General features: G+C 39.4%; 6 protein-coding genes across 12 annotated transcripts in view; 1 reads left to right on the top strand and 5 right to left on the bottom strand.

Annotated features, from left to right (window-relative positions):
* Positions 1–2,904: 2,904 nt before the first annotated feature.
* gpt (glutamic--pyruvic transaminase) lies at positions 2,905–23,361 on the bottom strand. 2 transcript variants are annotated; one of them, XM_026946271.3, is made up of 12 exons: positions 23,193–23,361; positions 22,557–22,723; positions 11,702–11,791; positions 11,346–11,454; positions 9,687–9,820; positions 8,165–8,408; positions 6,367–6,446; positions 6,142–6,278; positions 5,770–5,944; positions 4,640–4,795; positions 4,435–4,547; positions 2,905–3,871 (listed from the first exon to the last, which is right to left on the bottom strand). In XM_026946271.3, exons 2-12 carry the CDS (start codon positions 22,695–22,697, stop codon positions 3,781–3,783), a joined length of 1,470 nt encoding a protein of 489 aa, XP_026802072.3. In that variant the 5' UTR covers positions 22,698–22,723; positions 23,193–23,361; the 3' UTR covers positions 2,905–3,780. The 2 variants fall into 2 exon arrangements, with proteins under 2 accessions (XP_026802072.3, XP_053083464.1); XM_053227489.1 differs by lacking the exon at positions 23,193–23,361 and having other exon boundaries at positions 22,557–22,962.
* Positions 23,362–27,071: 3,710 nt separating this feature from the next.
* Positions 27,072–31,987, bottom strand: fuz (fuzzy planar cell polarity protein). Of its 3 annotated transcripts, none has more exons than XR_008300643.1 (2): positions 27,831–31,345; positions 27,072–27,735 (listed from the first exon to the last, which is right to left on the bottom strand). XR_008300643.1 is itself a non-coding variant. In XM_026946285.3 (2 exons), exon 2 carries the CDS (start codon positions 30,313–30,315, stop codon positions 29,011–29,013), a length of 1,305 nt encoding a protein of 434 aa, XP_026802086.3. In that variant the 5' UTR covers positions 30,316–30,344; positions 31,850–31,987; the 3' UTR covers positions 27,072–29,010. The 3 variants fall into 3 exon arrangements, 2 of the variants coding, with proteins under 2 accessions (XP_026802086.3, XP_053083465.1); XM_026946285.3 differs by adding an exon at positions 31,850–31,987 and having other exon boundaries at positions 27,072–30,344; XM_053227490.1 differs by having other exon boundaries at positions 27,072–27,954; positions 28,998–31,347.
* Positions 31,988–32,940: 953 nt separating this feature from the next.
* On the bottom strand, positions 32,941–76,551 carry hecw1b (HECT, C2 and WW domain containing E3 ubiquitin protein ligase 1b). The gene is made up of 28 exons (XM_026946214.3): positions 76,189–76,551; positions 62,332–62,662; positions 61,820–61,927; positions 58,555–58,649; positions 57,625–57,700; positions 57,037–57,206; positions 51,227–51,369; positions 50,231–50,331; positions 48,778–50,100; positions 48,009–48,110; positions 47,598–47,748; positions 45,478–45,590; positions 45,076–45,197; positions 44,094–44,279; positions 43,770–43,904; positions 42,592–42,697; positions 42,005–42,101; positions 41,817–41,900; positions 40,911–41,017; positions 40,615–40,729; positions 40,350–40,463; positions 39,491–39,643; positions 39,114–39,212; positions 38,777–38,906; positions 38,159–38,305; positions 37,860–37,974; positions 37,546–37,744; positions 32,941–36,332 (listed from the first exon to the last, which is right to left on the bottom strand). Exons 1-28 carry the CDS (start codon positions 76,216–76,218, stop codon positions 36,221–36,223), a joined length of 4,764 nt encoding a protein of 1,587 aa, XP_026802015.3. The 5' UTR covers positions 76,219–76,551; the 3' UTR covers positions 32,941–36,220.
* A 4,001-nt stretch (positions 76,552–80,552) lies between these two features.
* On the bottom strand, positions 80,553–82,597 carry ccr12a (chemokine (C-C motif) receptor 12a). Its single transcript, XM_026946294.3, has one exon. The coding sequence runs from the start codon at positions 82,360–82,362 to the stop codon at positions 81,292–81,294; it is 1,071 nt and encodes a 356-aa protein (XP_026802095.1). The 5' UTR covers positions 82,363–82,597; the 3' UTR covers positions 80,553–81,291.
* A 156-nt stretch (positions 82,598–82,753) lies between these two features.
* On the bottom strand, positions 82,754–109,974 carry si:ch211-106n13.3 (vWFA and Collagen domain-containing protein). Its single transcript, XM_053227759.1, has 31 exons — positions 109,820–109,974; positions 109,518–109,659; positions 109,246–109,379; positions 108,441–109,004; positions 107,467–107,632; positions 107,117–107,342; positions 106,854–107,027; positions 106,253–106,330; positions 105,981–106,064; positions 105,786–105,839; positions 105,414–105,467; positions 105,148–105,201; positions 104,890–104,943; positions 104,006–104,053; positions 103,871–103,924; positions 103,197–103,250; positions 96,826–96,879; positions 95,054–95,098; positions 93,935–93,988; positions 92,648–92,701; positions 92,479–92,532; positions 90,714–90,785; positions 90,549–90,584; positions 89,140–89,184; positions 88,824–88,958; positions 87,753–87,760; positions 87,118–87,313; positions 86,112–86,166; positions 84,699–84,890; positions 84,437–84,514; positions 82,754–83,884 (listed from the first exon to the last, which is right to left on the bottom strand). Exons 3-31 carry the CDS (start codon positions 109,328–109,330, stop codon positions 83,694–83,696), a joined length of 3,018 nt encoding a protein of 1,005 aa, XP_053083734.1. The 5' UTR covers positions 109,331–109,379; positions 109,518–109,659; positions 109,820–109,974; the 3' UTR covers positions 82,754–83,693.
* Positions 109,975–118,493: 8,519 nt separating this feature from the next.
* zcchc2 (zinc finger, CCHC domain containing 2) overlaps positions 118,494–119,360 on the top strand; it is a 30,833-nt gene continuing 29,966 nt past the window's right edge. For all 4 annotated transcript variants that reach the window (XM_026946124.3, XM_053227410.1, XM_026946123.3 and 1 more), the window contains exon 1: positions 118,494–119,360. This exon is cut by the window's right edge and continues 101 nt beyond it. In XM_026946124.3, coding sequence (XP_026801925.1) covers positions 118,766–119,360 — 595 coding nt within the window. In that variant the 5' untranslated portion in view covers positions 118,494–118,765.

Raw genomic sequence — 119,360 nt, 5'->3', positions numbered from 1 at the left:
AGGGAAATGTTAGAATAAGTTCAAAACATTAAAACCTTTACATTAATTAGAAACAGGAAGTTGCATTATCTGAATTCCCTGAAGATTATGTGAAGAAGAAAAGTAAGTTCTCTCATTCTTATTTCTTTATTTTCAGTGATATAATGACATTGACTGATGAGGTCACTTTGAAAGTACAAACCTGCTACACAAGTTATACACTGAAAGAAAGTGATTGATTAAATCATCCTAATGTCCTTTTTATGTTTAATGGTTCAATGTTAAAAAAAAGGTTAGTTTTTATGAGTTACAAGTGCTAAATGGCATGGCAATCGTGGACTCACCCAGCTGCTAGTCTTATTTTATTTAATAGTGATTAAATGGTACTACTTTACAGTTATACTCAAAGCTTCTTCTGGCAGTGCAGTGTATATCACTCTTGTCTTTCAAAAACCCTGTTCTATCATGTCTCAGTCTGGTAAAATGCTGTAAAAATAGCACCAAGTAGGCTTGTGATAGCGTCTATGCACCATCACGGGGTGCTTTTCAATCCCCTGCACCTTCAGCAGACAATCTGACTTATAATAAAGTATTAGTCCATGTACATAATAAATCAATGTGCGAAGTACTCTAGACAATTTGTCTTATAATAAGGTGTCAGTCAATTTAAAGCTTGAAAGTAAAACAGAGTAATATGATTTGGACTCTGATCTAGAGTCAGTGCTCTGAGGTTGATGCTAGATCTCACAAGCAAGCAGTTGTGAATCCAAACCGAGAACATTCTCTTTCCTAACCAAAAGCATCACGATGACATGGCCCAAACACTGATCCATGATACAAGGCTTGTTTGCACTTATGTAGTGTTCATGATCAGAGTTCCTACTGAGTGTGAACTCCTCAGGACTGGCACACACCCAGACCTGACCATGTCTCTTTCCTTCTGCCGATGCATCAGTCTGTGACAGAGGGGGAGCATTACTAATCCACCACAGACAGAGCACCGGCGGGTGCAGAGAGATGGGAAAACGTGCATGAGAGATGCGTGCAGTGCATAATAGCTGACAGCCTGACAGCAGACTTATAAAACAAAGTCCATTCTTAAAGGTATAGCTCAGCAAAAGCCTTAGCCCAAATGTATCTGTTTAGCCAAGACATGTTTGCTTCTTTGATTTTTTTGCACTGAAGTCAATGTTTTAAAGTAGTAATGAAACCCAAAATACGTCTGTAAATACTGGCATTTACAAATATGAACAAAACTTCATCAGGAAGCTGAACGCTGAAACATTATGGAATCACTTTTTATGCCTTTGCCGCTAGGTGGTGAGGCATTATGTTTGCTTGTTGTCTGTTCATCTGTCTCTCCATCTGTTTGTCTGTTTGTCTAAGATTCTTGGTAGCAACATTGAGTGATGTAGAGTTGTGCAACATTAAACCCCAGTGACCTTTGACCTTAAGTGTCTGTTTGTGTGCGCATGGGAAAGAGGGAATCAGAGAAAGTTTTCAACTTGTGCATCTAAATGACTCTTTGTCTGAAACTTTAATTAATTATTAGCACCTGTTAAATATGATACTTAACAGCAGTAAATAGAATTACTGAAAATATATCTGACTGACCTTAAGTGTGTGTGTGTGTCAATGTGTGTGTGTCGTAAGCACTTAAGGAGGCCCCCAAAGTTGAATGAATAGCATGTATGTTTTTTAAAAACAGGCATTTCTAATTGTAGCTGTGGCAGGACAACTGATGAACAGGATACAATGTCAAAACGTTGTAACGTGCAACATTACATCCCAATGACCTTTGACCTTATGCGAGTACGAGGAATAGAACACAAAAGGACACGCTGTTACAGGAAAATAATCAACTTCTTGCATGCCATGTTCTGTTTTATTCTTTCCATTCATGCTGGCGTGAATCAGCATCACCTCGAAAACTATAGTTTCTCTTTGTTGCCTTGCTCACCCTCGCTGTTTCCTCCATCTGATCTGTTGTTTGGCACTATTTTGAGCTCTCTCTGAGCCAATTAACAGAACCGAAATGACGCCAGCGATCACTAGAACGTTCTATATCCAAATTATAGTGTACATAACGCATGCTGGGGAGTGAAGATCAGAGTTCAAGGCGAGAGATGAAGAGAACAATAGTCACTGATTGGCAGTCAGGTTCTTCTGCTTGCTGTGTGATTTTTATGTCCTGGTGACGCCAACAGTCTTCCACATGCAGGGCTTAATTGCAGTGTAATTGTAGATTTCTTATAGAAAGCTTGGCAGATGAAGCAAAAGGGATGAGATTGAGTTTGAGAAGGAGAAGAAACAAGAATATGCATGGTGTGCTAAAGACGTTTCCAATGGGACTAGGGATCCCAGGACAAACAAGAACTCTAAAATTGAATTCAGTTGTATTTTGTACAGCACTTTTAATAATACACAATGAGTGCAACTTTGAGGCACACAAAGCTTCCCTTTGAGACTAAGGTTCATGTATCCAGCCATTTTCTTTTACATCTTGGATTATTTTTCTAAAAAGTTATTGATTAAATGTTACTTTTTTTATTCATTTGTAAATGCTTTATCCTGCTCAGAGTCACAGTGGATCTGGAGCATATCTGAGGAACACTAGGCGTGAGACAGGAATACACCCTGAACAGGACAATTTGGCGTAGACACTCTACTTAACGGCATGTGTTTGGAGGAAACCAGAGAACCCCGAGGAAACCGACAAGGATGCAGTGAGAACAGGCGAAAATCTAAACAGACAATAACCAGAGGATTGAACTGGTGACCCTGGAGGTGTGAGGTGGCAACTCTGCCAATGTCACCCCAATGTGCACATTATTTATTTATTTAAAACATTATAATTTTAAATTTTAACTAATTGTGCGTGTGTGTGTGTGTATAGACAGATGGATAGATACATACATACATAGATAATTTATTCATATTTTTATTTTATTGATTTAGTATTTTAAAAATATATAAAGCACATTTTTAAAATGGAAATGTTAGGGTTTTTTTTCCTACTCTTTGCATTTTTTCACCTCTTCCTCCCATTTTCTTTTTCTACTTTCTAATTTCCCTACTTATTTCTTTCCTCTTCTCTCTCTCTCTCTCTTTGTCTTCCTCTGATTACACTGACCTTTTTGTCCTCCTCCAACTAAGAAATCACCACTTGGATAGACAGAATACAGTAAAACAGACAGAATATTGTGAGGTCTATGTGACCATCTCACCTGCAAATGCTTTAAAATGCAAAGATTTAAAAAGTTGCCATTGTTATGAACAGTACAATGATTCGGTCAAGGTGAGTGTGCCCTCCCGTGGTCACGGGGTTGTGTTGCACTCGAAAGGAAACGAGAAACCACACCATTTACTGTGACATTATCTGATCTATTCCAAATTAAAATCATTAAGACATCTATATAAACAGGATAAAGATTTAATATTATATTCTACTTTAATTATACCAGTGCAAGACTAGGCTTTGTCCAGTGGTAATTACTTGGCTATAAGTCCCTTAACCAACACACACACACCCCATTTTCCATACACAGCCACATTTCAACTATTTCATATATCAGACTATTAGAAAGTAAACTTTCTTTTAGCGTGTAGTGCTAATAATCTAACCCTTATGGTTATCCATCGGTACATCAGCGTGCAAAAACCAGTTTATGAAAATGGGATTTACACTTCAGGAGTCAGAAATGCATATTAATGGCTGATGTCCATTGGGTTGTGTCTGGAGAAGATGGCAGGTTTAGGCACTTGGCTGGTCAACTGTGTTGAGAAAGTTGAGAGGAGGTGTTAAGAGTACTGCTTGGTGAATTGCTGATGGAACTCTTTCACTTTATTGAGCAGAATCTTGAGTTTATCAGCCGGTGGTAGGATGGTCATCCTGTTAGAAGAGGATATAAGTGGATAAAATACTACTATTATTACTACTACACAGTATAAAGTTACAGGACATTATAGCCAAATGAACAGGTGAACTCTGCCACCTAGTGGTACATCTACAAATAACAAATGTGATTATTTACTAACCAACTTATTAATAGTCATCTTTTTTTTTTTAGTCATCATTGGTATAATTTTGTGTTCATCTGACAAATTCTTTGCTAAATTAATCAGTTTGCATTGAATATACACTGCATTTTGATCTTTTAGGTAGAAGCACCCCAAATTGCATATTTATTAAGGCAAACACATTCTTTTTTGGTCATTTGAACGTTTTTATTTTATACCTTATTTTTACTGATCCACTACATTTTAATCATAACCACCACAGGTGAATTTTATTCACACTGGTCTTACTGTTTATGCTGAAAAAAGCAGAGAAGTTTTCAAGTGTCTCCCATATCACCTTAGCAAGGGGCCAAAAACCGTTAATGTTACGACTAAAACGTAAATGTTGGCACCTCTGCATATGCTGTGGTTTGACCTGAGTAATAAGAGACGTACCTGAAGTGATGGGTTCCATCTTTTTGCCCAAACCCGCTGCCGGGGACCAAACAGATCCCCGTCTCCTCCAGGAGCTTCATACAATAGAACATATCTGGGTCCTGGCCGTTCTCCTGCACACACATACAAACACACACTTACTCTACCAGACATATGATAGAGAATTAGATCAGATCAGAGATCAAACTGAGAAAGAGTGACACACCTTGGCCACCTTTACAGCTCGCTCAGGCAGTATGATGCGAGGGAACGAGTACATCGCCCCCTGCACGGGGTTGCACCTGATCCCAGGCACTGTGTTCAGAATGTCCTCAGTCAGCTTGGCCTTCTGTGCCAGGTCATTCAGCGTGGCCGTGCGCTCCTACACAGCAGGGAAAAGCATCACGCTAGACTTTAACATATTACTTATTACACTACGGTTAATGTGGATCCTGTGGGTGTAATATGAAGAACAAAAGTATAAATAAACTTTGACTTAATTATAGAGTGGGTGGAGCTAAAGTTGGTTAAACGTAAGTAAACTTCACGCTCGACACATCACAAGACTAATGTTATTTTTAATAACTTTGCCCACTGTGCTTCTTTTCCCCTATGCATTCCCACTTGTATACAATTTCAAAAAATGGTTTGTTGCAGCAAGTTTTATGTTTCAGCCCCGCCCCCTCTTGACCCCGCCTCTCAAAACATTATCAAAGAACTAAGTTCAGCAACCTTGAGTATGAATAATTAACCATATTATTTTTATTATTAAATCTAAACTGAACTTCGCTTTAGTGTTATCTTTTGAAAAAACAGAAGAAATAGGTAAGAGTTTTAGTTAAATTCCAATTATCTGAATGTTAATATAAGTTTCGATTTAGTCGATTAAAAACTATAACAATTTTAATCAACAGTTAGTCAATGAAAAATGAAGGTATTTCAAATCCTCACCCCCCATTAAAAATTTTTTTTAAAGCACAAATGTAATCATTTCCTAAGTTTTATTTCTCTCTCAAATGAAACACCTGCTGATTTTACAAATGCACACTGAAATTACATGCATCCTAAATCGCTCTCATGTGTGATGTATGGTGTTGTCTGAAACTATCACTCAGCTCGAACATGGTGCTCCTTCATAAAGAAGTCGATGTAATGAGCATCTAATAAAAAGTTAATTATTTTCAGTGACTGTGGTCATCATGTATACTATTTCCAGCTAGCTAGCTATTAATATAATAGATTAGATATTAATCTAACAAGACAGGACACCACATATAGAGCATATATTTTATCACTGTATTCAAAACGGTTGTTAATGTTACCAAACCAGGTAGGAGTATGACAGCAGGTCTTCACCTTGATGAACTGAGCGTGTGATGGCTCTCCAGGATGTGGAGGGTTGGTGACCAGGGCCATGAGTGCTTGACCTGGCACAGGAGGACACAGACGCACAGACACCAGCTTAGTGAGCTGAGCCTTCACCTCCTGGTCCATGTTTATCACCTCCATATATCCGCCTCGTAGACCGCACCTGAAATAGTGTATAAATAATAAAAATAATGAATACAGTGAGGATTCACCCTTAAAAGCCCGCCCCCCCCCATGAATGACCAGATTCTCTCAATCTGTTTATTAAGAAGCCATGTCCTGGATTCAGTTACATTCCAATTTGGCTGTTCATTGTGTGTCTGGGAAACAGGCCAAGAGTGGCTGAAAGAGTGCACTCACTCTCCCATGTAACACTTGGAGGTGGAATGGAACGAGGCCAGCTCCACTGTGTTGGAGAATTCAGGGCCCATCTCAAATAACACCTTCTTAAAAGAGTGGAAGGCACAACCCTCGGCATATACATTATCCTGATACACCTGAAAGAGGCATAATTATAGGGTTAACATGTTGAAACACAGAAAGACGCACTGAAGTAGAAGCAGTCCTGCAAACATATCGTGTTACCTCATCAGCCATCAGGAAGAGATGTTCCTTGGCAGCGAATCGGATCACGTCCTCAATGCACTCCCTGCTCTGTACCTGCCCTGTCACGAGGAACAACAGCTCAGAGTTAAGAATGTGTAATGCATGTGTAATATTAAGGTATGAACATGTATACAATTATAGAGCTTTACATTTTTTTTTTTTTTTAGAAAATTGATTGCAGTCAAAGACAGTCTCAGTCTCAATTTTTTTTTGTCTCATTTCCTGAAAATAATGTCAGTATGTTTTTTTTAATGGTGGTCTCAGTTAATGTCTTTTTGACTTTTTTGTCATCTTACTGTAGTTTATAGAGATTAACAAAAACCCACTGTGTAGCTGAACACTAACATCATTATGAAGGCAGCTGGAATCTCTCTTTTGGTCTCAATTTGGTTTCATAGCTACAAAAGCCTTGAACACAAGTTTAAGTGCTATGTCATAATTTTGAAGAAAAAGAAAAAAATTTTGTTATTTCAAGCTAGAATGTTATAAAATAATGGGATATTAGTTTGTAACTTGATAATGTACATCAACGTATGTACATCAATTTATTATTTTCACTTAACTTGATAACTCACAGTATTGATATATCTTGAAATAAAGTCAAAATAACAAGATATCCAATTAAAATCATGATGTACTATCTTTAAATAACTATAAATAATAATAAGTTATTATTATTCCACATAATGACAATCAACATTTTATGAATGTCATTTTTATATATTGTTAAGCTAAACTGCTTGTTTAAAAATAGGATTATGTAGATTAATGTGTTAAGATTTTGGATGTATGTAAAGAACAGCTTCAGCCTTGTAGCTCTAGTGCAAAAATAAAGAAGCAAATGTCAGATGAAAACATGTCATCATTTAAACATAAATTTAATGCAAGCGAAAAATGGTGTATATATCTGGAATTTACAGTACTGTGCAAGTCTTAGGTACATGCAAAGAAATGATGTAGAGCAAAGATGCCTTCAAAAATCATGAAATTAAATGTTTCTACATTAAAAAAATACTATAAAGAGCAGTAAACAGTAGTCTCAGGTACAGTGTTGGCCGTTTTATAAGGAAATGAGCTGTAAGTGTTACTGAGCATCTTGCAGAAGCAGCCACAGTTCTTCTGGAGACTTTGACTCTCGCACTTGCTTCTTGTTTTTGCAGCAAAACCCAGCAGCCTTCATTATGTTTTTTGTGTGAAACGTGTCTCTTATGTAATCTGCTGCTTTCTTTACTGACATACAAACATTTAATTTTGGGCTGGAAAACGAATGTTTGGAAATCGAAAATGTTTTCATACTGACTCAATAGTGTAGAAGTCATAAAATAAAAATCTATATAAAAAAAAAAAATTTGTACTAAAAAATAGGGTGCCTAAGACTTTTGCACAGTACTGTATATTTATGGAAAATATTGTTTGGTAAATGAAGGACTTCTGCCTCTCTTAACATAACTTTTAGACTTCATGTGTGTGGCAGTCTTTGGGAAACCCTGTCTAATATCGCTGTGGCTGAATTCTGCAAAACATCCAAAAAAAAAAGAAAAAAAAAAAAGAAATTAATTAAAAAAAAAATAATAACAAATCTGTTTTTTTCCCCCCTCATATTGATGTTTTCTGCCACATACTTTGATAAACCATACCAACTTTAAGAAACCATAAATATATTTCACCAAAACAACATGGAAATGTGTGTGTTATATTTCTGCCTTTTTCATTTTCCTGAAAAGAACATGGTGTATAAGGAGACGGTTTAACAAAACCACTGGACTCTCTTTAGTACCTGTTGGGTTGCCTGGGTTGATGATGCACAGAACTCGGGGGTTGCAGTGCTCTCGGGCGGCCTGTAGGGAGCGCTGCAGCTCAGTGATGTCCAGACTCCAGCACTTCTCCTCGTTCAGGTAGTAGTTAATCTGCACAGCGCCCAGCTCAGCTATCGCAGCCGAGTACAGAGGATACTGAGGGATCGGGATCATCACACCTGTACGGGTGCGACCCTCACCTGCTGTCAGCAACTTCAGCATGGTCTGAGAGAGAGGGAGGGATGGACAGAGGGACGGAGGGAGGGAGGGAGATGGTGAGAAAGAATGAGAAAGTGTGTGAGACAGAAAGATACAGGAAAAAGATAGAGAGAGAGAGACAGAGAAAAGGAGAGAGTGAGTGACAAGGAGTGGCAGAGACAGAGAGAGAGGGTCAGAGAAGTGAGAGTAGGGGAGAGAGAGATGGAAAAGAGAGAGTGAGAAAGAGTGCGGGCAGGTGAGAGAGAAAGATAGAGATAGACAGAGTATGTGTGAAAGAGAAAGAAAGAGAGAGACAAACAGATGAAGTGTGACAGTGAGTGGGGGGGGAGAGAGAGAGAGAGAGAGACAGACAGGTAGATTGAGTTTGATTGAGAGGGAAAGACAAAAAGAGAGAAAAAGACAGACAGTGAGAAAGAGAATGAGAATGAAAGAGAGACAGACAGAGAGAAGGAGAAAGAAAATAATATATAGGACAATATAATAGGACTCTACTGACATAAAATGACAACTCAGGCAAAAATAAAATGTTCCCAAATGTTCTCTTTTCTGTTTGGTGACTAAAGAATTTGCACCCAAAATACAAAGCTAATGTTGCTAAGAAGTAACAGAAGCCTATAGCCTCCAGTTTAGCCTCATTTGCACCACTTGAAATGTGCAATTCTGCCTTCACACTTTAAGCCACACCTCGTACCTGCATCATGTGACACAAACTATGTACAGAATTATGTGCAGAAATTATTCAGCTTCACGAAAGAGACACCACTGTAATGTCTCCGAATGCCCTTAAACAAGTGTGTGTGAGGTACTAGACAGTGCATCAATGTAAGTGTGTGTATGTGATGATTTAGCCATGCGGTTAGCACAAAGCTAAACTGGAGGTGATAAGCTTCCTCATAACTCTAGTGTAAAACTATTTACAGTAGATTATGTGCTCCAAAACCAGCCAGAGCTTACCCTACACTCATGTACTAAACAAATATACAGTGTTTGTTCCCAACATCTGGGAACAAACGTGTTTGCCAAGCATTTCTCTCAGTGTTCTCTGGACTGCAGTGGAAGGTTTTCTCCAGAAACTGAAGGCAGAAAATGCTCATTTGGCTTAAATTCAGGAAGGTTCAAATGACAAACCTTCTGCTCTTGATGGTCTGGATCTTTATGTTCTGGTTAGGTCAAAATAGCCACCTAATATCAGGAGGATCATGGGTATTTTATTATCTGAGTGGTCAAGGGCACGTTCATTGCATGCAGTGAACAGAAGGGTAGAGTTAAATCGTGAGGACGTACGACGATGCCGTCACTGGCGCCTGTGGTCAGATAGATGTTGTCCGGGTCACAAGAGATGCCGCCGTCACGACGCTCGATGTAGCGGGCGACGTCTTGTCTAATGCAGTCGATACCCTGACTCGCAGAGTATGAGCCTAAAAAAGAGAGGAAAAAAGTTGTTACAAATGCTTTGAAAAGTTGAAGCCTAGAAGTAAGTTCAGGGTCTAATTAAGCCTGATTGAGGTCACCTGATATACTTCAAATCAGCTGATAATGATGGATCAAATTAACACAATGCCCTTAAATGCTTTTTAGGTTGCCATGGATGCAACAGATTACAGTTAAGAGCTGTTATGATTAAAAATTGTTATTCAGGATCATAGAAATGGTTCAATTTTAATTTTCTGAACTGAGACTGACAAGCACAGAGGCCACGCCTCCCAAACTGTGATGGACTAGAACGAAGGCCACACCTCCTACACTGAGATGGACACATACAAAGACCACACCTCCTACACTGAGATGGACACATACAAAGACCACACCTCCTACACTGAGATGGACACATACAAAGGCCACACCTCCTACACCGAGATGGACACATACAAAGACCACACCTCCTACACCGAGATGGACACATACAAAGGCCACACCTCCTACACCGAGATGGACACATACAAAGACCACACCTCCTACACTGAGATGGACACATACAAAGACCACACCTCCTACACTGAGATGGACACATACAAAGGCCACACCTCCTACACCGAGATGGACACATACAAAGACCACACCTCCTACACTGAGATGGACACATACAAAGGCCACACCTCCTACACTGAGATGGACACATACAAAGACCACACCTCCTACACTGAGATGGACACATACAAAGGCCACACCACCTACACCGAGATGGACACATACAAAGACCACACCTCCTACACCGAGATGGACACATACAAAGGCCACACCTCCTACACAGAGATGGACACATACAAAGACCACACCTCCTACACCGAGATGGACACATACAAAGGCCACACCTCCTACACTGAGATGGACACATACAAAGGCCACACCTCCTACACTGAGATGGACACATACAAAGACCACACCTCCTACACTGAGATGGACACATACAAAGGCCACACCTCCTACACTGAGATGGACACATACAAAGGCCACACCTCCTACACCGAGATGGACACATACAAAGGCCACACCTCCTACACTGAGATCGACACATACAAAGGCCACACCTCCTACACTGAGATGGACACATACAAAGGCCACACCTCCTACACTGAGATGGACACATACAAAGGCCACACATCCTACAAGCATAAAATCCACACCCTTTAAACTGCAACTGGCAAGTACAAAGGCCACACCTCTTAAAACGAGAGTGACATGCACACAAGTCTATGTCTCTTAAATTGAGACCAACAATCACAGAGGCCACACCTTTTAAACTGAGAATGACAAGCAAAGGCCATACCTCCTACACTAATAATAAGCAAATAGGCCACATCTCTTAAACTGAGATTGACAGGCACGTAGGTCACACCTCCTAAACCGAGAATGACAGAGGCCACGCCTCTTAAACTGACAGTGACAAGCACAAAGGCCACACCCTCTAAGGGACTGACAGAGAGACCATGCCGACCATCATACCGATACTGCTCCCTCCACAGGCCTTCAGAATGCGCTGTGCACGATCTTTGGCATCGTCAGGAAACTTGTTATCATCTAGCAGGTCTGGATACAAGCACAATGCCAAGACCTTGAAAAGAAGGACAACAGTGAGACTACTGGAAAAAAAAAACTTAACACAAATATCATTCACTCTAAAAGTTTGTTTAAAGAAACAGGAAAAAGGTACAAGGTGATGAGGACATGCTAACTGCCTGGGGCGAGTCACGATTCTTAGATTACTAATCTAACCCAGGCAAACTGCATGCTTCCTGTGTGACAGAAACTTGAGCAAGAATGTAAGCAAGATTCGTTTTGTTCTCTGAAGTGATGCCCACCTGTCTGAAGAAGGTGATGGGTTGCTGTCCCATGGCATGGGCATCTCCGATGTTAGCTCTGATCACCTCGTCAAAGGGTTTCTTCACCCCCTATCAAAAAAAGAGAAGAAAAGTGTTTACGCCATCTTGAGTATTAGAACGCAATTCCTCCTTTGTGTTTGACCTGTTCAGGTGTGGACAAATCATAAATTCATTAAGTAGCCCACTTGGAGGCTAAAATGTGGCAACTAACTTAATTTAACTGAAATGGATTACGAGCTAGTTTTGTTCATTAATCAGGGTGAAAAGTAACAAACGAAATGTACTGTACGCTCGATACACTACTTCAGTACATTTCACTGTAACAGTAATTTTTTGAGTTTAATTAAATTTAATTAAAGTCATAGTATGCATGAGTCAAACGTAAACTTTTTTTTCTTTCAATTTTGCATTGTTTATTGCAAATAGATGCACAAAAATTTATCGTTTTGTAAAAATAGAAATAAATAAACAAATAAATTTGAAATTATCTCCAATTATGTTCAATACAAGTGCTCCAGCACTTACTAAATGTCCGGTTTCCTCTAGAAAAAAAATTGATTCAATACTAATGTGTGTCTTAATTTTAAGGTTTTAAAAGACCTGTTTCTCTCTCTCTGTCTAGCTCCCTCTTCACCTGTTTTTCTCTATCTCTATCTCTCTCTCTCTTTGTCTTTCTCCATTCCTCTCTCTTTATCCCTCTCATTCACAAATCCCTTTCACCGAGCAAACAGCTGATGCATCTTCTTGGATTTCTCAGTCCAACATTCCAGAGTGATAGTTCAACGAGGAATTCACACAATTTTCTCAGTGTACTCAATCAACCAAGAAATCTGCTGCGTCTGAAATTTGCCCTGGCGCAACGAGTTATACAGTATCTCAGACAGACATGCTTATGTGGCATATGACATTATGGCACACTGTTATGTATAAGATCAAACTCAAGTACAAAGTGTGACTTTCAGATTTATGAGGTTTGAAGTCTAACCTTTATATGAGAAATAATCTATTTCATAAAATGTCATGTACAAACGGTATCACTGAGTTGACCTGAAAGCCTTGTAGCTCAAATACAAAACTAAAGAAACAAACTTCGGACCCCAAACCTGCTTTTAAATGATCTGATGAAAAACACAGAAAAAATATAAACAAATAACAACAAACAAGAGGGCAAAAGCTTTTTCCAAAAGATTAAGGCCAATGACCGTGACTCCTCAGAGAACGAGTGTGTTGGGAGTACAGGGGTGAAAGGTCGGATGCAGAGATTACAGACCTCTGAGATAATGAAACAAACAAAGTTGGACATGATGACACAGATCCACCGTAACAGCACGTAACAGTCAAATCTATAAAATATCCCTAATGACCAAAAGATTATTGACAGGTGGACAGCATGGCATTATAATATAAAAACAAATTAAATTCATGATACATTTTTTCTGAGACCAGTTGGACCAATCAGAGCGCAGCATTAGTTTTGCATTCAGTTTTGCATTTAACTTTGCATGTGTTTTGTTTTGTGTCTAACAAAACACACTTTACACACTTTCTCTTAAATACAGAGCATCAAAATGCCAAAAAGTTCCTCCAACAGCTTTATATGGATCCAATATCCTTCTCTGTTTGCAACTCTGTCATTCTTTCCCATAGCTATCATGTGAAAAATGAGCAGGTGGCATGTTTGAGAACCGAAACACTGTTCATGTCCTTCTACAGGGAGTGTGTGCGTGTTTGTGTGTGTGTGTGTGTGTGTGTGTGTGTGTGTGTGTGTGTGTGTGTGTGTGTGTGTGTGTGTGTGCTCCTTTGGCCAATAGGAGCAGCTGGCAAGTCCGTCCTCTGAGTCCTCCTATGCTTTGAATAAACAACCCTCACCGGTGTGGAGCCTCTGCTCCTATTATTGGTCTAACAACAGAGATGCCTCTCAGCTGTGGCCAATCGGGCGAGGCGTGTGAGAAACTCCCCAAGGGCCAGACACACCAACCAAGCCTGGAGTGTTTACAACCAGTCATAAGACAGAAGTTGTAACACTTTACAACAAACAGAACTGATCCACTTTATTATAGTAAACTTTAATGCATCATATTGTACCGAGATGACATTGCAATATAGCTGAGACATTTCGAAGAGGAAACATTGAAAGGAACCAGACTCAAAAGTCAACGACTTCTGGATGACACCAGATACAGATCAGTAAGAGGACGAACGAGTTGTATTATTATTATTATTCTGTTCTCATGCAGAGTCATTCTGTTGGAAGTCTCCTGTATGGTACAGGTTTAAAAACAAAGCTGTGTTAATACACACGGCTGGATTTCCTCAGGAACATAAGAAGGAAAAATAAAAACCCAGGCAGTGTGCACAAAGGTCAAGTCAATAATCAAGTGAATATTGCGGACTTATATATATATATATATATATATATAAAATCTGCTTTAAGCTCACGGACAAGTAACATTCGTCAAGTCAATGTAATAATAACAGCAACAGGTGTCACAACAAGTAGCCATGTTAATCCCAAGACATCATAACAGAATGAAGGCCTGTTAGTAAGATGTATAGCTCTTCACTAAAACAGCTTCAAGTGAAAAAACATGGAGAAAGAGGTATCTCAATCCCACTGATGCTTAAGAATGCCAAAGATTACCTTTATAAAGGATAAATATTGAACTGATCCATTACTGAGTATTGGTTAGTACAGTAGTTCAGATTTTAAACACTGTAAAATCTGATTAATTTTATTGTCATGTGATGTTGTAATGTTGTGATAACATGACGTTGGCTGACAACCCGGATTTTGCATACAAACAATGATATCAAGGCATGTCGCAGTGACATCTGTGATATTTTGCATAAGGTGCATGACTACCGAGAATCATTGTCAGTGTCAAATTAGTATTAGAAAAGATATCATTTGATATTCAGAGATTCTGATATGTATGGAATATAGAAAAAAAATGGGATTAATGCATGTATTCCACTGAACAGATAATGTTGACAGTGTGGAAAAAAACCACTCATACATGCACTACACGTGCAAACAACGGAAGCTTAGAAACTGCTGGTTCGTGGTTTCAAAGCATGTGACTTGCTTCCCTGCTAAGAAAACCCGGCGAGACTAAAACCTGCACTGACACGGACGTCACTCATGATTACTGGAATTGTAAAACAGCGCTTATCTTCCTGGAGGGAAAGAAAGACAAACAGTTGATAGAGTGATGGATATTGAAGTAGAGAGGAAATTACAGTGAAAGTGAGATGAAGGTGACTATTGTAGAGTTTTTTTTCCCCCCAAACCACAAGTTACAACATACATACAGTACACTCCTGCTTTCTTCCACATCATTATATTATACAACATTAAATATGTTAAAGCAAAATAATTTAAACAAAAAAAAAAAACCTCACATTATACACACCTTACCACAATGTGGTCTAACTGCATTTTCAATAAGGTAATGTTGTTGGCTATATTAACCTTTTAGCACCAGTGCAGGAAAAAAACAACAACTCTGAACACCAAACGTGACATTTGGCATAAAGAGGAGAATCTAATCTTTGACCAATCTGTTCCTGTCCTAATTCACACAGTAACCTTAAGACATGCCATTGTTACTGTTTCTGTGTTGGGAGTTGTACAAGAACCTGAAACTGAATCTCAAACTAGCTGTACTTCTTAAAGGAAACTTACTTACGCAAGTGTACAGTAAAACTAAACAAAAGGTTTTCTCGGGCTGCCACAAATTTCCCAACCTGAAAAGAAGTCAGACTTGATTCAGCCTTGTACAGCACCCAATAAGGGTTTACGATTACGGATCTTAATCATTAGTGTCTCTGACAGTTCTGAAATTTAAACACAACCTTCTGATCACTGACTGTATAAATAACTATTTATCCATCTCTATTCACTATGAACGTTTACTGGAGGTCATTATGTGGTGTCTCATTAAACTCTTAAGATGGAAACATGGCTAATGCAAAACGTCCTCTTGTGTCTAATTTCATTTTCAACATTAGATGCCTTGCACATGGAAGGATACAGCTTTCAATTTATGAAGACCTTTGACAAACAGCAATGCCTCTGTAACCATGGCAGTCATTTCAACTTGGGGTCATGACACAGGGAAGTCCAGTAAAACAAATGTTACTTCAGTGCAATACTAACAATGCATGAGTAATGGGGTTTATCATAAAATATTTACAGGGTGACCAAATCAGGATTTACACATAAGCTTCAAAATGAAATTCCAGGACTTCATAACCACAAATATTTTTTTTGGGGGGGTTTGTTTTAAAGGACGGAAATGAGAGCATCAGATGAGAGCGTTTAGATTGTGTGAGTAACTGCTTCACTGCATTCACTCTAAGAGTTTTTAGTGTCAGTTTTTTTGGTCTTATTAAAAAAACAAATGAGGCTGGTGTGAAAATGACTGTTTATAGCGATTATAACATACTCACAAACTTGTTTCGCTGACAGGGATGTTCCACAACACTAAATGTAACTATAAATGGATAAAAAGTATGACGGGTCACCAATTAAAAATGGTAATCACGGGCAAATAATGTTTTGAGACAAGGGGAATAAAACACTTCCTGGTGTGCTGTTACAGGAGAAATAATCAAACAATGAGTCTGCTTTTTGTTGGGCTGCATCACACCACCCTGTCGTTGATTATTGCCGTTGATACAGCACACGCCCACCAAGTGTAATATTCCTTACATAACACATAGAGGAGTATAAATGTATGCTCTGGGGATGTAAAAAAAAAAAAAAAAATGGAGGAAACGAAAGTTAGGACCCACTTCATCATCATCTATGGAATGCCATTGAAACTGAATGGAATAATACTGAAATGTCGTTGTGTAAAAAGCTGTCTGCACGTTTACACCAAAGATTTCATTTCATGCACTTACACACCCAATATACACTATTGCTGCATACATTTTGGTTAAAAAAAATAATAATTAAAATAAATAAATAAATAAAAAAGTGGACAGGGAACACCTACATGCTATAACCCTCAAGTGACATCAATTACTTCATTTGCACTTGTTCCAGCGTTTTCCCCAAATCATTTCATTGACAGACTGATATTTCCAACTTATTTTATATCTTTAATTCAAACACATTCCAAGAATTTCCAATGACGATCTATTTTTTCTATTTTGCTTAAATTCCAAAAGTCCAGCACTTCAAGCACTTTGTGCAAACCCTGACTGAAATATAAAGGAATATTACGTGTGAACTTATGAATCTATGCTTCAGTTTATAGATTAAGCTCCATATCACTAATCTCTAACTGTTGCACTGACACTTTGGTGTTTGCTTGAATGATGACCACAGAATGAGTAAGGAAAAAATGAATGATACAAGTATTACCACATGTTAATGTGTGATCTCAGACAAACTAGGGTCAGCAGGAATCATCTGGAGTGAACCAGCTCTCAGGGTCTGAGTGGACTTCAGTCTCTCGGCCTTGAGTCTTTGCGTCACAATTTTTCGACTCGCCCCCATGGCCTTTGTGTCATTAACTGTTTGCTCAACTGAATGTCTCCTTTTTATATTGTCAGTTCTGTGGCAAATGGGCCTCTTTAAGATCAGACCACAGACAAACAAAGATGAGGCTGATCCATGCCACTAGAAAGCAAACAACATGCTCTGTTGAGCAAGTGCTTTCAGAAATGATCCACAGGTAGACTTTGAGATGTGGGTGTGTAAACATGTATAAAGAGCAGCCAGGGCTGGACTGGTTTCCTTCACAGGAAACAATTGAGTCTCAGCACACATCAGCCTGAGGCCTTACAGTTGTGTTCTCTAATCACGAGCTCCAGTACAGGTAAAAAGCAGCTCAGATTATGGAAAGGGTGGGGATGTAACTGGTGCATCCAGGTGAACAGTCAGCAGGGTAATGCGTTGACCAGCAAATGAACCAAAACATGATTTTTCATGCGTATAACTTTAGTCAATGCAGAGCTTTAGGTTCAATTTGATCACGCAATCGCAAACAATCATTTATAGCTCCTGGTTTTAACCGCACTGTATAATATTTAACCTATATCTAGATTATCTAATTTGTGAGTGAATTAGCAAACTAAACTCAAATGTTTTTAGCTAGCTTGTTAGTGAACCTCACTAGCATTAATTACAGAATAAAGTAGTTAGTCTACCAAGTGTTAGGCTAACATTAGCTAGCCCGTTACTGAACCTAGTTACCAGCATTAATTACAAAATAAAGTAGTTAACATTGGCTAGCCTGTTAGCAAACCTAGCTAGAAATGTTAATTACAAAGCAAAGTATTTAAACTACCATTAGCTACTTTATTAGCCTAATATTAGCTAGTTTGTTAGCCTAACATTAACTAGATTGATATGGGGGTTAATTACAAAATAAACATGATTACAATTCTTTTATTGTTGTACATAACATGAATATTAACAACTGAATCCTCTCAGATAACTATTGCAAGAAAGGTAACTTTAATGCTAGCTAAACTAACTAGCTGGATGACTATATTAGCTAATGTTGCTTAAGTACTATATTGTGTGTATAAAAAAATGCAGCATTTTGTGCTATGCGGTACGTCGAGCCAAAGAAATGAAAAGGTCAGCGGTGACATCACACTGTCAATGTGTGTCTGGTTGATCGAATTTTACTTAAGCTCCGCCCTTTATGGCCCAGAGACCCCTGCCCTTGATCACGCAATCTAACCCAAAACAAAATGTTTTTGCGTCATGTTCCTGAGGCTGTTCACCTCACAATTCCTGTTCACCTTTGGCTCACTTTGAAGTCAACAACCATAACTACATCTTCACAATTACACGAAATCTGGTCTTATTATCTTTAACAATATGTCTGTGTAGAAATGAAGAGGTGTGCCAGGTAAATGTCTGCTACTCAAGAAGAGGGAAGAAAAAAAAAGAGCCAGTGTCTGACTGGAAGTGATATAAAAGACGCTTTTGTTTGACTGCAGTTGGCCCAAAGGGAGCGGAGCAGCCGGTGTTAATGGAGCAACTCCCAAAGATACAGCACTGTCAAATTTGGGATTCAGAACAGCAGTCATTCTGAAGAGCCGTATGACAGAAGCAAACACGCGAAGAGATAGCTGATTGGTGGAGAGCTGCATGCATCCTTCACTCTCAACAGAACACTTATTGAACATGCCTCAATGAGGACACAATGGAAGTGCTGAGGTCTGAACCACTGACTTACACAACTTCCTAAACACTGATTTATGGTATTGTAATGTACTGTATGACCATGTGCAGGTTATACACTCTTACACTATTCATAACAAAAGGGCCTGGTCCAATTACAAGCAATCATCAATCTGGTCCCTTTAAACAAACCCCATTGTTGCTAACCCACTGCTTTTACAAATAAATCTTACTGCACATGGCCTGTTTGTTGCAATATTACTAACATTTTCTTTACATTTAAACATGGGGTAAGTCTGAATTATTAGAAATGCCTCACCAAATAATGATTCTTGATCAAAAGTCACCTTGATCTTCTTGCACCAGTATGTCTTAATTAAGGCACTCCTGATGGCTAAACAGGTACTAGAGAAGACAGTTCATGCACAGCGCATCAACCCCAACCCCAACTTACACCCAAGTGCAACTCAGGGTGCTTTCAGCTATGTACTGTTTAATCTTTTTGAATCAAACCCCTTGGTGCATAACACAAAAATTACACTTGGATGCAGACCAGAGTAACAGGTTAGTGAGCGTCTGAACGCTTCCGCTCTCTAGTGAACTCTAGAGTGGTTCGATTGCATTGAGAAAGTGATTTGACTCGACTATGAATCAAACATGCTGTGTGTTTTCGGCTGCAGCGCACATTTCTAGATGCGAACTACTAAACTGAGTCATGAGGCACAAACTGGGCCAAATGACAGAGCTGTGGAACTGCAGAAATGCCATGTGTACTAGCAATGCTAGTTATGTGCTAATTATGTGCAGTGTGAAACCAAACCAAAAGTTCTAACAGGTGTCACATGGCCCATAGAGCAGCCTTATATGAAATATAAAACAGCTACCAACTGGGGAGGGTAAAAGCTAACACATGCTTCCTCTGAGACACATGACGCCAGCCAACAGCATTTTTTTTTTTTTCCCAAACTGCTGCTCATGCTGCATCACAGGGCAGTGTAACAGCACAGCAAAGCGCTATCCACCCTCTTCCACATACTTGAGCTCACAGACAGCCACGACTTGCTTGTGTCACAGTGATCGACAGAGGAGAGAGAGTATGCCCCTCCCACCGAGAGGGCAAATTGTGCTCTCTTGGACTTCTTCACTGCAGTTGCTTAACTGTATGTTACGATTTGTAATCTTAATCTTACTACATTTTTATTTGCGGGTTGCAAAAGCTCTATAGAAATAAAATGTATAATAAAAATAATATGAACTCCTTTCTAATGAATGCTCAGTGTAAGAATAAAGAATCTAGTCATTGTGATGAACTAGCTAAATATTTTAGTGTTAAAATATTACTATAGGAAGGGTCTAGAATCTAACTTTATATCTTCTCATAAATTTTTACACCCAGTACACGCAATTACTCTAGAATCTCACCCAAATCCTGCAGGTATCAATGACTAATGAAAAGCACTTGAGAACACTTGACCAGAAAATGTATGTTCTCCAATTACGCCTAAGTGTTTGGTATGTAGTAACACAGGTCACAACATGCCTGAGCAAGATCTCCAAGAGCTTAGCAGCCATTATTACCTATTCTAAGCAACACGTGAAATAATTGCTGAAATATCACAGAAACTTGCAGTACACTGAAAAAAGAAACACTATACATTACACATTTCCTGAAAGGAGACTGTCTCGATTGTCCCGATTTACCTGACACATTCACTTTTTGTACAATGTCACACCTAGTCGCATACATAACTTCTAAACTTTTAACTGTAAGATTTCATTGTCAAACATCCAGGGCAACAGTAATTTCACACAATATGCGAAAACAGGGGGTTTAATACATTCAGCTAAATGCATGTACTTTATTAAAGTGTAAAGATCAGATCAGAAGTTTAAACCCACACTGATATAAGCATATGGAAAGAGCTTATGGAGGATAACGCCTACACGTTTGGGTTGTTTCTGCATTTTGGGTTGGATTGTTTTTATATTTTGCTCCTACTTGATTTGTAAAGCAAACTTGAGTGTGAGAACAGTATTACTCAGTATAATAGTACTCCTGGCATACTATTTAGAGTCAAAGTATGTAATTCAGAACATAGTCCTCGACTAGTAGGTAGTCACTTAAGACTGAACCGAGAATCTCTTAATGAAACAAGCGATATGGCTTCACTACATATGTTGGGGATCTACACAGATTTTCATATTTGTTAGTGCAATAAAGCATTAAAGGACTGAAATGTGCAGTGCTGGCCAGAGCTGATTAGATGATTAGATCAGTGTTTCCTAATCCTGCTCCTTGACTTTCCACACAAAGTACATTTTTTTCCTGATTGCCTGTGTTATCACACCTGACTCCACTCCACCAGCTTATTAGTAAACACCAGATCAGGTGTAAACGCAGGATCAGGTGTGTTAGAGCAGGAAAATGAACTAAAATGTGCAGAACAAGACTAGATCTAAGAATCGTAGAACTGAAAACTGCAGTTACAATAGTGCAAGAAGGTAGTTTTTTAGACACAAAGGTTTCAGAATGAAGATAGAGGTATGACATAGCAAGGTGTTTCCCTGAAAATGCAAAATGCAGTGGATGAACACATCCACAGTGGATGAGCCAGAGCAATAAATCCTGCCACCCGACTCTGACCTAATATGAAGCAGGCACCAGCTTTTTTTGTCCTCTGATAGACTAATAGCTTCCAAAACAGGGCAATTTTTGTTCCCTCTTTTGGCCCCCTTGTCCACTTAGAACACTTTTCAACACTTAACACTTAACACTAGAACACTCAAATTACATCTCCGAGAGCTCCAAGTCCTACGAATTCATGCAGACCTATGTGAAGATTGTTTCATTTTTGCACTGCAATATACATCCACTGCAGGTATCTGGATTAAATCTATCCAGTATTCAGAACTACAGAGCAATCAGGGTTAGTCATTAAGGCCAATTGTTTTACCCTTTGTTCCATTCCTTTATGTATTTCCGTCCTATACTTTTTTATGGCACCTCTAAGTGCAGCGTTTCTCTATACGGGGTCCACGAGGCATAGGCAAGGGGTCTGTAATATTTCTGGATTTTGCTACAGAGGTGAAAATCACAACCCACCATTATCAAAGCTTTATATTTAATATTAAAGTTCTTATAATTATTTGCTGGTGTGACTAGTTGATTGGATTGAACAGCTTTAACACAAACATCATTAATTCAACTACAAGTACTTGAACAAGTACAACTTGGAGCTGTGGGAAGTTTGAGAATGAAAAGCTCAATGGCTCCAATATATATATATATATATATATATATATATATATATATATATAATTATTACACACATGTAAATAATGAGCCTAATAGCTTATTTGTACAATCTCAGAAATAAAGGTAGCAAACTGCACTTTTGCTTGTGGGTGGTATGACCAAGCATACACCTCTTGTACCTTTAGTGTTGGGTCTTATGGTCTTATGGACCACTGATGTACCTGAAAAGCCTTTACCTTCCCAGGTAAACACACTAAAGATGGATTTTTGATGGTGCCACTAGAGCAACAAGGCAAAAAAGAACAGTTTGGTACCTTTATTTCTGAGAGTGTATAGTTGGTTATAGTTGATGGGGAATTTATTTTACACTTAAAGAGATCTGAGAGCCTTAGTGTGCTCTGGTCAAGCTTGGAGATGACACACCGCACCTCTCTCAGCTCCTTCTCCAGCTGCACTGCGCGCTGCACGATGGGTCCCCGCACCGCGTACTCCACCTTCTTCACGTTGGCGTTCATCGTGTCGATGGTGAGCACCTTCCTGCGCTGGCTGAGAGCCTCATTCTGGGCCATCTTCACCCACACGAGTCGGCTCTGACCTGCAGAGAAAGTTCTGATGAGAGACCCCAGAGGAGAGAGGGGAGAAAACCTCGTCACACGGCGCACTCCTGCTCCCCCGCATGTGCACGGCAACATTGCTGGCGCACGTTTGTTTTTGTTTGTTTGTATGTTTGTTTTTAAATATTCTTGCGTAATTAACTCAAATGAGCTGCAAGCTTGTAACAGAAGCACGACTCGATTAACATGCTGCTCACGCGGACGGGCTACAAAACTGCACGAGACCTTTGATCCCGACCAGGGACAGTATTGAGATAAGCAAACCACGCCGCTTGGACACTAGTGTACTACACTGCCCACTCTCACACACTTCCTTACCAAAGTCTCGTTTCAATTCATGCTTGAGCACTTCTCTGAATAGTTGATTTGTGAAGACCCCCCACCACCAACACCACCACTCACTCCCACTCTCAATCCCATTCCCATTCCCATTCACCAGTGTTTACGCACCACAAGTGTTTGAAGAAGCTTGCCCCGGTTTCCCAGACGACCGACGGCTGGACAGAGGAGCCGCGAGGAGCCGGCTGAAGATTCCCCGGTGTGCGCAGCAACTCTGGGAGGAGACTTTACTCAGACACGGAATGAATCAAGTAGAGAATCCGGCTCCTCCCATGCGCTACTGCCAGAGCCGAAGTGCGAAAGCGCATTCTGCCACACTTAATAGGAAGTCACAAGAGTAGGCTACCTATTTAGTGCCCTACGGGTTTAGGACGCAGCCATGGCCAGGCACGCGTGAGAAAGTGACCATATGGTAGTCTTGTGCTTTTTTTTTTTTTTATATGTATATAGCCATTGCAACAGTTTTTACAGCAACACTAAGTTTGTCTCTAATTGCAAAATGATTATAGCCCTAAATATTTTTTATTTTAATATATCCAGTGAGTAAATTAGTAAATTAAAATAACAATGGACTACCTAAAGTAGAATGAATGTGTCAGTGTAAACCATTAAAATGATATGTATATAATAAATAAATGTTTTTTTTTTTTTTAATATTCAAGAAACTGCTAAAAGAAAATCTAAAGTTTTATGATGGGAATTTCGGCTCTTTTCAGTGAGTCAAGAAGAAGAAGCCTGCCAATGAGCCGTTTATGAGCCGAAAGAATCGACTCTTGTTGGTCAGCTGAGTCGACTCGGCTCAGCTCACCAATAAGAGTCGATTCTTTCGGCTCCCAAGAGTCGATTCTTTTGGCTCCTTAACGGCTCATTGCCAGGGCGCTCGACTCAAGCTCACCAATAAGAGTCGATTCTTTCGGCTCCCACGAGTCGATTCTTTTGGCTCCTTAACGGCTCATTGCCAGGGCGCTCGGCTCAAGCTCACCAATAAGAGTCGATTCTTTCGGCTCATTAAAAACTTGTAGAGACGTTCCTGTTTTTGTTAGTGGGCTCTTGAATATATAAAAATCATTAATTTATTATTCTAGACAGATCATTTTAATGGTTTACACTGTCACATTCCTTCTACTTTAGGTAATCCATTCTTAATTTAATTTACTCACTGAACATATTACAACATTACACATTACGGCCTCTTCTTCTTCTTCTGTCTTTACCCATTAATTGCTCAAAGAGTATCAAAATGGGTAAATATTAAGCTAATCCCAAATAGCTCCTTACTCTTAAGTGCCATAGACATTAAATAGTGCCTTGTACATCCTATAGTGCTTTACATGTACAATACATTGCCGTTTAGGATTTAGCCATTAAAATACACTATATGGCAAAAAGTTAGTGGACACCTGACCATAACACTCATCCCATTCCAGATTTAGTCCCCTCTTACACTTATATTAACCTCCACTCTTCTGGGAAGGTTTCCCACTAGATGTTGGAGCGTGGCTGTGGGGATTTGTGATCATTCAGCTACAAGAGCATTAGTGAGGTTAGGCACTGATGTTGCATGAGGAGGTCTGGGGTGCAGTCGGTGTTCCAGTTCATCCCAAAGATGTTCAGTGGGGTTGAGGTCAGGGTTTCCACTCCAACCTTGCAAACCATGTGTTCATGGAGGTCGCTTTGTGCACAGGGGCATTGTCATGCTGGATACTGGGGATACTGTAATGCTACAGCATACAGAGACATTCTATACAACTGTGTGCTTTCATCTTAGTAGTTTAGGGAAGGCCCATAAATGGGTGCGATGGTCAGGCGTCCACAAACTTTTGGCCATATAGTGTATTTATGAGTAAGTAGGGAGTAGGGATGAATCAAATCCATTTCTCAATTTAATTATTGTGCAAAACCTCTTATGACGTCCAGAAACCATAATAACCACATATTTGTGTATAATTCAGTTGACCTCACTGTTTCCATTAAAATGTACAAACTAACCCCATTTTTAAGTGGCATTCAAGCTGGCAGTGTTGAAATTATCTCAACTCTTTCTTCATGACACACCCTGCATCATCCAAACTGCTACACAGATATTATCTCACACTTTGCCTCTGTGTACACTTGATATTTCACAATATAGACCCTCGGTGAACATAATTGCTTCTTTATGGCCTCGTTTGTGACAATTTTAGAGTCAGTTGAAGCCTTAATTGTCACATTTGATGCATTCATTTGGTGGATATGGAGCAAATTCACTCAAAATGGGACAATAGTCAAACTCAGGGCACCAAACACACACACACACACACACACCCTCAAGGGGCAATTTAGCACAGCTAATCCACCTATCTGCATGTTTTTGTTATATATTGGCAGGAAATCAGAGAACCTGGAGGAAACAAAAAACTAACATCAAATCAATTGCTTCCAATCGGAGTTTGTTATTCAAAAAAAAAAAAAAAAGATATCTAAGCTATCTCAGAAAATGTATTGTGACATAAATGATCACAATGTCGATATCATCAAATTGCCAGCCCTACCACAAATACTAGAAAATAGTTCTAAAACTCATTTTGTTATTTTCTGTTATGCTGAAACTAAACCAATTTTATTCTCTGATTATTGAATAACATTTAATATAAAGCAAAATAACGTAGGAATGTCAGTGAAGTCTGGATAAAAATTTCAGTCCAAGATACAACTTGGTAATTAATTTAAAAGTTAAAAATAATAATAAATATAACAAGAGAACCACTTAAATGGATTAAAATTTTATGAGCCATCTAACAGAAGAACAGAAATATATCAATGTGCAGGACTGCAAAATGTAATGATGTACCATCAGTAACTACAAATACTTCATCCAGTATGTCTCTCTGATGGGATTTCAGCTTCACGTTGTAAAAAAGACAAGCTATTAGCTAATGAAAAGGCTCTCGATCCTGAATGTGTAATGAGAATAGCTTACACCTATTTTCTTGCCATTAAATGCCAAAGATTCTTGGCTTAAAATGAACAGGATTTTGCTAATGGGTAACAAATCAATGTAATGGCATTACAGGGTAGAATGATTAGGTCAGAAAAATGGATACTGAGTCACAGCTTCTTTAAGAACAGTACCAAACTTAGGCATAGAAGAAATTGTCCTTTTCACTATAAATATAAAATCATCATGTTTTTATACCAAAACACTGTTGAATTCTTGACACTGAAGGTCAGAAGGTGTTGATTAATTTTCTATAACAGCAATTCTGACAATCTGATCAGACGCTGCACAGAAAAATCACTGATATGATGAAGTTTTCTGTCAGAAGTCGTTTATGTGGAATTTTTGGAAGGAGTCTCCAGTGTTAGCGCTTTGGAAAAGTCAGAGGTAAAGCTGTAACTTTAGGTTTTCCACCACAGGAACGTCTTCTGGAAGGAGGGCGTTGTGCTTTTCTTGGTAAAATGACCTTGTCTTCCAGATGTTCCACAACATTAAGCATAACTTTAAATGGATAAAAAGTATGACATATTGTTCTTTAATAACTAAAATATGGTAATCGTTGACACTTTGCTGTGGTATACGAGGAATAAAACACTTCAGGATGTGCTGTTATAGGAAAATATTCAACATCAGCGTTGTAACAGTAACGCTGCTTCATCACATCACACCACTGTTGATTCTTTTCCTAGAACAGCACACCCTTATAACAAAGTGTTTTATTCCGTAATTGTTACTCCACACTCACTAACTCTCTGAGCACTAGTAGGACTTTACCCATATTAAATCCTGATAATTACAATCACTTTATATTTTATCACAGCTTACAATATTATCATAATATTGTATTTTAAAAAAATACAATTTACTAAAAAGTTATTCATTAGTTGGAACAACAGTTTTGTCTTTTTTGATACTTTAATAAAAGACATTATTTTCAAATATTCTACTGAATATCATTTTTGATATTTATACTTTCGAAATGGAAAAGAAATGTTTGAGACTTATTTGTTTTTAATGATTTAATACAAAGAATAACTGCAATAAAATACAAAATAGGAACGACTCTTCTTTGGATAATGATATAATTAGTTGTGTATTGTTAAGAAAAGAATTTCAAACCTATTACAAAATCGTGAAAAGCAGATAAACATGTTTTTAAACACAGTTTTAACTTTTCTTACTCTTCCTGGTCGATGTTTTAAAGCTACACAAAACCTTTTCATATAATTAAAGAGTTAATTCAATCAATAAGACTGATGAGAACTTGTTAATGAAAATACAATGTAGTATTGAATTCTGTTGTACAGTATTCATACACAGCTGCACTTCTGATATTCAGTAGACTGGAGCAGAACATTCAGCATAGTTCAAGTGCTATGGACGTATGTATACACTCACTGGCCCCTTTATTAGGAACACCTGTACACCTGCATGTTCGTGCTATTATTCGATCAGCCAATCATGTGGCAGCAGCGCAATGCAGAAAATCACGCAGATACAGGTCCAGAACTTCAGTTAAGGTTCACATCAAACATCGGAATGGGAGAAAAATGTGATCTCAGTGACCTGGACCCTGACACGGCTGTTGGTGTCAGACTTAGTGCTGGTTTGAGAATTTCGGAAAAATCTCCTGGGATTTTCACACACAATTGTCTCTAGCGTTTACGCAGAATGGTGCTGAAAATAAAAAACATCCAGTAAGCGGCAGTTTTTTTTGGCAGAAACGCCTTGTTAATGTATCATATATGTATAATGTATGCATGAAGCCTCACATGACTGTGTATATTCATTCATTTATCTTCAGTAAGTCAGAACTTTATCCTGGTCAGGATCCGGTGGATCCAGAGCCTATCCCGGGAACGCTGGGAGAACCACGCTGGATGGGAGGCCACCGTGCTGCCCACATCACAACAAGAGACACGGGAACATTTCACTTATTTATCAAAGTCATTCGCATTTTATAGACTTCCTGCATGATTGCTTCCTACTAAAGCTGCCTCCTGCTAAAGTGTCTTTTCCACTTAATTCAATTACTGCACTGTAAACACTGCATCAACTCAATTAGAACACAACTTTTGACAGGAGCAAGATGGAGGAAAAATGTATAATAATTCATAATTTAACAAAAATAAGAATATTTCTAGACTGATCGCTGTTTATCACACTGTTGGTGTGTGCACTGAGTTTAAAGAGGCAGACTATTGGGCTAGCTGGATAACAACACTAAAGCTAAAAACGATAAAATGCTACAAATCATCTTAGATTAGTGATACTAATAAATACTGCTGATTACATTCTTGGCTACACAGCTCAGTTCTGCATTTGCTTGCATTGTTATTATTTCATAATTCCTTTACAGATGTCAGAATTTCACTGTTCAAGTGCTATAAACAATTTCATAATATTTAAAGGGAAAAAATATCCATATTGTTCATTAGATCCTACATCATCTAATGTAGCTCTGGGAAATGAGCCTAGTGGTATTGTAGAAAAAGGACTTGAAAAAGAAATGCATTAATGATGAACTTTATGTTCGATATTTTTAAATCATGGCTGCTAAAAGTGAAATTATATATAAGTAATTAAGCAACAGTCATTCTTCCATTTGTATGTTAGACCCTATGTAGTGAGCATTTGTAATGAATAGGAAGTAATTTGGGACTATTACAGGTGAAATGATTCTTTAAAAAAAAGTTACAGTGATATTCTGCCTTTTCATGATTTGACTAATTAGTGCAGCAATATTGTTAATTTTCACCCTGCCTGTGTTTTTAATCACATTCTGTTTTCAATTCTTGTATTAAATATACAGGAAAATCAGCCATGCACACTATTATTATTTTTTTTTAGACAAATGCCAACCCTTTTAGACTTTGTGTACATCTCACTTTGCCAAAACCTCCAAAATAGCACCATATAATCCAAGTGATTACTCCTACACTGTCTGGCGCCCTAAAAGCCAGTCGCCGTGGTGATGGCATCCAGAGTGTGTGTGGTGGCGGAGCGCAACGCGAATGTGGGCACGGAGAGGTCAGTGAGGAGGAAGAGCTGGTGCTGAGGCGTCTGCACGGCGTAGCATTTACATTCATCAGTCACGAGGTAGCAGTGCACGGGCAGGTGAGTGAACCCTGCGGAAAACTCCTCATGGAGCTCTGCAGGAGGACACTCTGAGCTCGGAGACTCCTCCGAGGTGAAATAGCGAGTCACTGCAAACGTGTAAAAGAGGCGCAGAAGCTCCCAGCGCCGAGCCGGTGAGAGAAGAGGCGTGGCTTTCGAGCAGGCGTGGCCGAGAGATGCCACTGATCTACGCGACTCGCGGTTTATTAAGAGAAGAGCTAGGACGTCCCTGCGGAGGCTAACGGAAGGAGACAGAGCCGAGCGTTCGGCTTGGTCCGAGCAGGATCGCAGGTTCTCCACCACGGGAGACCAAAACCTGCAGACCTGCTCATTCTCGACCTGATACAGAGACGGTCTTGGACCACACAGGACACAAGCTATGGCACCAGGGAGCAGCTGGAAGCACAGCAGCCTGAGCGCGACATTAGGGCTACCTTGGGGTAAAAAGACTGGATAGTCACATGATGTTTTCCCAGGGGGCAAATTTGCGAGGGCAGAAAGAAGGACGAGCTCTTGTGGAGCGAGACGCCACCATTTCTCCGTAGCTACTGCGAGTCGACCGCGGATAAGCAAACAGCCAAACTCGCTCTCTGCAGCCCGGGTGAAGGACTCCAGCGTCTCCTGGAGGAGGTCAGGTTGAGGGAGCAGTATACAGTCAGTGCAGTGCGTCAGATCTCCCATGAGGCCCTGATCACGATCACGATCGTCCACGCCGCGTTCAAGCAGCATGTCGATTAACCGATAACAAGAGCGCAGCTCTCTCTTGAGCCGCTCTATGTTCCGCGCGTTCGCCAGCTCGTCCAGGCCCAGCACGAGCACCATGCAGTTCCAGGCGTTCTCCAGCAAACGGCGCAAGTGCAGCTCGCTCACGTTAGCGTTGCTGCTGATGCCGATGAGCATCAGGCTGTCGTGGAAGACTCTCCAGAGCACACGTCCACCTTGTTCAGTCTCGCAGCAGGACAGAGCGGCATCGTGACCCATCCCGAACATGTGCACGCCGTTCAGGGAACCAATGATGGAGAAGGGCAGCTGCTTGGCGGAGCCGCGGGAGAAGAGCGGAACGCCGCTGGACGCCGTGAGACACAGGAGCTGGACGCACTGGGAATGAAGCATGCTGAGTGGGGAAGGGACGCCGAACATTGCTCAAGGATACAGACGTCGTCTCATGCCTTAAAAAACACAGGAACAGAGAATCATGAAGATGTTCACCTCCTAAACCACTGTCTATAAAATAAATTCATTTATCTGAGGAAAAGGTGCAGAGTACTTTCTGGATCAATTTATGATCAATTTGAATTTATATATAACCTCATGTTACTGGAATACTGATTTTATGACTGTCTGTAGGGTTTTATTTTTTGTTGTATTTTAACTTAAATATGCTTTATTTAACATTTAACATTATATTCTATTAATTATTATAGTTTTCCTGGCTGAACATTAAAACCTTTTCTGATTTCTTATTAGTTTTCCATTTATTGTTAACATTCAGGTCACCACAAAACATTTTTAATAATAAATAATACATAAATGAAATAAAGTTTAGCTAGCTTAACTTAACACAGGGCTTCAAAAACCTTCTCAAGGACTCATGATTTGTTAAATTTTTTTTTACACACCCCTTCACTTTTCTCATGAATAATGTTGAATATTTATTTATGTGCAGGTGCAGATATTAGTCTAATTATTAAGTTTACTGGAGCGTTTTATTCCTCAACCACTTTTAGCCACATAGTGTATTTTAGTCACAAGACAAATTAGCTTGATTTTCTGTAGCAGTTTCCACAATTCATTTTTATCTTTCTTTTTTATGAGATATTCACATTTTTGCCATTTATTAAAAATGTGGCAGACAAGTGGAGGTTTCTTCTGTCAAGAAAAACGTCTTAAATTAATGACTATAATGACTGTAGTGACTATAGTGACTTGCTGTATTTTGTCTAGAAGATCAAAGAAAGATCAAAGAAAAGATCAAAAGAAAAGATCAAAGAAAATGTCTGGCAAATAATTACTTTGTCTGTTTACTACAAAGACGTGTGATGTTTGAAATTTGACTCATTAATACCACCTGTACAATCTGCATGAAAAAAAAAAACACTTATACAATATACTATCATACCACATTAACATTAAAATAATTTAAAATTATTTTTTAAACATTATATTTATATCATTAATACCATGTGTACAATCTGCATGAAAAACAGCACTTACACAAACTGATAAAGCAAATTGAAACAATCATACCATATTAACATTAAAATAATTTTTAGATATTATATATATATATATATATATATATATATATATATATATATATATATATATATATATACATACATACACACACATATCTATCTATCTATCTATCTATCTATCTATATATATATATATATATATATATATATATATATATATATATATTTGTAAAACAGTTTTTTTCTCTATTTTTCTAGATAACAGTGTATCACAGATAGTCAGAAACCACATAAACAAACTCCTGAACAATAATGCTAAACTGGTAGCTATAAGCTTCCATTATTTGTTAGCTTATTTGTTAGCTTTCTTCACTACACTGAGAGTAAACTGTCTACATTTTAGGCAAACTATCCCTTTAAATTAGCACATTGCTAACAACAACAACAACAACAACAAAAAGATGGCAGACTCTTACCTGTTTTTAAACGACTCACCGCGTCGCCACAGCAACCGCAGCTGTTTCATACATTTTCCCTGCTTGTTAACACAAATCCCGCCTCCTAACCAGCGATTGGCTAATACGACCCGCGTCAAGCGACACGATTGGTGAACTTCTTTATCAATTTTAGGGAAACGGGTGCAACATGATAAAAGCTCCGTGTTGGAATATTTCTTCTGTTAAAGCTGGTGTGTTGGTTCCGCAAACAGAGAAAGAGAAAAAGCTCCATCCTGCTGCCTAGTGTCAAACAAAGGGATTTGCACGTTATCACTGACTCCATACAGTATTACATACATAAATACAGTGTGCTAGCCTAAGTAACATTCTATAATTAATTTCTGATAATAACAACAATAAAAAGTCTTCAATATTTTCCAAATTCATAACCAATTCTTTCTGTAATAATCTATTTCTATAATTTTTTCTGTAATAATAAAAGTATTAATCACAGTAGAAACCTAAACGGTTAGTAACATTTTATAATTTCTTTCTTGCAGTAGCAGCATAAAATTCAATTCTTAAAAAAAACCTCAACATCAATCTCTAAAATTTTTGAACACTGTACACTAAGTAAAAAAAATAAAAAATCTCTGCATACTAAGCAGTATGTCTAAGTAACATTCTTGATTTCCCAGTCTACCTTATTCACCTACTTTAATGCACATAAAATCCATTTAGTGTTTCATGCATTCATTAATGCACCCAAGATATATATATATCCCTTCACTTTTCCTCTCTCCTCTTATTGTATTTTTAGACTGAACCATGCTGTCAGAAAAATCACAGATCTACTTTTGGTAATTTGAGACATTTTGAAAAAGATTCAATAAGCATACAAGCATAAGCATATGTTGGTAATTTGAACTGACTTTACGCCCCATAGTTGCCCTCCTGGGAAGAGGAGCATGGGGTATATGGAAGCAGAAGGAGTGACATAAGGATTTGAACTAAAAAAAAAATTAAAGACCATTGAATTCTTAACACTGAAATATATTAGGTCCAAAAACCCCTCATGCAACATTTTAACACCCTGTGCTTTTTGACAAGAATGATCAGCAGCCAGTGGATTACAAACTGATTGTTTATTGACATTCTTGAACAGTGCTATGCTTTTTTACAGAGCTCGGCCTGACAAAGAAGCCTGGAGCCTTACAGAATACAAAACCGGCTGAGACGAAGACCTGATGGACACACAGTGCAACACAGTGAGCTGTTCGTGCAGGACAGTGTGTGTGTGTGTGTGTGTGTGTGTGTGTGTGTGTTTGTGTTTATGTTTATGAGGATAATGCAGGAGCCAAAACTTTCTCACACCTCCAACAGAATGTGAAATGGTTCGAGCGGAGGTGTTGTAAGGCAGTTTGATCAATCCGTTTGAGATGAAATCATCCCATACAGCTGTACATCCGAGACTTTGGGAAATTAAAGAGAAGCCCTGGACGATTGACAGGAAATTGCATTCTTGTTAGTTTAACTAAAATGTGCATAGCATGATGCATTTATACAACCAAAGGGTTAAGCAAAGAGATAGATTAATAGATTAAAAAAGAAGCCTCTTAATCCCTAATACATACATTGCATTTCAAAATTGATATCTATACGTTACACATACTGTATAGACTTATAATATACACATTTGATTTACAGTACATCCAATTATACAACGTTTCATTTGACACATTAAATACAAATGCACTGGTATATCCAGGAGTGAGCGTGATAGGAGATAATAATATTAAAAAAAAATCATAATTTTTGATCAGTGCTGCAGCATTTTTCATTTGTATACTACTTTGTAATAGAGTCTGAATACTTCAATTTACAAATACAAAGATCGCTCAAAATCCAATATCTGTACACTGGATAGCATGGATTTTCAAGCCGTCAGTATCATATCTTTCAATTTACATACAATATATGAAGCGTGACTCTACAGCACATGAGCTCCTCCCTCTGAAACGTGCTCAGACGTGTAAATATGACGAGAAAGAAGAGGTAAAAAGCTGAAATATAGACACCATAACCATCACATGACCAACCCAGACTCACCGGACAATCCCATGACCTTCACCACTTACATTTCTATAAATAAGAACTTCAATCTCCAGACAAAATGTGTTACAAGTGTTACAGCATCATACAAGTCATTTGGGTAATTACACAGTATTACATAGAATACACTGTACGTAATGAATTGTTTCACTGAAAACTAATCTTTACAGACGTCCTTCTGGGTAGTGTACAAAAGAATATTAAAAATGAAATATTATAAATAACAAAAATCTTAAGCTTAAGCTTATATACCACAACCTGCTTGACCCATGTTTCTTTTTTTAGTGTAAAAAATACTCCAGTGTTTTCTAACCTAACTTCCATCTACTGCGTCTGCAGTGTGTGTGTGTGTGTTTGATTTGCCACAGACAAATTTTGACACTTCTCTGTGCTGAGAAAAAAAAAAAAAAACAGAAACCAGTTCACTCCAATTTCACTCATAATAGAAGTCAGTAAAGGTTTATGTGAAATGTATTTGTCTGGGAAACCTGTTGAAAGTTGTTGTGGATGAATTCTTGAAAAAAAAAAAAGGCAAAAAGCCAAAAAGGTTTTAACCTAAATGGAGTTTTTTGAGAATGTGTTGACCCCTCAAAGTTAATAAACCATAAATGCAGTATATTTCTCCAAAACAACTTTTTTTTACCTTTTAATCACCTTGCACCTATATTTTCCTGCAAAGATCATGTTGGTTCTGAATTCTGAAAAAAGCAAATTGTTCGATAAAAAAAAATAAAACGAAAAAAATCTTAATGAATTATATTTATAAGGGAAGCTAAAAAATTGATAATAATATTTTTTTTTACCTGAAAGCGTTTTATTCCTCTTATACCACAGCAATTTCCCAATCATTAACAATTTTATTAATAAAAGCATGACACTTTGTTTAACCATCTTTAGTTACATTTAATGTTGTGGAACACTGACACAAGTTAGTTTCCGTTATCGCTTACGTTATGAAAGCTATAAACGGTTGTTCCCTCGCCAGCCTCTCTTTAAGTTAATAAGACAAAAAACACAAAGCTTGACAAAAACCATAAAGACCTCCATCCTGAAGAATTTCCCATTTCGGAAAACTCACCGTTACAAAGCACTGACACTGGAGACTCCTTCCATATATGGTAAATAAACGTCTTCTTATAGAACGACTGTACGTTTTTCTTTGATAAATAACAACACTCTTTGCTTATTATTAGTCTTATATTATTGTAGTGTGTCCGCCACACAGGTCCCTGTGAATGAGTCACTATTTAAACATTGTAGCCGGCACTATTGTCAGAGCTGTGACAATTAATCAACATCTTCTCTTCCGACCAATCAGAATAGAGAATTCAGCAGAGCTGTGGTGTAATAGGAAATAATACATCATAGATGGCATGTCCATGTGAATTCAAGAACAAAAGCTTTTTTTTTCAAGTATCAAGAATATATAACAAACTATATGAAAATTAAAAATGAAAATGATTGAAACATTAAAAGTTAGAAATCATCTCCACGTGACAGAACTCCATCTCGGGAGTGGAGAAATATGCAGGAACAGGCTTTTACATGCCAGAGTGAATTTCTTTCTTTTTTGTTTCCCAGCACACTTTGCTACACATTAGGCTTATTATATTTAAAATTGACAAAACAGTGATAACAGAAAAATGAACAAAATAAATAATCAACTTTGTTGCTGTATAAAATGATACATGGGTTCATGGTACAGTTACCATGACAACCCTACTCATGCAGTTGATAAAGATTAGATTAAAAAACACTGGAGTTTTCCAGTTTTCCTTTAAATCAGAATTTTCGAGCCTCCACAGCCCAAACGCTTCTCTCTCTCTGGTTCCTGATGTCATTTCCTGTGTTGCTTCTAATATTCTAATATTAGTGCTCATCTCTGTAATGACGCCATTTTGGAAGGAAGTGTTCACGTGCCTTGACTGAGTCCGTCGCCGAAGCTGATGTGAGTGAGATGCGGTGCGAGCAGTCAGTCGAGTGTGTATCCCAAGTGAACACTGCAGCCATGTTGGAGTCGTAGTGCTGCAGCGGAGGTCGAGGCCCTGAGAGTTAAGAGTTAGGCTAAAGCCTGTTGTGTCATATTGCATACACAGCTTGCATGGTGCACACGGTGCTGCCCAGAGACGGTACGTCATGTGCACAGGTGAGTGATGCATGCAAGGCTGTTTTCAGTTAGAAGCAAGATATACATATATTTATATACAGATCGCTATTTTTTTATAGACTAAAAACAGATCCACATTTATAGTAGTGTACTAGACGTGTAGCGTACACGAGCGATGCAGAGTCGTCATGTCACTCAAGGCCGAAAGTGCTGGTCTCCTCTACAGCAATGAGGAGCTTCTCGTAGAGCATTGTGTAGGACGGGTATGGAGGAAGATCAAGGCGGTTAAAGCATGTGTGAGCCCTGAAACAAACGACACATCATTTAAACTCTACGCACGATTATTTCAGAGATATGATTAGACAGTGTTAAGTAGATTAATCAGGGAATATAATAAAAATTTGCCTGCACAGAGCTCTGCGCACAGTCTTTGTGTTTACCAAGAAAAATAAATTTAGCCCAAACAATGTAACAGACTCTGATCAAGATCTTTTCAAAGAGAATTGTGGGGAATCTTTTGGGGAAATTTTTTTAGCTTTGAGTAAATTTATCATTTAATACATTTAAATTCTGAACAATCAGCAGCCTTGCTTTAAACTTGCATTATATTTTCACATTCATTCATTCATTCACCTTTAGTAAAAGCTTAAACATACCCAGCAGTAGCTTAGTGAACCAGCTAAATATGGAGAACAACTGTGGCGGATTTCTCACTGCTACTTTCACACAGGCCCCGACAATATCCTATTCTGTCATATCCGTGGGCACCTGACTGTCACACCCATATGTGGTTCTTCCCCAAACTGTTGCCACAAAGTTGGAAGCACACAATTGTATAGAGTCTTTGTATGCTGTTGCATTACAATTTCCCTTCACTGGAACTAAGCTGTCCAAACCTGTTCCAGCATGACAATGCCCCTGTACACAAAGCGAGCTCCATGAAGACATGGTGTGTGAAGGTTGGAGTGGAAGAACTCGAGTGTCCTGCACAGAGCCCTGACCTCAACCCCACTGAACACCTTTGGGATGAACTGGAACACCGACTGCACGCCAGACCTTCTCATCTAACATCAGTGCCTGATCTCACTAATGCTCCTGTAGCTGAATGATCACAAATACCCACAGCCACACTCCAAAATCTAGTGTAAAGCCTTCCCAGAAGAGTGGAGGTTATTATAACAGCAAAGGCTGAATAAATCTGGAATGGGACACTCAACAATCACATACGGGTGTGATGGTCAGGTGTGCACAAACTTTTGTCCATATAGTGTACATTCTAGAGAGCATTCAATTGGATGAATACGAGTAGTATAGAACGAGACATAAAAATCAAAAGTAGTCATTTTCCCATTTTTTTGCAATTTTTTTAGATATACTCTAATGTTATTCATAAAATTCAGAGACATAATTCTCTGAAACACCCTTTTTAATTTCACATGCGCTCTACACCTAGAGTATGTAGTACAAAAGAAAAGATGCCAGATCTACACAACTCACAAGTGTATTTAAAATGTACCTGGGCAGAGAGGTGATCTTTCCCCACTTCTCGATGCAGAAGCGGCGCAGGCCGTTGCTTCCACGCAGAGCCGTAAAGCCCTCGTATGGCACGCTGGACGTTCCTGTAACAAACTGCAGCAGCCGCAACCTCTGCTCATTGTTAAAGCGTTCTACTGCTCCCCAGAACCACCGGATCACGATGTGTCCGTCGTGGTAGCCTGAAAAAAAAAAAGCGAATAAATATCTACCCATTACTATTAACTGCTTTAATCATGATAGCAACCAGTTATTATTCATTAATGAATGATGATTAAAGAGAGTGTGTATCCTCACCGCCTCTGTATTCTGTGTTGGTCCTCCAGTCATTGAGGTCGATCTCGGCTGTTCCAGCGATTACCAGCTCCAGCTCTCTAGCGTCAAACACAGACACCAGTCGAGAATCCACCACCTACACACACAAGTACACAGATATCAGAGGTCATACAGAGGCTGGTGATGAGTATTTGCGTACTTCCCATGCATGACTTATCACCTATTTTCAATTTTTTAGTAAAGAGAATGATGCCTATAGATATGGTTGATACTAAAATCAGCTGGATGCACAAAAGAAAAAAATGTGGCAGTGTGTATACCTCATAAAAGCCTCGGACCAGAGCCTGGGTTTGCTGAACCACTCCTCTCTCCACTCTCCACTTCACCATGCGCTCTATGTACTCTTTCTTGTTCTTCTCCGTCACCTGTATGTTGGCTCCTCCTGATTTCAGCTCCCTCTCTGTTACCTGACGATACACACAAAGCCAAGTTCATGAGCCAAAAAAAAAAGTCTGTGGATCAATTAACTGACAATTTCTTATTTCTGATGTTTCCTTTCAAACTAATTTCCAGAGACAGATCGGAATCCAGTTCGGCGCAGATTATATGTGTGAGAGGGTAAAAAATTGCATGTCACATCTTTGATTTTTATGACTGAAAACTTACAGATGTTTTGCTATAGCTGCTATAACATATCTAATAACAGGAACTAACTTATTTTGTGGACGGTCCAATGTAACTAAATGGATAAACAATATGATATGTCATCCTTTGATACATAAAAGTGTAATCACTGGCAAAATTGCTCTGGTATAAGCGAAATAAAACACTTAGATGTGCTGTTACAGGAAAATAATCAACTGTAGGCATCACACCACCCTGTTGGATGCTATAATGAAGGCGAAGTGTGTTTGGTTTTGCATTCTTTCCCCACACACCTGGCCAAACACCTCCTCATTGACGGTGAAGTTGAGATCCAGGACGTCTGTGATGTCGTTGTCCTTCATCCACTGTAAGCTCTGGTGGAACTCCTCATCCAAATACTCCAGATCACTCAAGTCAGTCGCTCTGAACACAAGAAGTACGTTAAGACAGTGAGTACACAGAAGGGCTGAGAGTATTATACACTCTGGTTGTTTTTTTTTTTTTCAATTTTAAAACACATTGCTGCACTGAATATGTCCTCAACATCATTTCTTATGGACAATAACAACTTTGACTAAAATGTATCAGCCATCACACACAACCGTGAACAAATTGTGAGCTTATACTTACAGTCTGAGCAGAGCTTTATAAAAGGGCCGGGTGAAGAAGGCATCCAGCAGGTACTGATGAATCAATGCTAGGCCTAAGATCCGCCCACTGAAACGAAACCTAAACACAAACACACATTTGTCAGGGTTTAGTCAGGGTATTTGATTTCTCAAAAAGCAAAAGAAATGTCACACACAGCTTGAGAACAGTAAGGAAGTGACAAAAGCTACTGAAGAACTAATATCCAGATTGGTTACTCAAATTATGGGACCTGCAGCTCAGCAGAATGATTTAATTTAACCTCAACTCAAATCTAGATATGTTTTACGAGCAAGTCTCTATTTCTCAAGGTCACATCTATCATGGATTAATCAGAAGAAGTGTTCAGACGGTCTCACCATTCCAAATGATTCTCTACGAAGGCTGACATGGGGCTGATCTGGACTGTGTATGTGTCGTTGGCGGAGTACTCAAACAGACCGTAATAGGGGTTAAACAGTTCCTGAGAGAGCAGGAAGAAGAACTCCCGAGAAGGTCCACTGTAATCCAGACTGAACAAAAAAAGACAAGAAAAAACACTGAAAATGTTAAGATTAGGAAAATAATATTGCTTAAGATGAGCCACCTTACCAGAATTGCTTTAATGTATTCAGTATACTATGTACCTTTTCCATCAATTCAAATCACAGAGAATTAAAGCTGCAGTATGTAACTTTTTTTTTTTCATTTTCCAATCTGCATCCTCAAGCTAGCTCACTTCTATCACACAACATCTACCTAATGGAGAGGGTGAAAGCTAGTTCGTGCCAGTCAAGACATCTTTTCGAACTGCTGCTCATGCTGTCACAGGACAAATGAACAGACATGAAGAAAAATGCCAACTGCCCTCTTCCGCATACATGAGTTCACAGATGCATACGATTGGCTAGAGTCGCTCAGACTGACAGGGGAGAGAGTAACAGCACCCCTTCCACCCAGAGACCACAGCCGATTTTGCTTTCTTGGACTCCAAGCCATGGATAACTGTGGCATCGTTGGGGAACATCAACAGATTATGCCATAACTATTGGCACCACTTACTATTGGAATACTACTACACTAGAACGTGCATTGAGTCACCACTCCTAACTATTTAATTACAAAATATTCATCCGAAATTGCTTGAAGAATCCAAACCCTTACAATACTACAGCTTTAAACACAGATTTTCAGCTTTTAAACCTCAGCTTTGCGAACAGAAGGTGATGCGGGACATACCCTTCCTCGCCGACAAAGGTAATATAGAGTTTGTTCCTTTGGAGCTCTTTGCGTGAGTAGGCCATGACCTGGTTAAACGTGCCTTCCAGTAGATGATCTCTCCGTACTATTAGTCTGGAATACACAACAATGCCATGAGATAATCAGTTAATATATGGACTTTTACAAAACATATAAATATCAGTTGATAAAGAATATATCTACAATCCTGTATTGTTGTATTGTGTTATTTTTCAGTGTGATTTTTTGAGTTAAGCTGACTCACTTGATTTTCCCTGGCCCTTGTCCATAACCCTTGGCTTCCAGTTTCCTGTAGAAGTTACGAAGTTTGGCCTCAAAGTCTCTGCGATATGGAGCTGGAGCACGAGCTCTCTGGGTTCCTGTAAAACCAATCAGTGAGTCTCAAAACTACAGAAGCTATCACATGGAAAGCTTCCGGAGCTGAACATTTCCATGTCATTAGCTAATAATTTAACTAAAAATGACGGGAGAATCAGTACACAAGTCTCTGTTTTAAATACAAAAATGTGGATTTGACGCTGTGTAGCAATCTGACCCCACCTGGAGAATTTTGCGGAGAGGAGCCGGGGGAGCAGCGGGGAGAGAAGGCGAAGCCGGAGTGAAACGTGGCGAGAGGAACGTAGGACATGATCTCCTCCTCAAACAAACTGCGCACAAATACACAACCTTCTAACCAGTCTGAACAACTGATGTCGTGATTTACGAAAGGTGTGTGTGTGCAAATATGATATCACAACAAACATACAAGTCGATTTATTAACAAGGGCTTTTGAGGATAACGTCTTTCAACAAAGCAAAATAGCATAGCTTGTCTTTTTTGTTTTTGCTCTATTGAATATGTATTTTGAGGCAGTTCAAATTAAAGGTGGAAAATACTGGGCGGAGTTTAATCCCAGTCCGAGAAATCGGATTTACTGCAGGCTTTGGGACTGGCAATTATGTGTACAAATTATTTTGACCAAAAGATAAGTATTACAATTGCAGAAGCTGGTTTTCTTCCATTTATGACAAAATCATACCATTTAATAAATCTTAATAAGGAGATTATAGAAGTTTATTGAAATTATTGACAGCATTTAAACAGAACCTATGAAAATGTTTTCGCTCTCATCTACCATATTAACAGACACAATCATGTACACTTTTACTTTACATTTGTATCATATTTTGAGCCTCGTGTCTTTGATATCTGAACTCACCACATGTATCATGAACAAACAACACAAGCAAAAATCCTTATTTTAATATTGATTTGTTCCCCGACTTCACATGTGACATAATTTCTGCAATTAGTCTTTGTAAATCACCTGCAACACACCCACTTTATACGATTTTTTGCTCATGTAAATTAGTATGTTATTAAAGAATGTTAGTATTGTTAGTATATCAGTGCCTGAATGTTCATCGTGTCCTTTATTGGAGTGTGTAAGCTACAAGATGGCATACCTTAATAGCATGACAAAGTCGGCATCACAGGACAGCTTTTCTAGTCTGGGTGTGCCTTCTGTACGGATGTGGTGTACCTTTTCTCTGAAAACACACACACACACACACACACACACACACATACTTTAAGCATGGTTTTCCTACAGTTCTTCAGTACACTGATCAGAAGGTCAGAGGTCAGGTCGTACTTGAGCGAGTGGTTCCTGGCCAGGCTCGGCTGCCTCTCTTGGAGCACCTCAAAGATGTTGGGTTGCCGTAGAAACGCCACAATCTTATCGTTGTACGCTGTTGTGGACACAAAAAGTGTTTCATTAGATATGTTTACTCTATATTTTAATCTGTTTTGCTTGCTTCACTGCAAAAGTGAAGCACAGACAAATTTATCTAATATGTCATATGATGAGATTACTGTATAACAAAAAAAATTATTACACCTATTTTTAGACATGTTGACAATTTTTATTACTTTCAAGGTTGAAATTGTCTTGATGATGTTGAACTGGCAGGTGATTTTGCTTGTTTGTAAAAAAAAAAAAAAAACTATTCTTGAAATGAGTAAAATTATCCACGTAAAGAATTAAGATTTCATTCTTGAAATGAGTAATCATATTTAGAAATAGGTTTAATAATTATTTTGTGACAGTCTCATAATAAATAATATACAAAATCATTTATATTTGAGATATTTACACTTGCTAGGATGTCTTTTTTTGCAGTGTTTCTAAAGCACTTTGTAAATGCGTAATTAAAACCTGCTCCACATTGCTCCACTCACCCAGTGGCACCGGCTCCTGTTGGCTTTGGTTTCGGACGGCGGCTACTAAACTATTGCCAGGCCTCGCTAACAGAGACACTCCACGCGTGCGGGACACATCAGATGCCTGCCAATGAACAAATAAAACTACTCATTGAGTAAAAGTACAAAAAAAAAAAACGCACTTCAAAAAATTTTATATTTTCAGATATTTCACTTTCTCACACATCTGACTGAGTTGGTGATCAATATTACATTCAAGTTTTGTTTTTAACAACAAACTTATGAACAGAACAATAACAGACTTACTACTAGTCACGGATAGAATAAACATTAGTTAACTAACATTCAGATAAGTACGGAACAAAACACTTGGGGGTGTGCTGTTATAGGAAAATAATAAATGACGAGGAAGCATGATGAAGCCTAAGGCGAAGCTACTTTAAGTTAACTCCAAAGTTAATTATTTTCCTAGAGCATCACATCCCAAAGTGTTTTATTCAACTTATACCATATTTGAATCATTTGTCACTGCTTAAAATCTTTTATTAATTAAAAAACACCAGACTGGAAATTTTTTTATCTGTTTATAGTTACATTTAATGAAGCTAATAAGACAAATGCAGCTTGTCATATAAACTCTTTTGTCCTGAAGACTTTCCTGTGTCTGAAAACTTACTGTTACATAGCACTGACACTGGAGACTCCTTCCATAAATGTTAAATAAACGTCACTTTTCTTTGCTAAATAATGGAACATTTTCAATACATTTATTATTAAGCTTAGATTATATGGATCTTCAGTCCGAATAAGTCCCTGTGAATTAGCTGTTACTATAGAAACGATAACATATTAGAATGAGTGCATTAATATAAATCTGTGATTTGATTTGCAGCTGGAATTACAGTCTGAGCTGTGTCTTTATAGAAGAGTAACAGTGAGAATTCAACCGCACTGTGGTAAAAACATCAATTAATACATGTGTTAATTACATTATTTCCATTACATTTGGTGAATTAATGCTGAACTTTATAGTTTGTAATCTATTGCTGTATATAAACGTAAGTTAGGGGAACCTAAGCTAATGTAAAACACGTATGATTTCTTTTCAAGCGTTGACTTTAAAGATGCACTATTTATAGGAGCCTGTAAAATGTGCCATTCATTGGAGTTGCTCACACACACACACACACACACACCTCTCCTGCACTGTAGCTACGCAGTCTCTGCAGGTGTTGCCGGTGAGTGAGGTGGTTGGGCAGCCTGCCGTTCTGCAGAGGGATTCTGGGATCGATGAAGGTCGTTGCACGGCTGTTGTGATCCACAAAGAACGACTGCAGAGTCAAGCAAAGAGAGAGAGAGAGAGAGAGAGAGAGAGAGGCTGTAAAGGTCAGGACTGGTCACAGCTGCTGAAATTACACTGTATTTTGTGTCATTCACATCAGCCGGATTTGATCTGGGTCAAGTTGCAGATTTGTTACATATATATTAGGTAGAAGGATTTTATGTCACTTCGTTGGCACCTTTCCCTGAGGGTCGGTTTTAATCTCCCAGCCCCGGGGCAGATCCATATGGGAATCAGCAAAGCGGTTCAGGAAGGAGACGAGATCACGGTTGTGCTGGTAGCGCTCGAAGTTCCGCGCGTCCCTCCTGATCTTCAGGATCATGTGCTTCAGACACGAGCTGTTAGTGAACATGCGATATGCACCCTATCAGGGACAGAGAGCGAGAAAAAGAGATATACATTCAGCCACACAGAGAATATAGATTAGGTCAAGATAATATGTTGTTTATCAAAAACAAGCTATGATTAGTTAGACTTAATATAACTTAAATAACTAAATGTCTTTATAAATAAATTAATTTCATTATGCAGCATGGAATTTCGTTTCATTGTCCTTACAGGGTTCAGATGTATTTGATTACACTTAAACACCTGAAGTCAGCTTCTGTCTGTGAGCTTACATCTGCACAATAACTCTGTGTGTGTGCGTATGTGTGTGTGTGTGTGTATGTGTAGAGCTGGAGTCCTGCGTTTACATATGCCTTGCAGAATCTGCAAAATGTTATTATAATGCTATTTCACATAACAGATGTTTACATATAGTCCACAAGACAAAATTATAACTGAATTTACACAAATTAACCAGTTCAGAAGTTTACACACGCTTGATTCTTAATGCTTTGTGTTTGTTGAGATCCATTTTTTCACACTTAGGACAACTGAAGGACTCACAGGCAACTATTACAAAAGGTGCAAACATCCACTGATGCTCAAGAAGGCAACACAATACAGGGGCGTGTAAAATTATGAACAAGATGATCGGTGTAAATTGATATTATTTTGTCTTCTGGGAAACATGTAAATATCTTATGGAGGCTCTGAAGGGGAGTATGAAATGAAAAAAATAAGATCTTTAAACAAAATAATTACAATTTACACCAATCATCCTGTTCAAAAGTGTGTGTGTGTGCGTGTGTGTGTATGTGTGTGTACTAGCTCACGTAGTTGGCATGGAGCACGGTGAAGAACTCGGGGTGTGTGATGAACTTGACGGCCGGACACTGCAGCAGCAGGGTGACCTTCTGACAGTGACTCGGAGAGCAGTGCGAGTCTCTCCTCGTCTCTGAGAGACAGAAATACGAGCAGAGAGGAAAGAGAGACACCAAGACCGCTAATAATTAACAAGAGAAATTTCTGCCATAAAGCATAAATTTAATGTTATTTGTTACATTATGTAGCATACTACAGTGCAGAATTTACAATTTACAATGATTAAATGTTAAATATATTGTTCTAAATATCCTTCCTAGCTTTTTTTATTATTAATTAATTAGCCTTATAATTAATTACACTTAGTATTTCTGGGTAAGCTGCATAAAGATGTGTGTATTTGTAGCTCTCACCACTTGTCTGAGGCGGTGAGTCAGTCTCTGTACTGCTAGTCCTCTCCACTCGAGGGTTCCCTCCTTCCTCTTCCCTCCTCTCTGTGGCCATGGTCCTCTGGATGGTCTGATATCTGAAACAGAGAAGAGTTTAGCTCCACAACATGACTCTGTCCATCATATCAGCTAGATGGTCACAGAAGGAGAGGTCTACAGGTTTTTTTTTTTTTTTTTTTTTTAACATAAATTGTTTTCTTAAAGAAGCAGTATGTCTTTTTCAAAGTCCTCTGCTGTCTGAGTGGTGAATTGCAATTGCACTGGAAAGACAAAAAATCTTTTCTGGCTGAGGCAGAGTTAATTTCAGGGTCAGAACAGAAAAAAATAGTATGATTATTAAAGATCTAAAACACCTTTAAAAATGGCAAACAATTTAATGCGCCTTAATGCGTCTTCTGTCGAAGTTACTCTCACTGTAAAACTCCAAGGAGCAAAATGCAGATGAAAACCAAATCAGCATTAAAAAACATCTGCTGCTACATCTGGACTCTGTAAAGGCTAAAAAAAAGGCACTTTCCCAAAAAAGAAAGTCATTTAACAAAAAAAAATATTTCACTCTAGTGGGCAAAGAAGCTGTGTAAGCATTTATTCTTCTGATGATATGATCTGAGCATCTAAAACTGAGCATCTGAACATCTTGCTGTGTTTACTGACAGAGATAAGATTCTCTTCCCAGTCCAAACTAAAGAATGCACACTGATAAGGGACACACTGTGACGTATGACAAGAATCTGTAATGCTGCCTGGATCTGTAATCATCCTGATCTGGCATCCTGACCTTGTCATTAGGGCCATGATGCGTTGCGATGTGAATCGTGGAAGTGTGCAATTCACATAGTGGAACTCAGCATTCTATTAAAATATGCATCTAATGCAATTGCACTGTTTGAACATCACAGATCCCGATCTCTGCAACCCATATTAAAATACCGCACCATTACCGGAAATTATCTGCACTTGTGAAGTGATGGATAGCTCTGGATCACAACGAACGTCATGCATTATAGGTGATATGGTCATACAACCACGTTAAAAAGAGTTCTTCAGTAGCTTTCAAATGGTACCTCTGCGATCTACAGTGCCTGAGAGAGAGTTCGCTGAAGCCGGGCATTTTAGCCAACTTTGGAGCTCTATTTCTGGTTAAAATGACACCTCTGACACTGCTAAGGAGCTCATTATGTTTCAATCAATCATTTTCCCTGGCTCTGAGACTTTATTTATTCAATCAAATTTTTGGGAGAACTTATAAATTTATTTATTTATTTTTAAGATATAGTGAACCTGTAGTTTTGCATTGCTTATGATTCAGAAATTTAAAGAAAGTCATTACAGTCATAAATTAAAATTTTGCTGAGAATTGAATTGGATTGAATCGTGAAGCCAGTACCGTGAATCGAACCGAACCGAGCTGTGACTGGGTTGTATCGTTACACCTTTGCTTGTTATGATATTTCTGTCCACCAGGTGGTGCAAGAGTGCCTGTTTTCAAGTCCCAGGCAGGAAATGTTTGCAGCAGGACATAATACTGAGGTGGAGGAGTGAAAGGAAGCAGTGCTGTTGAGTATTACAGAGGACACAAATCCATGCTGCATGAGGCTGAATCAGAGACAAATTGAAGCTTTCACTTCCCCTCTGTAGGTCACTCCACACATCCTCAAACTGAAGTATGATGCACTTTACACTGATGATTCATCATCCACAGATGGACCACTCTGAATAAAGTCCACAAAAACAGCTGAATCTTTATAACATTTCAGCCAAAAATAAAATGTACACAGTGTTACTGTTGAATGGTAAAATCCGGCTGACGAAGTAGCAACTGTTTATATCTACTTTAACGAAAGTGAGAACAGGAACTAACTAACATATATAATACATATGTTACATTTAATGTAAGTATGAATGGATAAAAAGTGTGATGTGTCGTTCCTTAATTAAGAAAAATCGTAATCATTGGCAAATTGCTGTGGTATAAGAGGTAAAAAATCACATCTGGCCTTGTCGTTGATTATTTTCCTATAACAGCACTTGCCAAGTGTTTTATTCCTTACACAGGGTGTGAAGACATACACACATAAACACACCTCCTGTTGAGCTGCTCCATTTGCTGGATGGATCCGGACCTGCGCAAGCCATCAGGCGTCGCTGCTGCTGTTGGTCTTTGCCACGTTGTGGTGCGGTTAATGTGATCCACGTAGAACACACGTCCATGACTGTCGATACGCGCCTCCCAATCTGCACACACACACACACACACGCACCAGAGTGGTGAGAGGTGTGATAGAGTAACACCGATAAACAGGCAGAGTGAGTTGAAAAAGTCATTCTGAGGTAATCCTCACAGCTTGGCTCAACACACTTGCTATGTGTGAAACAGAGATAAGCAGAAATCTGTTAAATTGTGTGTGTCAGAGATGAGTAAAAAATATGCAAGTGTCATTGACTACTCCTTTAGTGTGTCTCAGTGTGTGGGTAGTCCAGAAGGAGCAGCTCACTAGGAGGAAGGGGCTCGTCGATGGTGGGGTAGTGGTGGGGGTCTGGCCTCAGAGCAGGGAGCTGGCTTACTGGAGGGTGACTACATGGCAGAGGACACTCTCCTATACACACACACACACACACACACACCAAAAACAATATAATAAAAAATAGCTTCAGTTTAGCTTTGAGCTAGCTGACACTAGATCACTGACACTGGAAACTCCTTCCATAAATGTTAAAAAAACATCTCCTTACCAAAAACTTACTATCACAGAGGACATCATATCAGCCATTATATCAGCAATTGATATCAAATGATATCAGCAATTACATCTAACACATTTTTCTAATCCATTTATTATCAGCCTTAGATCATGTAGCGCATCCACCATGCAAGTCCCTGTGAATAAGCTGTTACTATAGAAATGATAATGTACTAGAACGAGGGCATTAATATAAATGTGTCATTTAAATTGCAGCCAACATTACTGTCAGAGCCGTGCTGTTATTAAAGAAAATACCTTCTGACCAATCAGATTTGAGAATTCAGCCACGCTGTGGGATAATATTCAAACTGCAGACAAAACATTTGATGTCTGGAGAGACATGTTTTCACTACAGCATCTACACCAGTAACACGGTGAGCAAAATTCAACTCAGCTATTAAAATTTAGCACCATTCCTACTGGGAGATTTTGCCTCTTATGTACAACATGTCTTTATAAAGTATGAATGATAAAAGCATTAAATAAATATTTCGGGTATGTCAGAATCACTCATACTCACTCCTGTTGCTTGTCCCAGCTCCCGGGGACTCTCCATTACCCACAATGCCATGTGGACTTTGCACATGAGTGTCAGGCACTTCCTCCCACCCTGTTCCGTCCCTCATACGATTCCGCACCCCCTGACAAGGCTCCACCTCTAATTCCAAGATGCCGTTCAGCCCATCCATGTCGTCCTCGTCTTCCTGTGAGGAGAACATGCTGCTCTTGGTGCATCGTGCGCTGTCCAAAGACGCTGCACGCATTGCGCCCGCACCCCTCGCCACCATGTGACTACAGCACGGCACTGGGCTAAGGTCAGCCTCACCCTCACTCTCACCTGGTGACCTTTGGCCTCTGACCTGACCTTCTGACTCTAATGCTTGGCCCTCTCCGTCTAGTATCTGCACAAGTTCTGAGAGGCGCTGGTGCGAGCGGCTGCGAGGAAGGGAACGACGTGGGCCATTGGGAGTCAGCGGCTCAGGTGCTACACCATCTTCGTCTTGCTCCTCTTCTTCCTCTTCTTCTTCTGTTTTAGAGCTTTCTGATTGGTTAGAGGGAAGGCTGTGGAGAAGGTGGTGGAGACGGATGTAGTGTGACCGTGGAGTCTCAGGTTCCTCACATGTCGAGGCAATTACCGTCTCCAGCTCACACACGGGCAGTGAACAAGGCCGATTTTTTCGCTTCGCTGCACCACGCATCCGGAGTGAGCAATCTTCGTCTTCTTCCTGATCTTCATCCTCTGCTTGAGCACACTCCTCAAGGAAGACAGGTTGAGGTTCAGATCCTCCCATGGCACTCTCCATTTCTTCCACCATTACAGTAGGGGCTGCTGTTGTTCTTTCCATAGTTTCTATATCAACTGGTTCCACAGAAATTGTCTCTTGATTGTATCCTTCTCCTTCTATTCCTGTCTCTCCTTGCTCCATCTGCTCCAGAGCTGCCAATTCCTGTTCACTCTCTACATCTTGCTCAGGCGTCAGGACCTCCACCTGACTTCCTCCATCTTGCTCAGCTGCCAGGGCCTCCACTTCTTGCTCACTGCTCTCTACAAGTACAGATTCTGCCTCCTGGATCCGCTCAGTCTCCTCTGGTTTCTGGATCTCTGTCCCTCCCTCATCTGCCTCTAAGGGCTCTACATCCATGGAAACTTCTACTGAGGCTGTGTCTCCATCCAGTGGCAGATCAGGAGCAACCAGATCCAGGCTCATGGTGTCCTCGGCTTGGACTGGAGCAAGATGTTCTCCTGCCTCCATTTCCCCTGGCTCATGCTGCTCAGGTTCCTCTGGTTCCTCATGCACTGTGGTACACTCAAGCTCTGTGCTGAGGGACATGTCCTCATCATCTAGAGGATGAAGAGAGCAGCAAAAAAAAAAAAAAAACACATACTACATCAGCTCAGAGTAGCAGAAATCCAGATAAGCAGAATCTGCCTATTGCCTGTAATTGTGATGATGAAGTAAATTTGGACAAACCTGGATGAATGGAGGAAGTTATCTCAAAGCGAAACTGCAGCTGACCACTGACATGCTCTGTTGGCAACCTTCTACCCAAACTGTAGCTGACCACTCGGTCACTGTGGACAGAGAATAAATGAAAAATTCTGTTTATGAAGGTGTTAAGGCCAGAAAAGATAAAGTCCAGCATAAGAATGGTGGATATCTTTAGGATTCCACAAATCCAGTTACCCTGATGTACTTTCTATAAGAATTATACAGATAGCACATGATTCTGAGTCAAATATGGTGGAGGTTAACCATACTATCATGATGGAAAGTGTACTGGGGGCCAAAAATGACGCAGCGGTAAGCAGCCACATTTAAGGTTTTTGCTATATCTGGATGGCAGCAGATAGTGTTGCCACATCATAGCTCCAGGGTCCCCAGTTTGATCCTGAGCTCCGGTTACTGCCTGTGTGGAGATATGTATGTTCTCCCCATGTGGGTTTCCTCTGGGTCCTCTAGTTTCCTCCCACTTCCTAAAAACATGCTAGTAGTTGGATATAAATAGATGACATGTGAATGTGTCCCGCAGTGGCGTCCTATCCCCCCTCAAAACCCTGACCAGGATAAAGTGGTTACTGAAGATGAATGAATGAATAAATTAATGAGCTCCATTTGGAACCTGAGTCAAAAATAGCAACGAACCAAGCATATAATTTTGGTTTGGCCAATTTTAAGTTCTTGTCAATATCAAGCCTGATGCACTGGCAGCCAGATGCAGATGAATTCACTGCTGTCAATACATGGCATATGTGGACAAGATGAAAATGGTATATTGCTGAAACCAGGTCTTAGCTAAGCAGGTAAGCTAAGCAGTGACTGAGCTTAGCTTACCTTGAATGCATATTGCATAACGCATAAAGAAACATCAAGCCATATATAGGTAACTCCATGTCAGATTACCACATACTGTATGAGGGCCAAGACACAGATTACGAATTCTCCATGTACAGTATGTGCAGAACTTACCCGATAGCATGCTTCTCCAGTAATCTCTGCACCGGCATGGACAGTTTGCCAAGGAAGCGCTTTATGATGGGTCTGCTCTTGGCAAATTTATCCTTTACCTCAATCTCCAGCACGTCCGTGGGTAAAGACACAAAATTAAACCTCTGTTGTTTAAGAGAGAGAGAGAGCAAGAGAGAGAAAGAGAGGTGATAAAAATCAGGACCAATTTAATGCTAATCACAGTAACAGCTCTCACACAGTGTGAAGCAAACAGTGTAATGACTCTCCTAGTGCGAGACCAGCAAATTCAAAGAACACAGAAGAAGTCTATGTAAAAATGCAGTTTGAAATAATTAATTTGTTCTATACTATAAAATATACAGAAACATACACACATATATATACACACACACACACACACACACACACACACACACATATATATATATATATATATATATATATATATATATATATATATATATATATATATACATATACACACACACACACACATACACTTTAGATAAAACAGGTTGAAACACTGCTTTTTAGCTGTATCTAATGTCTTTTTTTTTTTTTTTTTTTTAATAATAATGCTGAACTTATTGGCACCCCAAAAGGAACATTTCAAATAAATGCAAACAAACTGTCATTCATGTCCTTTCATGTCCATGTCCTTTTTCCCTGGTAGAGAAATACGATGTTGCACAAATTGTAAAATCCCACTGTCATCCATTACCAATTACCAAACCGAAGATCTTTCAACACAGATGGCTGCACAAATTAGGCAATGGCTATTAAAAAATACATAAGCCCTTTAAAATACCATTAAGCACAAGTAGAACCATAGAAAAAGTGTCACATGTCTACAATTAACGTCAACAAGTGTCAGTAGAACTACATAACATACAGTATACCACATTTATTCAGCCAAATGAGATATATATACCTCAATAACACTTTAGCATGCTAGATAACTTAGCTAATATTAGTCAACTACAAGTTGTTTTGGCTAATGTTGGTTAGCTAGTAGTAGTAATAGTAGTAATAATCTTTATTTGTATAGCACGTTTCTAAAAATTCGTTACAAAAGTCTTCACAATACCATCTAGAAAATAGACTCATAATACAATAAAAAAAAGCGCACAACAAGAGTTTGGAAACTTCTACAGTGACAGTAATGCTAAGTGCACCAGTTACTACTAAGAAATAGTAAAATCAAGATACTGAAATGGGTTTTAAGACCGTATCTGATACATGAATGTTCTCAAGGGGTATATTGTTCCAAATGTATGCAGTCCTGCTTTCTCTACATAAAGATAGCCAGCTTACCTCACTAACTAACATTAACCACTAGCTAACTTTGTTATCATTAGTTTGCTAACATTAACAGAACATTAACTGAACAGTTAGCTAGTCAGCAGTTAATATAGCAAGTAAGTTGGATATATTTCAGTTGAGAAAGAGGGGTTGTGCATTTGCTGTCCATTAACCACTAGCTAACCTTACTATCCTTATCTTGTCACATTAACAGAACTTTAACTGAACAGTTATTTCACTGACTGTATATAATGTAAGATGTATGGAATTACAGAAAGCTATGCATTTTATCTCATTAGCAATTTTTTTTTTTTTTACAAATGGTTATCTTAATAAAACACATTCATTATCATTAAATTATTTCCATGACCATTCTTCTGTGTTTAAACTTTGACTTTTACCAGCCACCTTGCAGCTTCTTGCCCAACCTAAGGCTTTTACCTGCATGGAGCTTGGTTTGTAGGTCTGCAGCTACATGTTACTCACATTTTTCTGGCCCAGAAATTAGCTCCACCCTCTTTCAGAACAGAGCTGCTCGACTCTGGTCCTTTTTCCTTAAAGGCAACTGACAAGGAACTAACTGTTTCAGTAAAGAGGGTTGGGTTGGCTCTGGGCAGGGAAAAGCTAATCATCATATATTTATTATGGTTAAAATTTGCCTCACGGCCAGCAGAGGGCACCAAAAAAATTGCACATGGCTCCTTTAAGATTAATGAGGAGGAAAAGGGAATTAGTAATAACTATGATGCCACTTCTGGGTGCAGACGAGCTTCTCGGCCTGCTGTCTGCTCCCTCTCGGCATGATGTCTCGACGTGGAATATGCATAAAGTTTAAAACGGCTCTGATCGCCAAAAGCCTGCCATCAGCAGGAGCGCTTATCATTTTTTGATGGTTTGCTCCATTTGTGACAGACGATGCTCTGGCATCTGGCCAACTCTTCTCTCTCAGCAGGAGTGCGATTTCTTGGGGAAATCTGACAACGACACAGGGGGGAGGGAAGCGAGCAAGAAGGAGAATCAGCGAAACAGAACAAATGTGCGACGTGCTCCTAATAGGAGGAGCAGAAATAAGAACTCGGGGGGAAGAGAGCAAGAAAAAGAAAGAGGGGGATACATTATTGAAAACCCTGAGAATACAACAAGAAGACTGTATGAGTTCCTTTTGCTCTGGTGTCTTTGTGTGTAGTGATTTCTCCCAGATCATTAAAATGAAAAGCCTGTGTGTCTGCGCTGTTCATGCATGACGCCAACAAGTCTTCTGTATGTGTGTGTCTGTGTGTGTGTGTCTGTGAGCAAGGTCCTATCTAAACAGGAAGCGGTGGGTCTGTGGGAATGGCAGAACTGCACAGATCATGAAACAGGAGATGAGAGAAGAAAGGAGAGAGTGCTTTTAACCCTCGTACAGCATCTCCAGCACCACACACTACACACTTATGCTTGCTTTATCATCAGTCCGAATCAGTTATGGGCTTTCCAATTTGTTTATTAACATATTTATATCCCCTGGCTTATAACATCAATGTGCAATCACAATGTATAGGTGCAATAATGTTCAAACTGATGTTAATTCTTTGTGTTTTTCATCATTGTGCAATTTAGGCGTAAGTTTTAAGCCTAGTGATAGAGATCAGTAAGTGATGTTGCTTTAAACTGATGGTGTTGATTCTGGTGTCAGTTCCTTTATCCTTACATCCCCTTTCTTCTCACAAGAAAGAGATTAGATGCTAAGAAGGGAGAAGGAAATGACAAAGCACTACTGCAGCCCATACGCACAGGCAAAGGCTAAAAATGAAGACCTGAGCTCTGGCATAAAATCTCTCTAGCTATGTCTTATGGAATGGGGACTACACTACCCAGCATGCCTCTGTCATCTCTGTCTTCCCTGGCATCCCTCGGGAGTCTTTATGGAGGAGACGCCATGTTAGCGCCTCATTGTTCCTGCAGCTTTCTCTTCAGTTTTCTGACCCTTGTGAGAGGTCATGTGACCTCCTAACCAGCATTTAACAGCATCAAAAATATAACAGAGAACATCATCATCATTCTTGGTTAATATTCATGGGTATGGACATGAAGTAAATCTTTATACTTATATATAGAGTGTATAAGTATGCACGTGTTTGTGTGTTAACTGTGAGGGTGGAAAAAAAAGCCACAGCTGGAGACAGCATGAGCAGGAGGTTGAGCCGTGGGTGAGGTCGCTCTCCAAGGCAAACGGCAATAAGCTGCCTCAATCTTTTTCCCTTCACAGAAAGATGAAAAGGAGATGATTTCCCCCCTTTTGAACCCCCGCCTTACTCCTCTCTACCCATCTTCCCTATTTTCCACATCTCTCCATGTCGACCTACTTTCCCTCCTCCCCTACAGGGCCAGATCTCAGCGCCGGGTGCTTCAATCACTCACGTGATGAATCCCTCTCATCTAAAGCTCTGACTGAAAGCCGCCGATCATTTTTCCAGCTGGAGAAGACATGACCGGAGCCATCGTTCCAACCAATAAAGGCATATCTGTGTAGTCCGTGTGCTCTCTGAGGTACCGTGTGGGCATGGGGAACCAACAGAGGCAGTTTGGTGCCTGATTGGCAATTTTTAACCAGTTTTCTCTACAAATTTAGTCCAACTCTCTGAGACTCCCCTGTCTGAAAAGGAGGGTCGCTTCCTTTGAGATATGTAATGGCAGACACTCTATCCTTTCACACTGCATCTCACACAACACCATTGGACAGCTGAACACGCTCAGAGGCACGTTACTTCACACCATAAAACACCAGCCGTCTCTCATTCTTTACCCCTCCACAAAGAATAAAAGGAAGTGGTTTCCCCCTTCACACACTCCCCTCTGTATATCTTCCACACTGACCTATTTTCCCTTTAGACAAGAGCTAACAGATGCCTGGCTAGCGTCTCTCTGATAGACACAGAAAAAAAAAAAAAAAAAACGCCATCCTTCCCACTCACAGAACAGGGCCAATTATGCTCTCTGGGTTGCCAGAGAAATCTGAGGCTAATAACAAAACCTTAAATCTTTCCCTTGCAAACTATAGGCACCACTATTAAACACAACATCATTACTATTATTGCCAAAAATATTGGAATATCATTGCACTCAAAATCCCTGAACAGTTCCTTCAAGGTCCTACAGTCATCTCACATTACTATGAGAATAATAAATAACCATGAGAATAAGCAGAACAGTTCACTGATACAAAATATGATACATATTACAATGAGCACATTAATATAAACTACTATAAGATCTTCTGACCAATCAGAATCAAGAATTCAATGTGGTATAATTTCATCTACTGTATTTAGATTTGGGTTTGGTAAACACACAGCCTACTCACTTGTAAAGCCTATAGCATGTAATTTGCAACTCATCATTTCGATTAAATCACTGGCAGTATTAAACCACTGTATTAAACCACTGTAAACCGCTGTGGGTTTTGGAGGAGGGTCAAGGAAGAGCGACATTAAAACACTAAAGCAGCATGCTCAGATCTCAGAGAAGGACATGACAAGCTTTTAGAAGTCAAGGTGTAACACATAGGAGCATATACTGACCTTCCATTTTATTAGTAACACTTGTACACATGCACATTCATGCAGTTATCTAATCAGCCAATCATGTGGCAGCAGAACAATGCAAAAAAATAATGCACATACAGGTCAAGAGCTTCAGGTCATGTTCACATCAATAATAAGAATGAAGAAAAAGTGTGATCAGTGTGACTTTAACCATGGCACATATGTTGGTGCCAGATGGGCTGGTTTGAGTATTTCAGAAACTGCTGAGCTCCTGGGATTTTCACCCACAACGGTGTGTGAAACTGTCACAAACTGGACAGCTGAAGACTAGAAAAAGACAAGGTGATTTGTTTTCTAATATTTAACTGTCCAGTGTGGGTGAGCCTGTGCCCATGATAGACTCAGATTCCTGTTCTTGGAGTGGAACGCAATGTGGTCGTCTGCTGTTGTAGCCCATCCTCAAGGTTCGATGTTTTGTGCATGCTGAGATGCTTTTTTGCTCACCACGGTTGTAAAGAGCGATTATATGAGTTACTGTATCTTTCTTGGCAGCTTGAACCGATCTGGCCATTTTCCAATGACCCTCTTTTAATCAGCCAGGCGTTTCCACCCACAGAACTGTCGTTCAGTCAATGTAATTTGTTTTATGCACCATTCTGTGTAAACTCTAGGTACTGTTGTGTGTGAAAATCCCAGGAGATCAGTAGTTTCTGAAATTCTCTAACCAGCCCATCTGGAACCTTTAACCATGCCATGGTTAAAGTCACAGAGATCACACTGTTTCTTCATTCTGTTGTTTGACATGAACATTAACTGAGTCTCTTGACCTGTATCTGCAGGATTTTATCCACCATGTTGCTGCCACATGATTGGCTGGATAACTGCATAAATGAGTAGATGTACTGGTGTTCCTAATAAAGTGGATGGTGAGCATATATGCATGTGTGTCTGTCTTTCTGCGTATGTACGGTCATATCTTCCCACCTCTCTCTGCCACACGGGGTTGACGGTGTTGCAGACGATGCCTGATCTTTTCTCCTGGCCATGGTGAGGTAAAGCAGGGAAGATGCTGTGTTTGCCGGGGTGGATGGCGATCTTCAGGTAGGGGTCCGGGTTGAAGAACATGCCCTTCTTTAAGCCTGTCGCCTGGAAATCTGAGTGCATGCACACACAAACACACACACACACACACACACAAGCACATGACACAAGAAATACAAAGAGGAAAGAGCTTCACTCAGAAGTCAAGCAAATTAAATGCCTAAGGTAAAGAAAGCTGAAGAGTTTTAAATGCACTCTTCTGTTGGTTCAGCGTTTGGCTCATCGCCGCCATTAATGGTGCAAGTGTTTACGTGAGTGTGTTTATGTTGCTCTACTCCGGAGGGAAGCCGTGGCGTGTTAGGATTTGTAAGTGAAAGATTGCAGTGGTGATCGATAACAAGCGTCCCTCAGGAATCACTAAAAATAGAGGTGAACTGAAAATTTATCTAACCTAATTACTCTCTGCTAATTGGAAAGCGTGCTCAAGGCAGTTGCTATGGTAACACACTCCATGCTTCGGGTGGTGCGTACCTGACAGAGAGAAGCTGATGAGTCTTCGGCTGCCCTGACTCTGAGGCACGTCGTCCACGGCAACCGGCTTGAACACCTGAGCGAGGGAGGGAGAGACAGAGTGAAAGCGTGCGAGACAGAAACAAAGAGTGGGTGAGAAGAGAGAGAGAGAGAGAGAGAGAGGAAATGGAGAAAGAGAGACAGATTTAGATAAGAGCAGCATCAAGTCAGCTCACCAGAGAGAGAGAAAACTTTAGAAATCCCCTTACCTAAGTACCCTACCCAACCACCACCACCACACGCACACACACATTCTGCAGAAACTGAACTAAAAACCACAGTGAAATCAGAAACATACAAACCACTTGACCAACAACATCCTGTGCTGCTTTTAGTTTCCAGGTGTATGCAAAACAATTATTTTATCACATCGAAACAGCTCATAATGCACGTCCTATACATCAAATCCTTGATTACATATTAATGTGGGCATCCTCTATTTTCAGAAGGACTAATACACAAGGACTCTTCGATAATTCTTTGTGATGGTTAAGTAAGATTTGAGACGAAAGTGTGAGAGATCAGAAATAAACCACAGGCTGCCTGAAGTTGAGCTGATATTAATAGACTCATACGATCGGTCTGTATGCAACCCAGAGGCCTAGTCCTCACTCAGAAGGAGGCAGATTATATTGACTAAGGCATCGAAAGGAATTTTTTTTTTTCACTGTTAACTGTAGATTATTTTCATTTTTTATCTGTTCTGCAATAAAATTTTTTTATCTGTTCAGTAATAAAAATCGTCCTTCAGTGTTACCCGATGATGATGATAATGATAATGCTGTGTCTGTACTGGAAAAGCAAACTGATGGAGTATGTAGTGGAAGGTACAAGTACAGGTTAGAAGTTTGGTCATTGGTGTTGGGAAGCACACAGTGCACACACGCTCACCGGCGCTGAAGGGTTCCTCACGGTCACACTGGGTGTTGTGGCCCTCAAAGCGCCGCTCACCCCGTGGTAGTACTTAAAGCAGATCTTCGTCTCAGCTGAGAAGAACAGGAAGAGAAGAGGTTAAAATTTGCCACCTACTATTTAGCACAGCGGTTGCTCAGTGTTTAAGTTCTGTGAAAGACATCATCATGAGAAACTTAGTCAAGCCAAGCTGTTGGGTGTTGTACCCAGGCTGACCCTGTGGTCTGACCTCAGCTTCCCTAATAAAGTCTTTATTAATACTGCAAGTCATGGTAATAATTAAGAATGCATTACCATGATGTTAATACTTAACTATTACCATTATTAATGGTTATTCATATATGACTCAGTTGGCTGTTAATGTATATGCTTCATGATTTCCTGATGCGCTAAAGATTAGAAACATTATGAAAGCATTACTGACATATTAATATATGCTAACTTGTGGACCTTATAGCAAAGCATTACCATTTTAAACATTTACTAACTTCCTACAGCTTCAGAAGCACTGGGATGGAAAGGTACCACTTATGTAAAGTGGGCACAGCCACACAGAAATCATCAGAGCTGCCAGTCAAATGTGCAACAGGTCTATGATGAGAGAGGGTCCCTTTTGAGATTTTTGAATAAACACTCTACAGCCTTGTACTTTCCCATTAAATTTCCTAAACACATCAGAAAAACTACCAGAATTCTTTTTTTAAACACATTCAACAAAACGCTGTCATGAGTTCGAACGAGGATCAGCGTTTGTTATGGACTAAGTGCTGAGTGTTGTGGCTAAAATTGAAACACACACACACACCCACACAAACCTGCACACACCTTTAAATAGATTACTTTACAGCTTCACTAATTCTGCACTGCTGAAGACTGCCAGCAGGAGCACTTCCTGTTAGCAACATGGCTGATTGATAGGACAAAGGCAGGGGGCATGTGGTCAGCACTGACTCTCTGTCTCTCTCTCTCTTTCTCTCTCTCTCTCTCTCTCAGAGCTGTGGATGAGATTCAGAGCATGGGGAGTGTTTCACCCTCAAGCTCAATGTGAACTCCTGCATTACAGACATAGTCATCGGCTAACCTCCTTGTCTCTCATGTAGCAGTAATACAGCAGTGTGTTACAACAGACAGAGATGTGTGCGCTCCACGCAACGTGCCATATGGGGTGATAAATCATTGTCGTAGCACTAAAGCAGCTGCTGTGACGGCCTGCTTTTCTGCAGCATCATACTAATGCTAGCATACCATAGCTAAGATGCAGCCACCATTATTATTGGTGGCATTATTTATTTAAGAGAATTCGAATGAATGTACACTATGAGTTACTAAGATAAAGAACCGCAGACACAGATGTGAAATGTACTGAATCATCTGTCTGTAGACTGCAGACACATCTCTGAGCCTTTCAAACGGTGCTCAAAAATAGGTCTAGGACTTAGAGAGGTAAATATTTACCGGATATCCTGTCAAGCTAGCTCATTTTAGCTGGCATTAGCAATAAATATTATGAATATTTATGAATATAACTTAAAATTCCTCTCAGAAATCTTGTCAAGTTTGTTTGTATTAGATAGCTAGCTAGAGTTAACAATCAATCTTTATGTACATGGCTTCAAAATTAATTGAGAAGTCTTGTCAAGGTGTTAGCTCGTTGGCTAGCATTCCCAATAAAGATCCTGTCAACATACTGTAGCTTAGGTTGGACAGCTAGTTAGAGTGGCGATGAATATGGTAAACATGTAAAAATATGACTTAAAATCCTCTCAGAAATCCTATCAGCTTTTGTTGACCAGCAGCTAGCTAGAAATTGAAAAAAATTAATTTGACTTTAAATTCCTTTTAGAGATTCTGTTAATTAGCTAATTTTAGCCAGCATTAGACGATTATGAACATACTCTCAGAAATCCTGTCAGGAATTGTCATGTTAGCTAGCTAACTATCATTAGAAGTCTATATCACTGGAAGACTAGCATTTTTTAATGACTTGAAAGCAGCTAGCTAGAAAATGATCAAATTTTTCTGAATATGACTTCCTTTTCGAGATTCTGTTAATTAGCTCATGTAAGCTAGCATTAGAAGTAAGGATTATGAAAAGTCTCTCAGAAATCCTGTCAGGTTAACTTATGTTAGCTAGGTGGTCAGTATTAGCAGAGGAGATTATTAAAAGAAAAACTTTTCTCAAATATCCTGTGAGGTTAGCTTATTTGCTAGCTTGCAAAGGCTATGAACATTTAGGAATATCACTTAGAAATACTCTCAGAAATCCCGACAAGTTAGCCAGCTAGTTAGAATTAGCAGTTATAGTAAAAGTTAATAAATATGACTTATATATGCACTCAAAAATCATGTCCTGTATGCTTATAAGCCAGATAGCCTGCAATATCATTTAAAAGTTATTAAAATTTCTTAAGTTAAAAATTCATGATAGCTAGCTGGGTAGCATTAGAAAATGACAAACATTAATATGGTTTAAAAAATAATCTCAGAAATCCTGATAGGTTATGTTTTTTCAGTTAGTAGTTAAAGTTTGCTCAGAAAATTTTGAATATGATTTAAAAATTCCCTCAGAAATTCTATCACTTTAGTTCATTCATGTGCATATATGAATTTCAATGTGACGGACTGAAGTCCCATCCAAGTTGTATTCCCGCCTCATGCCCAGTGTCCCTAGGATAAAATTAGGATCTACCACGATCTTCACCAGGATAAATGGTTACTGAGGCTGAATGAATGAATTTCAGCAGCTTTTTTCATTCTACTTGAAAATGTCCATAAAGTATGTACATAAAGAAGCACCAACATTTCTGTCTATGGCCCTCATGCGCTTCTGCTCAGAGCCTCTCTCAGTACACAAAGGCGCGTCTAATGAGGTATTGCACTGTGCCACAGAGGGACTGTGCGTGAGTATGGAATGAAATGTGGACCCCAGCTGTGAGACAGGTGTTAAAAAAAGCCAGTCATACTCAAGTGTATTATAGCACTCAGTACTCAGAGTCGACTGCTCAGAGCAAGCTGTGTGAGTGGACATGGTGTGTTTGTTACCATGGCAGCTATGTAGAACATAGTAATGTCCTGCGGTCTTCATGCTTGGGTAATAGCGCATCGAGATCAAACGCTTATCATCCTTACACAAGCCTGCATGTCACACTGTTGCCTCAAAAATAGGCCTATTGGAAAATACATACTGTGTGCATGTGTGTGGGTGTGTCTGTGTGTGCGTGTGTGTGTAAGACAATTCACTTACGCTCAACAAAGTAGGAATTGGCTTCAATCTTCCACACGATCTGGCCTTTGTGAGAGCCATTCACTCCGCGGTTCTTATAGTCCAGAAAGTTCTCTGACAGCACCTCATCTGAAAAAGAGAAAGGAATCCATATCAACATACCATACATCTCTGAGGGAAACAAAATGATGTAATGATAACGTGGGTCCCTAATTCCAAGCACATGTATTTCAGCAAACAATTCATTTTTATTTATAATACAGCCAGTTGCTGCAGTCTGTGTTGGCTAGAAATGTGACAACAAATGATTAATGGATTTGTGTTTGTATCGGATTCAATCCAATCTCAGTCGCTCACACAGGCCCAAAGAAACAGTGAGACAGTGTGATAGAAGGTTGAGGGATTACAGAGCTATAAAAGAGAGAGAGAGCGAGAGAGAGAGAGAGAGAGAGAGAGAGAACAGATTTACTGTTCCTTATAGACACCCAGATCCAGGCTGCTTTCTTCACACCTTTTGATTTCTCATCACTCACCGATGAGATACATTCCAATCCAGTCTCCAGCATCCACCTCTTCCTTGATGTCCCATGTGAGTGTGATGTCCGGAGACTGGCCGATGGCGTAGTTTGAGGTGCTGGCGGTCAGTGTGGAGCGACAGTGTGATGTCACCAGGTCCGTATCGCTGGTGGAACGCGGCAGGGCGGCTGCCAGCTCCTCATGCTCGCCGTTCTGGAAGTCCACACTGGGGAAGTGCTCCGGGTTGAAGCTGTGCCGGATAGGGTCTTTGCTCCGGCGCCGGGCCTGGGACGAGCGAGACGGTGAGGCCATGGCCGCCAGCCCGAGAAAGCGGTTCTGGTACAAGTTCTAATGAGGGAAGAAATAGAGGAGGTGATAAGAGAAGTATATGGTACACACACTCTAGTACAATTCATTTAGCACTCCTGACCTAAATGACTGAAATTAAGCAGAGGAAGTGAGAATAGTCTAGGAGGAAGCAGTGGATTTGAAACAGGAAGGTTAGAAAATTTTTTTTAAAAAACGGAAGGCTAGCCAAGTGTTTGGTTTCCATCTTTGCGTTGCGTATGACCCTGTTTCAGCCCCTTTCCTGTTATTAGTTTGTTGCCCTATTGTGTTCACCTGTTTTGTGTTTGACAGCTATGAAGAGAGAACCAGGACTATTTTACGGAGAAAAATTGATCCTACTGGCATGGGCTAAAGTATTCTGACAATAGAAATATGGCATAGAAATGAAATGACTGCAAAGCACTCCATTTATTCACATCTGCAGAAATGGCTTTAGAGATTTTTGTCAATTTGGGAATACTAATTGTGCTCTTCCTATTTCTTTGATTTGTCTTTTCTCACATTGTCCACCTGAGACTATGTAAAACTAATAGGGCTATTAAAGGTCCACATTATTCTAATTTTCTCAATATCCCCCTTTACTACATGTGCTGCTCCTGGAACTTTAATCACTTTTTGCCCTGTGGAACTGAGGCTTGCCTGTTCTTCAATAAAGATACTGACTGAATCGTATTGGAAATAATGTAAAACGCACTAATCAGGCAGAGAGCAAGTGTTTTAGGGCACATTTTCTCGTAGTAGTCTATTTGCCAAGTACAAATCACAGTGAAATCGATTAATTCTGGTGAATTGGTTTCACAACTAATAAATTTAAGTGTACCAGGAAATAAAAAAAATGTTTACCCTATATACTCTGTATACTCACACGATCGCTGTAGAACAACTGTATGATCATCAGAGCATTCCTAATAATCTGTTCTCTCTCTCTTTTTGAGTCTGGTTCTTCTCAAGGGTTCTTCATCACATCGTCTCAGGGAGTTTTTACCTTGCCATTGCCGTCTCTGGTTTGCTCACGAGGGACCTAAATCTACATCCAGATTTCTGTGAAGCTGCTTTATGAGAATTTATGCTGCATCAAGCATCCACTAAAACACACACTCTTTCAATCCACACACTTCTGAAGACCTTTAAATAGCTGTCCTACTCTTTCCTCTATTTGTCCGTCTGTCTGATGAAGCGGCTTTCAGATTCTGTGTGTGTGCCACAGCCTGCCCTTCTGTCTGCATGGCTCTGTATTGTGTGGTGTAAACTGCTTGCTCTGAATCTGAGCCTCGAGCGCTCTCTTGGCTATGTCAGACTATTTCTCGTCTTGTCTTCATCTGCTCCGTCTGGAAGCTCTGAGTAAACTGTCTTCTTCTCCTTCTGTGGCTTAGTTTCTTTGTCTTGTGCTGCCAATTTGATTAACATTTTTTAAAGGAATATTTCGCCTAGCAATGCTAACGCAGAGAAAAATCAATGAATGACAAGAGACGCTAAGTAGCAGGGTTGCATTCCCACAGTGCAATCGCACATTAGCACATCTTATTAGTCATTTTTGGCTGCGTTTGCCATCCTCCTGTCCTTGTGTCTGGCGCAGAGAGGAAGAAGGAGAAGAAGAAAAGGAGTAAGACATATCTTTCCATTGTGCAGCCTGCAGAATGAGTATGCGTAGGGGTGTACAGTGATGACTCAACATGAAGCAAGTCCTTGTCAATCTTCTACCTCTTTACGAAGTGCTCTAAAAAAAAATTCAGGAAGTGTCTTAAAGAGAGCATGCTCTTTGGATAAAGATTCTCGAAGTGCTTTTAATTGGTCCTTGAAATCCTAAAAGACTCAAAATCACCATTTAGGATGTCTCTTCACATTCACAAAGGACTAAATCAATCTGCTTTGCTAGCCTTCACACTCTAAATGACACGAATACAATTTTTACAATCAGGCTAATGAGATCATCATATCAGGTTAATACCATCTGACCTTTCAAAATTAAAATAAAAATTCCTTCCATGCTCTTGGCTTCCTGTGCAATAACACATGTGGGTCTGCCTGCCAGGGTTAATGCCACATGCATGTCAAAAAGCTGAGACCTTGACCGGCACTGATGGGAATGTCGCTCTATAGCCTTAGGGCCAATTTGTGTACACGACACACTTTATGTAGCTCACCTTGGTCAATATTGTGTTGCATTGTACATGTGTATGGATAACCGTATGAATAAGTAATAAATTCCGAGACCATTTCTGAGACCTTTGATTCCATTCAAGGCTGAATTTAAAATTCTGCATATTGATCAACTTCCACTCATTTTAGAAGAAGGTACAGAAGAAGAGAAAAAATAGCAGCTAGCTAAAAATAAGCTTAAGAAGGCTCAGAAAGTAAAAAATATAATTAGTGAACAGCATGTATTAAAATTTCCATGAGAACTGTTAAATGATGTTCCTGAAGCCACAAGTCCTGGAGAAGTGCTACACTACCCGCAATCCTAAAGTGACCCATGTCTATTTAATTCATAGTCTAATAGTAGCTAGCTAACTACCAAACTAGCTAGCTGTTTAGCTATGCATGTTTAGTCAGTAAAGTCGCATTTAGCAGCCATCTTGACAGCTACATCCAACCATGCAAGTCCAAGCTCAAATCTACTTGGATGGAGAGCGACCTGTTCACCAGAAGTAGATCAACAAAATGACCTTTAAAACATGGATTTCAAATGGCTGTTAAAGTCAAAATGGCATGGTCTTTCGCTTAAATTCACACGTACATACACACACACACACACACGCACAAACACAGACAAAAACAATTTTCAGGTTGCAGCGAATGCGTGTTTCTCCATAATTAACAAAGCAAAGCTGTATATCTGCAAATGCGTCCACGTAAGAATCGGATAGGCCACATGTTTTCTGGTAACGCCTTAACCAACAAGGTGATTGGCTGTTTTTACTGGAGGGGCGGGATTTGATGCAGCCACCATTTTGAGTTGCCTTATTCATATTTTTCTGGTTTAGCTACTTGGTGTAGTGCTAGCCGGCAAGTTGTATGTAATATATTATTTTCTGAAGCTAGCTATTCATGTTTTTGTACAGCCCCTAACTAGCTAGTTTAACAACTTTAGTAAATGGTTAGGCAATGTTTGAATGTTTAAAATATTTTTCAACTCATTTAATTCTGGTGCATACAGTGGAAAGAAAAAAAATAACAAAATTAGAGTTGTATATATGTTATAAAACAATTTGTACATAAAACTAGTGTGTATATGTTAATTACACATGGCTAAAATATACAATATTTAAAATAAAAGTGTTAAAAATGTGTTGTTGTTTTTTTTTAAAGCAGTTACTTCAGCTGATCAGCGCTCCCTGGAGGACTAGTAGTTAGGCCACAGCGCTCTCAGCGTTGTGGCCCGGGTTCAATTCCCAGCCAGGGAACCAACCCGCATGCAACAGTGCGCTCTCAGTGCCAGTCCCAAGCCCAGATAAAATTGGGGAGGGCTGCGTCAGGAAGGGCATCCGGCGTGTGCCAAAACAAATATGTGCCAAATCAAATACGTGGCCCAATGATCCACTGTGGGAGCAGCTGAAAGAAGAACAACAGCTTCGGTTTGTCAGCGCCACACTGCCGGGACACTAGAGGCTTTCGAAGGTGACACATTGCAGCGAGCAGCAGGCAGAGGATGAGGTGAGGTGGGGGTTATAGCAGTGGCCATAACACTGCTCAGAGTCAGCAACACTACCAGCAGGATGCCAAACACACACATGTCATGGGTTACAATCTGACTGAGATCAGCAGAGCCTGTGTGTGAGGAAGGCACAAATATAATCATAAAGTGCTTTATTACAGAGATGTAATATTGATTATTATACTGTATTTGACCAAAAGCACTCAGAGGACGGCTATGAATAAAATTAGAACAGGTTAAGTGTTAACCTTAAGCCTTTTCAATGTAACAAAAATAATGTTGTACTCACAGCGCTGTATTGATTCCATTTTCAGAGGATTTTACAGAATTCTTGCCTCCTTAAAAAATACTGAATCTTCATAATAGTGTACTTGTAAACAGCAATCCAGTTAGCTAGCTACCTTGTGTTTTGTATTTCATTCGTACACTTTTTCTGACTGCCAATAATTCACTGCACACAACAGACTTTGAACATCAACTTAACATACGCTCTCTCTCAGAGTAATCGCATTTCAGATCATTACTACGAGAGCTAAATTAGTGAGCACCCACTAACAAGAGATCCATTACTGGGCCAGTCTGGCCTGACTTCATTTGTCCCACAAGATAACATTATTTGTCTATTTTTAGTCTTAGATGCTCTGCCAGTGGGTTTCTGATCATCTTTTATTTTATTTTATTTTTCTGGCCACAAGCTTCAGAATCTTTAATGCTGTATCTTTAATCTCCGCACTTCCGTACACTAGTTTCCAGCAGGAAAACAACCATTTGAACAGGGTGACGCAATGAGCTTTTTAGAGTAGGATATAGTCACTGGACTGGAAATGTTGACGGAATCCCAGCTTTAAAAGTAAGTAAAGTTGCTTTGAAACAGTTAGTGGTACTGATGAGATGCTGACGTGCTACAGGAAACAGTCTGTGGTTGGTCATCTGCCATGCCAGTCAAATTGCCTCTTACTATGAAAGTACACAAGAAGCCCCTTGGCCACATTTGAATGAAAATATTAGACTTGCCTAGCGCATCTGGTCCATTTTTTGTCCCCTAAATATTTGTCTTTTTTGGTTATATCAAAAAAGGTTATATAGCTGGTGTTTTGATGATGGTGGTGGAGAACGCTAACTAATCCGTCGCTCCAAAATCTCCCATAAGTGTTCGACTGGGTTGGAATCTGGTGAGTGTGAAGGCCATATCATATGATTTCCACCATTTTCATCCTCATCAAACCTTCCAGTGAACCCTCGTGCCCTGTGGATGGGGTGGGGTCATCCTGGAAGAGACCACTCCCTTAATAAGGATAGAAATGTTTAGGGAATTATAGGATAAAGGTGACTGGTCAGAAAAAATGCAATACTGATTTGCAGTGACGCTTCATGTTACGAGGATAAGTGGACCCGAACTATGCCTGAAAAACAAATAAATAGGTTTTCCTTGAATTTGTTACTTGTCTGTAAACATGTAGAGTATAAGTGATTTGAGTTTAGCACAAATTCTGGAAGAAATAACAGAATCTGTAGTCAGTATGCATTAACAAACTGTTGCTTTTAATGCCAAATATAATTTAATTGGTTTAATATGCAATCAGAATGAAAACTGTTCTATAGGCTAATACAGATTTCTTGAGACATGTTCACGTACAAGAACATTAAACTAAGATGTATATATATTTACTACAAACTACTGAAACTAAGCACCATCAATCCACTAGCTTGGATGTGATTCTGTTTACTCGTGCGCCACTTTGGATAAAAGCGTGTGCCAAAACCAACACACGTAATCGTTAAGGTGACTTCTGAATCGTTCAAATTTCACCCATTATGTCCTGTATTAACCCTTTTTTATACCTCTCTTCCATTTCCAGATAGTGATTTCCTACATTAAGCTGTACCGTGCTGTAATCAACTGTGGGCGGTTTGTATGTACAAGGGTAATAGAGGCTTTACGAGTGCGCCTCACAATCACGCCAGGCCCGGATAAATTAATTATGATCATTCAGCATCCAGGAGCAGACTGCGTTAAGCCTCACTTAACACACTCCCATGTTTCCTGTCACAAGGGTTCATTACTCGTATAGACACACAGGGTGAGGGGAGCTGGCACACGGCCTGCTGGGAGTTCATCAGTGGGGTATTGAGGAAAGATTCGAACTCTTTTTCTCAGGATATATAAAGAGTAAAGTGGTCTATACTAATATCCTAATATCAGTCAGGCTCTGAAGTCAAGTGGTGTCCAATCTTACGCTCAAAGCTCCAGTGTGGCCATGCAGAAGACACACCTACTTCCTGATCAACTGATAAACAGGTGGAACCAGGTGTGGCTCCTGATTGGCTAGAATGAAATACTGCACACTGGACATCCCTGCTCAAGTCTCATCATCCTGAGGTAATCATCAATCACAGCAATTGAAGAACTGGAGCTTTACTGTTGCTCTTGATTCAACAGATCCAGTGTTGACTAGTACATTAGTGCTGAAATAGTCACTGAGTTTTGTTTTGTCATCTCAATCTTTCTTTTTTTCTGCATTCATACAAATTCAATACAAATACAAAGTAGTATTTATATTGTTTACATATGCTTGTCCGTTTCGCTGTATCAAAACGTTCACTGCGCGAGAAAAGCACGCTTCGCTAGCAAGCTAGGAATTAAAACGTCTTTAGGCAGACTGAACGTTTTAACAGCTGTGTTTGTGAAACCTTATTTTCCTAAAATGATCTTTTCAGAGAGCGTAGGAGAGTTTAGAAAGTTAAAAATAACTCATTTACCTTTGTTTTGAGGAAATATATTTATGTATTCTTAAAGTTGAGGTGACAAACTATGTTATAGGCAGAAAAACCCAATTTTGGTCAATAAATGATTTGTTTTTTAGTGTTTTGCTCAGAATCCATCTGTCATATATTTTGGGAAAACACCTATTTTATATCTGAACTCAATTCTAAATTTTTAACCAGTCTTTGCTTCATGAAAATAGCTTTTTATCTAGATTTCTTTTCATATTTCTCAGGGTGAATATGTTGGAGTTTGAGACACAGCTTATACATAAGCAATGTATGTGTGTTACCATTTCAATGAAATATGATATTTTCTAAAAAAAAAAAAAAAAAAAAAAAAAGTCCAGACTGGAAATGTATTATATAATTAAAGTTAACTGAATTATTTATGAGTTATAATTATCAGAAAATAAGGCAGAGAGTGGAGAATCCTATTCCTATCCTATTCAATACTTGGTTTTTTTCCCACTTTATTAATTAATTTTTATCGCTTTTAATCATTGCTCTGATGACGCCTAATTGGCCATTATTTTCTCAAAATGTGAGAAAAATCTGAAGCAAATCGTCTGTTTACAAAAAACAGGTTATTATGTGCGTCAAATACAGAACAGTTCAAGCCAATATCAGTCTGACACCAAGATCAATGAATTCCTACCTAACATTCTCCCTAATTTTCTCCCTCTTTTTCTTTCCTCCACTCCTGTTCTTTACGTATTTCAAAGCCAGGAGGTGGAGGCGGAGATCTCTAGAAGCTGGCTGCAGAGCATCAATACATGTGCCCTCGTTTACTAACCTCAGGTCACCTAATCCACTCTCTCTCTCTGTCTCTCTCTCTACCTCTCCATCACTGTTTCTCTTGCCCTCCTTTTCTTTCCCACAGTCTTTATTTCAGTGAAAATCGCAGCGCCTTGCTCTCGTCAGCGTCTCTCTGTGTGACTCATGACTCCATGCATATTTAAAGTGTGTGTGGACAGAATGGCTGAGTGTCTCTCTCTGACCTATAAAATGCAGCTGCACGACACACATCGCTCTTCACACACACACACACGCCACTTCTTCATGTATTCGACAACCAAATCTCTATCAAACAGCTTTCCAGAGCGTTCAACTGGCAGCTCAAAATCCTATTCAGGATTCACAGACTTCCTCTCAGCTCTAGCGGTCTTTAATTCAGCCGTGCAATTCAGACGCTCTACTACAACGTGTGTCGGCCAGGGAAAACCCTTCACCTGGTGAAATTTTGACATTGCATATAGTTCTGAAAACTACAGGCTTTCCTGATCAAATTCTAGCACTCAAGTCAAATTCTAGCACTAAAAGTGAAAACCGAGACGCTCCGCCCACGTAGCTTGATCAAATGGTAAGAAAACTCACACTTAGCTAGAAATGTTTTAGTAAGTTTCTCAAGGATTCCTTATTCAACTTGATCTGTGCAGAGTTAGAAAGTAGCGTAAATAAAAATAGTTACACTGTAGCTGTAGCTTGTTGATAGCTGTAGCTTGTTGATAGTCGTACAACTGTCCCCTGTTACAACTGACCCCACTCTCCCTTAGCGTTTATTCGTAAACCACCTTTTAGAGGGTCAATAATGCAATAAAAAGCAAAGAATGCAATCAGCTTTGCTCAAGAACATCACTGCAAGACATTTATGGGTCACTAGCCAAATACATAGGCACGTCCATCTTCTAAACCTACGTTAAAATGAATTCTTATTCATGCATAAAATAAATTCTAACATTTTAATAAAGGGAAAAAAGTGTGAAAATTGGTTGTTTGAAGTGTGTTATGTGCCAGGATTTGTATTAACTTTGTTAGCAGTGTGAGCCTACTGTACTAGCTACATACACACACACACACCCCGACAATATGGCAACACCATATACCTATATATATATGTGTATATATATATATATATATATATATATATATATATATATATATATATATGTATATATATATGTATATATAGGTATATGGTGTTGCCATATTGTATATATGTATATATATATATATATATATATATATATATATATATATATATATATATATATATATATATATTTGCTATATATATAAAACACACTAATCAGTTTGAAAATTAGCTGTTTGAATTACATGTTACGTGCCAGGCTTTGTGTTAGCTATTAGCACATACTAGCTACAAACACTCTGCTATTATCTTCCAAGCTTTATTTTTCTTCAGAATGTCTCTATACACATTTAACGAGAGGTCGTATATAACCAGATAAAATGAAAACACAGAACGTAGGAACTAATTGCCAGTAGGCCCTAAAGATGTGAAAGGGGGAATGAAGAGTTGTTGTACCACATGCGCGACAAACAACAAGCAAATTAGGTACGATGCAGTAAAGCGACAAATCCAAATGACTGGCTCGTATGATTCCTCAGATCAGTTGTATGGCTTGCGTAGTACAACACTTTTTTCATTCCCCCTCTCACAACTTTCATTCCTACCAGCTTTTAGTTTCTATGTTCTGTGGGACTTGAAAAAAGGAATAGAAACGTACAACTGTATTCTCATCTTATCGTGTTATATACAACCTCCCATTAAATGTGTACAGAGACAGTACAAAGAAAAACAAAGCTTGAATGAAAACAGCAAAGATCATTGGTGTTTCTGGAGAGTGTTTGTAGCTACAGTTAGCTTGTGCTCCTAATAGAGCATCTAACGTACAGCAAATGATTTTTCACACTTTTTTCACGTTATTGAAATATTACGCTACATTTAAGTACATTTTAAAGACAAATAAATCGGTATCCTGTAGTAAATCGTGTGCTGTAGGCTACATTTTGGCCATGACTCTTTCTCATTGTCGCTCTCTCACTCTCTCACTCTGTCGTTTGCCGCTGAAAATGAATGATCGCATGAACGTACCTTACGGAGGTAGTACGGACAAATACTGCAGTTACAAAATGTAAAATGTAATATGGAACAACAAAGTGAAAATGACTCAACATCTTCTGAGCAATCAGATTTGAAAATTCAGCAGCACTGTGGTATAAATATCTTAGTTATGATCTTCGATCTTAGCATGAGATTCGAAATGCTTTCTGTAACATTCGTGGCTATAGAAAATCGGATTTAATCATACAATCCATATTACGTAACGACTTTACTCCTCCATCCCCCATATTGATCTCCATCCTGGGTTGGTGTGTAGGCAGGTGGTTATTTTAGCAGGAAGTGCAGCAAACAAGGCTCTCTCCCTCCCCCGTCACCTCCCTCTCTCCCTCTGTGCCGAAATTAGAGCAGGATCAATACGCAGAGCATCCGAAGGCCCTACACGGAGCCTGGTCTGCATGCAGGGTCACGGCAGAATCAATGCTAATCCACGCTGCCGCAACTCTCCTCGTCAACAAACACCGGCACACTGGTGCAGCCGGACGATTAGGAATGACCTCTAGATATTTGTCCATCTTTGGTTTTTGCTATATATAGCATACAAGACTGGAGAAAACACATGCATACTTCATCATGGGGTAGGGCAATACAGCAGGGCTATTACACTGTTATGGATGTGACATTTTAACTAATATTGACTAATAAGTCCCTAATTGCCCAAACAAGCTTGGGATCAATGAGACAGTTCCCTTATATGGTCATGTGACCTTTCAGGAAGAACACAGATCCATATTCAAATGTAAACTATTCATTTATATTATTATTATTATCCCCTGTGACCCTGTGTAGGATAAGCAGTACAGAGAATAGATGGATGGATGTATAGGATTATTATTATCATGATTATTATTATTTATATTTCCCAAAAATGTTTGGGAGACTACACAAATAAAACTGTGTAAACATCATTATTCAGTTTTAAAAATGTTAATTGCTAAATTCTCGATTCTGATTGGTCGTAAGGTTGATTAATTTTCCATAACAGCAGCTTTAGACAGTAGTTCCCACTGCAAGGCAAATTGCAGGTTTATATTAACGTATATATTTACATTATGGTTTCTATAGTAACAACTATAGTAGTGTAGTAACGCAGGGATTTGTATGACAAACGCTGCACATAACCGAAGCCTAATAATAAACAGATTTTTTTTAATGTTTTCACTTAACAAATGATGTAAATATAATTGTTGATAAAGTAAGGCTTTATGTCAGAGGTAAGGTTTTCCTCCACAGGAAAGTCTTCAGGACATTGTTTCTCTGTGTCTTTTTTTTTTTTTTTGTCTTACTACCTTTAAGAGAGAGAAAAAAGAGAAACTGGTGAGGGAACGACTGTTTATAACTGCTATAACGTAAGTGATAGGATGGACATTCCACAATGTTAAATGTTACTACACACGGATTAAAAAGTAGCACGTGACAAAGTAAACACTGTACCTGATAGCAAAGTGCTTTGGCTTAAGAGGAATAAAACACTTTAGGACGTGCTGTTATTGGAAAATAATCACCTCTGGATCGGGAACAGCCCTGTTGTGCATCACGTCACCTTGTTATTGATTATTTTCCTCTAACACCATGACGTGTCGGGTTTTATACCTTACACATTCTGTATGCTACTGAGGAAAATCTGGCTAAGACATTTTTGCCTTATGGATGTGATAACTATAAAGATCACACAATTATTCATTGAAACAATGGAAATAGGGATTGAGAATAAACTTCAGTTCTCCTCAGCTTCGATTCTGATGAAATTAAGCCAAAAAAAAGGAATTAAAGAAAAAAAACCATGGAATTGACGTGGACGTACGGCATAGACAAATGATACCATTCCCTTAAAAAAATTGGTTAGTTAAATAAAGACCCAAATGGACAAAGTAATTTGTTGCTTTTTTCTTTTCTTTCCTTCTTCTTTTTCATAGTTCATAACACTTCAATTTGACGACAGTGAATTACTGGGCCTGGCCTGATTTTAAATGGCTCCTAAAGACACCCTGCTATTCATTTAGTCTTGATCAGACTTGATCTGGTGCCTAAATGCACATTATCTTACACTCAAATAATGTATTAAATACTGTCACTCTGGACAGAATCTCGATCTCTCACTTCTTTTTTTAAACATCTTTGTGTTCACTGGATAGGCCCTGATTTCACAGATGACTGAATACAAGCATGACATCATCATCAGCATACCTCAATTCCCAGCCATTGTGTAGCACCTTACAATACTGGAGAATACAAATGGCAGCCTTATTACTTTTTTTTTGTTGTTATTTATTTTAGAGCCAGCGTCAAATCATGATATGGATGTCAAATGATATTACTGATAATGCTCAATACCAGTTCAGGGTCAACACTAAAAGATCAAATTACACGCTTCACTGCTCCTGGGTTACACTGTCAACAAGTCCATCAGTATACAGGGTTATACAAGCTGTGAAACATGAATATACAGTAAACATTACAGGGAAAACAAAGCTGTGACTACAAATAGCGAAATATGTTTAAAGCGGTTCAGTGATAAGCAGAAAGTGCAACACACACACACACAAAAGCGCAGTCGACTCGAGGACCAGGAGACCTTAAGGCTAGAAATCAGCCATGCATCTGTGGTAGCTATAGTAACCGACTGGGAATTCTGGGTAAAAAAATCAAAGCATTGTTTGAAACCATGTCCAAAACGGCATCCTACACTATTAAGAAAAACGGGTTCTCAAGGGTTCTTCAGATGGTTAGCTTTCTAAATGTTTTAGCTTTCTACAGAGCTCCTGTTTAGAACCTTTTTTTGAAAGGGAAAACCCTCTGTTGTAAGGTTCCTCCTGAGTGACAAAACATACCAAAGAACCCTTTAGGAAAAATCTGTTGTCAGATTCCCACAAAGGGACAAGCTAAAGAATGCATTAGGAATGCCCTGTTGTAGGGTTCTCTCAGAGGGACAAGCTGAAGAACCATTTAGGATCCTCTGTTGTTGGGTTCTCACAGAACACACCAAAAAACCTTTTAGGACACTCTATTGTTGGGTTCCCACATAAGGACATACCAAAGAACCCTTCAGTATGCTCCATTGTTGGGTTCCCCTAGAAGAACAAACGTAAGAACGATTTAGGATGTCTGTTGTTGGGTTCCACTAGAAGAACAAACCAAAGAACGCTTTAGGATCATCTGTTGTTGGGTTCTCACAACAGAACAAGCCAAAGAACCCATGTGGATGCTCCGTTATTTAGTTCCCCTAGAAGAACAAACCAAAAACCCTTTAGGATGCTCTGTTGTTGGGTTCCACCAGAAGAACAAACCAAAAACCCTTTAGGAGCCTCTGTTGTTGGGTTCCCCTACAAGAACAAACCGAAGAACCCTTTAGGATCCTCTGTTGTTGGGTTCCCCTACAAGAACAAACCTAAGAACCTTCAGGATGCTCTGTTGTTGGGTTCCACCAGAAGAACAAACCAAAAACCCTTTAGGATCCTCTGTTGTTGGGTTCCCCTACAAGAACAAACCGAAGAACCCTTTAGGATCCTCTGTTGTTGGGTTCCCCTACAAGAACAAACCGAAGAACCCTTTAGGATCCTCTGTTGTTGGGTTTCTCTAGAAGAAAAAACCTAAGAACACTTTATGATGCTCTGTTGTTGGGTTTCCCTAGAAGAACAAACCGAAGAACCTTTTAGGATGCTCTGTTTTCAGGTTCTACTGAAGAATCCTTTAGGAGGCATTTTTTCCTATTCCATACAAACCCACAGGTGTATTATGGGTATTCTGTGCATACTATCTGTGCATCATTTTGGACACGAACCTACTGCAGTGCATTGTGGGATTTCATGAGCACCCTGGATACCCTCCAGTAAAAAAAATAGTGCACTATGTAGTGGATAGGGCGTGGTTATGGACATACAGTTTGCGTTATTACGGAAAAACGCATTCAACAAAGACAGGTTCCGTCCAAAACCGTATACTACCCTACTATGTAGCATGCTAAAATAGTAGGCTACCTAAGCACTTCGTGTATTGACACAGCCTACTACTGAGTACTGTAGTAGCCATGTAGGCTAGTTTAGGACGCATCCATTACGACTAGGAATAATAGGTCTTTATAATAGGCTTTTTTTTTTTTTTTTTTTTTACCTACTAATTAGTACGCAAGTGTGCGGTTTCGGACGTGGCCAAGGTGAGTTATGCGGCTCTCAGCTCACTCACCTGAGTCAGTATCACCTGGCGGTGAATCATGCTCCGAAAGCAGAGCTCCTCAGTCTCTGGAGGCCATGTTACTCCGTTAAACTGTCACACATCCCACAAAAGCGGCCGCTCAGCACCGCGCTAGCCTCCTGTGCTAATGCGCTGATGGAGGGATGCTACATCCTCCTCTCCCTGTTTCCTGGGTACCAGATGCTTGTGTCATTCTCTCCGCCGCTGCGCCCGCCTCCACGCCACGACCCGGGTTGCCAGATTGCACTGTTTTGACTTTTCCTCTTACGCCGCTGGCTACGTTTACATGCACATCAATATTCCGATATTAATCGGAATTTGGCAGTATTCTAACTAGTACTGAGTCATGTAAACACCACAATCCGATTATCCGATTAGGATTAAGACGATATTCTGATTCCCCAAATTCTGACTCCCATATTCCTATATCCCCTGGAATATGGCTGTTTTAATTGAAAATTTGTTGCATGTAAACACTTTATTCAGATAATCCACTGAAAGGAGATATATGCGCATGCTCAGGCCGCAAGGGATTGTGGGTGCTAACAGATGCTTAGCTGTAAGCTAGGTATTTAGGAATGGCAACTCAGGCACACTTACAGCAACCGTGTATACGCATAAAAACATCGTATTTGGAATATGGCTGCAACTCGAATACAGACCTTAAACGGAATTTGATGTACATGTAAACATATATACAAGACCTCCACGCCAAGGACAAAATGCACCCAAAAAGATGTTTTTCCATGGTTATTTTAATTTTCTCAAGGCCACAGTTCTAGGTTTCTAAACAGGTTCTCAACCCTGTTCCTTGACTACCCCTTGTCGTGCACATGTGACTGTTTGCCTGCTGCATAACACTCAACTCTGACTCAGGAAAGGCTCAGGGAAAATATTAAACTGTACAGGACAGGGGATGTTCCAGGACCAGGGCTGGGAACTTGTGCCATAGAGCTCTACACTCTCAGAACAAAAGGGTACTAAACTGTACTTTTCCATGTCGATGGAGTGGTATGCCTTTTTTTTTTACCCTTTTACCTAGAACAGTGCATTTACAAATTACACTGTTTTATCTTTAGGATGTGCTTTCTCGAAAACACAAGGTGTGAGATGAGAACACACCCTGAATGGGACACCAGTCCATTCCAGGGCACCATGCATACACACTTTCACACCTAGTGGCAATTTGGCAATTCAGAGACTCTAATCCATCTTCTCTGGAAACCAGAGAACCCAGAGGAGATCCACACGGACACTGGGAGAATATCTGAAACGCCACACACGGTTCAGAATCAGTCCAGGGATCCTGGAGCTGTGAAGCAGCTTCCTGTAATATGTTCATTCATCTTTGATCCTGATCAGGGTCGTATAGGATTCAGAGCCTATTCCAAGGAACACTAGGTGTGAGATGAGGACACACCCCGAATGGGACACTAGCTCATCACAGGGCATTATGCATACACATTTTCTAGCTAATCCAAAATCACAAAGATACACTATGGTATGCCAAACCATAGTGTATCTGCCATTTTACCACCAAGATGTGGATGAAAACCAGACCAATGAGTGTTGAAACGAGACCAATCTGGCAACCATGATGACCACCCCACCAGTGCGCGCGTGAACAGGTCTGTGGTGGGTGTCACAAGCAGTCAGTAACACATGTCCAAGCTGCATATTAAGGTCAGAAAAGCTGTTCAGCCTGTGTTTAAGCTCATCCACTTGCTAATATTTGACATTTTAGATGAGGATATGGTCAAAACCTTGTAACCAAACTGTCCTAAATAGTAGCTCTATCTCTGAAATAGAAAATATCAGTCTAGAATATTACACCACAAAAGTAAAAAAAAAAAAAAATTCACATGCTATTTTAGTTATTTATGATGGATATGTTATCACCTGAAATATATTTTCAAGTATATAAAAACAATTCTTTAACTCTAAACAGACTCTAAGTGGAAGAAAAGGCTGCTAACCAGCGCCATCTATAGGTATAATTTAAGCCCATAATTTAAACACACATCTACTTTTATTTACACTCCTAAAATATCCTACTGTCTAATATCTCATTATCCCTTTAAGACCTCAGGCTAAAAACTAGAACTACCTTGGATTAAGAACTAGAAACCTAGGTGAGATGCTTAGTGGTTAACAGTGTTGCCTCACACCTTCAGGTTGTGGATTCGACTCCCGCCTCCGCCTTGTGCGCGCAGCGCTTGCATGTTCTTCACGTGCTTCAGGGGTTTCCTCTGGTTTCCACCTCCAGACCAAAGACAGGCTGACTGGCATTTCCAAATTGTCTGTAGTGTGTGAATGGGTGTGTGTGCATGATTGTGCCCTGCAATGGGTTGGCACCCTGTCCAGGGTGTCCCCCTCCTTATGCCCCGAGTCCTCTGGGATAGGCTCCAGGCTCCAGGCTCCCCATGGCCCTGTGTAGGATAAGCGGTACAGAGAATGGATGGATGGATAGACATGTATCATCCATTTAAACTCATCTCAGCAATAATATCTCATTTTTACAAGACCTCTTTGCTGACAGTGGCTGCTAAATAAGTAACAGTGTTGAGTTTTTCAGCATGGAATTAGCAAATATGCAAAAATGTGGTTTAGCATCCATGCTAATGACACAAGGACATTATATAAAGATGTACTAATGATTTACATGACATTTTTGAATGAATAATTTACTTTCAGTCTATAATTTAGGTAATAGTGTTGGACTTTCAGAAGTGATGTCTTCAGTCATTATCACAATATCAGTAAAAATAAAGAAAAAAGAATGAGAGAATTTACTTTTCTTCTTCACATGATCGTCAGAAAATTCAGCTGATGCAACTTCCTGGTGAACGTCTTTCCACATAATTCACAGGGATGAATGTGTTCAGGCAACAGGGTTGAGTGAATGTTGTGGGACACTAAAATACACTGAAATACTTTTTTTTTTTTTTTCAGTAACCACCTCATCCTGGTCAGGGAGGTTATGGATCCAGAGTCTATTCCAGGAAAACTGGGCTAGATGCTGGAATACACATCACAGAGCCCCCCACACACACATTAACAGCTTAATTTTTATTTCAGATTTGACCTTTTTATTTTACATTTTATCTTATCAGTGTATACATGTTTTCCTTTTATCCCTAGGTTGCCACTTATAACAATATAATATATTTAAAAAATAAATACATTAGCCCAATGTATTCCTACTTAAGACCTCTTCACTAAATTCTCTTTTTTCATGTATATTTAATTTTATTAATTTTTTAATTTTATTAATTTGTCTGTCTACAATAGTAGTTTCTACTCAGTTAGTATGTAGTACTTGCTTTAAGCAATTAAATCAGTCTATTGCGTTATCACAATTTCTTGAAATAACTTGCCATTCCGTGGTTTTAATCTACAAAGCTGGTTAAGCTCTAACACGCCTCTGCATTTAAAAAAAAAATTCTTATTCTTGTATCCTGTAAGTCACACAGTCTGAAGGTGTTAACTGAAGTGGAGTTTTGTGTGACAACTTGCCAACACTGATCAAAAATCACACTAATGCATTATCAACACAGATTATTCCACAGAATTTGTGACAGGGTAGATGCTACATCCTCCAAATGTGTCCAAAATAATAATAATAATAATAATAATAATAATAATAATAATAATAATAATAATAATAATAATAATAACACCAAACACTGCAGCGGTCCATAAAATTCATTGATTTAGGCATAGAAAAATATAGAAATTTACACCACAGTGCTGATGAATTCTCGGTTTTGATTGCTAAGAACCTGCTGACTAATTTTCTGTAACAGCAGCTTTGAAACTCGCACAGCTGTGATTCAAATCGCAAGTTTGTTTTAATACACTTGTTGTAATATGTTATTGTTTCTATAGCAACAACGTACACACAAACGTCTATGGACGTTAATAAGTAGATTAAAAAAAACCTGTAATTGTGGATATTGGGGAAGTTTTCTGCGAGGTAACAATTATATGGCATTAAACATAACTATAAACCAATGAATCGTGCATATTCTTTAATGAAATTAAAAAGAGTATTAATTAGTATTAGTATTAGTATTGCAAATTGGAAAAAGAGGAATAAAACACTTGGAGGCATGCTGTTATTGGAAAATAATAAACGTTGATGTGGCAACAGTAGCTCCGCTTCACAGGCCACATCGCACTCATTGTTTTCCTATAACAGCATGCCTCCAGTTGGTTTATTCCTTAGTTAATACCAGGATGCATTTATTTGATCAGGACCAAAGTCTATTCAGAGCTGAATTGAGCAAAAAATATGAAGATAAAATCTTACCAGTCTGATGGAAATAAGCAAAGATCACTATACATGACTGAAAAAGACACATCAATCGGATTCCAGCCTTTTTTTTTTTTTTTTATTCATCAGTTGTTTCAGTTTCGAAGCATTAACAACACAAAAAGAAAAAAAATCTAACTCTTTACATCTTATTTCTAAAGATCTGAATAGTTAATTTAATGCTACAAAGACAAGTTCATGTTAAATGTTGATAAACTGCTAAATACTCCTCATTTATGGAACTGCTACAATTAACAACAGAAGAACAGCATGAGAACACAGACAGAAAAAATGGATTTCACACATATTGCCCAACTTCCCTGTATTCTTTACTTTAAGACTCATTGTCTGTGCCCAGACCACACAAACTACACTTGACAAACCTGAGCCGAAAGAGAACATTTCAGTACATTGAAAAATGCTCACATTCTTAAACCCTGTAGCCAGCATCAGTGTGTGAGCTATATACAAAAATTTCAGAAGTTCAGAACCTCTCAATATTCAAAAGTTCATAAGCTCTCAATATTCAAAAGTTCATAACCTCCCAATATTCAAACATTCAGAAGCTGCCAATAATCAAAGTTCATAACTTCTCAATATTCAGAACTTTAGAACCTTCCAATATTAAGTAGTTCAGAAGCTCTCAACATTAAGAAGTTAAGAACCTCCCAATATTATAATGTCAGAACCTCACAATATTCAGAGGTTCAGAAGAGCCCAGTATTCAAATGTTTAAATTTGCCAAATTCCAAATTCTTCCCATTGTGAAGTTTCAGCAGTTAATAGTACTCAGTATTGGGGCTCCTGAACGATGTGGTCCTGCTGCTTTGAGATGACAGTATGGTGGTCTTCAAACACGGTATGTGCTTAGCTAGAAGTTTCCGGAAATGGCTCTGGAACTTCTTCCCCACAAAGGTGTAGAACACGGGGCTGATGCAGCAGTATAAGTACGCGATGTTACGCGTGACATATTCTGCATAGTCCAGGTCATCGGCACATGATCTGTCTCTGGAGGACAAGCGAAGCGCCTTGAGGAGGATGACCACATTGTAGGGCGTCCAGCAGATGAAGAAGGTGAAGATGATGAAGAAGATGAGCTTGACAGCCCTGCACTTCTCCTGTATGCGTGTGGAGACAATTCGAATGGTGATTCGGGCATAGCAGTAGAACACCATCACCAGTGGAAGCAGGAAGAACAGCCCGAACTGCTGGTAGTAACCCATCAGCTGCCATTTGACTATGGTCTCGTACGTGTAGCCACTCTCTTCACACACCCAGCCACCCGGTTTGTTGTCCCGTACGTTGTACAGGACCATGTCTTTAAGGCTAGCGAGGAGACTGAGAAACCAGACTACAGAAGACGTGGAGAAGGCGTACATCCTCCGGCGGCTCTGGGCGGCCGTGATGGCATGGACCACAGCCAGGTAGCGGTCAAAGGTCATGAGGGTGAGGAAGAGGATGGAGCTGGAAAAGCCGATTGAGTACAAGCTACCTACCAGCTTGCAGAGGACAGGGCCAAATATCCACTCGGTGCGGTGGTAGACAGCCCAGAAGGGCAAGGTGGAGGCGAACAGGAGGTCCGAGATGACCAGGTTGAGCAGGAAGATGTTCGTGACCGTACTGAGCTTCTCATACTTGTAGATGATGCACAGAACCAGACCATTTCCCACAAGGCTCAGCAAGAAGTTCATGTAGTAGAACGTAGGGATGAAAGCCGCACCAAACCGAATCACATTGGTCTTCTCACACAGTATCACCGTCTCATTGTGGATGACGTGTTGGATATCTTCTATGGTGTTGGATGAGTTGAAAAAGTCCTCCAGATATTCGTCATAGTGTTCGTCATCCATGGCAATTCTCACTGCTACCTCGGTGCAACAGCAAAAAAAAAAAAAAAAAAAAAAAAAAAAAAGTCTTTGTTCTAGCAGGCCTTCAGCCGTCTGATGTCTCGGAAACTGGGGTTTTTTAGTTAGCGCAGAGGAATCTACACTTCTTCTGCCAAGCTGTGAACCTTCCTGTGGCTTTCACTCAACTGCGACAAGATTAACACTTCGACACGTACTACTACCAGCGCAGCACCAGAAAGAGGAACTGCACACACATTTACTGGCACCTTGTAGATCGGCTTCCTATTCATTCCATGTAGAAAAAAACGAATCTTTCTAATCTGGTCACCAAAACTCATAAATATAAATTCATTACTACAGAGCAAATATTGTATGTTTAGGGATAAAAATTTTATTTCATCACTGTTACATATAAATGGTTTCAGTTCAAATGTAAACAACACAATGAGTATGGAAATGAAAACACATGAAAATCTAGTCAATTAGCAGACATTCTTAAAAAAACAAACTAAAATAATCATGGCTTCAATCTGACAAGAATATAAATAGAACGTGTTGCTGATGCAGTTTGAACTCGGGCTGAGCAAAAGAGGTGCTAAAACCATAAAAATGGAAGCAAGCTTTTGAGATAAATGTTCAAACATTCAAAAAATGTAGTAGTCCACACACACACACACACACACACACACAAAACATGGACGTGATCCATAACACAAAGAATGAGCTTTTTTTTTTTTTTAAACCAAGAGATATCCTGAGCAGTCTGAGATATCGGCCAACACTTTGATAACAAAATATTGTTACAGTCTAGCTGTTGGACTACTTCGCATCTAATACAGAGGTAGTATTTCAAAAGGCAGTGCAACACCTATGTCTATTTACAATAAAATGCAATTCACGAAAGCGAGCACCTCAATGTGGGTTTGAAACAAGTGCGGTTGCGTCCAGTTGACTCAATATGAAACTATCTTATCTTACTCAGAAATGGTTTGTTGTCCTAGTTTTGATTTCCAGATTAACTTTTCTCATTACTCTATTCTCATATATATTAAAAGGCTGCCACAAAGCAAACATCTGCATGCTGCTACATTACATGATCGTTATTCTAGCTTCCAACCAAAAGTAGTAGGTTTGACAAATAATCTCAAGTAAAAACTGCCACGTTCAAACTCTAAGCCCTCTATTTGGGCCTAATACAGAGGTTAATATCAAATAAATCCAAACGAAACACAAGCCAACACACACAAGTCACCTCAGACCGTTTGGCCTCTGTTTGGGCTCAGGAGCATGGAGGCCCTTAAAAGTCAATACGAAGTGTGGATCAAGGTAGTTTGCTAGAAGTCGGGCCCTTTGTTGAAGTGACCTTGCTGGCTGCCGTAACCCATGTAACAGGAGGATGGGTCACAAACACCGGCAGCTCCCGGAGGACCTCGTTTTCCAGGGATACCAGGTGAGCCAGGTTTCCCTGTAGACCCTGGGGGCCCTTGATATCCTTCACCATCCAGTCCACGAGGACCTTGCAAACCTGGAAGAAAAAAAAAATTTAGTTATGTAATAGGAAATTATATCACAGTTACAGTCAGTTATTAGCTAATAACTAATAGATGTTAATTTAATTTTAATAACATGTAGCAAGCTAGTTAATAAATGTCTCCTAACAAAAAGGTCACAGCATCAATGATTATATTAGTTAGTTTTTCTTTATTAAACAACATGTTTTTAAAAAAAAAAATACATTATTATTAGTCTTAGATTATGGGGTGCGTCCCAGTGTATGAGCTGTTACTATAGAAAAAATAACGTATTAGAATGAGCACATTAATATTAACCTGTCGATCATGTTACAGCCGGAACTACTGTCCGAAGAAAAACAAACAAGTTTAAAATGTAGCAAGTTGTTGGTCAAAGTTTCAACGATGAGCTGTGGTGCTCGCTCTTTATATCACATGTAAAAGACATTACTTGAGGTGTAATTTGTGCATGTGAATTAATAAAAAGCTGTTGTGTGAGATTCAGAACAGCATTGAGGTTTGTCGCTTCACTGTCAAGCATGGATGAAGCATGAGCGGGACAATACCTGGTGGGCCAGGTGGACCTGGGAGCCCATTGCGACTCTCTCCTTTGGCACCTTTCATGCCCATTGGTCCAATTTCACCTGTAGAGTGCACATAAAATGAACACTAGACACTAACAACTGAAATATGCAAAGAGTTTCTGTTTCATTTCTGAAGACTGAAAGTACATGAATAGTAACAGTTCCTCTCATCTTAAATCATCAACATGTCAACCGTTTCAGAAAGAAAAATAAAAAACCTGTTGCCATAATTGTCCTGTCTTACCTTTCGGGCCCACTGGCCCCATCGCCCCTGGTTGTCCTGGGTATCCCTGAGCTCCAGGTCTGCCAGGATAGCCTTGAGTTCCAGTTGGGCCTTGGGGTCCAGGGGGGCCTGGATCACCTGGGGGTCCCTTAATGGTCTCACACTGTTGGCAGCGTCTGGAGGACATCGCCTGAAGGAGCTGTGGCAGTTGATCTGTTGAGAAAATTAAGTTTTGTTACTTGGATAGAAGTGAAGCTTTTGGCTAATAAATTAAGTGTCATTGCCAGCAGGGATTTTCAAGCAGCAGCTCCTTACAACCTTCATCACGACTGACAGTTAGTGTACATGGTACGTAAATAATCGTAAACAGTACATAAGGCTAATCGTAAAAAGAAGACAAACGTGTTGTTATTTAAGTAAGTTCAAGTTTAAAAGTTAACTTTTGCGTTTTTTTGTATCAATACTTCTGACACAAGTTTAATTCCATATATTAACTTCAAGAAAGAGAAAAAAGCTAATTGCTATTAATAGCTGCTATACTGTAAGTGATAATGGGAACTATCTTGTTCTGCGGATGTTCCGCAACATTAAATGTAACTATAAACGGTTAAAAAGCATGACGTGTTCTTTAATAAATTAAAGAATTGTAAGCATTGGCAAATTGCTGTGGTATAAGAGTATAAGAGTATAAGGGTATAAGAGTAAGAATACTCCAGGATATGCTGTTATAGAAAAATAAATCAGCTTCATGACGTCAACAGTAACTCCGTTTTGCATCGGCCCACATAGATTATTTACAGCAAGCGTTACACCTTAAAAAGTTAATAATAGCTTTGAGATGATAACTTCCCAAACTTTGCAGTGATTTGTGGTTTTTCAGATTTGCATTTCTAAATAAAGGTTTCTCAGAAGCAACCCGAATCTGTGACTTTTCCATACTTTTATTTACATATAAAATTTGTCCTTGAGATGACACAAGAATTCTTGCTGAATTATAACATATATGGAAAATACCATAATGTGCTGAAACATATGGATTGGGCAACTGTGTCTGTTAAACAGACTTATGGTTTTCCTCTAAAATAGAGAATTGAAAGTAAAGTTGCTTCTTCCACAGCTACAGATGTTTCCAGCTTGTTGCTAACTGACAGCGCCGGTCTTTCCAACGCAAACCAATATGCTGATGTGCACAATCACACAAGTACACAGTGACGCAGACACCTGACCGCGACATAGGGTCAGTTACATGCTGTTAGGACAGGACTGACGACAGGTTGAGTTTCTGTGTGGGCAGATGTTGTGTGTTGTGTGTTGTAACAGGAACACACAGTGAGTCACAGTCACTTGAACACATTGACCATTAGAGCTTAGAGTCTTGAAATCTGTTTCAAGATTATATCTTTTAATGAGCACTTACTCTGCAAGAACACTTACCCTGCAACACTGATGCACAAATCTTCATCAAGTGATCTTCTGAAGGCGTCTTCCCCTGAAACACAGATCAGTGGCAAGGCATTTACGATCAGGAGCAAATCCCTTTGGATAATATAAAAGAAATTATGAAGAAAAGAATTTAGACCAAGACATTTAGTGTTGATATTCATCATTCATTCATTCATTCATTCATCTTCAGTAACCGTTTCATTCTAGTCAGGGTTGTGGCAAATCCGGATCCTATCCCAGAATGGGCGTGAAGCAGGAAGACACATTGGCTGGGACTCCTGTCCATCGCAGGACACCATGCACACACACAATCATGCACTCTTTCACACCTAGTGGCAATTTGGGGTTTAAGGAACCAGAGAACCCAGAGGAAATCCATACAGGCATGTGGGAAACATGCACAGTAACTCTGTACAGACAATAAACCAAGATCAGGATCAAACCGAGGAACCTGGAGCTGTGAAGCTGCAACACTACCTGCTGTCACCAATCGATATCAATAGAAAAATCAAAATCATATCTGTCAGGTATGGACAAATTTATATTTATTAGTTAGCCTACTGGGCACGTGAAAAAGCTCCAATGTTCTGCCTAGTCCCATGTTTTGGAAACTAAAGAATATATGAATCTGGGAGAAGACAACTGTGTAGCCATAGTCCTAGGCGACCTACCTTTCATTTTTAACTTCTTGCAATTCTTTTGCTTTGTAGATGAATTGTAAAATAAGAAGCAAATTTCTCTTTTTGCATTCAAAAATGATTAGGGAGTGCAAACTTTTGCACTCAGCTGTGCTGCAGCAATATGATGTTTCCTCAGCAAGGCTGGGTATCACTTTTTTATATAAAAACAAAACTAGGCTTATTTTAAAAATAACATTCACCTAGGATGATTAACCAGAACATTCTTGGACATGATTTAGTGCTCACTGACTTGTTGCCCTTTGTCTGTTCTTCCTCAGGAGTGTGTAATCCAGGAGTGTGTTTTGAGCAACACTTACCGGTTTTCCTGGGGAACCTGGGATACCTGGTTGCCCTGGCAACCCATCGTTTCCTGGAAATCCTCGCGGTCCTCCTGGTCCCATCAGACCAATTTCTCCCTTTTTCCCATCAGCCCCTCTGATTCCCGGATCTCCAGCTACACCTCGCTGAGACAGAGAGAGACAAGAGGAGAGAGATAAACCACAGTCTAACAAGCTTTACAATAATTGTACATGTATGTGCGAATAAAATGGATGAAACAAACTCACTTAGATTCAGACTGTTTAAATAACCTAAAGTAATTCTTGAAAAATTTCCACAATTTGGTTACCAGCCAGTTCCCACCCACAAGCCAGCTCTCCCCATCATAAAACAGCTACCAAACAGGGAGGGTGAAGGCTAACACACGCTTCCTCCTAGACACATGAAGCTAGCCAACTGCATGTTTTCGAACTGCTGCTCCTGCTGCCTCACAGGGCAGTGTAACACACTCGGAAAGCATTATCCGCCCTCTTCTGTATACATCAACTCACAGACCACCCATGATTGACTAGTGTCGCTGTGATTGACATCCAGAGAGCATGGCCAATTTTGCTATGGACTAAGGCATATCCTCGGGATTAAAATTTGTGATCTCCCGATGGTAGGGCCAAACCTTTTCTGCTGGAAAATGAATTAGTAAGTACTACACATAGAAGTACCTGGGACACCAGGAACAGCCATATTTTGTGTTCAGGCTATTCATTTTTTCCTAGTGGCCTAGTAGACAACAACATATGTTCAACAACCAGAAATAAACCCTTATAGACTTTCTCAAATGTTTTCATTTGGTATATAGCTATGTTTGAGCTTAATGCAATTCACAGTGATATGACAAACCTTGATGGTGTAATTACAGAGCTATAAAGCTATTCATTCGATCTGGTTGATGGTGGAATGCTTTTTGTTAGCATAAATAAGCATAGACAGATGAAAGACAGACACTGATGAAACTGATGAGTAAAATAAAGTTAGGCGCAAGGCCATTGCATTTGACTCTTCTGCTATATGTAACATTCACCTTGCTGATATAAATATTAAGGGAAAATAAAGACACTAGCCAGACTTGAGTAAAATATTTTACATGAGATGCGGAGGTCAGAGGATCGTGATCATAAACCCCTTCATTTCTCTTAATCTGTATTAACGCACTAATCTAGCTAACACAATTGCCATACTTTATTACTTTATGTTAGGTACCACTTTATAGCCTAGTCAGTTATGTTCTAGCCAACTTTAACATGGGACTGGGTGGCTTATTGGAATTTTTACTTTTTTTTGATTTGTCCATATGATAACATTCTGTACTTTTTCCCCTCTCATTTCACTATCTAATACCCTGGTGGTTGTGGGTTTACGTATTTGTGGCGTTAACCGAGATAAGAGTCTTGATTCTTGTTCTTGTTGTGCAATGTCTTAGGTTAGGAGATTTACAATTTCTTTTCAAAAGAATCTGATGCCTGCAAAGTGACCTGCAATTCCAGTGAAATCACTGACAAATGTTTTCTAACTGATGCCACCCCCTTTCTTATGAAACTAGTGGATTATCTTATCAAGAAAAAAGGCAAATCTCTGAGAAGGGATGTTCTAAGCGCGTCACAAAGGAAATATCTGGGTCCTGTGGTATGTTTATAATGAGTTAATTATTATGCATTTGGTAAACTTGCAAACTGCACCTTTAAATCACTATGCCAGAATAGTGCCAGGAACTGAAATACCTCCTAGTTTGTGAATAAGCAGGAAACACTGTTGTGAAAGTGTCTGACTGTACTTCAGTAATGAATACATACCTCTCTTTGCTCCCCCTGAGGCCTGGCTCACCCTGCAAAGGTCCAGGTATAGAAAGAAAACACACATTCATTCATTTGTTCTACATCTATGACATAACACACATTTTAAAATGGTTTTATAATTTAAGTTGCATCACATCCTGGTGAAAACTATTAATAATACTATTATAATGGGCTATTATTATTATCATGAGATTATTATATGTTACATACAGGTTTTCCAGGGAGCCCAGATGATCCCTCACTGCCTTTCTCTCCCTGGAAAGAGAAAAGCAAGAGAAAAGCATGTTAGTATAACTTTTTTCCCAGCACATTCTCAGGAAATTGTGTATGTTCATGTATGTCATTCCTCAACAGATTTCCTGGTGTACACAAGGACGGATCTATGTGTGTGTGTGTGTGTGTGTGTTTGTGTGCGCGCACATGTGTCTGCGCATTAGTGCATGTACTGTGGTTAAAAAGATGAGAACAAGTTTCCGTTTTATTGCTGGAAACATTTTGTTTCAGAGAAACTGTGACTCATGCCCTCTACTTTAGTAGCGCTGAAACAACGAAAAGCTGTTTTACATTTTTAGTCGATGTATTTTGATATATGTCTAATTTCTCTAGTAATTACTGAAAACTTTAAAATTACTGCAAAATAATCAGTGCTATAATAGAATAATGTACTATAAATGCACATATTCAGCTATTAGCAACAATCTGAAAAACGCACAAGACTCATTGTAGATTAGTCATACCATGGTGCTGTTGTATGCTCAATTCTGATTGGTCAGAAGGGGCTGATTAATTTTCTGTAACAGCAGCTCTGACAGTAGTTCCACATGCAAGGTTTATATTAATGCGCTCGCTCAAATATTATCATTTCTATAGTAACAGCTTACACAGGATATGTCTACGTCTATGGATAACTCCACATAAATGGATTAAACATGTTTAAATGTTGATATTGTGAAATTCTCTTTGAGGAGAGGTTTATTTAACGTTTCTAGAAGGAGTCTCAAGTGTCAGAGCTGTAACTGTACATTTTTTCCGACACTGGAAAGTCTTCAGGACGGACTTTGAGCTTTCTGGTTTCTCTGTAACATGACAAGCTTTTTTTGTTTTTTTTTTTGTCTTATTAACCTCAAGTGAAAAAGTAGAAGTGAGGCTGGTAAAAGGGAACAACAGTTTATAGCTGCTATAATATAACTAATAACTTGTTTCTTGGATACACAATATTACACATAGCTGTAAATGGTTAAAAAGTACAACACGTCATTCTGTAATTAATAAAAATGTCATTGTTGGCATATTGTTGTGTTAATAAAAAAATAAAACATTTTAAAAAGAACTTTGCGGTGGGTAACAGTAGCTTCACATCACTCCACCCTGTTTTCATATAATAGCAGTGTTTTATTTCTTACATAAATGTATTGGGTTGTACATAGCAACCTCCACCTTTTGTCTCCTGTTTTCTGTTTCCATCTCTGTCTGTCTCTCAGCGCAGCACAAAGAGCTGACGAAGCTCAGCACACTACGTTCACACCTTCCACCGCACAGAGACTAAACAGTCTCTATACTAACACACACTGCAGGAAAATAAATGTAACAGTCCATCACCCGCCACTGAGCTACAATACCTGACTTCCTTTCGGACCAGGCTCTCCTGATTCCCCCTGCAAAAGTAAGTGGTGCACACAATTAGGGACTGTGAACATGACATTTTAGCGCTGAATTAATCTCAGAATGAACACTGATTGAAAACTGCATCTATGGGATTTGGCAGCATTACAAAAGAGTCGCACCTTATGGCCTTTTAAACCTGGTAGACCCATGATGCCTTGAGGCCCTGGAACTCCAGGTTCGCCCTGTGATCCCTGTGACACACACACACACACACACACACACACAAAATGAGGCATTCACACAAATTCACAGAAAATTCCATGGACTAAATATGTAAAGAAAACGTGCCATAAAAGGGTGTAACTGGCAACACACAGAAAAGTGTGAATGGTGTTTCTTCTCTGTCTTTCTTGTCTAAAGAAAAAATGTTATATTTTATTTGCCCCTCGCAACCTAGAAGCTGTTTTAGAGACCAACATAAAAGCATGCCTGATACAGCTTCATCTGAAAATGGAAGTTGGCTGATTTTAGAGAATGTCATAATTCCTCAGAAAAAAGCACATCTTCATAGAAAAAAACGAAATGCAGATATAGATCTATCAGCTCTTATATTTTCAGAGCCTAGATTAAAACTTTCCACTAACACTTTTAACACTTACTAAGTTTTTTTTTTTTTTTTTAAATGGTAAACCCTGTGTAAAACTGTCCTCCTCCCTGCATCCTTCCTTAGATACTGATCTGGACATTTATTATATTTATACACTGAGTTTTCTATCAAATGGCATCTGGTAGAAATGTCACCACTCCAACTCACAGATCTGTTGCGGATACAGATTTACACACAAGGCACCTTGCATGCATCAGGACTCTGACATGTTCCTATGGGGTCTGTGTACACATACTGAGGATGTGGTTATGTTGAAGAGGTGAGGAAATGGTTGCTTTTAACCTTTAAAACATGGCAAAACGCACTGCACAGGGAGATCTTTTAAAAGATAAAACAAAACATTTGATAACATTTGTGAAATCTGAGGTTATAATATGAATCGATAATATTGAGCACATAATATTTAGTTACATTATCAAGCATTAATTAAGCTCTTATATTGGTAAGCTGGGTAGGTAACTGACTCTTGGAGCCCATTTTGTCTTGTCTTAGTTTTGAACACGAATCTCAGTCAAGACATAGACACTTATACTCCAAGACTAAAAATTTTAGTACATTTTCAACACAAATTGAATTTTTTTTATTCGTATTTTAATGCAAATCAGCTTTCCCACTCGTCTAGCTCGTCCTGTGGCTGCTTTTTCACTACACTCAGCTCAGTGCAGCAATTTCAGTGTCCTCGTACAGAATACAGGTTTTAATGCAAATCAGCTTTCCCACTCGTCTAGCTCGTCCCGTGGCTGCTTTTTCACTACACTCAGCTCAGTGCAGCAATTTCAGTGTCCTCGTACAGAATACAGGTTGGAATTGTAAAAGTCTTAGTCTCAACTGAGTTGGTCTTGATTACACCACACTTACTTGGTTCATATATAGTTTGATTTATAGTGTTTTGTTTTAATATTCGGAAACCCAGTGGAACTGTGCTGAGTCAGTCCCACTTTATATGGTTCGTACCTGGGTACTTAGACATAAATTACCGTATACATACTACTATAATGTAACTACTGACAATATTTGCAATCTAAACTGCTTCTCTTTCATTTGACGCCACCATCCATTCTTAAAGTTCTCACAATTCAACCCCTTTATGCAGGAAATAAAGATCTTTATTCAGCATTTTTATTTAAAATAAATAAAGGTTTTTATTTATCATCTCTACTCAATGACATTTTCTAAGCTCTGAGTAGCAGGATATTGTTTTCACACCTTTCATGAGGGAAAACCCAAATTTTCACACCTTTAGTGAGGGAAAACCCAGATTATGCTGAATAACTCACTTTAGTGCCAGGGGCACCTGAGACGCCGTCCTGCCCTCGAGGCCCTGAGTTCCCCTGAAAGAACAGTATCATTTATTGTCATTATACCAAAAATCTACTCACGCACATATATCAGTTTCACTGTATCACACACAGGCATTCATATTTCTTTTACATTACGATCAAGTACCTTTGGACCAACTGGACCTTCTAGACCGGGTGGTCCCACTGGGCCTGGGGGTCCCTGAAATGAAGTCACTGATTAGTTTTATTAAACCAATATACTTTTTGTCTTAGCTGTTCTATGAGTCTGATGTGTGTATGATCATTTTATAAAATGTAAATAAGTGATTGTAACTTGCTATGAAATGATTCAAAAGTTTGATTTAAATATCAAAATTACACCTAAATAGCAAAATATGTCTCAACACAAAACCCCACAGAATCACTGCATACATGACAAGAATTTTTTTCAATCTTTTAAAATGTTCCTTTAAAAGTACCTAAAGGTTTAATGTTAGCCAAAATAGTGCAAAAGCAACTATAAAAACAAGCTCCACTCTTTAGTAGCTAGCTAACATAAACTAGCTTGAGCAGCATCACTCTGGAAAGTTAGCAAAATTAAAACCACAAAGACAAAACAAAACAAAAAACAAACAAACAAAAAAAAAAAAAAAGAAAATTTAACCACTGGCTTAAGTCACATTAAGAAAGAAACAAAGTCAAATAATATTTCTCTGTTAAACTGGTCTTGTAAGTGTTAACAGTAACAACTTACAAAACATTAGCAAGCTAGCAAGTACCAAGATAGGCTGATTAGCTAACTACCTAGGACATTGCCACATTGACTGAACTATAGCTAGTGTAAAAGTGTTCAAACTTCATTTTAATTTATGTTTGTCACATTAGCTATTTTGCTCATTAAATGTTATATCAGTCTTTTTTTTTTTTTTTTTGAGTGTTACTCTCAAATGTGCCCATCTTTGACTCAGTTTAGAGCAAACTAAATAGATACACAAACAAATACACTGTGAAAGAAGTATAAATTTGACTCAGAACAGACATGTGACATCAACTACATCAGAAAGCACAACTTCTGAACTAATCCTAGGAAGTGAAACAAAGATGTTGGCAACAGAGGCCAAAAAAAAAAAAAAACCAACGACCTCTCTAAATGATTTTTAGTTTTGCTTTCTATGAAGTTCCCTACCAGGATAAAACACATATCCTCTCTCTTCATGTAGTCAACATCAGCCTAGAAGTCATAGTACCCCTGATCAGAACAAAGGAGTATGACATTATGAGCATTAGTTACAAGTTCAAGTGCTATACCTGAAGACTCCAGCAGGCGGCAAGAGTGTCCCATCAGGACTGCACTGTTTTGCATCAGCTCATGACATGAAGAACAAATTTTGTAGACCCTAATCTGCCCAGAAAAAGAACTTTTACTTGTTCTTTTTCTCTTTTTTATACATACCTGAGGTCCTTTTGTTCCCACTGAACCCGGTGACCCTGGCAAGCCTCGTTCACCCTATTACAGTTTCATGAAATGATAAATACTGCGTTCACAAATAGCAACACCACAGAATTGACATGGCCAACTTGTAGAAATAACATTGTTTCATGCAGATCAAGGTAATCACTGTTCCACTGTACTCAGAAATCAGATATTTCTGACTAGGTACTCTTAACTGTCCCATATACAGTAAATATATCCTTCGTCTGCATTTGTCCAAAAATATCCTCCACACTGTATTCCATTACACCACAGCAATGCTGAATTCTTGATCCTTATGATCTGAAGATGTTGATTAATTTTCTATAACAGCAGCTCTGACAATAACTCAGGCTGCAATCTTTATATTCCTTCTAATACATTATACATGATTTCTGTAATAACAACATACACAAGGATTTGTATAGTGAACATTCCACACAAATAGATTTTTTTTTAAATAAAAACAAGTGTAATCAATGATATGGCAAACTTTTCTGTAAAGCAAAGTTTATTTAGCATTTATGGAAGGTCTCCAGTGTCAGCACTTTGTAACAGTCAGAAGTAAAGCTGAAACATTTTGTTTTCAGACACAGGAAAGCCTTTGCTTTTTTCAGTTTCTCAGTAACTACATACTGTGGTTTTTTTTTTTTTTTTTTGGTCATATTAACGTAAGTGATACATTTGTTTTGCAGACGTTCCACAACATTAAATGTAACTTTAAATAGTTAAAAAAAAAAGTATGATTCTTAAATAAACAAAGCTTTGTTAGGATTGGCAAATTGCTGTTATTTTCTTATAATAGAACACAGTGTCATGTTTTATTCCTTACTTAAATCCTTTATCTGACCACCTAGATCATCAAAAGCACAGAAAATTTATAGTCCATCTCTAACTCAACACCTTTTGACCTTTTGCAATTTTCTAGTAATGTATAATGGAAACCAGAAATGCTGTTATAACAGGATGTCATAAAGAAAGACAAAAAAAAATATTATTTATAAAAAGAACGCTTAGTATATTTGTCTTTTCTTGATTTCCGAGTACAATGAAACACAAGTGTCATTGCTGGTGTTAAATATGATTATTACAAACGCTTACCTGAGGTCCAGCAGGCCCCATTTCACCCGGAAGTCCTCTCATGCCCTGAAAAAGGCATGTAAGCTTAAATTCTAGCAACATCTCATTAATAAGCGCAAATGCAGTTCATACTGAGTAATATTTAAACATATACTTAAAAAAACAGTGGGCAGCAGTAGATCTACTAGTGATCGGAAGGTTGTGAGTTCCTATCCCATCATTTGGCTGAGATCCAGTGGTGGATACTTATCTTTAATTACTCAGCTCTGTGCTGTGATGGGCTTCTGCCTCACTTCCAAATCGTTTTTGAAAAAGTGTCTCCCAAATGAATAAATTGTAGGATACAAAAATGCTCCTCAGTAATGGGCTTCTTATGTCTAGTTTTCTGGGTGCTCAGTTTCCCACAGCCGCTTGTTATTTGTCTTCTGGCAAATGGACTTCTCCCTCGTTAGAGCAGTAATTACACCCAAGGGAGAGTTGATTAAAGATTGGAGGAGAGAGAAAACCGGCACAGTCATTTAGCTGTTCAGGTTGTGTGCCTTTCAAAAGCTCCCCCACCCAAACGGCCTCAGGAACACCAAGATGCTAAAGATTTCGTTTTCAAATGAACCGGCTCGGTTTGTCATAAACAGGAAGTGCTACCCGGGTGAGTTATCGAGTGAATGAGCGCCACACTTTTCAGCAATCAAGCAGAACGTTCCCTCATCCAGCCTTTTCCATAAATTACCAGTGGATCAAAATGAGAATGGTGTGCAAGTCTTTTATTAGAGAAATAAGGAGCATCTAGAGGGACTTGATGACCTGAAGTAGGGCACATTCACATTCTGGAAATATGCCCCTGCACCTGAAGTCTTTTTCCTTAGCATAAATGTTCCAGAACATCCAGAGGTTCACCGCAAGCAGACCCGAGGGTCTGCATTAACCGCTGGATTAATCACGAAGTCTCAAAATAGTGCTCGGGCATGTGACATCAAACAGGCATCTATCTACCTAAAAGATTCCATAGATCCTGCTTCCCACAAGGAAGCCACAAGAAAAATCTTCAGGCAGCCAAAACGTCTCCGCAAGAACCGCCTGCCAAGGTGAATAAACGTCAAATCTTAGCTGAGAGTATTTAAAGCTTTAAATTTATAGCAAAACCCTCCTTGCCAAAAACCTTCACTGCTGGTAGGAAGCATGAGAGCATATGTCTGCTGAGAAGTGACGCCACACCAAGAACCAACACTAAGCTCGTCCATTTCATTGTGCATTAAGAGCCCCTAACCTCTAAGACACATCACTGGTGACTTTAGGCTTCTTCGGCTTTATCCACCACCTGTTTGGCTTACGTCATGAGCCACGCTGCAGTCTGTTTCGAATTCATCTTTTGTAGTTGTGTGGTATCTACAGAAGCTAATGAGACGTGATTGGTCGTTTGTTACAGATTGGAATGGGGTCCGATCTCATTTCCAGTGTGCCCACAAAGTTGCTGCTCTACTCCACAACTCAGCAGTGTATTCTGGGAGAGCGTAATCACTGTGGTCATGTTGTTATTTAGACTGGAATCATGTCAAAGAGGGGGCTTTACTAAATCAAACGACTCTAATTTAAATTTAAAGCTGAAATGGGAAATGGTTCCATGTGTATGGAAAAGCAATGAAAACTGTAGGACAGGAAAGCAAAAATAGAGAACAACAGTCCTGTGGTTGATGACCAATGATGGCAGTAACACCAGTGACGATGATGACATTGATCATTACCAGGAAATCATTAAAAAAAAAAAAAAGTTCATAAGATTCAGAAGGTTAACCTACCGGAATACCGTTCTGTCCATCGGTTCCAGGCTCCCCAGCATCCCCCTTTTCACCCTGTGACACAAACACATGGCCACACACTGCATCAGAGAAAACCTTCAACGTAATATCAAATGATTAAAGAATTCATTAATTGATCTATAGGAACAATGAAGTGACAACAATTTGCGCAAAAAAATCGATTTCAACATTTGAGGAGGAAGAAAAGCATTGCTTAAGTTGCCAAAAAAAAGAAGTTTTATAGTTGAGTCACTCTTCTGTACATTACTTAAGTAGTCGACTTACAGAAATATTGACATGGAAGAATGCAAACTATAGATTATGCTCTTTTTTTTTTGTTTGTTTAATCCAGCACACTATGTTTATTTTATGCAAAATGCACATGCACATCTCAGACCACTCCCACAGATAAACTTCTGTTAAAAAAAAAAACAAGACAGTGCACAAACAGTGCAAAACATTGCAAAAATAATTGTATTTAGCATTCCTGATAAAATAAAAATGTAAACATTTTTGTATTAAATGCATAAAGGAAGGAATAAATCACTTGGGGGCAAAAATAGGAAAATTATCAACTACAGGGTATAACGCAAGGCAAAGTGCAGGGCCATCACCACCCTTCCGTAAATGTTCCATAAATAATGATACATTTTTATTTATTAAATCATTTTTTAATTAATTAATTAATTAATTAATTTTGTAGGTTTATTAATTGTGCAGATTAATTGTTGTGGGGAGATTATATAAAAACCTGCATTAGCTAGCTCGATACAAAAGCCAACTTTAGCCAACAGAAGTCTGCTAATTTCACTGATAGCATCATGGATGGGAAGATAACCTGTTCTAATGATGACTATGATTATTATTTTCTTTTCATTGTATCATTGCTTACTCGATATCTATCCAAGATACAAATCTGCTTAAATTTTATTGAATGTTAACTTTTAATAAATTAATCAATCTTGAGTTTTTGATCTTTAGTAATGTGAATTCAATAAGACACAAATTGAATTGGTGCATTTAGGTCACATTAGCTGCATACCTGACACACTGTGTAATCATAAGACATATTTACACGTAAAATCTTGCTGACATATTAAGAGAGATCTTGCATTTCACATGTTATTTACTCACTTATAAAATCTCAGAAATTCTCTCTAGCACCTCTATGGTTAATATGTAAGTTTCAGATCACGTATCTGCATTTAGACACGGTACTACAGCATGCTAACCAGCCTTTGGCATCTAGGAACTAAACTACACTCCTGCTACAACCACACACACCACAAGCGACGTATGTCAGGTTTACCCATAAAGCAGTGCACAAAGAGTAGGCCCTCTATGAGGTTCACCACATGCACATGTGCAAAATCTTCATGCAACTTCTGCTAAACACACAAGCAACACACCCTGTCATTTACAAAATAAGAACCTGGTGGGGATTCGAGGCGAGGTTGTAATAGCTGTAAATATTGAGGAAGACAAGTGCTGGTTGTGGCTGGAGAGGTCTGACCACAGGGGAGTGTGAGAACTTGGCGGGATATGGCTTTGATGATGATGAAGATAGCACCTCCAAATGAGGTGCTCCCATTTCCTCTAAGTTACTACTGCAAAATCCAACAAGTTTACCGCAATCTAAATATTTACAATCTCATTCCTTCTTCAAATACTTCTTATCTTATCACAATGTTTTTCTCCCAAAAATGTTTGATTTGGCACGATAGTATGTCTATCAAAATTTTTTATGTTACTAATATAGCAGTTATCATAATCAACAAAGCAAAACCTTGGCCAGCGATTTATGTTCAAAAGTAACGTCAATAATTACGCAGGAAAAGTTCCTGGTATTCAGAGTCAGGCTGCGCGCCCGCTTAAGTCATTTTCTGAGCTCTGCATTCCGATTATTAAAAAGACCTGCATGTAGTTGGAATTGCCTGAAATTGAGTGAAACCACCTTCTTTAAAGACAAGCACTTGACTTTAAAGCTGAAAAAAAGTGTGGTTAAAGATACAGATTTTATTTTGTTTTCTTTGTTGTTCAGTCTAATGCAATGTAATATGTGCAATGCAATATATAATTCCCCCCCAAAATAAACCAACATTCAGAAACCAGGTGGGAAAAAATAAATACACCCCTGCTGCTTCCACAATCACTAAGAGAGTGATTAGCAGCCAGATGTTACTATGTTACTGATGTTACTATGTTACTATAAATAGCACTTGATGCAGCATATCATATTATTTTAGATTTTGCCAACAGTTTCTCATGCTCACTTTAAGTTACTTCATAACTTTATCCATGAAAACATGGGTCTTTGAGATAAGCAGCGTCTCTGATTACGATGCTGTTTCCTGTGTGCAAAGAAAAAAAACTTACCAGCCTTTAACAGTACTTTTAATTAATTAATAGTGTTATGTTTATGTGTTTAATACTGCCCTCGAATGGCATTCCATAATTTGAATGTATTTACGGCCCAAAACATAAATTTCAGGGTGAAATACTGTGTATAATTAGCATAATAACCTACTGAGGGCACTTTTGCAATAATATATAGCTAATATTATAATGCACAAACTTTGGCAACTTGCTAGTTAGTCCACACTCAGTATTGGTTTCAAATATGCATATCTTTGAGCAACATGAGGATGATGAAGATTTTTTAAAATCACCAGATGAGGCCACTTCACAACACCAGACTGTCACTTTTCCAGCCTAATGGAAGACCTGGTCCTGATGTGTGTATCCTGATATAGATTTCACTGAGCTATATAAAGCTTTTAAACACTTTAAGATTAACCCATATATAATTAGAGCTTAAACCTGGAAAGCTGGAAAATACACTACATTTTTACATGCTATAAATGAAAGCAAAAATGTCGCTCTAGAAATTACATGCGCGAGTATAGCACGCACGTGTCCTAATTGGAAAGCGAGTAGGAACTTTGAGGCAGCCTGTTATTAACATCTGAAATATGCTACGCCCATGACAGCCAGACACAGAGATATCTATAAGATTCGCCATTTCGCTCACTTTTCCCTGAGTGCCAAATTACAAGCCACATTCACGCTGAAACCTTGGGGGAGGCTTCAGGGGGACCCTCCTTTCCAACGAGACGCCGGTCTGTGGTCATATATATCGCTTATGTTCAAAAATAGCATCTGTATTCCTGGCTCCATGTGTGTGCAATGTGTCAGAGTGGCATGTGAGGGACGAACATGTACACACCGAGCTACCTGGGAAAAATGAATTCTGTCACATTTACATTTACTGTACGTGCAAAATCAGCAACAAAAATGTTTACCACAATCTAATTATTTACAATCACGTTTCTTCACAAGACTTCTTATTTTATCAGTGTGTTTGGTTTTATTTGGCACTACCACAGTTAGAATGGTATGTCCATCATACCTCTACTTTTACTACCATTTTTATGCAGTTTGCATAATCAACGAAGTAAAACCTCGGTCAGTGAATTAAGTTCAAACGTTACATAACTAATCATGCAGGAAAAGTTCCTGGTATTCAGAATAGGGTTGCGCACCTGCTTGAGTCGCTTTCTCTATTCAGCTTATTAAGATGGAGCACTCAGCAGAGCTACAAACACCAATCACAAATATGGCATGCTAACTACAAATAATAATAGTGAATGATAATAACAGTGTTATGGTAACTGCAAGGGAAAAGTAGAACTGTGTAGCCATAGCTGTATCACACACACGTTGGAGCTACTGTTATACTGTAGTTGCTGATTTATTAGGTATCAGGTGCTAACAGGAACTAAGTTGTTGTTCCTGGATGTTCCACAACAAACAGATAAAAAGTATCATTCATAAAAAATAAATTAAAAATTGTTAATAATTATTGGCCGCTTGTATATGACACTGATATGATAAAACACTGTAATCAGTTTTGTGGTGGTAACAGCAAGTTCACAGCACCCTGTTGTTGATTATTTTCCTATAACAGCATGCCTCAGTATTTAGCTAGTACTTTTCCATTCATGAACGGGCTACAGGCAGTAATCGTGAACTTAGAAAAGTGGCACCTGATTTGAGTGCATATACAGTGTAGTACAATGTGTACCTAATAAAATGGCAGCTTGTTGATGGACATCTCCGCTCTAGACAGTGCTACCAAACACCCTTTCATTGCTGTGAAAACAGCAAGCGTGTGCAACCTTAAGCCTTTGATAGTCAGAGACCTCACACAAAGCATACGGTACTCAAACACAACGTGGAATAATTGCACCCTGTTCCACTCGTTGCCTCTAAAATCATTTCCACGCACAGACTCCAGAGCACCAATTATGCAGCTTTTTTACGAGACTGCATCTTAGCTGCAGTCTTGTGAGTGTTCCATGAAGAATTTTTACACAAGGAAATCCTGTTGCATTTTGCATTTTGGAATGTACTGTTTAACACGATGAAGGGTATGGAATTTTACAAACACAGGAGCAAGCTTCTGAGAACAGGGCGGTTGGTTTTACTGGCCTCGAGCATATTCTCCCGAACCCTGTGATTACAGAGCTGTTTCAGCGACGACCGTGCCAGCTGGGCCCCGGCAAACCCAGCCCGGGTCGAGCATCTTTTATCCACTGTGCCACATCAAACCGTACCACGGTTAGCTAATCACCCACTACAGCCTGCAACATGGTGATGGGAAGCCAGAAGCAGAGATGTGGTGGGGTTTCTGATCTAGGAGTAGAAGGCAAAATGGGAAGGTGCATGGAGAGGGTGGAGAAACAGCCACATGAGACTGATGTGGACAGAAGACAAGATCAGCCTACTGATCCTCACATCTCTTTCCATTCACCAGTAGTGTATTGTTTACTCAAGTGTCTTTAAATGGTTTCGCCAGGCTGACATAAACCAGTCATTTAGACAGGTCTGGGATTTTAAAAAAAGGTTTTTGGACACCCTGTATTAACAATTTTGGTTGAAGAAACAGGCTCAAGTTAAATACTGTAGAGATAGAAAATCGAAGACTTGAATAATCTTCTTTACACGAAATGCTGACCTTTTATTGTCATTGACATGATACAACACATATGTATCCAATTCCCTTAGTCTGTATTAACGCACTTAACTAGCTAACTAGCTACATTACGTTAGCTACCACTTTTTAGCCTAGTCAAAAAATCTGGATCACTTTAATGAGGCTCTTGCAGCCAAATATATTTGTATTACAGTTGATATTAGCATGATCTAATATCAACTGTACGACAAATCTCAGCTTACAGTACAAGTGTCTTTAATAAAGCACTTATTCAGAGTACCATCATGTGGATGAACGTGAGAGTGGATGATGAAGAAGTCCATAAATACAAAGATTTGTGGATTTCAGTTTTAACATTTTTTTCTCCTTATTTCATTGCCAGTAGTGGTTAAACTGTAAAGCATGTGTTCAACTTTGACTGGCAGCTCAAAACATTTCTGAATAGGAAGGCCAGCTTCAAATGTGCTGCTAAAAATATTCAGCTGAGGATAAAGACTAAGCTTTCCTCTCTACTATGCAGGATTTTTAAATTTAGTGAAACAGGTCATTTGCGTCAAGGAAAAAAAGGAAAAAAGGTCACATCTTCTAAACAGACCCATATCAAATTATCAAAAAAATCATTAACCATTAAGCTTTGGCGTGCAATTTAATAAAATCCATTTACTAGTAAGTCTGCACGACTTAATGGTGCAGTAAATGGAAGGATCTTAATTTTCACTACGCACGCAGGGCGAGCAGGAGTTCTCCTCGACACAGATGCTGCGACAGATGCAGGGAGATGAAAATAGAATTGGGTGAAAGACGCCACATGTGCAACTTAAATACGGCCATTCACGTCCAGCTCGTTATAATCTCAAAACACCCGCCTACTCCAATGGTCACTCTTAGTTGAGGCACTTATTTTTACTCAAAACAAGCATAACTAAAAAAATCTTTAGAGGTTAAAGTCTTTTTTGGGCTTCAGCAAATGAACAGCCGGCCCTCTGTCAATGTTCTGAACACAGAACTGTGTCATCTACCTAGCATACTCTAGGAATTGGATGTTCTTTGTTTACATGACTAACAGCAATATATCTGCGTCCTGTTGTCGAACAGCTCAAGAATGTCCGAGAGGACGAGGAAAAAGAGCAACCGCAAATATGCATCAAGAGCCTAAAATAAATATGTATAGTCTTTCCTAAGAGAGCTACTCATGTGACATTCTGTAACAACATGAAGCTCATTATGTCAGAAGATCTGTTGCTTGTTTGTAATACAAAATCTAGACATTCTAGTGCAGTGAGGATAGGTGTGTGTAGTGGTGGTGTAGTGAGACTAGCAATCACGGTGAAGAAAACAAGCTATTTGCATCCTGTGATTAGAGATATTACTGTACCTTCAGTCCAACTTGTCCTGGAAGTCCATCATTTCCAGGTATCCCAGGCTCCCCCTACACAGAAAACATAGTTTATTTAATGACAGTCTCCTTCTTGACCCATTGCAAATACATATTCTGCTTACAAGCATCTTTAACAACAGCACTATTATCTTATTAACATACCAGTGAACATTTAAAATAATCTGTGTAGAAAAATAAATTGTAATGTTGTAATGCCTAAGAATAATAAGGCTTAATAAAAATTTCAGGATCAATAAATATACATGATCATGTATAACAAAAATATGTTGCAATAATAAATATGAACAACCATAGTAGCCATGCAAAACTATAGTAGTCTTGGTAAAACTATAGGTAAACCATAGTAGCCATGGTACAACCATAGGTAAACCATATTAAACATGTTAAAACCATTGTTAACCCATAGTAGTCTTGGTAAAACCAAAGATAAACCATAGTAGCTATGGTAAAAACATAGTTAGACCATTGTAGTCATGGTAAAAACTACAGTTAAACCAAAGTTACCATGGTAAAACAATAGTTAAACTATATAAGCCAAGGGGAAAAGGGCAAATAGCCAAATGACAATATATACTGTATAACCAACACCAGTCACCCAAAAGGAGTTAACCTTTTAAAAATCTGATTTTTCAGTTCAGACAATGACTCACCGGTGGTCCAGGGTTCCCTGGGGGTCCTACTTCCCCTTGCTGGAATTGGATTCCCTGTGGGTTAACACACTCAGATCAGTGAGGGTGGAATAACATTGGAACTGTTTGTCCATGATGTGATATATACAATCTTACCTTGCTTGCTTCTACTCCATAATCATTCCATTTTGAGAGTCCAGGGCCCTAAAGAAAGATAAAAATCACTGTTTGTAAATTGATATATATGTTAAGTAGCAATCAATATCATATTTTAAGTTCCTCTGACATATAATGGTGCAGGAAAATGGAAATGGAATGCAAATACACAATACACAGGCCACTGAAGTGGATTAAGTTGAAAGAATACTGTTGCTAGGCAACTGGGAAATATGGACTCAGATCATAAGCTAGCTAATGATTTATATAGCTAGCACGGAAGCTATTAAGTTTTATAAGGACACTGTGAAGGCATATTATCAGCATTTCCCTCAGATGTGCTGGTAAATGACTTCTTACAGCTAAAATTACACTGTAATTACACTCAACAACTCAACAACCTCAACACTGAATTTCTCTGGTTTCCTGCATATTGAGAAATTTCAGCATTGTGTCACAACTTGTGAAATCAGATCTTCTGATGTTGTGAATCCCACAAAAGACTCGTGAGGCCAGAATAATGTTTATTAAAGGTTTCAACCAGTGTTTTTGTCAGCTAATGTTAAAAAAGTCTCAGTCAAGTAAAGGTCTACTAACTTTGATACTCAAAAGTGAGCTCAGCTCAGTCATTTAGTTATATCAGTTAGCAAATCTCATACTTTAGCTGCATACCTTTTGTGATTTTTGCTTGGAATGACAGTTGACTTTGTTTATGAGCTTGCTAATTACTGACGTGAGAGATTTTACTTGGTTTTATTTCTTGTTTGTATAATGCTAATGCAAAAAGAAAAACCCCACATGAACAATATAGTATACCAAAATTTGCTCTGGAAATCTTTATACATATAGAATCAGAAGTTTTTTTTTTTTTTTTTGAGCCTTACTGTTGGTCCTGGAGGGCCCGGCTGTCCTGGTAGCCCTTGGATTCCCATATCACCCTATGGAAAGAGGTATACATCATAATCACTGATATGCATGCACATATTGATAAATTATTTAATATTCATAAAGGGTGTGTTCTAAATCTGTTGGCTATAAATCGACATGTCTGTTCTGAATATAGGTACACTGCTAAATAAAAGCTGTAACATGGCTAATGTGGGCAGCTTAGGCTAACTTTAAAAAATGATTATATGACTTACTTTGGCACCAGCCAATCCTCTCTCCCCTTTTTGTCCTGGTTGACCTGCTTCACCCTGGAAATGGAAGGAAGATTAAAGCATTAAAGGGAAAAAGGTAAAAATGAAGGCTCACTATAAACAAAAGCTAACAGACAACACAGTATTTTATTATATCTACAGTACACCTACTTGCTTTCAAATATCATAATCAGTGTTAGCTGATTTTTTGGGGCCTTTTTAGGCCTCGATTATCAAATGAATTGTCTTTTTTAGATTACATCACTCACTTTCTCACCGTCTCTTCCAGGCTGGCCAGGTGGACCCCTTTCTCCCTGCTTTCCCTTAACACAGAGAGACCATATGATACAGATCCAAACTTTAATTTAGCTTTATTTAGATTGATTCGCCACCTCTTACTAAACTATCCATTTCACGGATAAACATATAATGGAAACCTACATAACAATCATGCATCTTGACAATCATGAAGTCGGCTATGGATATGTGTGGTAATGGCTTATGCACTTCAATTTTGTTGTTTGGAATTGCAAAGCCCGAGCGAAAGGAATGACTCGTGCATGGCAGTGACTGATACTGATGTTCACCTTAGTGACTTGCTCAAAAAAGACTGAAACATGTGACATAAATGAGCCACTCACGGGTTTTCCGTCTGGGCCAGGAGGTCCCTCTCGACCCTTCTCTCCCCTGAAGCCCTGTGTTTAGGGCAGATGGAGTTCAAATCAGATCAGATTTTCTAAACTATACAATGATCAAGACAACATCTACATCCTTACATGAACTATGATTTTATTAATCTATCCATTCAGCTGTCCACCCATTAGTTAATGACTCACCATGGGTCCAGGTAGGCCTGCAGGGCCAGGTTTACCACTGGGGCAATCACAGCCCTCCACAGGACGAGAACGATCAGTAGGACACTATAAAAGTGGTGACGTGGATTAAAAAACAACAACCAAATCTCAAAAACACTCCTTATAAAATTCATATATATGTAGACTAAAGACTCACCCTGTCATCCTCCTGTCCAAAGACATAAGGAGAAGTTAGAAAACGAAGGAAACTGTAGGGGCCAAACGCTGTAGGTAAACAGTGAGCATGCTCTTACCACAGAGTAGATCTCACACGCTGTCTCTCTCTCGCTCTGCAGAGGGTCACAGTACAGCCGAAGCTTCTGCAAGACGATCTAAACAGGAGACATGGACACGGCAAGCTTAGCTTAAAGGCTAATGGAGCTAACGATCAATGAAAGCAGGGCATCAAGTATGAGCTTATACTGATTGACTTGGTTTCCTTTTTAGCAGTATTTTTTTTTAAAGCAGGGGATCTGATCTCCTGTCCTAGGTACCACCTGACCAGCATCAGCTAATTATTAAGTCTTTAAGCAGTAAGAAAAACATCCCCCAGGGCACAAGGTCCCTAGGACTGGAGTTGAGAACCCCTTGTTTAAACTTATATGTTTAAATTATTTATTAGGAAATACCCAAATGAATGTGGAGAAAAAAAAATCAGCCGACTGACGATTGCTAAAAATGAGTAAGTTACAGTAGCCAAATAGCTGCCATTGGAATACATAGCTGCCTTATGACTTTAAGTCCATTTGGTCCAGCGCCATTTGTATAAACAATTGGGTCAGTGTATAGAGGTTTGTGGTTTTCTAAGGCTGCTATTGAATTTCAAATAAATAAAATATTCATGGAACCACGTACTGGCACAGTAGTTTCTATGTTGACTTTTTTGGCCACTTGTGTCCTCCCGTTGATGTAGATGGGGACACCTTCGTCCAAGAGCTGCTCCTCCACATATGCATCATCTACAAAACAGGTGACACGTTTGGGCCTCACCAACAACTTCAGCTGGTGCCAGTCTGTGTCAAAGAGCCTCTTCAGTAGATAGAACACAAGAGTGAGTTGAGTTGCGTACCAGGTCACATAAAACGGGTGCACAGATGTTTTTGTGAAATCTAACAGACCTTAATGCCGCGGTCATTAAATATGACAGTCTGCTCTTTCTTCATTGTGCTGGTACTGGTAAAGGTGACTGACTTGTCTAGGCCATTCAAAGTCACTGCGACTTGCCTGACACCTTCTTCAGACAGCACCCTCCAGAGGTCAAACTTCATGCGGTGGACTGGGTTCTTCACCCGCAGTGTGGCCACAAACACATATGAAGGAGGCAGGCCTTCTGGAAAGATCTCTCTGTGAAATAATCAGATGCATCAACTATGAAGGTCAAAATCAATTTGAGTCAACATGGCTAAGTAGATGAATCTGTATTAACCATACGTAGACAGTTCTACAAGTCGAGTATGGTGGGTGTTACCTGGTGCTGCGAGTAAGGTTCAAGCGAGGGTTGAGGAGGTAAGCACCTTCTGATACAAGAGATCCCTGGACCTTTTTAGCCACTACCTCAATCCCCATCATACTCATCAGGTCAAAGCCCTTCTGCCCATTGATAGTACCAGGGATTCTCACAGGACACACCGACTCTGGGAATGAGACCAATGAGATTAGTTACTTCACAGTTCTCTGGTAGCTTAAAAGAAGAAGGATGTATATTTCTCACATATACATTACAGTACAGTTAAATTCATTTCTATCGCAGGAAGTTGCGGATCAGAGCACAGTAGATGGTGTTAAGGGCCTAACAGGGGCAGTTTTTCAACACTGGAGATTGCTCTCCTGACAATATTTGCAGTAACTCAGAGCCTTAACCACTGAGCCATCACTGCCCCTTTATTTGGTCCAACTAATCACCTAAAATATATATCACCTAAAACAGGTTTTCAATCCAGTTCATGAGGACTCCTAGTCAGACCAGATTTTTGTTCCATTCAAATTCTTAATCAGAGAATCAAAAGACTGAAAGCCCTTGAATTCCTGGTTCAGGTGCATGAGGAGCTAGAACAAAACACAAAATCTGGGCTGGAAGACTTGCCAGAATCATGAATTGAAAACCCCTGACCTAAAAAAAAAGGGGTTAAAATACTATAATTTGAAATGAATTAACTTCACTGTGCTGTTAAAGCTATTAAGGTAATTGTTGCACTGCATGAAGATATGTGTCAACATAAGAGGACACAAAATAAAAATCATTCATCATCAGTCTTTCATCATCCTCTCTATCCAAACACACATCCCTAAACAGTGTTTGAGGAGGGTACCATCATTTCCAAATCATCTGCAACAGCTCATCCTCACGATTAGATGGTGTCGGGCCTCAGTAACACTTGAAGCCAGAAACAACCCAACTCTTGGTTGTCTCTTTCATAAATGACCCAGTGGAGCTTGACTCACCCTCACAGAGTTTCTGCTCCATCACCTCCCTTATATTCCCAATGGAGGTGTAGTCTTCTACATGCAGCACATAAGTGGAAGAAGGCTTGTTGGCCATGGACATCAGTTCAGCGTTGGTGATCTCATCTCCCACGCCCACAGCAAACAGAGCAATGTTCTGTGCTTTGGCCTCCATCGCTGGATCCACCACATCATCTTGTGACCGGCCATCCGTCAGAACCACAGCAATGCGGTTCCTGGTGGTCTTTGTGGTGTGGTTTAGCGCAGAGAACACATGGTCTGTGGCGAACTTAATGGCACGGCCTGTCTGGGTTTTGCCACCAAGGTAGGAGATTGCAGCAATGTCCCTCAGAAGGGTCTGAGTGTCCTGGTGCTTCCCAAGAGGGATCTCCAGGCGTGGCGTATCGCTGTATTGGACCACAGCCACCTGAGTGTGTCGGGAGCTCACATCAAAGCCGCTGGTGATGTTGATGAGCCAGCGCTTGGCTGTGTTGAAGTCCGCAATCCCAAGACTTGACGAGCCATCAATGATGTACACCAAGTCATTGGATGTGGTGCTACAACCTGCAAGTCCAGGAAAACCTTTGTCCACAGGTGTATATGTACAGTGCAATAGGTTTCCAAAGAAGATCAGGGCAAATCAAGCAAAGCAGACTCTCAAGTCACATATAAATAGAATTAAATAAAGAACTTAATTTCAACAAGAAAACATAGCAGTGACATTGCTAAAGTAGTTGGTCAAGGTCGGTAAGATCTTGGTAATTACAAGAAAGTGTAGCAAAAGAAAAGCTTTATAGTAACAAACCAGCTTGACGGTCCTCCTGATCATGTCCTTTGGTGTGGGTCAGGAATAGACAGACAATTAGCGATCCCAAATAACATTTCCTCATTATAGGTCAGTGTGGCATCAAAACTGGGTCTGGCAAAAGGGAAGAATTCCTGTATGTAAAAGGATAGACGTGAACACAAGTCATGGACTGGTATTACCTCCAAAGATCAGTCTGTAAAACCATGTAAAAATGAAACGATCTATTCATCATCATCAATGTCAAAATGGAAATTGAGATGAATCCCTACATTAAAAAAGGTAATGCAGATGTAAAGCGGTATCTTACGGAGCCCCAGACAGACAGTCCCTAATTTTGCTCTCTCCAGGCTCTCAATACACCTGCACCAGGTAGTCTGTGTTCTTGCTTGCTTGGTTTAGGTATGCTAGAAGCTGGGAGAGAACAAAAGTATGGCCTCTTTGAAGTGTTTGCATTTTACTTCCTTTATTGCTAACCCATCACTACTCTTGCACCTTTGAGAAACTTTCACTGAGAAGCAGCTGCACGTTTTCTGAGATAAATTAAGCTTAGTAGTAGACACACATTACTCACCTCTTGTTAGGACTCCAAAATCACTGCAACTTCCAAGAACAGTAACTAAAAAATTTGACCAGCTGTGCTCATGATGAACACAAGTCACTGTGCAGACGTGCAGTGGGATGGAAGGAGGGATGCAGGAGAGTGTTTATAGTTACACGGACAGTGACGTATAACCTCAGGGCTCTGAATGAGAGGGTGAGAGGGCTCTGAGAGAGAGAGAGAGGAAGGGAGGAGTGTGTGTTCAGCCCCTCCACAAAAACCACCTTCAAAGAAAATTTAAATGGCTACACGCTTTCAAGACACAAATAGTACAAAAAACACGGCCTACTGTCAACCGTTTAATTATTTAGTGCAGCCTATTAAGATTAGGGCTAACTTAGGAGGTGCTTTTACTCTTCAGAAAAGGACAATGCTCTTGTTCTTCTCCAGACATGCAGTTGGTCTCCAACAAAATATTTGCCCAAGTTTAGGCTAAATACATTAACACAGATGTCAGGTACTTACATTTACTCAAGGTAAGCGTTAAAATGTAGTAACCGCTGCCATGCTCTCAGCCAGCAGGTTTCTGAATGAAAAGGTATGTTTACAGGATAAGGTGCAGACAGGATGGATTTGGATAAAACAGTCGGCGTAAACCACAAACGGGAGCCGAGGTGGGCTTCTCAAACTGGGAAGTGCTATTTAAAATAGTCCCCTCTGTGTTTATTTACACATCCACAGACCTGCACTCAAATCCTCTGTTCAAACAGTTATATTAGCATGACTATTTTGAATCAAAGGTGGGCTTACTGGTGGCATAAGCAAACTCTAAAACGTTCAGGTAGGAAGCTGAGACAGATGGAGATGTGTCATTTGAGGCAAAGGTTCTCATAGTGGGGTCTAGGGACAGCATTGGGTCTGTGATTTCCATATTTTTATATTGTTATAGTGATGAAAATCACAACCCACTCTTATTAGAGTTATTATATTTACTGAGCTTTCATAGTTATTAGCTAGTTTGATTGATACCTGGAATCTAATGGATTTAAACCTAACATTCACTCAAAAACAAGTAGGCCTATGAATAATGTCAACTTGAATCTAATGACAATTTTCATAAAACCATCAGGAATAAAAATAAAATATCATAAAATATCATAAAATACATTAAATTTAAGGAACAAAAAGCTCAACAGTGGCAAAAAATCTTCAAAATATTATTTTAACATACACATTTACTGTATATAATTTAGGCAAATATTTGAATTGACTCCAGAGTCTGTGCTTCAATCCTGGGCTCAGGTACTCGTGCCATGTTCACATGGGTTTCCTCTGGGTTCTCGGGTTTCCTCCCACCTCCCAAAAACATGCCAGAAGGACTGTCTATGCTAAATCGCTTCTCACGCTCCCAGTTTTCTACTTTAAACCTTTTGTACAAAGAAAATCCTCCATTGTAGGACACTATATAGAACTTTTAAGTGTTTTTTTTTTTTTAGACTAATAGTGTTTCTGAAAGGCAGGTGACAACGTGAGGATGCCAAATATCTGCGAATGGAGCTTACTATTTAGCCACATCATCACATCACCAAGACTGGACACGTCTTTTTTTATAAACATTTATTAGAACAAAATGAGAACAACAACTTCAAGAAGGAGAAAAGCAACAAATCTGTACATCTGAAACCACAATCCAGAAATCCCACAATGCACTTCTGTAGTATCCAGTCGATTCAGGTTAGCGGATGTCTAGTACCCATAATGCAATTTGCAGTTTTGTAGTTTGCAGGTGTGATTTTAGACTCAAGAAATATAATACTGAATGCTTAATATAATTTAACATGATCAACAAATGATTAAATGTTGCGATTACAAGGACCAATCAAGAAGAAAAATGTACAGAAAGACAGAAAGTCTCTCTCTCTCTCTCTCACACACACACACACACAATAACCCCTTTAGCTAGCTTTCCATTTAAAGATCTATGTTTGAATAAATATACACGACAGAACCAGCTGTTTAAAATGGCAGAGCTAGGTTAGTTTTGCAACCAAATTATAAAAAAGCATGGGAAAAAAAAAGGAACCATACAACATTGCGTTGTACATATTGACAAAAATATCAAAGTTGAGCACCAACAACACAAAAAGGTTACAGACTAGACAGTTTCTCTGATTATTAATTATTATAATAGTGTTATCTTCAAATCACTGAACCGAGTTTTTCCTAATTCAGACACAGGTTCCCGACCCTGGTCCTGGAGAACCACCTGTCCTGGACATTTTAGCACCACACTTGAATCACAAGAAGAAAAAGCAGTGTAGCAGTGGAGAAAAAGCAGTGTAGCAGTGGAGAAAAAGCAGTGGAGAAAAAGCAGTGTAAGAATGTTTTCTCACATAACAGGGTCTTGTTTTTTGGAATGCGGGCTGTAGGAATATAACTGAATACAAATACATTATTCAGATTGAACAGATAATGTGTTCTAAATAGATACAAATACAGATATGAATATTAAGTGTTTTGCTAGTATCTGTGTGAGACTGCATGCACGGGTGTGTCTGACGTAGGCACGTACAAACAAATATAGTAGCTGCATGAGCAGGATTAAAAAAAACACACACACATCTCTAGTCGAGAACAATTGTGAAGTGAAGAGGTGAGGAGAATTGGAGTAGAGTTCATATTTAATTTTAAAAATAAATAAAACAAATCAACCCACATTCCGGTTTAGGCCACGCCCCCTCTTGGTTTAAATCCGAATACAGACACAGATATGAATATGAATATGAATATACAGAGTACTAAACAGATACAGATAATGGCATTGCGTTACAACATTAATAAATGAACTAAAGGCTAAAACAGATTAATTTTAGGTGTTATAAGGAGGTGTTCAGGTTATATGGCATTATCAAAGATCACTGATCTCATGAAAACATGATTAATATAAGTTTTCAATATTTCTGTTTCTGTACTAAGGGTTTCATTTACTGAATAGAATCTGGCAGCCTCACATCAAATGATAAAACTAATCAGCTCATGAAGTGCACTTCCTGAGTTGAAGTGGGTGTGTTAGAGCAGGAAAAGAACACTAACAGGGGGATCTGCAGGACCAGGACAGGAAACCTGTGCTTTAGCAGACAGAGGTGTTTCTCTCTTTAATGCAATACTCCACTAGAGGGCGATATTTACAGGCAGTTTTCAACATAGACGTGTATGTTTATGGATTTGAAGTCCAGCTGTGATGCCAGGTCGCCCCCTAGTGGACAAAATTAGTGCCAACTTAATGGATTCCATTAGATAACAAGGCAACACATAGTGTCATACTGTAACATTTCCAATAACTGGGACAAGATCCACATATGAATGGGTTTGTGACTTAGAGGAAGAAGTGAGTCATAAATACTGACAAAATAATCCATTAGCTCGAGTTCTTGGTGGCATGTGGAATATAAATGAGTATGCATTTATAAGATTTAAACATGCACATGGGAAGCCAACGAATGTTCAAGTTGATATAAAAACAGTTTGGCTCTTTTCTGGTGAATAATAATAATAATAATAATAATAATAATAATAATACTGTAAAGCATTTGAAGTATGAATTCTGGCTTTAATGATTGAACGTCAGAGGTGCCAACATTTATGGGTTAGTCATCGCAATATTATCGCTTTTGACCTCTTGCTATGGTGATGTGAGAGGCACCTGACGAAAGTGCTTTTCTTTTACTTTTTGGAAATGAAATTATTTCTCAATAAAGCACAGTGACAGTGCATCAATTTGACTCCATTATGCCATTCTGATTGACCCTTAGCTCCGCCCACTGCTCACAAACCCAAGTGTTGATGTAAAAAATGTTAAATGTACAATAAAAACAGGTTCTATGAACCACAAAGGTGCCACTTTTTTTTTTAGGTTGTCTACACTCATTGGTCATTTCCTCAGGTCCGGTTACCATTTAAATTAGCTCACAGTTTGTCAGCTGACTTCTACTATGTCCAATAGAAAGCGAGCATCCTTCGAGCAGATATTATATGAGTGCACTATGATGAAACGGCCAGTGACCATATGGTTCAGCTAAAGCACATGGAACTAATAATCTGTGTGCAAACCTAATTAAACAGGAATCATCGGCTTCCACGTTAACAACGGCTGGTTCACAGATTCGACTTTACCACCCTGTGATAAAAAGGGCTTTATAAACTTTATAAAATAAAATATATCTATGATCTCATCATAATCCAAAGAGTCGGTCAAGTCTTTTTCGAACGACAGGAGGCTCAGAGGATTCAGCTGTGCTGTCAGCATTGTACTCCGACTCGCAGTCTTGATTTTATTTACACTCGAACAAATTCTTTCATCTGCGCAAGCTGTGATTGGTAGAGTCAAGAGGATTCGAATTAAGAGACACAAGTTTGGGAAGTTTTTCTCACTGCAAGTGTCAAAAACCTCTGTTAGGGAACGACACGGTCCTGCTGATGATGTTTGCCGGAAAATTTGAGAAAAAGCAAACAACTCGGCATCTGAGACGTCAACACCGTAGGATTTGCTGACAGGATGGAGGTTTTCTGCCAGGTTGCTTTCATTGTTAGAGCGTAGCGAGACTGCAGCTTTCATAAGACAATAGGAGTCTCGGTGAAACCTGCTGTCGAGTTCATTTATCTGGGAGTCGAGAATCTGATACCAGAGGGCACGCAGGTCGTCGGCACAGCGCACTCTCGTGGATTTCCGCAAGGATGTAGATACTGCTGAATCGTCATGACTCGGGAGTTTTCGTTTCCTGGAAAATGAAACGTCCCAGTTTTCGATCTCATTTTTTTCCATTAGCTCACTGGACGCTGTCAAGATTTGATCAAATCCACTGTGGCGCAAATCGGCAAGATTCTGCTTCAGGCACTCGACTGAATCGATGCATTCGGTCAGTGCTAATGTCTCGCTCTGCAGGCCCTTGCTGGCGTAGTCAGAAACCTCAAACAGTTTGCAAGATGCCACCAGGAGAAATGTAAACTTCTTGGTTTGAACTTGCTGAAGCAGGGACTGCGCCTCAAGTCCCGCCTGCCCTCCACTTTCCGCAAATTCCGTCAACGTTTCCAAAACGACATCGAACAAACGAAATATGTCCGTCACAGAGCTCAGCTGTGTCTGATCAGCGCAGTCAAGCTCACGAGGTGGCCGATCTGGATGCATCTCTTTCTGGATCTCAAGGAACCGATCCTGTCCGTGTGAACCGTGTGTCAAGAACAAGCACAGCGCATTGACTGCTTCGAAAAAAGTTTTAAAGTCTGCGCATCCTTTCGAGGCGTCACAGAGCGCCGAGCTCAAGCGATGTGAATGGCAATGCACATACAGTGCACGTGTAAACGTGCGCTTCAGGATGCTCTGCACACCAGACATGACGGATGCCCCGTCGAACCCGAAACCTACACATAAACCAGGATCCAACTCGAAAGGTTCCAAGATCTGCAAGATTTTTAAAGCTATTCCTTCAGCTGATGTGTCTCCGGTATCCACAAAACCAACAACTCTTTCTCTGATAGATCCCCTGTCCAAATATCTGAGACACACTGCCACGAGTTGCCGCTTGGACTGGTCTGAGCACTCATCAGCTAAAATGGTATAATACGTCTTCTTAGTGTTGTGTAACTCCTGTTTTATTTGTCGAAGCAGCAGAGACGCTGCGGCGTCCATGAGATCGTTCTGTAGCTCCTGACCACTCGGGGTTGAGGTCTTATTCTTAGGAATGGCATCGAAACGACTTTTAATTCTTGGGTCATATTTACACAAGAGCTGAAAGAGTTCATGGAAGTTGCTCAGATCATTTTCTTTGTGCTTGCACGGTGCAATGTGTTGCCTCACACAAAACATGACAATGTCCAGCATGACTTTGATGTGATCTCTGCTGTTCTGGATCAGTCCAGGAGTCATGGTGTGATGATTCTCTAGCTGGTTCAGAAGAGTGCTGGACTGCTGGTGTTCTTTGTGATTCATGTACTTACACAAAGCAGTGTTGTGAGCTTTGCTTAACTCGTGCTTTGAGCACGCCTGATGGGTGCGCTTCCAGTTTCTGAAGCCGCGAGTGAATTTATCGGCGATCAGATTGTTCCCGAAATGTCTGCACACTTTGCAAAAAATCGCGTCTTTCTCCACGCTGTACTCCAGCCATGCACCGTACTTGCTGTACCAATGAGCTGTAAACCTGCGCGGCTTCCCTGCTATAACCGAAACCGGGAAATTCTGCAGGATGGGCTGAGCAGGAGCCTCGTCAATCTCGGACAAGTCCATCACCTTGTCCCCATGTGCCGGAGAACCGCAGGATCTCTCAGCACTCTCTGCACAAGGGTTAGCTCCATCAGCTAACACCGCATCCCAGTCGATAATGACAGCTCTGCTAGCGGGGGGTTCTTCACTCGACGATGGGCTGTCATCGAAATGTTCAGTTTTGATATCATGCTCTGTCCCAATGTGCACATCTGCTGGTTCGGTCTTCCCTGGAAACGTTAACAGGTTTGTTTCTGCAGCCATTGCTGCCACTCTCTGGACGCTCAGCCTTCTCACTTCCTGTGTGTTAAAAAATCCATCCGGGTTGCAACTTTCTTTGCTATTAAAACGTTCCGGGGAATTAATATTAATACGTTTTAACGTTTGTAGAATGCTCCAATGTGCACATATTTAGGTTTTTATAAATGTTAAAAGGTTAATTTGTGCAGCCATTGCTGCTACTCTCTGGACGCTCAACCTTCCCACATCCTGTGTGCTAATAAATACATCCAGGTTGCAACTTTCTATGCTATCAAAACGTTCCGGAGAATTAATATTAATACATTTTAAGGTCTGTAAAATGCTCCAGTGTGCACATCTTTAGATTTTGTAGATGTTAAAAGGTTTGTTTGGGCAGCCATTGCTGCAGCTGTCTGGTCTGTTTACCCATAACTTTCCGCTTCCTATGTGCTAATAAATCCATCCGTGCTGCAACTTGCAGTGCATCCAAACGTTCCGGGGAATTAATAATAATATATTTAACGTTGGTAAAATTAGTAATAGTTAGTAAAACATTCTAAAATGTTAGGTAAATGTATGCCTGCAATTAATTTTTATATTATTATTTATTTATTTATTTATTTATTTTACCATTGTCACGTGGTCACTTGGACACTGTGCAATACTTTGTTTTGTGCACACCAATGTTTTTCTCTTTATCTTTCCCCATTTTTAAAAATTTTGATTGTGTGTGTTTTATATACTCTGTTACAATTTACCTGCACATCAGCATAAGCATTTCAACTGACTTACTGTGCAAATTATGAATAAACTGGACTAAAACTCTTGTGTGCATGGTGCCATGTCCCTCAATGCAAAGCAGTTACTGTTTCCACCATGAAGTTGCTTATTTTCCAATAACAGCACATCCTGAAGTGTTTTATTGCTCTTATACCACAGCATTCTACTTTATACTTTATATAAAAGACAGGTCACTCAGTCAGTTACCACAAAAAAAAAAAAAAAAAAAAAAAAAAAAACCCCTAATCATTCTGAATGAAAAATCTGTTAATTCATTCATTCATTCATTTGTTGAAAAACTGATGTGCAACATATGCAAATGATCACATACTGGAACTCACACGCTAACCAAACTTACACAGGCTACATTTATGTACAAAGCTTTTCCAAATATTTAAATATAAACTTAAACATCCCTGCTGAAAAAAAAACAATAGAAACTATCAAAGAAACTCCAATGGTTTCCACTACAAATACCATTACAAACCATCAGCTAACCATTAAAAACCATTACTATTATTGGTCCTTGATGGTATCCACTAGACATAATATGCCACCAATAGAAGGCAACAAATTACCAGTAGAGACCCACAGGGACCATTAGAGTTTCCATTAAAACCAATACAACTCCCATTATAACTATTAAAACCATTACAAGTTCTATGAGGGTTTTCTATTTGTTTTTACAGCAGGGCTAGCACATGATGACAATTGTGTTAGCCGTCGCTGCTAAGAGTAATCACAGAATAAATTTTAGTTGTATTAAGTCATTCTTTATTAATTTACCCACACGATTAAGGAAATATTTGAAACAGATTTGTACAGTGGTCAAGAGATACATAACACTACAAACTTACAACACAAAACAAATTTTATTCAACATTATTACAAAGAAATCTGACGGCACATCATAATCTAGGGCAACGTCAGAAATGCTTCCTTGTTGTGGCAGTTACAGAAGTCATGCTTCATACCGGGCCTGACTCAGGTGACGGGTACTGACCATAAATTCTTTATGTTTATTCAATAAAAAACAAGTTATGTCTTGAGACTGATAATTAGACTAAGTCTGCAAGTCGTATTTTTTGTTTACAGAGATATAAATGTGATTTCTGCCTTCTCTAATCACTGTGAGGAAACATTTCTTTTGTCTTTGTTTTCGTGTTACAGCAACTTTGTTTTGTGTTAATTGTGTAGCGTTTCACATCTTTCTGTCACCATAGTTTTTTTTTTGTCTTGTTTTCACTGCCAGTGTTTAGCTAGTTAAATATGTGCCTACAGCTACATTATTTTTTTTTTTGCCTACAGCTACATTTAGCTGCTTGTGTTGCCTGTCGGCCATGTTTCCCGGTTGCCTAGCAACAGCAACCTTGTTCTCACTAATTTGCGTTACGTCGAAAGGATGAAAAAAAAACCCATCTGAGTCAATACGAGGGAAGGGATTTTAGGACCCAGCGGTTGCTGACGGGTAGGTGAGTGGGAGGAGTCAAGCGTTGATTGACATAGAGGCTCGGCGAGCGAGTAATCTGGCAAACTGACCACACTAAACTAGCTAGTCACGGTAGCTCCCAAGGAAGAAAAACCCCAAAAAAACAGAAAAGAATAGAATTCCGGTTCAATTCGTAAACGATTCCGTAGCGAATGTATAAGAAGCAGTCGGAAGGCGATCTCCGTTACCGATGCCCGCTCAACGGTAGTTGATAATGCTGAAGATGAGGCTGCCAGCGGCGGAGGGAGACAACGACGCGGCCGAAGGCGAGCGACGGGAAAACAACAACGGCGAGCGCGGCTTCCTCCCCTTTAACCCCGCGCTGGAGGACGAGGCGGGCCGCGGACCTGCGCACGCTCCCCGGCAGCTCGACAAGGAGGCGGTGTTCGAGTGGTTCGGCTTGCGGCTCAGCCCGGCCAAGCGCGTGGAGTTCATGTGCGGTCTGCTCCACATGTGCCAGCCGCTCGAGCTGCGCTTCCTGGGCTCGTGTCTCGAGGACCTGGCGCGGAAGGACTTCCACATCCTGCGCGACGTCGAGGCTCGCGCCAACAGCCCCGCCGACCTGCGACTCCTCACCGACGTCGCCGACCCGGTCGTGCTCTCGCGCCTGCTCGTCTGCCTCTCCCTGCTCGGGTCTAAGAACCGGGAGTGCGCGGGGATCCTTTACAGCACGCTGAGCCGGATCGACGTGCTGCACCCGAGGAACTGCTGCGGGGTCGGCTTGAATTTACCGGAACCGGAACCGGGACCGGCTCCACTGGAGCAGCTGGCATTGCTCTTCGCCATGGCCTCGCTGCACCCGGCGTTCA

The sequence above is a fragment of the Pangasianodon hypophthalmus genome, chromosome 21 (genome assembly GCF_027358585.1).
Source record: "Pangasianodon hypophthalmus isolate fPanHyp1 chromosome 21, fPanHyp1.pri, whole genome shotgun sequence".
Lineage (NCBI taxonomy): Eukaryota > Metazoa > Chordata > Actinopteri > Siluriformes > Pangasiidae > Pangasianodon > Pangasianodon hypophthalmus.
The sequence above is the reverse complement of the archived record's forward strand: the minus strand, read 5'-3'. Positions and strand labels throughout refer to the sequence as shown.

Bases quoted from the DNA above. Each gene is read 5' to 3' on its own strand.
- gpt (XM_053227489.1), bottom strand. From the start codon at position 22,820: ATGTTGCCGTGCACATGCGGGGGAGCAGGAGTGCGCCGTGTGACGAGG. The intron at 11,792-22,556 runs GTGCGGTGTGTC...TTTTTTTGATAG, and splicing joins TGGAGAAGGAGCTGAGAGAG to GGGGTGAAGAAACCCTTTGA. The intron at 6,279-6,366 runs GTAACACGATAT...TGCCTCTTTCAG, and splicing joins TCTTCCTGATGGCTGATGAG to GTGTATCAGGATAATGTATA.
- fuz (XM_026946285.3), bottom strand. From the start codon at position 30,315: ATGTTCGGCGTCCCTTCCCCACTCAGCATGCTTCATTCCCAGTGCGTC.
- hecw1b (XM_026946214.3), bottom strand. From the start codon at position 76,218: ATGATTCACCGCCAGGTGATACTGACTCAG. The intron at 48,111-48,777 runs GTGAGTATGAGT...GTGTGTGTATAG, and splicing joins AGCTGGGACAAGCAACAGGA to GAGAGTGTCCTCTGCCATGT. The intron at 38,907-39,113 runs GTAAGTATAAGC...TCTTGTGTTCAG, and splicing joins TATAAAGCTCTGCTCAGACT to AGCGACTGACTTGAGTGATC.
- ccr12a (XM_026946294.3), bottom strand. From the start codon at position 82,362: ATGGATGACGAACACTATGACGAATATCTGGAGGACTTTTTCAACTCA.
- si:ch211-106n13.3 (XM_053227759.1), bottom strand. From the start codon at position 109,330: ATGAGGAAATGTTATTTGGGATCGCTAATTGTCTGTCTATTCCTGACC. The intron at 106,065-106,252 runs GTAAGAGCATGC...CCACTTTTATAG, and splicing joins CGTGTGAGATCTACTCTGTG to TGTCCTACTGATCGTTCTCG. The intron at 86,167-87,117 runs GTAAGTGTTGCT...TCTGTGTTTCAG, and splicing joins CAGGTTCCCCAGGAAAACCG to GGGAAGACGCCTTCAGAAGA.